Below are 144,179 nucleotides of genomic sequence, written 5' to 3' on the forward strand. Positions count from 1 at the left end.
AACCATTATGTGTATATATGTATATATTTTATCACAATGTCACCTTTTAGAAGAAGTCAGGTGTTCATTTGTACCTGTACTGTCCTTATATTTAATAAAACTATCTTTATACTTTTAGAAATTGCAGGTGTCATAGAACAAGTGTGCCATATAATTTCCCTTTTTTCCCTCTGATTCAAACCCTTTTAAACTAAATCATGTATATTTTACCATAATTGACAAAAAAGAAAGAAATGCAAATAGCCATAAAGCAGCTCTTCATTTCCTTCTCTGATTATTTTATGAGACAAGCCTTGTGACTGGTTGCCCACAGCACATCTCCAGGACACAGTAGATTCTAGAGGGGAAGGCAGGGCTCTCGGAAGAGACAGGCAGCTGGCTGTGCCATCGGGCAGGACCTGAGGATCACCAGGGGTTGACAATGTGAGAAAGCATCTCTGCTGGTGCACCGAATTGGGCAGTTCATATCCTCAGAAATGTAACTTTTATGCTACATAAATCTCTATTATGACTTACTTGGTTTAAATATAAGTCGGAGGAAGAATTCCTGAGAATTCTATGCATTGGGCCTGGCTCCCAGTGCAGGACAAGGGTGCTGACATCCGGGCTACAGGTCAGGGAGGACAATGGAAGAGTGGGATGAGGAGGAGGGGTTACTGGCAGGGCCCTGTTTCCTCTCCGAGGAACACCCCACATCACCGTTCTCACTCTGATCGATACATACTCAGTAACTTCATGACACCCAGGCAAGTGGATGTAAGAACCTGCTTCTGAAACTGCTCCCCCCAGAATTAGCACAGGGATCCCCAAACCCATGGTCCTTCCTCTCTTGACTCTCACTCCTGGGCTCCCCTCCCCCTGGGCCCCTTCCCAGTGACTGCATGGCCACTGCCACCACCCTCTCGACTAAGACAAATTCTGTCTTGGCTCCAGGAAAACACGCCTGCCTTGTTTCTGTCATAGCCTCTCAATCCCCTTCCCCATTCCATGTGCCACCCCCTTGCAGTCCACCCAGGTCATCTCACCCAGCTTCCCCTATCCAGAAAGTCCATTCTAAAAGCCCACTGCTAACACACTAGCATCTGCTTTATAAATTGGCTTTATGACTCAACCTTTTCCTCTGTCTCCACCCCATCTACTTGTTGGAAATCTATGCTGGATTCAGGAGTTTCAGCTCACCCAGCTTCAAAGCCTCTAAGACCTGCCTGTCTCACACAGTGATACTCACATGCAAAATGATGGGATTGACATACAGAAACTACTCCATTCCTGTCCTTCATTGTACCAAATGGGTTTTTCTCATTAATATTATTATCTGTGTAAGTAGTAACTCTAAGTGATAACAATATTAAAATAAATTATGTTTTATCATGGAGTAATATCACTAATGCACAAAAGACCAACTAATCTGAATGCCTTGGAATTTCTTGTTGGTATTGATCTGTAGCTCTTCAAGCCATATTTTATATGTACACACAGAGATATGGAAATAGAGAATGGGTCCCAGGGTCCTGCGGTCTGTGCATTTGCATGGACGCAGGCCAAGTGAGTTCCCCTCTCTTGGAAAATGCTGAAATCACATACAGAAGTGAAGCACAAAGTGTTTCATCAAGAGTCATGGGTACTCAATGGGACAGTTGAAAGCTGAGTGCCCTTCCCAAGAAAACCTAATGAATGTGACTCTATGACAGAAAAACCTGAGATTGAGAGCTCAGTAGTCCTACGGAGAGAAGGCAAAGGCAGTGAGGGAGATAATATGAGGCCAGAACGAGTTCTGCCCTTCAGGGAGCCCAGGAGGGGGCTGGACTGAGTGGGATCAGGACCAACGAGCTGAAGCTCTTCCCAGGACCAGGGAGTGGAGGCAGGGAAGGGCCTTCCAGCCAGCGTCCTGGGCTCCCTCTCTCATCTCACCTCCAGCTTCAAGTTTCTGGCTCCCTCCCTACTCTGAAAATCAAAAGCTATATTCTTAGAGACACGCCCATCAGATGTGGGCAGAACCTAGACTGACACTGAGGAAGGTGGAAGACATCATGACTTTCCCTTTTGCCTTTGCTATGGGCCCTGGGAGCCCCTTCTGCCTACCTGCAAGCCTCAGTTTCTGAGCCCAAGTGAATGCCACTTTTTTCTCAAACAGGCCCAAATCAATAAATTCATCCTGACCCAAATTTCTTTTCAGACATCTCAAAACTGTAGCTTCAAGAACAAAACCTTCTTTCTCCACAAAATACGTAAAGGGGTTAAAAACACGCTAGTCCAGATCCCTGCCTCTTATGAACATTGAAAGAGTCATACCATGGGGTGATATTCTGGATCACTATTGCCAACACATGCTGAAGCCAGCTAGTAAGACAGGAAGTCAAGAGTCAGATCTGGAACCTGGCAAAGAGTCCAGAGGGACATCAGTAACCTCAAGATGGCTGTGGGACCCCTCAAACAGTTCTGGCATCCAGAAGACAATTTCCTCCACAAGCCAGGAGAAGCCCAGGATATTCCACAAGGACTTAATAATTGGGCCCTCCTGGGGGATTGATGGGAGAGGAAATCAATCAAAACAACAAACAGCTGCAACACATACCCTGCCGTTAGCAAAGTGTGGAATAATTTATAGTTTGAACGCAAGCGCCTCACCCTGTCTCAGTCCCAGTGCTGGGTTGCCCTGCTTCTGCCTTCTGCACCCTTCTCCCGCTGAGTTCTACCACATGGATCAACATGCAAGTCAAACCTGGACACTTATAAATTATAATGGGAAATTGTAGTCTGTAACTCAGCCTGCTTGATCACTTCTCAGCATCTTTCTCTCTACCTGGGACCTGTGATCCGTCATTTTCTCCCATTTCTCTTCCCACCCGACCTGAATAAATTACTGGCCTAACTCAACAGATGTGCTCTTCTTTTTTCCCCTCTATGTGCTCTTGAAATTCACTTCTGCAGCTCAGTCAAGAACCTAGACAAAATCTGGTAACAATGCCATGAACTGTCAGTAGCCTCTTGATTAGTGGAAACAGAGGGTTCTTAAGGTCCTTGAAAATAATCAGAGGGCAGAGTCAGCTTTACAACTCCCACTGGAGAAGCTAGCTATCTTATATAGAGATGGGGATTCTCTTTCTGAATGATGAGATCATTCTCCTTTTAAGAATTTCAAACAAAAGGATGAGAGGTCACTCATTGCTGACAGCAATCTCCTCATTGATTGTAGAAGAATTCTGCCATCTATGCCATCAACTCACTGATTAAAGTCCAGGAAAGACCCTTGTATAGAAATTAGCTCAGTGCTTTCTTGACCAAACAAATGCACACTTCACCTGATTGAGTTGACAAAGTCTACCCATTACACCAACTGAAAATGGGCAAGGTAGAGACTTAAATCTTCAGGCTTTTCATATCCTGGTTGAGCCCTGAATCTCAGCAGAGGTGCAAGAACACCTACTCTCCAGATCATTGTATTTGCCCAGAGCAACTAATAAAATGATCCCAAAAGACAAGGAGTATCTACAACTGCAAACAAAACATTTCCTTCATCTGCCCTATAAGATCTAAGTCTCCATGCTATCTGAAGGAGAGCAAGCATCACAATTTCACACTCAAGATAGAGGAATGAATAAACATAAGTAAGGATGCAACCAGGGACCAAAGTAGATCTTGTATCATTCAAATAACAGAAAACATTTTAATGCTGATTTAAAGGAAGTGGTTACCAGACTTTCTTTTGGGAGGGGGAGAGAAAAGAAGGTAGAAATCAGAATATTTTTAGGGCAACTGAATTTTTCTGCATGACATTGTTATGATGGTTATGGGCCATTATACATTCTGCCAATATCTATAAAATTGTATGCGGAAAAGTGTAAACTAAAATGAAAACTATAGAGCATAGAAGTAGCAGTGCGCCAATATTCATCAATTCTAATAAATGTAACATACAAATGGAAGAAAGTATTCTAGGGGAAATGGGAGAGGCAGACAGGTAGGTTATACTGAGAGCTGTCCCCTTGGTGGACTGATACAAAAGTCTTTACTTAAGAAGATACACAGAAGAGGAGAGAGCTCTGTTTTGTTTCATCCTGTGGCCATGGGGAGAGAAGAGTCACTCACCTGTCACTTTGCAGCTGAAGACAACAGAGCAGCTGAGCAGGCCTGGAAGGAACCAGCCCTATGACAGAGACTGAGGCAGGAAGCCCTGGGAGCCCAGGCAGAGGTCTCCTCCCTACGGCTTCCACTCCGGGCAACTGACTCTCCTGAGAAAACAATGAGTAGGTCTCTTAGGGCCTTGTAACTGTAAACTTTTACCCAAATGAATACATTTTAAAGCCAACAGAGTTCTGGCACTTTGCATCAGCACCCCGTTGGCTGACTAATACAGCTATAAGTCTTTATTTTTTTTTCGTATTAACAAAATATGGATTAGTGAGAGTGTGAAAAATGAGAATACTCGGAAATAACTGGTGGTGTTGTTAACTGGCCAACTGTATTTCAGAATATTTTGGCTCTTCCCAATGTGTTAAAAATAGAATTTTCATGTATCTGGAAAATATCATGTGCTGGAAAGCATGGTCATCAATAATCAACATGGGGATGAATCTACTAGTACCCCTCAAATTCCATCTTGTGTTTTACACATCTGTTTGCAAGGGAAACCCACCTTTTCTCCAGAGCTCTGCAGTCAGTGTGCTCTGCTACAAACAATGCATCTCAGTCTTGTTTTCACCATTCCCCAATAAGGGCAGCCAATCCTCCTCACAACTTTTGTATGTGAATTTTAAATAAATGAACTAGAAGGGAAGCTAGCCATTATTAAAACCAAGACAGTTTTTCTGTTTCTAGCTCATTTCCAATCTCCAAAGCCCTAAGGCTCTGACAGGGAAATCATTAGTAACTGGTCTCCCAGCCAGGGGCTCACAGGCGGGCTCGGTTCAAGCACAGTCCTGATCAGCACCCGCTCCTTCAGTCCTTTCCTTGACAGAAATACCTGAACACAGACATATCCATGGGCCACAGATCTGTTACTAGGGTTGTCCTGATGGACATACACCTCCTTGGAGGCATGAGATTCCTATGGCTGTTTCGAAGAGGATAAATTTGGGAATCAAAGCAACATGTATTACCATCCTTAGAATTCTCGTATTTAAGTCTGAAATAGGATTCATTGTGCCAAATCATGGTATTTATAGGAATGCATCTCCTCTACAGACCCTAGGAGAGAATCTAGTTTCAGATTCTAGAGTAGGGTTTCTTGAACTCGCTCACTCATGGCCTCTTGGCCATGTTGAAAACTGATGTGATCAGTCTACTTCAGTAGTTATATTGTCTTGTTATTGTCCTGCTACCTAATATCCCTCTCGTCCTCAAGGACACCTGTCAATGTGTATAGGGCCCACTGAAAACTCCAGGAATTCTCATCTCAAAATCTTGAATCATACCTGCAAAGACCCTCATGCATATCAGCCATCATTCGCAAGTGTCTTGTTTAAGAACCTAGATATATTTGGTGCTACATATTCAGCCTAATACATTGCCCTGGTGGACCAATCCTCAGGTGTTACCTTCTCAGTGGTCATTTTATTTTCTAGTGTACAGTAAATATGTGTTATTCTATGTGTGTTTGTCTTTGATGTTTAAATCATTTTTCATAGGCACACATGTGATCCATCTGGGCCTCTCAAAATGAGTGTACTGCTGTTCTTTATGTTTGTAATCTGGAAGTATATAATTAAGAACTTACAGGAAGGGCACCTTCTGAAGCAGAAGGCCTCTGTTAGTCTGGTATATGCCCACTGTGGGTACATATCCTTGTCAGCCCATGGGGAACAATGTCCCTACTGAGCTTCCCCATAGCTTAGAAGAAGGGCTCTCCCACATGCACACGAGGACCCCTGCTTCCAGGGTAAGGACAGATTCAGAATTGGAAAGTTTATGACTCTCTTCTCTGTGAACTGGGTGTGTCCTCAGGGAGATCACCTCATGGACTTGGAAATCTTGGAGTTCACAAGTGTCTTAGGGATTGGTGGGGATGGATGGTGAGGTTTCATCTCACTTACTGTGGTTAACCGTGTCCTCATGTGTCCTATGTCAGGTACAGCAGGGGGTGTCAGGCCCACATCAGGTGAAACCCTCGAAGACCCTTTTGTCATCTCATATTTTGGTAGGTTCTTCATCACAGCCCAGTGTTCCAACTAAGTCTGGATCCTTCAGTCCTGAGAATACCATCACGGTGGAAGAGTGGCACTGCATTCACTTCTACTGCCTACTCCAAACCTTTCTACCAGAGCAGAATATCAATGCCAGAGATACGCCAAAGAACCAGCTCCTGTTTCAGCTGAGCTCCAGGACTGTCTTGGAAAGAGCAGTGTATCACTGTTTAAGAATCACTGTGAGAGAAATGTAGTGGGATTCCAGGCACCAATGCCCCCCCACAGCTGGCACAATGGGGATGGCCACTAGGTGGAGTGAAGGATCCATGAATCACTGATGCCCATCTGATGAACCAGGGCAGAGAGAGCTTAAGTAGGACCTTCTTGAATTAGCCTGATTATTTCTTCTCCTTAGAGAGAAAACAACTTACCAATAGCGTCTACCTTTCTAATATGTGCGGGTATGTTTGCAGGTGCTAACCTAAGTATATGTGATAATGTGTTTGATATTCTATATCAATATGTACGTAACACAGGTTATGCTATGCACATTTTCATGGGTTCATGTGTTTGCATTAGCATGTGGGTAGCTATGTTTTACTCTGGGAAATGATGTCTTTGTGTCTGTGTGTGTCTAAGTGGGAAAGAGTGTGGATTAACTTGGGTGTAGTAGTGTACATGAATCTTAGTATACGTGTTAGCCTGGGGTGGCTCGAATGGCTGAGTGTGGGTTAGCATGTGATTGTGTTAGTGGTTTATGGCAATGAACATATATCATTTATGGATCCTAATGTCTACATTCTTACGTGTTTATGTGGCAGTACATTGGTATATATGTAAGTGTGATTATGGTTTTGTGTCTTTTATCCCATTTCTAATTGGATGATTTGACTAAAGGACAGGACCATATATTTCTTCATAATTCCTAAATTTCCAGAAAAATTCAGATGCTGCACAAGTATGCCTAAAAATCTGTAAGTTGTGATTTGATGACATCTCCCGACTGGATTTTCAAAATTTCATCCCTGGCATGAATGCTTCTGGTTTCCGACTACTTTGTTTCTGAGCCCTTGGTTCCATGGACCTCAGTTTCTCCTGAATCTTGCCTTGGACTCAGTCTTCCTAAACTCCCCTGGCACTGATAAAATCCTGGCCCCTGGAATCCATGTGGCTGGGTCCCCCTTTCACCTGCTTGACTAGAGAAGCTGGACTCCATGGTTCCAAACGTTCCCTCCACCTGCAGCAGGTCCTGCCCTGGCACTCAGTAATGTTGAGGTCCCCTGCACTTAACCTTGGGTCCTTGGTCTCCACCTCACCATAGTTCACATTCCTGGACTCGAAAATCTTGAGGTCCCTTGCACCTGCCCTGCACCTGCACTTTGATTCAGTGATCTTGACCTTCCCCTCACCTTCTCTTTGACATTATCCCTGAGGTGCATCTTCTTGACTTCCACAAGCACAAACCCTGGCCTTGAACTATGGGCTTGGTGTTACTGAGACAACCTTACAGTCAGTCCTGCTGTTCCTGTACAGCTGTAGGTCTGATGTCCTATATTCTTCTCCCTAATATGTGTCCACACAGCATATCTTCATTGGTTTTGAGCATACAGGCTGATGGATGTAGATGACAGGTAGAACTGTCCTTGGCAGGCATCTTGGCCTGGGATGGCTGAGCTATAGCTGTGAGTCAGTATGGCTACTATCGCTAGCCAAGTTTTGCAGCCCTTGGCAGGCTCCTCTGGTTAAAACGCAGTCCTTGGTCAGCAAAGCTACACACTCTGCTCTCAGCTGCTGGACCCTACAGGTGTCCACAGAGCTACTCATTACTTCAAAGAAGAGCTGTCCAGGGTACAGGAGAAACACAGACCCTTAGGGAATATTCCAGATGACAAAATCAACCTCTCCTGCCTTTGCACAACTCTGGCATTGTGGGGCCATGAGCAACCCCTGAAAGCCCCTCTGCAGGGGAGAGTTGAATCTGGGCTCACACTACCTCTCTTCATTTTATCTCACGCAGTAATACACCAACATACTCTTGGCTTTCAGACTATCCACTGGAGGACATGGTAGGTTCTAGGCATTTTTCTTGGACATGATGGACTTGCCCTTCATAGTCTGTGTAGTGCTTCTTCATTCCATCAATCCTGAACCCCAATCAATCAGCAGACACCCCAGCAGGGGGTCTGCTGGAAACAGCCCATCTACTAGTTACTGAGGGTGAACTCAAAGGATACAGGAGAGTCTCAGAGACTCCCCACTCATTACCCAACTCTCCCCCAGACTCCACCATCTGCACCCAACATTCAACACCTTGAGAAAATGTTCCCACAATGTCAATCTTCCTCTCACTCACATTCACTCACAAAGCCAATATATTTATTTTTCTACAAAAAAAAATTCTATTAAACTTCCATATTATGAACCTAGCTAAGCTAAAACCCCATGATAAATTGCTGCTTTTCAGTTCTACTCAATGAATGTGAAGACCTCAGAATCCCAGGGCTGGGGCTCTCCTCTCCCAGAGTTGTAGGTTCAGGACTGAGCTGGTTTCAATCAGCTGGGTTAGGGACCCAGTTGTCATTTCCTCGCACCATAAAGCAAGGTCTAGTGTTGGATACCGGACAGTGCCTAGAGCAGATATGAGTGTCCTGGTGGCCTTAGAAGAGGTAGCATTCAGGAAAATGGGATTTCACATTATATGATTGTGCTAAACTAAAACTGATACCAATCATTTCATTTTAACAAAAGAACATGAAACATGGAAATAAGTATCAATATATCTCCACTTCGTGGACGTAAAACTACAAAAGACGTAAAACTACAAAAAGAATAAAAGACAATTAAGTGACATGCCTATGAACACATATTTGGTAAATGTGAGCCCAAATCTACATCACTAGACTGGAATTCCTACGTGAACAAGACACAGTTTCACAAACTTACTGACGTTTACACCCTGGACAGATGCCATTCTGTAGTAGGAATCAATTGTGTTGTGAATGCATTCTAGTGTTTACCTGAGTAACAGGCAGAGGACCAGGGTTCAGGAATTTTTCTTCAGGCGTCTCTGTCACATCATGGATCCTCGTTTATGTCTCCATATCACCTTCCTTACCAATATATCTACTTTTTAAAAATAGATTCTTGAGGGATATCTGACATCTCAAAAATGACATACATTTAAATTATAAAATTCTTTATGTACTTTGATATGCATACACTCACGCAGCCAACACCACAATCAAGAATGTGAGCAAATCCAACAACCCTACAAGTGTTCTCTTCTCCGTTTCTAATTCCTCCATCCTACTTCTTCCAACTCCCAAAACGTGCCCAGCTAGGACAAATCTTTATGTAACACTGTATTACGATGCATCTTCCAGAATTTATAAAAATTGAATCATAATGTACGTGCTTTATTTCTTCACCTTCTTCACTCGGTGCAATTTGGTAATCCATCCATATTGTGAATCCGAAGTAATCATGACTCTACTACTGAGTAGTATTTCTAGTATCGTAATAAATGCATATACCCCCCCCAGTGCATTCATCTACTCACCTGCTTATATTAGGACTGTTTCTAGTTTCTAGCTGTTAGAAAGAAGTCTGATACTCAGGAAAAAAGGGCCTATATTATTCCTACAACAAAATCATTAAGAAAGTGAAGTCGTTTTATACATAAGTATAAAAGAGAAAAATTTTAAAGTAAAAATATTTTTAAAAATTGGGATATTGAAAAATAATGAAAAAACATTTGAAGAAAAAGTAACGTTTTTTTGCATTTTGCCTTTCATCACGGTAAGACAATTATTCTGTATGTACAGTGACATTTTCTTCAATTTATGCACCCAGTGTCATATATTTTTTTTCATTTATTCTTCAAAGAAATTTTAGATCATAGTAGAGTCACATACAGAATATAGGGGATTCCCATATAACCAACATTCTTCCCCTTTTCCTCTTTCCCACAACGATAGGATTTTATGTGTGGAAAGTACACTTGGTCAACTGATACACAAATATCTAAACATAGTTAACTAACCACCATCAATGATTCACCTTATGGTTTACATTTTGGACTATATATTTTTATAAAATCTGATAAAATTTAACATGGCCTTAATCCATTACTGCAAGATCATGCAGAATTTTAAGGTTTCTTATCTGGTTTATTATAACCTTTTATATCTAGTTTTATTTACATTACTTTTGAAAAAGTATATTCCAGTATACAAAATGTATCAAGATCAAGAGCTTTCATTTATTTGCAGTGATATTACTCATTACTCTTCACCTATATTACTTTTCCACGGGAATAGGCTTGAATATGTTTTCTAGTTGTCATTATATACGAACTTTTTTCTTGAAATTCTGGACCTTAGTATGATTCAGGATAGCTTTCTCAACCTCACAAACCTCTCTCTCTCGCTGTTATTTCACTGCAATGCTAAAACTATGGAAGCGTGATTCTTTCTATTTTTCAATTTTTAAAAAAGCTTTAGATTACATAAATGTTATATAAAAAATAGAAGAGATTCCCATATGCCCCACCCCCTCACACACTTTCCCATGTGAACAATACCTTCCATTAGTGTGGTACATTTGTTGCACCTGATGAACACATACTGAAGCATTGCTACTATGACCATAGTTTACATTATAAAGTTGCCCAACATAATTTTATATGTTGTGACAAAATAGATCATTGGCTTTATCTATCATTGCAGTATCATGCAGGACACCTCCAGTGTTCCAAAAATGCACTCGTATTACTCCTGTTCTTACCTCTCCCCACCCACAGAACCTCCAGTGGCCATGGCATTTATACCAATGATAAAAGTAATTCCATTGCTGGAATAATAATAAGTCCAGTAAAATAATAAGTCTACCTTAGTCCACTTTTCATTCCACAATACTGAAGATTTGGGGATGCTGATGCACACTCTGTTTCTAGTTCAGTGGGCGTTTAGGTCCCATCAGGCAGTTGGATACTAAAATCTACAGGAGCTTGCTTCCCTATTTCCTGCTTCCAAATTTCATCCACTCTTAAGTATGGATCTTCACACTCCTTACCTCCATTCTCTATTTTGTTTTTCCATCTGATTATGGCCCCTTACTTAACATTTTCAAAGGGAACAACTACAATAAATCTAGATATGATCTTAATTTTCATTTTTTTACATGCATCTTTTCAATTTATTCAAACAAGAATTTAGCGTGCCATTACTTTTAACAGGTTCTCACCTTTAGTATATTGTTAAGAGCTTGGGACTCTAGGTTAGTGTTCACAGAAAATGTTAGAATTTTCTTTACATATTAACCCACATAAGGTTGTTTCATTATCCATTTTCAAAATTAAAATCAATGTCTAAATAAAAACAGATGACATGTGTATGTTTCCTTTCGTTGTCTGTAAAATGAAGGGCTTTTTCTCATTGATTTTTTTTTTTTTGCCGGTTTTTCAAAATTAACCTGATGGTATGAGCTCTCAGGAAGGAATTTCACAGCCAACTTGCCTCTCAAAAGACAGCTATGCCTCCTTCAAAATGAGGCTTCTCTTTAGGAACATCAGGATCCTCACTAGACTTCAATCAACCCCAAAGATGCTTTCAAAAATGTCATGTCTTTACAAATTTTCATCGAATATTCTTCTGCACTCTGCAACTTTGGTTTGCATCTATATATGCTAGCCACCAACTTTCAAGTCCCAAGGTAAAAGACTGGACATTATCTTTACATCTGCATGTTTGCAGTATCAATTACCTTGAAAGGTGTTTTCAATTACATGTCTTCAAATGCATTTTATTTCTGAATTTGGGCTTATGGATATTTATGAGTATTTTGTTCTTATGATTATTAAATTTTAGTTTTTTATTGTATTTAAGTACTGTGATTTCATTGATTTTTATCATTCATGTGAGGCATTTGATTGATTTAAATTTCTTAATTTTTTATTGCCTTTTTAAAAAAGATAAGTAGATCGCACAAAATACGTCAAAAAACATGAGGTTCCCGTTTACCCCAATCTTCAATCACCAACCCACATGTCCCATATCAACATCTGCTTTCATCAGTGAAGCACATTCACTGCATTTGGTGAATACATCCTGGAGCACTGATATACCACATCGACTGTGGATTACATTGTAGTGCACACTCTCCCCCAGTCCATTCAGGGGGTTAAGGAAGGATATATGATGTCCTCCATCGGACTCTGCAATATCATTCTGGACAACTCCAAGTCCCAAAAAGGCCCACTATCATACCTCTTTTTCCCTCTCAGAGCCCTCAGCATCTTCCGTGGCCAACAACTCCACATCAATGATACAATTTCTTCCATTGCTAGAGTCACAATAGTTCTATAGTAGAATGCCAGCAACTCCACTCCAAAGCACATTATATTCTTTCATCTTCTGGAGCCTGGGACGGAAATGTACACTCTACCTCTAAATAGAGAAGGGGCGTACATCCCACATGGTTGATGGATGGAATTCTCCTGCATGCAGTTGTAGAAACTCTCGGTTAGCTGATGTGGTGGATGAACATTTCATCTTCCTGTTAGCTGACATGGGTACCAGAATAAGACCAGGGTAAATCCAATGAACTGGAGAGTAGGTGTTACCACTCTACTGAGGCTCAGGGTCCAGCTAGTACATGGAGAGTCCAGAGATTCAAGTCTTCTGAATATATATAAACCCGAATGTAAACCATAAATTCACTAAAAGTGACAGAAGAGGCATGCATAGAAAGGTGCCATCTCAGTCCAACTCAATCACACTCAGGAGCACAAATTCCAAAGTAGGTCCCACTGCCAAGGCATTGAACTCCAGGGCCACCTGCAATGACTGTGGGTCTCAGGAGTCCTCAGGAATACCACCACCTGGGGTTGTATCTACTTTGGCTGTCTCAGGAATCCTGCAGACATAGGATGAGCACGACCCCTCTGAAAACCTCATAACTCATTTTGAAGTCTCTTAGCCTTATAAACTCACCTGTCTTTACCATTTCTCCCTTGTATTCAAGGATTATTTTCTGCTTACATCAATAGGTGGTGACTGGTAGGAATACCTTGGCGCCAGGGAGGATCATCCTCGGGAGTCAGGTCCCATGCTGGGGGGAAGGTAATGCATTTACATGCTGCTCATTGAGGGAACGGATGTGGTGGTTGAACATTTCACCTCCCTGTTAGCTGACATGGGTAATAGGGTAAGACCAGGGTAAGTCCAATGAACAGGAGAGTAGGTGTTGCCACTCTACTGAGACTAAGGTTCCAGCTGGCACATGGACAGTCCAGAGATTCACGTCTCCTGAGTATACACAAACCTGAATGCAAACCGTAAGTACACTAAAAGTGACAGAAGAGGCAGACATAGAAAGGTCACATCTCAATCCAACTCCATCACACTCAGGAGCACAAATTGCATAGTAGGTCCCAGTGGCATGGCACTCAACTCCAGGGCCCCCTGCAATGACTGTGGGTCTCAGTAGGCCTCAGGAGTACCACTATCTGGGCTTGTATCTACTTTGGCTGTCTCAGGAATCCTGCAGACATGGGCATGAGACCCTCTGATGACCACATAACTCATTTTGAAGCCTCTTAGCCTTATAAACTCATTTGTCTTTACCATTTCCACCTTGTATTCACAGTTTTTTTCTGGTTGCATCAACAGCTGGTGATTGGTAGTAATACCTAGGCACCAGGGAGGCTCAACCCCGGGAGTCATGTCCCATGCTGGGGGGGAGGTTATGTATTTACATACTGAGCCTAGCTTAGAGAGTTTCCACATTTGAGCCACATAGAAGCTCTTAGGAGGTAACTCTTAGGCACCCGGCAGCTCTACACCTAGTTCAAATTTCAAGCACACACGCTCAAAACCAAACTCATCAGTATCAAGGGCCTATCACTGGACCATCCTTCACCACTGCTCTTTACCCCTGCCCTTGGGGGATTGTTGCTGTTCCATTGGGGAATGTGACAGAGTTCCGTTGACAAGGAACTCAGCACTCCCTCAGTTTTCATGTGTAACTCAACCTACTATGACAATATCCAACAAATATCCAAACATTTTTATATACCCTATACATATGCCCTGGAAAACTCCCTCCGAACCATGTGTCCACCATCAATGACACTCCACATGGGTGCTCCTCCCTTGTCATAGCTGAACCCCTCTGTGATCCAAAACTTCTTCAAAAAAGAAGACTAACATATTGCCAAATTCAATTAGTAGGAAAATAAAATAGTACTGATAGGTTTTAAGATTAAATATAGAATAACACTACTTTAGAAAAAGTAAAAATAAAAAATAAATTGGGGTATTAAAAATGAAAAATATTAAAGTTGTTTTTTACTTTTTGCCTTTCATCACAGTAATACGTGTTGAAATGTATGTAGTGGCAAGGCAACCACGTCCACTCCTCAGTGTCCACATCCTCTTTAATTTTTAATTTTGTTCTCAAAGAAGTTTTATATCAAAGTAAAATCACATATACAATACAGGGCACTCCTATATACCCAATATCAAACCCTTCTCCCCCTTCCCCAGCAATGACTTTTTATATGTGGATGCTATATTTGCCACAGCTGATGTACAGATATTGAAACATACCTACTAACCATGGTTTCATTATGGTTTACATTATAGCTTATATTTTACTGCACACAGTTTAAAATCTTTAGCTTCATTATTTTTTACATTATGATTTACATTTTAGACTACACACTTTCACAAATTTTTGGTAAAATTTAACATGCCCTTTGTCGATCATTGCATGACCTTGTGGACCACTTCCCCTACCCCAGTTACCCCTCTTCCGTCTATTCACCTCTTCTCTCCACCTCTCCTCAGGACCCCCAGGGACAACCAAGCTTCACTGCTTGAAGAACCAGATTCCACATTCTTGCAACAATGCTGAAGGACTGAGACACTAGACTGTCCTCCCCAATTGGGAGACACCAATGCTCTCAAGAGACACCCTACCCTCTGTTTGAGAATATCAGGCCTCCCCAGGACGGCAGTACAGCACCTTCCTGCTCATTGCATTGGTCTCCACGCAATGATATAACACTCTAGGACGAGATGAGCACTCACACACTCCCTAGCAGCCTCTCCCACGTGCACCCTGTGCCAGGTGCCACCACCAGACTCCTTAAACAAATAACACTTCCTTATTCTATTTTCTAAAGATTTTTCTCAACATTATACTTTCAACCATACACCTGACAATCTCCCATGTTCACCCTCTCCCCCAAAAAACTCCCCCAACTTCACAGACCATCTGTCCTATCCTCCCAAACCTAGTTGACCTCTAGCATTCAAAGCCCCACCCAATAGTATGTCTATGTCCCCGTCTTATCCCTTCTGTGCACAACTACTTACTTCCATTCTATCATAGATTTCGCCCATGTAGATGTCAATTGACAACTGTCCTAGCTCCCACAATTTCCTATAAGCCTAACCTCCCATCTCTTAACTCTCTGAGACAGCTTGATTTGCTTAATTCATATCAGAGAAGTCATGTAGTACTTATCATTCAATGCCTGGCTTGGTCCTCTCAAAATAAGGTACACAAGATTCACCTATCTTATCTCACGTGTTAGTTCTCTGTTCCTTCTTACAGCTGAGTAGTATTCCATTGTATGGATATATCACATTTTGCATATACCACATTTTATGAATTGTGCACATCACATGGTCCAAGGACTCATCAGTAACTTTTACACATACTATATGTCAACACTTTATTTTACAAATAACCTCTAGCAAGAAAGAAATGATTTCATTTTGTGTACTGATCTTAGATTTTTATGAACATAAAAATTCTGCAAGCCGCATTTTACTGTGATTCTCTTACTAAGCACCTTGAAAATATATGCAGTATTAATAACCGTGTGGATTGAAACCATGAAAATGTTGCTCTCCTACCAATGGGGTAACATTCTAAGATTTCAGAAATGCACATGCAGGCTTCCCTGAAACCTGGGGACATTCTGCTGCTCAGTGAGGGAACTGTCAGTTGTGGAAGTCACTGAATCATGTTCACAGCAGCATCTATACCACCTGCTTGTAGCATCTCTCTTTTTTCTTTTTTTTTTCCTTTCTTTTTTAGTTAGGCCAGGAAAAAGAATTTATTAAGAAATGGGGGAAAGGACAGAGCTTGCAGAGAAATGGAGAGATGGATGGAAATAATCACAAAAATTTGGTGTGAGCTTTTATAGGCAGAGTAAATGAGTACTGGCTTGTGTGACACTTTTAAAATTATTAAGTATTCCTCCCATTAGCAATGCTAATAAGAGGGGCCGAAGCTGTTATTGGCTACCCTACCAATGGTGGGAGCCAATGTTGAGTCTGATCCGGATATCCAGCACCTCTCCTCAACCCAGGAAAGAGTCTCAACTGGAACCTCAAGGTCAAGGACTCGGTGGGGATTCATGGCCACGGTGTCTACTGGCCATGTTGTGGCTCATCTTCTCATTTCCCTATGCTAAACAGCCTCAACTCCCCCTTAAAGAGTGTTCATGCCATTATTCTTAAGGGCTGCTGAGGGGCAAAGGTCATTCTTCTGCAGTTAATTCCTGCTGGTTAGGGTGGTAGTCCCTGCCTGACAGGGAATGAACCTACTTGGCAATTCTGTGTTTCAGGGAAGATGGGTCCAGCACCCTGGCGGGAACTGGATGAAATCCCCACATGACTAGTAGAGCATTGATTATGAAAGAAATAACCTTAATTAGACTTTTGAAGGTAAATGGTCCGACTAAAAGAATAAAGAAGATGGTGGTAAACAGACCCAAAAAGGGGGCCAGTCACGATGTCCTGGAACCCAAGCGTGGGAAAGGCCAGGGGCCTTCAGAGGCCACTTCCTCCAAAGTTGATGGAAACAGCAATCTTCCTTGACTTCTTTATGCTCCTGGTCAACCCTAGGGGCAGACTGTGGTGAACCTGATGAGTGTGGGTATAAATGGCCAACCGAGGTTCCCACAGTAGTGGTTATGCTTACGACAGCAGGAGAGGTGTGAAGATAGGCACTGCCTTAGACATAACCTAACAAAGATAGTATACGCAACAACAAGATGAGCTTATTGCAAACAAAATAAAGGTGGTACTTAAGAGAGCCATTTCTTTCTCTTTTAGCCACATTCATTAACTCCTTATGAAATGAATGAACTTATCAAGATTTTTGACACATTCGATACCATTCTGCATATGATGTAGAAGAGAAATTACATTCATCAGGTGTATAGGTACAGTACTTAATTCCAATCAGTGCACTAATCAATGCATAAGTTTCTCTTTCAGCTGCAGTGAATACATCTCAGATCCAGTTTTGCAATACCATACATGTTCTCTCTCCACAGGAGCAGGTCATAACGCCAATTGTGTTTTAAGTTCTACTCACAGTACTCCAGTAATTTTTGCTCTACTTATTATGTCCTTCACATAGCCAGCATGCTGGAGCACAGTTGATCCTAGAGAGAGACTAGGAAGGTAAGGCTCCAGGGTTTCATCTGCCTTGTGCATAGAGGCCTTCAGCACTAAGAAACTGAACCAATCTGAAGGCAGTGTTCATTGGACAACTGGCCATATCAAGCCCTCGCCAGCTGCTCCAGGAGTCTGAAACTGCAACGTCCTCTCCATCCACCTCAGGAACGTAACCAGAGATGCGGTAGATAATTTTGAAGAGATCAGTGACCACCTCAGCCAAGAACTCAAATGGAGAGGCAACATGCAGGGAACTTCAGCCAGGGTGGGATGCACAAGAGAGTGTAAATGAGATAGACTTCAGTATTGTTAATCTTTATATACTTTATAAATATTTCCAAGGCAATATATAACATACTAAATGATATTACTTTTGACGTGATTATGTAAATTAATGGATATTATACTTGAGCACTACAGTAGAAAGTACTTTCTTCATTATTTTGTGAAAACTACTGGTCCCAATACAATCAAGATTACCTTTCTTTACCACTACTTTCAGTTGTAGATTTCTTTATTTCTCCCATGTGGTAGGTGGACATCCTATCCTCTGGGCCAAATCCGCTTCCCTTTACTTCTTTAATATGCAGACTGAGGTGGCCTCTCACAGGATTTCTTGCAATGAAGTTACTTTTTGTTATTAATATCAATTTACATTCTTAATTAATAATGGCTTCCTGGAACTAGCCATTTATATGCTTCAGTTTAGAAGATGCTTTTACGAACTCATAATGAAGCATAACCACATAGACTGGATAGTTTTCATTGAAATAATTTTATTAAATTACAATTAGGGAATGTTTTGCTAAGAAAAAGGCAAAAAGTCTAAATGCTATATAAAACAGCTTTATTCAATTAAATGAGTTTCAGGTGATATCAAATGATAATAACTGGGAAATCACAATAGAAAATAATTAGTTAGAGGTATAGCAAAGAAACAAAGTATGTATAAACACTCACCAAACTGGGGGAAAATAACATCTGATCCTTTACAAGGCCAGGAAGTCCCTTTAGTGGACAATCAGAGTCCCAGTTGGAAAAACAGTCCCAGGCAGAGCAGCGCCGCCTTGGTGAGACTTGAATCAGAAGCCAAAATGTGCCCCAATTTATACGAGACCAAATCTATGATTTCAGGGTGATCATGCAACTTGTGAATTGTCAGCTCCCCCTAGAACAACAATGCCCATCTCCAGGGCAATGGCCAGTTCCCCTGAGGAGGGACACTGTGCCCCAAAGAGCTCTGTTCTACACATGGAACTCTGAGCAGGAACATGAAGATATTCAGCTTTTAGTTTTACAGAGGATACAAACGGGAGGTGTAAGTGCCACCTCTGATAACTTGTTCCTGTTAAACATTTGTTTTTTTGCTTACTAGGTAAAGGGGTTGTCTGCATAACAGTATTACAACATTCTAAAGGACAGTGCACAAGTTAATCATTCACAAGTGTAGGCTAAAACAAAAGACACTATTGATTTGAAAGCTTATGAATTCACAATTACTAATAATTTTCCTATAGTACATCAGGGGAGCAGATATGGGTCAAGCAACTGGGCTCCCGCCTACCATATAGGAGGTCCCACGCTTGATTTCCAGGGCCTCCTGATGAAGACCAGCTGGCCTGCATATCACAGAGCTCTGTCAGCCTGTGCCAGGGAGAGCTTATGGCCTGAATGGGGGACAGCGGATGGCCCGCGCCACAGAGACCTGGCAACCCATGCTGTGGGCAGCTGGCGCAGCAAGATGATGCAACAAAGTGAGATGCGGAGGAGAGACGGTGAGAGATGCAGCAGGCAGGGGAGATGAGACAGCTCATGTGATTGAGCGTGTCTTTCCCACACCCGAGGTCCAGGGATCAGTACCCAGTGCCTCTTGAAGAAAAAAGAAGACATGAGAAGAATGTATGAGTGCAAAAACAACAGAGTGGGGGGAATAAATAAATAAAACAAATCTTGTAAAAATATTATAATTAGTAACCACTGAAGTTTACTTTGTTCATTGAAGGGAGGGCAGATCTATATTTCCTTCTTTTAACTTAATTTCATTAAACATGAACTTACAACTTTCATTCTCTTAAAGATTCAATAAATATTAATTTAGTTGGTATTATATAAACACAAGGAGAGCATACCAAAGTTAAAGAAAATTGAAGCCATTATACTGGATTCCAAGAATGTTCTTTTATTTCATTTACAAGGGGCTTATAACATTTTCTTAATAAAATTGTAAAACTGTGAATCATTTTAAGAACATACTGAATGCGAGGTTCGGGAATATATTACAATACATTTAACTTGTTTTAATTATAATTTAGAAAAGATCTTTCCATAGAAGCTTTCAAGGATATTCCCCTTACTTCATGAAATTTGTTACGAGGATTAATAACCACCCTTATTTTAATGTGTTAAAAGGTTTAAATTGGAAAACTACAGGTCAAACTGGTTCTTCATTCCCCAGCCTAGAAAACAGTTTTAATCTGCCATAGGAAGCCCCTCCTCAGAACTTTTAGAAAGAAAGAGAAAGCCCTGGCAGTTGGGTACATTAAAGGGCTCAGGAAAATCTTTCCCCTTCCCAATTCCCATATGCCCCTCTCTCTCCCCTTCCCACACTTGCCCACATTAATAACATCCCTCATTTGTGCGGTACATTTGTTACAATTGATGAACACTTATAGGAAAACTGCCACTAACTGTGGATTATACTTTATATTATATTTTAAATTCTCTTCCAGACAAATCTGTAAGCTATGAGAAGACATATAATGGCCTGTTTTGTGAAAGGGAATGTCCTGAAAATGCCCACATATAATACCTATTTTCGCTTCTCCTTCCTCTCAGAACTTTTGGTGGCCACTGCTAACACATAAATGATAAAAGTTATTCCATCATTAGAATCACAATAAGTTTATGGTAGAATAGCAATAAGCCTATGCTGGTGGAGCATTCATTCACCAAGCATGAGGATTCTGGGATGGTGATGCCAACTCTGACTCTAATTAAGATGGCTTAGTTCCCATGGGGCAGATGGATGAGACTATCTTCTTGTAGTTGTACACTCTCCCTGTTCCTTGGAATAGTTGTTGTCCATTATCATCTCCTTGTCAGTTGTCCTTGGTCCTAAGACCTGGAAAGTAGGTGTTGCAACTCTGTTGAGATTTAGGGCTCAAATGGGAAATGGAAAGCCCAGAAGTTTAAGTATCTTGGAAATAAACCTATCAACTCTAGTCCCAACTGTGGGTTCAAATAAAATTGGCAAAACAGCTTTGTGTAGGGAAATCACAACTGAGTTCCATCTCTGTCACACTGGGGAGCATGAATTCCAAAGGAGAAAAGAGGGCCCACTGGCAAGGAGCCAAACTCCTGAGATGACTGCCCTCCCTGCAGGGTGTGGATGTCTCCAGAGGCCTCAGGAGACCTGCTAATTGAGGGAATATTTACTGTGGGAGTGAATGAGATCCTGTTGAGACGTGCATATTCATAACCTCTAAAATGACCTCCAGGCTAACTTTACTTTTTACTTCAAAAAATTTTTTATGTTTTTTATGTTTCTGTCTTTATTTGATTTTTTAATGCTACAATAAAAATATATAAGGTCCCCATATATACCCCAACCCCCTACTCCCCCCATAACAACAACCTACTCCATCATGAGACATTCATTGCATTTGGTGAATGCATCTCTGAGCACCGCTGCACCTCATGGTCAATGGTCCACACCACAGCCCACACTCTCCCAGAGTCCAACCAGTGGGCCATGGAAGGACATACAATCTACGATAAGTGTCCCTGCAGCACCACCCAGGACAACTCCAAACCCCAAAAATGCCCGCACATCACATCTGTTCCTCCCACTCCCTGCCCCCAGCAGCCACCATGGTTACTTTCTCCACACCATGCCACATTTTCTTCGATTATTAATCACAATAGTTCATGAACAGAATATCAGTAAGTCCGCTCTAACCACACTTTATTCCTCCATACTGTGGACCATAGAATGGTTGTGTCCACTCCACATCTATATCAAGAGGTGGCTTAGATTCCACATAGATGCTGGATGCAATTCTCCTGCTTTCAGTTGTAGGCACTCTCGGCTCCCTGGTGTGGTGGTTGACTTCTTCACCTCCATGTTAGCTGAGTGGCGTAAGTCCAATAAACCAGAGTGTAGGAGTTCCAAGTCTGATGAGGCTCAGAGCCTGGCTATCACATGGTCATTCCAGAGATTCAGGTCCCCTGGGTATATATTAAACCCCGCCACCAACTACAGTTCTGGTAAAAGTAACAGGAGAGACTTGTGGACAAAGGTCACATCTGAGTCCAGCTCCATCACACAGAAACACGATCTCCAAAGTAGAGCCAACTGACATGGCATTGAACTCCATCTGCCATGACCATAGAACCCGTGGGTCTCTGCAGCCCTCAGAAAAACCAATACCTGAGGTTGTATCTACTTTATCTGTCTCTAGGGCTCTGCTCAGGTGTGCATTAGGGCAATCTGTCTGATAACCTCCAGGCTCTTTTTGGAGACTCATAGGCATATAAACTCATTTGCCCTTTCCATTTCCCCCTTTTGTTCAGTTCAAAAAAAAAAAAAAGCCTTTTTAACTCCTGGTATTACATGTAGACTGAGATATTCTGCTGGTCCTTGTTGACCCTTTTATTCAAGGTCATTTTCTAGTTACATCATCAGCTGGTACTTGGTAGTAATCCCTCGGCAGCAGGGAGGCTCATCCCTGGGGGTCATGTCCCATGCTGAGGGGGAGGCAATACATTTACATGCTGAGTTTGGCTTTGAGACTGGCCACATTTGAGCAACACGGAGGCTCTCAGGAGGGAACTCTTAGGCACCCTGCAGCTCTAGGCCTTGTTCTTAATTTAGGTGCACAGGCTCACAAGCATAGTCATTAGTATCAAGGGCTCATTGTTGGACTGTCCTTTTTTGGTCTTTGCCGTTTCACTTGGGGGATTGTTGCTATTCCTTTAGGGACTGTGACAGAGCTCCCCTGGCGAGGAACTCACCACTCCCTCAGTTGCTGTTTTTAATTGTAATCACTATGAAAAGATCCAAACAGTTTTATGTACCCTGGATATATGCCCTGGGGAACTCCCTGCCAACCATGTATCTCCTGTCAATAACATGCCACACCAGTATTCCTCTCCTGCCATTGTTGAACCTCTCTGTGATCCAAAACTTCTTCAAAAATGAAGCCCAATATATTTCCAGGTTCTATTAATAGTAAAATGGAATATAGTGAAGAGTTTAAAGGTTAGATATAGAATACATATTAATTTGGAAAAATTACAGTAAAAATAAATTGGAGTATCAAAAAATTTAAACAAGCAAAAGCTTTGTTTTTGGTGTTTTCCCTTCCATCACTGCAGTAAGTGCTCCCCTGTATGCAAATTGGCAAGGGAACTTCTTCTGCCTTTTCCTCGGAGTCTATGTCCTTCTTTCTTTCTTTCACCCTAATTATTGAGCTTATCTTCACAAAAGTTTTAGATCACAGTAATTCATATATACAATATACAGTACTCCCACACACCAACTTAAAAACCTTTTTCCTTCCACAGCAATAATCTTTTTACATATTCATCCTATATTTATTTAAACTGATGTACAGATATTGAGACAACAGCTTTCAAACAAGGTAACGTTTGGGTTTACATTGTGGTTTATGTTTTAGACTATACAATTTTCTAAATTTTTAGTTATCTTATGTTTTACATTATGATTTACATTTTACCTGATCAGCCACTATATATTTTTGGTGTAATTTCACATGTCTTATATCCATCCTTACGTACTCCTGTGGAACACATCTATTGCCCACACAGTTACATTGATTCCATCTATTCAATACCTCTCTCCCGCTCCCCTTAGGGCCCACAGTGAAGGTCAATCTTCATTGTTCCAAGGGCCATGTTCAGAGATATTTGCAACAGTGTTGAGGGCTTGACATGCACAACTGCCCTTAATACATTGGGAGCCACCATTTCTCTCGAGAGATACAATTCCTTCTATTTGAGAACATCAGTCCTCCCCAGGATGTGGGTATACCTTCACTCTCATTATATGGGTCTCTAACCAATGATATAACCCCCTATGGCAAAATGAGCACTCACATTCCCTAGGAGCCTGTCCTATGTCGGATTATCCTGTTTAAGCATCCTAAACAGGTTTCACAGCATTATACTCTCAGCCACATACCTGACAATCTCCTATGTTCTTATGTCCCCAACCCTCCCCTCAATTTCTTAGGCAATATTACCAGTCCTCCCATCCCTAGCCCCCTTCAAGCCTGCACAGCCCCACGCAAAGGTAAACCTTTCCCCCCATCTTATCCCTTCCTTGTACCTCCAGCTTATCATAGATTTCACCCATGTAAGTGTCAGTTTACATCTTTCCTCTACCAACCCCTCTTCCCCCCATTTCCTTTCAGCTTATCATCCAGTCTTTAGCTCTCTGAGGCAGCTTGGTTTACTTCTTTCATATCATTGAGGTCAGGTAGTATTTGTCCTTCAATGCCTGGGTTGCTTCACTCAACATGAGGTTCTCGAGATTCATCCATATTATCACGTGTTTTTGTAGTGTATTCGTTGTTAAAGATGAGTAGTATTCCATTGTATGTATATACCACATTTTATTTATCCATTCATCTGTTGATGGGCATGTGGGTTGATTCCAACTTCTGGCAATAGTGAACAATGCTGCTATGAACACTGGTATGCATATATTGGTTTGTGTCCTTGTTTTCAGTCCTACTGGGTATATACCCAGCAGTGGAATTGATGGGTCATATGGCAAGTCTATACCTAGTTTTTTGAGAAACCGCCAAACTGTTCTCCAGAATGGCTGGATCCTTGTGCATTCCCGGGAGCAGTGGATGAGTGTTCCCATTCCTCCACATCCTCTCCAGCACTTGAAGTCTTCTGTTTTTTTCATAGCTGCCAATCTTAAGGGAAAATGGTATCTCATTGTAGTTAGATTTTCATTTCTGTAATACCTAGAGATTTGGAGCATTTTTTCATGTGCTTTTTATCCATTTGTATATATTTTTGAAGAAATGTCTCTTTAATCTTTTTCCCATTTTTAAAATGGGTTCTTTGTCTTTCTATTTTCAAGATACAGGAGTTCTTTAAATATGCAGGTTATAAGTCTCCTAATCAGATATATGGTTACCAAAAATTTTCTCCTATTCTGTAGGCCCTCTTTTCACTTTCTTTTTTTTTTTTTTAATTGATTTTGTAAAAATATTACATTAAAGAAATATGAGGTCCCATTCGACCCCACCACCCCCACCGCACCCCTCCCCCCCCCCAGCAACACTCACTCCCATCATCATGACACTTCCATTGCACTGGTAAGTACATCTCTGGGTATCTCTGCACCTCATGGTCATTGGTCCACATCATGGCCCACACTCTCCCCCATTCCATCCAGTGAGCCCTGGGAGGATTAACAATGTCCAGTGACTGCCCCTGAAGCACCATCCAGGGCAACTCCAAGCAAGTCCCAAAGGCGCCTCCACATCTCATCTCTTCCGGCCATTCCCCATACCCATCAGCCACCATGTCCACTTTTCCCACTCCAATGCCACCTTTTCTCTGAGGTCCTTGGATTGGTTGTGTCCGTTGCACCTCTATGTCAAGAGGAGGCTCAGATTTCACATGGTTACTGGATGCAATCCTCCTGCTTTCAGTTGTAGGCACTCTAGGCTCCATGGTGTGGTGGTTGTCCTTCTTCATTTTCCTGACAAACTCCTTTGAGGGGCAGAAGGCTTCAATTTTGAGGAAGTCCCATTTATCTATTTGTTCTTTTGCTGCTCGTGCTTTCGTTGTGAAGTTCATGAAGCCATTTCCTATTACAAGGTCCAGGAGATGCTTCCCAAAACTGCTTTCCAAAGTCTTTATGGTCTTGGGTCTCATATCTAGGTCTTTGATCCATCTTGAATTGATTTTTGTATAAGGTGTGAGTTGGTAATCCTTTTTCATTCTTTTGCATATGGATATCCAGTTCTCCAGGCACCATTTGTTGAATAGGCCATTCTCTCCAGCTTGAGAGGGTTTGGTAACTTTATCGAATACTCAATTCAGTTCCATTGATCTGTGTGTTTCTCCTTGTGCCAATACCATGCTGTTTTCACTACTGTAGCTTTGTAGTATGTTTTGAAGTCAGGTAATGTGATTCTTCCAATTTCGTTTTTCTTTTTCAATATGTCATTGGCAATTCAGGCCCTCTTTCCTTTCCAAATAAATTTCATAGCTAGTTTTTCTAGTTCCTTAAAGAATGCTGTGTTCATTTTTATTGGGATTGCCTTGAATGTGTAGATCAGTTTTCATAGGATAGACATCATAATAATATTTAGTCTTCCTATCCATGAACAGGGAATATTATTCCATTTATTCAGGTCTTCTTTGAATTCCCTGAACAGTCTTGTGTAGTTCTCTGTGTATAAGTTTTTTACATCTTTAGTTAAATTTATTCCTAGGTGTTTGATTTTTTAATTGACTATTGTCAATGGTATTTGTTTCTTGATTTCCTCCTAAGCATGTTCGTTATTGGTGTACAGAAATGCTATGGATGTTTTTGCATTGATCTCATAATCTGGGACTTTACTAAACTCATTTATGAGTTCTAGAAGCTTTGTTGTAGACCTCTCAGGGTTTTCTATGTATAGGAACATGTCATCCACAAATAATGAAATTTTGACTTCTTCCTTTCCAATTTTAATGCTTTTTATATCTGGTTCTTGACTCAGTGCTCAAGCAAGTACTTCTAAAACAATGTAAATAGAAGAGATGATAGTGGGCATCCTTGTCTTGTTCCTATCTTAAAAGGACAGATTTTAGGATTTCACCATTGTAAACGAGTTGGCTGTGGGTTTTTCATATATATTCTTTATCATTTCCAGAAAATTTCCTTGCAGTGTTTTCATCAAGAAAGTGTACTGTATTTTGTCAAATGCTTTTTCTGCATCTATAGATATAATCATGTGATTTTTTTCCTTCAATCTGTTTTTATGGTATATTACATTGATTGATTTTCTTATGTTGAACCATCCTTGCATACCTGGAATAAATCCTACTTGGTCACGGTGTATAATTCATTTAATGTGTTGTTGAATACGGTTAGCAAGTATTTTGTTGAGAATTTTTGCGTCTAGGTTCATTAGAGAAATTGATCTGTAATTTTCCTTTCTTGTAGTGTCTTTGTTTAGCTTAGGTACTAGGGTAATGTTGGCATTATAGAATGAGTTAGGTAATGTTCCTTCTGTTTCAATTTTTTGGAAGAGTTTCAGCAAGACTGGGTTAGTTCTTTCTGGAATGTTTTGTAGAATTCACCTGTAAAGCCATATGTCCCTGGACCCTTCTTAGTTGGGAGATTTTTAAAGACTGATTCTATCTCTTTACTTGTCATTGGTTTGTTGAGATCGTCAATTTCTTCTTTCATCAATACAGGCTGCTTATTTCTTTCTAGGAATTTGTCCATTTCCTTTGAATTGTCATTTTTGTAGAAATATAGTTTTTCCAAGTATCCTCTTATGATAGTCATAATTTCTGTGGGGTCAGTGGTTATATCTCGTTTCTCATTTCTTATTTTGTGTATTTGCATCTTCTCTCTTTTTTTCTTTGTTGGTCTAAGGGTTTGTCAATTTTATTGATCGCAAAGAACCAGCTCTTGGTTTTATTTATCTTTTCAAATGCATTTTATTTTCTATTTCATTTAGTTCTTCTCTTATCTTTTTTTCTTTCTTTCTTTCTTCTTCCTGTGGGGTTACTTTGTTGTTTTTTTTAACTAATTCCTCTAAATGTACCGTTGGTTCTTCAATTTTTGTTTTTTTTTTTAAATGTATGAATTTATGGCTATAAATTTCCCTCTCAGTACTGCTTTTGCTGCGTCCCATAAGTTTTGGTATGTTCTGTTATCATTTTCATTAGTTTCAAGGTACTTAGTAAGTTCTTATGAGATTTCCTCTTTGACCCACTGTTTTTCTAAGAGTGTGCTGTTTAATTTCCATATCTTGGTGTGAAATCTGGGCCTCTGGCCCTTGCAGATTTCCAGCTTCGCTCCACTGTGGTCAGAGACATTATTTTGTATGATTTCAATCTTTCTGAATTTATTGAGCCTTTCTTTGTGGGCTAGCGTATGGTCTATCTTGGAGAATGATCCACATGCACTTGAGAAAAATGTATATACTGCTGTATATGGGTGTAATGATCTGTATATGTCTAATAGGTCCAGCTCCTCTAATATACTGTCCAAATTTTTTCTTTCTTTATTGATTCTCTTTTGAGATATTCTGTCCTAAGGTGATAGTGGTGTATTAAAGTCTCCCATTATGATTTGAGAGGCATCTATTCTTTCACTCAGTTTTACCAGTGTTGGCCTCACATATTTGGAGGCACCCTTGTTAGGAGCATAAATATTTATGATTGTTCGTTCTTCTTGACAGATTGTTCCTTTCACTAATATGTAGTATCCATCTTTGTCTCTCAAAATGTTTCACCTTTCAAGCCTATTTTGTCTGATATTAAGGTGGCAACTCCTGCCTTTTTTTGGTTATTGTTTGCATGTAAGATTGTTTTCCAGCCATTTACTTTAAAACTCCTTGAATTCCTGGGTCTAAGATGTGTTTCTTGTAGACAGCACATACGTGGGTCATATTTCCTTATCCAATCTTCCAGTCTGAATCTTTTGACAGGTGTGTTTAATCCACTGACATTCAGTGTCAGTACTTGCAAGGAACTATATTTATGTTAGCCATATTTTGTTTGGACTTGTGTTTGTCATATTTTGTTGATTTATTTCCGTCTCTTTTTGTCTTTTTTGTTGCTCTTATACCCTCCTCCAACTCTGCCTCTCATGTTTTTTTCTCTCGTCCTGCACAACTCCCTTTAGTATTTCTTGAAGGACAGAGTTCTTATTGCCATACTCTTTTAATTTCTGTTTATCTGTGAATATTTTGAACTCTCCATCATTTTTGAATGCTAGCTTAGTTGGGTAGAGAATTCTTGGTTGGAAATTTATTGTAGTACCTTGACTATATCATACCACTGCCTTCTTGCCTCCATGGTTTAAGAGGAGAAATCAGCACTTCATCTTATGGAGCCTCCCTTGTATGTGATGGTTCTCTTTTCTCTTGCTGCTTTTAGAATTTTCTCTTTCTCATGAGCATTGGATAATTTGACAAGTATATGTCTTGGTGGGCCTGTTGGGATTTATGGTGTTTGGGGTGCCTTGTGCTTCCTGGACATGTACCATCCATCTCTCTCAGTAGATTTGGGAAGTTTTCAGCCATTATTTCCTCCAACACCCTTTCCAGGCACACTTTGAACTCTTATCCACATAAACTCATTTGCATTTACCCTTTCCGCCTTTTCTTCAATGACTTTTTCAAGTTGAACTACTAGGTGCCTGGTAGCAGCCCCTTCTTGCCAGGGAGCCTCATCCCTGGGAGTCATGTCCCATGCCAGGGGCAACATAGTGCATTTCTATGCTGACATGGCTTAGAGGACACACTTGAGCAACAAGGAGGTTCTCAGGTGATATCCCTTAGGCAGCCTATAATACTAGGATAAGTTTCAATTTCAAAAGTAAAGATTGCTAAGTATAGTCATCAATATCAAGGGTCCATCAATGGTCCATCCTCCTTCAATAGTCACTGTCCCTGTACTTGGGGGATTCTTGCTATCCATTAGGGAATGTGGCAGAGCTCCCCAGGATGGGAATTCTATATTCTATTGTTTATTGTGTCAATCTCCACACACCGTGACAACACCCCATGAATATTTCACCTCATGCAAATGCCTTATACGTATGCCCCAGGTGAACTTCTTCCCATGCATCCCCCAACACTGACACCCCACACCAATGATCCCCCCCTTCCACAGCTGTAACCTGTCTGGGATCCAGAATTTCTTCAAAACGAAGTCAACAAAATAACCAAATACATTTAATAAGAAAATGAAGTAATCAAACTATTAAAACTAAGAAAGTTAAAAAATTTTTTACATTTTGAAATAAAAAATTAAATTTAAAAAATTCCATTATGTCTTTCATCACTATAAGATTTACTGTCCTGTAAGCAAAGTGACATTTTTCCATTGCTTTCCCCAGTGTATTATTTTTTCTTCTTAAAGAAGTTTTAGGTTATAGTAAAGTCATGTAGAGAATACAGCGCATTCCCATATATCCAACATCCTCTTCCTTTTCCTGTTTCCCCTATTAATTACATTTTACATGTAGATGGTGAATTTCTTACAGATGAGGTACAAATATTGAAGCATTCCTGCTAACAGTGGTCAATGATTCACATTATGCTTACAAGTTGGACCACGTACTTTTTAAAATTTTGATGAATTCTTACACATCCTGACCCATCATTGTAAGATAAAGTAAAAATATTCCAATGCCCCATGTTCCATCTATTGTATTCTTCCTCCCGCTTTCCTCAGGAGTCACGGGAACCACCAAGCTTCACTCCTTGAAGAACAAGATTCATAATTACTTATGGTAACATTGAAGGCTTGACATACTGGCCTGTCCTCACCTATTAGGCTCTGTCTTCTCTCTCTAAAGACTCCCACCCTTCTATTTAAGAACATAGCAGCACTCCCTAGGATGGGAGTCCATCACCTTCCCATTCATTGTGGGTCTCCACACACTGAAACAGCCCACGATGACAGGATGAGCACTCACACACTCCCCACAAGCCTGCCAAGGTGCACCCGCTCCTGCATCGCTCCCTCATCAAACACCCTAAACCAGTACAACTCCACTGCTGCAAAGGCCAAAAGAACATACCTAATGTTCTAGTTTCTACTGCAAAACCCCAGCGATCATCTACTCCCTCCCCCAAAACTGCCCCCAGTTCCATGGACAGTGCAAACCCCCACCCTACCGCCCTCACAGACCACCACCGCCCATCCCAATACCATCACTGCAACACTGTCACGTCCATCCAACGCACAACTACACCCTTCTACCTTACCATAGATTTTGCCCATATGGACATTGGCTCACAGCCCTTTATGCCATTTCTGAGAGACACTTAAATTTGACACCCTTGTCTGATTCATTCAAAACTGGGAAAGGATTAAAATAAAGTGGATATTTTTTGACAAAACAGCTGTGTTTCATGGACAGGACACTGACCTTGGAGTTTCCACTCCCAGCTGTGAATCCACCTCTAAGTTATTAATTTCTGAGATCTCAGGGAAGATATTGCACTTTTTTAAAAAAAGATTTACTTATTTATTTATTTAAAAAACCCCTCTTTTTGACATGTTTTTGGCTACCTGTTCTCTGTTTCTATTTGCTGTGCATTTTTGCTATATTTGCTTGTCTCCCTCTGTTGTGTCGTCTTGCTATGTGAGCTCTCCGCGGTGTACAGACCGTCTATTTCTGTGATGGGCAGGCAAAACTCCCTTACCAAGGAGGCCCAGGACTTGAACCCAGGGCCTCCCATATGGCAGGTGGGAGCCCAACTGTTTTGAGCCACAGCCGCTTCCCCGAAAGGCACTTTTTTAAAAAATTGATTTATTGAAATACATCAACCACTCACAAACATACATAAACAATAAGTGTATACTAACAGTTGTGAAAGAAAGGAATAAACATATATAACATCAGACAGGACTTCCATGACTCACCTACCACCAATAACATATTCTTGTCAAACCTTTTAAACTAATGATTCAAGAGCATAGTCAAAATATTACTATTAACCAAAGTGTTTTCCCCCAAGCCTCCCTATTATTATCTTCATGTCATATATATATGAACATACATAAACAATCTGAGGAACATGGAGGCTCTCAGAGGTAACTCTTAGGCACCCTGCAGTTCTATGCCCAGTTGAAACTTCATGCACACAGGCTCATTATCATAGTCCTCAGTATCAAGGGCCCATCATTGGGCCATCCTTCCTCACTAGTGTTTGCCCACTTAGGTCCTACAGTTATGACAGATGGCTCTGGAGTTCACTGCCTTGCCAGTGGGCCCTACTCTGGAACTTGTGATGGAGTTGGACTCAGATGTGATCTCGCTACATATCCCTCTTCTGTCACTTTTACTGAACCTGAGGTTGGTGCTGGGATAGGTGTATGCTCAGGAGACTTGAATTTCTGGGCTGTCCGTGTGCCAGCTAGGCCCAGAACCTAAGTAGAATTGCAATACCTACTCTCTGGTTCGTTGGACTTACCCAGGTTAATTAACAGGGAGGTGAGGATGGTCAAACACCACACCAGGGAATTGAGAAAGTCTTCAACTGCAAGCAGGAGAATCCCATCCATTGGTCACGGGGGATCTAAGCCCCATCTCGATTTATAGGTGGAATGGACATCGCCATCCCAGAGTCCTCAGGATGGAGGAATAAAATATGAATTAGGATGGACTTACTGGTATTCTACTATAAAATTATTGTGACTCTAGCAATGGAAGAAACTATGTCATTGATGTGGAGACGGTGGACATGGGAGTTGCTGAAGGCAGGAAGAGGGAAAAAGACGTGTGATGGGGGGACATTTTCAGGACTTGGATGTGTCTTGAATGAAACTGCATGAACAGATGCGGGACATTATATATCCTGTCATAACCCAATGAATGGATGGAGAGACAGTGTAAACTACAATGTAAACGATAATCCATGCTGTGTAGCAGCGCTTGAACATGTATTCATCAAATGCAATGAATATGCCACACTGATGAAAGACGTTGTTGATATGGGAGGAGTTGGGGGGTAGGTAGTGGGGTATATGGGAACCTCTTCTATTCTTTAATGTAACATTTTGTGTAATCTCTGAATCTTTAAAAAAAAGACACTGACTTAAAAATAACACCCAGAACACAAAAGAAAGAAAAGCAACACAATTAAAAATGGGCAAAGGACATGAATAGTTAAGTCTCCGGAGGACATAACAATTACCAATGATGACATGAAAAGCTATTCAAAGACATTATTCATTAGGGAAATTCAAATGAAAACAACTTATATACTACAATAGCCAAAATAAAACCATGAAAGGAAAAGAATACGTGCTAGAATGTGAATAAATAAGAGCGCTGATACATTGCTTGTTAACCAAGAGCTTCCATACCCTCTAGCCCCTTCCTTGTTCTAGTCAAGTCAAGTTCCCTGAGCAAGGTGACAGTATCTTTGTCTCCCAGGTCCCTTGGAGAACATGTTAGAGGAGCTTCTGACTGACAGGGTAGATCAAGGGCCATATCTAATGCCAAGATAAAGTCACCTGTTTTTCTCTAAAATAGATATGTTCCTTTCTTGCATTCATTCTTGTTCAATTGAGTACAGACAAGAAAACACGACCATGTACACTACAGATGCCAGCTGCCATTCTGGGGGAGGAGACATATCGAAGAGGGGATTCCTAATAAAGGACACCTGATAAAACAAGCAGCCTCAGCTTATAAGCTGTATGGTAGGGAGCCTTTTCCTATGAAGCAATTTTTCCTCTTTGAATTAAGGCACTCGTAATTGCCACCAAATGGACAGGAACAGCTCATGTAGGTACCCTCCAAAATTTTCTTCGGTCTTTGAATTTAGTGCTATATCTAAAATCACCAAGATTTGGTTTTCTAAATTCACCAAGATCTGAGCAAACACTGTACAGCATGACTCTCACAGAGTTTTATTTTCTCTAATTGCAGGGGGCTTCAAGAGCAAGCTAAGAGAGTACATATTATGGAATCACTCAGCTTTGAGGGGAAAAAAGTAGATGATTTCAAAACCACAGTATTTGAGTTGCCTGGAATTGAATCCAATCCACCAAAATGGTTGCTTTTCATCAAGGAGAAATTCCTAGAGAACATATGGCAAATGCATGGTCAGCATATGTGGATCCATGTGGTTGAAAAGATCTGGAAGATGTAAAAACAACAATGGCAATTTTGGAAATTTACGAGATATTTTACAGAACACACAGAAGGCACCACGGGACACTGTTGTTGAATTTTTAAAAAGTAGAAACATAACATTCGTACATAAACATACATCAACAATAAATTTATAATAGGGGAAGGGGACTTGGCCCAACAGATAGGGCATCCACCTACCACATGGGGGCTCTGCAGTTCAAACCCAGGGCCTCCTTGACCCATGTGGACCTGGTCCATGTGCAGTGCTGATGCGTGCAAGGAGTGCCCTGCCACGCAGGGGTGTCCCCTGCGAAGGGGAGCCTCATGCGCGAGGAGTGCGCCCTGTAAGGAGAGCCACTGAGCGCGAAAGAAAGTGCACACTGCACAAGAATGTTGCAGCACACACGAACGCAACAAAAAGAAATGCAGATTCCCGCTGCTGCTCACAAGGATAGAAGCAGTCACAGAAGAACACACAGTGAATAGACACAGAGAGCCGACAACTGGGGTGGGGAGGGTAGAGAAATAAAAAGAAAAATGTGTAATAGTTCTGAACTTAGGAAACAAACATACATAACATCAAATAAACATATATATCATCTCACCCTACCACCAATAACTAGCATTGTTTTTAAACCTTTTTGACTAATGATTAAAGAGCATTGTCAAAATATTACTAATAAACAAAGTATTTTCCCCCTAACCATCCAATGATTATCATCTTTATATCATTTATATATGAACATACATAAACAATTAAGTATAGATAAAGTTGTGAACCTACAAACCAAACACGCATAACATCCTACAGGGGTCCCATACATCGACCCTCCACCTTAAGACGTTTCTTACAAACTATGAAAGAACACTGTCAAAAATCTTACTACTAATCATAGTTCTTCTCTTGCATTTGGTCTGTTTTTCCTCCAACCCACCCTATCATTTTTTAAATATGTATATATATTTTTAATAACAAAAGTTATACTTATAAAACAATCACGTACATGCGCAAAACTCCCAAACAACACTCCTCCATCAACACACCACAATGTGCTGTGTCATCTGCTACAGGTAAAATAATATCATCTGATTATTGCCATGTCCATAGTGTACATTTGCCTCACATTTTCCATACTGCCTCAGTATCAACATAGTACATCTTTTGCATAGATTCAAGAATAATATACTATTGCCACAGTCCAGAGGTCACTGCAGCTGTATTTTTCCCATGCTTCTCCACATTCCCAAAACCCTGCAGTACTGACTTACATTTGTTCGAGCTCACAAAGGACACTCGTGCATCTGTACCATCAACCACAATTCCACATAATTGGACTACCATTTTCAGTCACATCCCATTTTATAAACTAGCTGTTACTCACTGTGTGTTACCATCAACTCTATACATTTCCACAATATTACAGTAAAGCTAATTAAAACATCTACATACATTAAACATCAGTACTCCACTCAGTCCTTCTCTTATCTCATTTAAGAATCCACCACCTTCCACCAGGTCTTGAAGATATTTTCCCATTTTGGGGAAGTGGTGCTTTCAATTCCAGCCTCGGGACAGCTCCTCAGGCGGGCTGTGCCACCAGAGGAGGATGGGCCCCGGTCTCCTGGGCGTGGAGCCTCTACTTACGAGTCTTCTCTGCAGATGGGCATCTCCTGCTTCCACTCCTTCAAGGATGATGCAGGATGCTCTTCTGGCCTCCTGGAGCCTTCCAACACGTGCTTCATCTAGCTCCAGAGAGCTCTGGGTGTTTGCTAACTGCCCTGTAGCAGCAGCTGCCATTAGGAGCTTCTTCTTACACCGCCAACTTGCTGTATAGTTCTCATTGAATTTTAATTCCATTTCTACACTAATTATCACAAGTTAGTTTACGTTGCCATTAACTACAAAAACAAGCACTCTAATTCACATTTCCTTCCTCCTACTGTCTTTGCTATTCTTCTTATAGTAAGAAAGATGGCCAGACCAGCAGCTCACACTGAACTTGTTAATCCACAAACTCCAAACACTCTACCCATCTGTCCAAAGCCAGAATATTCCAAGTAATACATGGTTAAAATGCCAATGTGCTCGGAGATACTCTGTGTCCTCCCAGCTCCCAAGGAATAAATGATGGTTGAGGTTCTCAATGACTAAGAAGATGAGGTGGCACCATCTAATGTTGCGGTGGTGCTGCTATTCCATTTTATGATACAAATTTTACCTTGTTTCTTTATCTTTCCAGTGATTTCATATAAAGAGACCTAAGCATATACCTGTATTTGATATTAACAAGTTTGTAGGAGAAGAAAGTGTCGAATGGGGTCCTATTCAAACTGACCCCTTTTGAAAATGAGATTCTCAAGAGGCAGCAGCAGATTATTAACTATATGGTAGGGGTCATTACCTCAGCAACAATTTTCCCTCCATCTATTAAGAATTTTGTAATTGCAAAGCAAAATGGGCTTGAGGGATGTATGTCCAAGCAAAGCCTGTGCCCTTCCACAGATGTCCCGATACTTCCTTATGGGGCCTTTGACTTAACCACCATTTCCCACCTATTCTTCTAAAGCACCAAGAGAACACAGGACCTGAGCAAACACTACACAGCATGATCTGATACAGAGTTTTCACTTCTGTAATTGGGCATGACTCTAAAAGCAAGCAAAAACAGTGCATATTCTGGAATCACTCACTTTTGAGGAAAAATCTGTATAAGAAGATCAGAGACTGACTGCTGGCTTTGTCTGAAGAATCATTCTGGTTCCATATGCTAGAAGAAACAAGAATTGGGGTTTGGTTAGAGAAACTGATATTCCAGGTAAAGAACTACCGTTCTTATAAGCATCGGTGCTCCCGTAAGCTGGCATGGATTCTGGGTACAGGGACTGGGGACTGTCTATGTGCAAGCCTGTGGGGGTGCTTGTGAATGTGGGGTCAAGGCAGGGGGTGTGAGTGAGAGGGGCAGTGGGTGGCATATCCTGGAATACACTTCCTAGCCTCCACATTTCACCCAAATCCAAAATTCCAGGATTAGGAATGAAACTGAACTGGCTCCCATTTCAGAGAAAGCGCTGTCCAGCTGCCCCTCAGCACTGCCCAAGGCCTGGCAGGGTTTCTGCAGGACTTGGGGAAGGGGCGACTGACTGGCCTGTTTCACACCCTGGCTCTCCCCCTCTGCTGACCTGCTCTCCTGGAATGAACCAGGCCCACCACAGCGTCTCTGGACCACAGGGCCCAGGGCTCCCTGCTCCTCTCAGAACCCACAGCTCCAGCCAGACACGGCTGCCCTGTCCCCCAAGCTCTACTCATGCCCCTCCCTGACAACGTTCCTCAGGCCACTTCGGGTTTTCCTGCACTGGGTCACGTGGACACGCATAAATCTTTTCTCCCCTCCCTCCCCCAGCTGTCAACACTGTTCCAGAACAAGTCTGATTCTAGAAATTATCCTGTACTAGGGTCAAATAAAGAGATTTGGGAAGTAAAAAGAGATGAAGAGAAAGAAGAGGAAATGTGGAAATCAGAAGAAGAGAAGAAGGGAAACAAGTGCACATGGAATCCACGGCTTTCCTAGCTTTCTTTTTGGCATTTCAGGAAATTCAGGAATACTGAAGGGAACACAACGGAAGCTGCAATTAATATTTTATGTGACCATGCAAGTGAAGAAAAGAACTAGCTGATGAAAATAGACACAGGAAGTAAAGGGTGTCCTGAGAACTACACAGGGAACAGAGACCCTTTCCATACAAGCCCCTGGGGTGCTTGGCCATCCACCCAATGGCTCCTTAATTTGGAGAAGTGGGCTGGCAGGTGTCTCTAGGGTCAACATGGACAGCTTCCTCCTCCATTCCTCTCTCTGCCTTCCCAGATTCCAGAACAAGTGTTTGTGTTGCAGATCCTAGTACTGACAGCTACAAAGACCACGCATGAACTGAGGGTCTTAGCTGGAACCTCAGAGGAGCTGGTGTTTGGAGACTGAAAGAAGACATAAAACCAAACAAATGGAGATGCCTCAGGACTGGACCCCTTATACACTTTCTCTAATCAACCAATTCAGTGAAAGTCAAGTTTTTACTACAATAGATTTAAAGTGAGTTTTAGAATAAAGATTTACTTTTAATATTAGGTATTATATTAAACAATATTTAACCCTCACTAGTTTTTTTCTTAATATTGATCAATAAAACAAACACATATACAGATAAGCACCCTAAAGAGAGACAGAGTTCCCTGGATTATCTGAAGTCTGTCTTCCTGGTGGCTTCCACCAAGGACACTCCCTCTCTCATAGAACCCTCATTTAGTCATAGCTGAACAAGCAATGGTAAATTTAATACTTAGCATCTGTCCTCAGGCCAATGTCTTTCTAAACACTTCCTTTATTGAACTCTGCTCACTCACATGGAAGGGAACAAGGGAACATTATGACCCATGACCCATGGTCTAAGTGTAATACTTGGTCTTCCATGCCTTTTACACGTGGACATGAGTTGTCATGGGTATAAAATTAATGACTCCATTTTCCATTCACACGATGCACGGTTTTCAAAACCTTGATGAGATTCTAATGTTCTTACTATTATGCCACTTGGTTTTTTCTAAATGCACAAAGGATTTCTATTTTTCTTTAAAGTCCATCTATTTGACTAGAATATATATTGCCATTATAATCATTCTCATTCAGTGCTCTGTTTGAGAGCAGCAAGAGACAAGCAATGCGTGACACATGAGGGATTTCCAGTAAGATTAAATGCAGATTTCTCATCAGAAACCATGCAGAAAAGAACAGAGTGCAATGATGTATGTAAGACACTGTAAGAGAAAAACTTCAAAATAAGAATTTCACATCTGGCAAGACTGTATTTCAAAATTGGGATGAATATAGAATATTCACAGATAAACAGAAATTGAGAGAGTTTATAACAAAGAGACTAGCTTTGCAGGAAATACTAAAGGGTGTGCTCCTGCGGAAAAAAACAAAAACAAACAAGAGAGAGAGGCTTGGAAGAGAGTCTACAAATGAAGATTGTATCAGTAAAAGTAACAGAGTATCAAAAGAGTGGTGAAAATAAAGGATGATAGATAAAACCACAATATTTAGGAATGAACATAACCAACATTGCAAAGCACGTGTATAAAGAAAACTACAACTCACTGTTAATTTCAAAAAGATGTAAATAATTGGAAGGACATTCCATGCTCACAGACTGGAACATTAATGTTATTAAATGCCAATTCTACTCTAGTCGATACACAGATTCAGTGCAATCTGATAAAAATTCCACCAGCATTTAAAAAATAAATGGAAAGCAGGATTACAAAATTTATTTGAAATGGGGAGGGGTCTTGAATAGTCATCACATCTTAAAAACGATAAGCAAAGTTGGACGACTCTCACTTCCATGCACTCTCACTCTGGATTTTAACTCATATTACCTATCTGCAGGGGAAAAAAAACAGCATGGTGCTGGCATAAAAAAAGACACATAGACCAATGGAAACAACACGATGGTTTCAGAAACAGACCACCACATCTAGGGTCAAGAGATTTTTTACAAACCTGTCAAACACACCCAGCTCAGGCACAACTGTCCATTCAATAAATCTACATGGGAGATCTGTAGAGCCATACCCAAAAGAAATAAAAAGGACCCTGTAGCAGTTTGATATTACTCATAAATTTCAAAAAGAAATATTGGATTATGTTTGTAAACTTGTCTTTTCCTCTGGGTATATAGATTACACTGGATTCCCAGGTTTACTTGATTCAGTAAACTTAACCTACTTATGTCAGTAGGGCCTTGAGCACCAGCCCCATGGTGGGATGGGACTCTCCAATAAAAAGTATGGCAAGGACAGAATTGAGGGTTTTTGATGTTGCAGTTTTGATGCTGGAGTTTGATGCTGAAGTCTTAAGGTGGAGCCACAAGAAGGAAGCACAGAGAGGGAAGAGAAGCAAGCCCCAGGAAGGGAGGAACTCAGGAAGCCTGAGCCCTAGCAGATGTCGGCAGCCACCTTGCTCCAAACAAGTGAAAATACACTTTGGTGAGGGAAGCACCTTAACCTTTAGGGCCTGCTATCTGTAACCTCCTACCCCAAATAAATACACTTTCTAAAAACTAACCAATTTCTGGTATTTTGCATCAGCACCCCCTTGGCTGACTAATAAAGAATTTGTTCCTGAGGTGTGGGGAAGTTCTTTGGTAATTACCAAAATGCTGGAATGGTTTTAAAAAAGGGCAAGGGGTATTTTTTTAAGGAATTGTGAGATATTTGGAAGAAAAGACCTATAGTGCTTGAAGAGACTACTGATAGCAATATGGAGGCTAAAGAGACTTTTGATGATGCCTTAAAAGTAAATGATGAAATTATTATTGGAAACTGGAGGAAAGGCAATCCATGTTTTAAAGTTGCAGAGCACTTAGCAAGATTAACTCCTGGTATTTTATGGAAGGCAGAATTTGAAAATGCAAGCCTGGGCATTTAGCTGAAGAAAATTCCAAATGGAGCTGGAGAACGCAGCTTGGCGTCTGCATCCAGTTTACAGCAAAATGCTAGATGAGAGAGATACGCTGAGGACTGAACTGTCAGGAATAAAGAAAACAGAAACGGATTCCGGAACTTCCAAGCTTCTGGAGATGAAGATCCCTGATGAAAGTGCCCCACTGGAGGACTTAACTAAACTAGGAACTGGTAAATCAAGATTGAAGATATACTTATCTAGGAAAGACTTGTGGGAAGACTTACTGTCTGTAGGCATGTACCCCTGCTTCCTACATGCTAAAACAACAAGGTTTATGAGAGAGCTGTATGAACAAAAAAAAAAAAACAACTCTCAGCCTGTAATAAAAAGGACAGGGGAAGGAGAGATTGAAGGAGAAACAGCTTTAAGAGGAAAATCATGGAAGCAGAGATCTGGAATTAGGACATCACCCTGGGACAAGAGAGGAACCCCACCCATATGGACAAAGGGTGATTTTGCCAGCAGTTGAAGAGGGTGGATGTTCCTGACCAATGTTCTGGGAGACTTTTGCTGCCCCATGGTACAGAGAGGGTAGAACACATTCCCCAAGGAATAGGGCAGTTAAAGTCAGCACTCCACAGGTATGAGAGAGGTGGACCCCTCCCCCAAAGGTTAGAGAAGACCAGGTGGTCAAGTCACTACTCTGAGAGAGCTGAGGTTGTATGCCATAGGTTAGGGAGAATGTTGTTTTCACATCACTCTACTAGGGGGGGTGAAGACTCTAACCCAAAGATTGGGTAAGGTGTGGCAATCACCCCAACATTCCTGGAGGGAGAGATCTGGAGCTTGGTCAACGACACGATGCTTGATGAGGGTAGAAACAAGAAAATAACCTTTGGACAATTCAGTGGAAAGGGCGGTTCCACACATGGACCCAAGAAGAAGAAACCATCACCTTAAGAATAACTCTAAGACTGAAATTGAATGGAGGATGCCCTGCAGCTTTACTGAAATGTTGAGGACCCATGACTCATGTTTCCCTCCCAGTTTCTCTACAATATAAGGAAAATGTTTACCCTTTGTCCATTTCTGTATTGGAATTAGATGAATTATTTTGTAAGTTTCAGAGATCTATAGAAAACTTTGCCCCAGCACAAACTGTATTTCTTTATATTGATTGCCACGTGATTTACTACTTGCATTGTAACTGACTTAAATTTTTTTTTATTGGTAATGCCTTTTTATAATTTAGAGGGTGGGGTGTAGCAGTTTGCAATTATTATTATTATTTTTTAAGATTTATTTATTTATTTAATTCCCCCCCCCCTCCCCTGGTTGTCTGTTCTTGGTGTCTGTTTGCTGCGTCTTGTTTCTTTGTCCGCTTCTGTTGTCGTCAGCGGCACGGGAAGTGTGGGCGGTGCCATTCCTGGGCAGGCTGCTCTCTCTTTTCACGCTGGGCGGCTCTCCTCACGGGCGCACTCCTTGCGCGTGGGGCTCCCCCACGCGGGGGACACCCTTGCGTGGCATGGCACTCCTTGCGCGCATCAGTGCTGCGCATGGCCAGCTCCACACGGGTCAAGGAGGCCCGGGGTTTGAAGCGCGGACCTCCCATATGGTAGACGGACGCCCTAACCACTGGGCCAAAAGTCCGTTTCCCCAGTTTGCAATTATTCATGAATTCTAAAAAGAAATATTGGATGATGTTTGTAAACTGGTCTTTTCCCCTGGACATATGAGATTATACTGCACTCAGTATACTTGAGTAGTTAATCAAGTAAACCTCTTATGTCACTTGGGCACTGAGTACCTGACCTTGGTGGGTGGGGATTGACAGATAAAAGGCATGGCAAAGGACAGAGTTGAGGGGTTTTGATGTTAGAGTTTTGATGATGGAACTTGATGCTGAAGCCTTATGCTGGAGGCCCAAGAAGTAAGCACACAGAGGTCAGAGAAGCAAGCCCCAATAAGGGAGGAACTCAGGAACCATGAACCCTCACAGATGTCAGCAGCCGTCTTGATCCAACAACTGAAAACACACTTTTGTGAGGGAAACAACTTATGCTTGATGCCCTGGTATCCGTAAGCTCCTACCACAAATAAATACCCTTTATAGAAACTTACTCTGGCAGTTTGATATAACTGATGAATTCTAAACAGAAATACTGGAGTATGCTTCTAATCTGATCTGTATCTGGGCATGACAGAGTTATGATTAGGGCTTTGACTAGGCCACCTGATTGGGGCATTGATTCCCCACACCATGGTGGGTGGGGACTAACAGATAAAAGGCCAAACAAAGGACAGAGTTGGAGCTTTGGATGCGAGGGTTTCTGATGCTGAAGTTCGATGGTCAAGACATAAGCTGGAACCCTGGAAAGTAAGCTCATGGAGGAAAGAGAAGCCAGGCCCAGGAAGAAAGGAACCTTAACCCAGAGAAAAGCAAGCCCCATGAAGGTAGGAACCCAGGAAACCTGAGCCCTAGCAGACATTGGCAGACATTTGCTCTCCAAATAGACTTTGGTGAGGGAAGTAACTTATGCTTCATGGCCTGGTATCTGTAAGCTCCTACCCCAAATAAATACCCTTTATAAAAAACAACCAATTTCTGGCTTTTTGAAGCAGCACTCCATTGGCTGACCAATACACCAAACCATTTCTGTTATTTTGCATCAGCACGCATTTGGCTATTACAGACCCCTCCCTCACACCTTGTACAAAAATTAACTCAAAATGGAACAAAAACCTAAACATAACAGAAAGAACCATAAAGGTTCTAAAAGAAAATGTAGGAAAATATCTTCAAGAGCTGGTGATGGGTCGTAGATTCTTAAAGGAGATTAGAGAAGGACTGAGGTGGACTACTGATGTTTAATGTACGTGGAAGTTTTAAGTAACCTTACTGTAAAAAGTGTGGAAATGTACAGAATTGATGGTAACACATTATAGTGAGTAACAGACGGTATATGGACGGGAATATGGCTGAAAAGTGTACTCTAGGGATGTAAATGTCAATTAACAGAAAGCTGGAGAATCATCTAGGAACTGAATAGCACAGTAAAACCAGAGGAGAATGAGAAATGTGGTTGACTATACAGATGCAAGAGTGTCCTTTGTGATCAAGTGCAAATATAGATCACTATTGCAGGGTGGTGGGAATGTGGAGAAGCATGGGAAAAACACAAAGGGAGTGACCTATGGACTATGGTTAATGATAATAATGTAATATTCATGAATCAATGCCAAAGATGTACTGTGTTCATAATGTGAGAGGACGGAAAAAGTGTGCCAACTGTAAACTATGGCCGCAGTAATAACCTGATGATATCGTCTCATAACCTGTAACATATATACTACCACGTTGTGGAGTGTTGACAGAGGGGTGTTGAATCAGAATGCTGCATATCTGCATGATTGGTTTGTAGGTTTATAACTACCGTCATAAAAATATATTTAAAAAATAACAATAGCATAATTGGAGGAAAAACACACAAATGTAAGATAAGGACTATCGCTGGTAGTAAGATTTTGATGACATTCTTTCATAATTTGTAACAAATGTTGCAAAACAGTGCAAGGTATTGCAGGAGCATTTCTGTATGGGACCCCTGTATGACTGTATGCATGTTCACATTGTAAGTTCACACCTTTTACTACACACATTGTTTACCTATGTTCACGTATGAATCATACAAAATACTACTATTATGGTGGGTTGGGGGAAAAATACACCAAACATAAGATACTTTAGTTAGTAGTAATATTTTGAGGATACTCTTTAACGACAAGTTAAAAATATTTCACAACCATGTAAGGCATTGGTGGGAGGGTGAGGTATGAGAGCCCTGGATGACGTTAAGAATGTTTGTTTTGTAAGTTCACAACTATTGCTATAAACTTATAGTTTATGTATTTTTAGGTATGAATGATATACTTCAATAAATGAACAAAAATGAAAAGAAAATACACAATTCAAAAGTTCCCTGGGTACGATCAATAAGAAAATGGAGGTAAAACAGGCAAGAGTCAGTGAGATGGAAGTTAGATGAGTAAAATGAGTTAATGAGGAACATGGGGAAAAAAGGATTGAACTAAAGTTAATGGAGCCTTAGAGACATGTAGGACAGTTAACATTCATGCCAAATGCTCCTAAAAACAAACTAGCAAAACGAGTGAATAAACCAACTCAAGGGCGTTGAGTATATGACTCAGCGAATCAGTGCCAGCTTCTCACAATAAGGTCCCAGGATCACTGTCCAGCCCTGCAACCACAAAAAGAGAAAAGAAAAATTTACCTAAGTCAGCGGAGACAAGACTGGAGATAGGGATCAAAAGAGGAGGAGGATGGGAAGCGGAATTGGCCTAGTGGTTAGGGCGTCCGACTACCACATGGGAGGTCCGCGGTTGAAACACCAGGCCTCCTTGACCCGCGTAGAGCTGGCCCATGTGCAGTGGTGATGCGTACAAGGGGTGCCCTGCGACACAGGGGTGTCCCCGTGTAGGGGAACCCCATGTGCAAGGAGTGTGCCCCGTAAGGAGAGCTGCCCAGCATGAAGGAAAGTGCAGCTGCCCAGCATGAAGGAAAGTGCAGCTGCCCAGGAATGGCGCCGCACACACGGAGAGCTGACACAAGATGACGCAACAAAGAGAAACACAGATCCCTGTGCCGCTGACAACAGAAGTGGACAAAGAGGAACACTCAGCAGATACACACATAGAGCAGACAATGGCGGGGGAGGAGAGAGAAATAAATAAAATAAATAAATCTTTAAAAAAAAAGAAGAAGAGGCGGAGGAAGCAGCCAAGTCCTGAGGGGGAATTTACACAACCAAGAAATAGCCAGTGACAATTGCAGAAGAGTCACTGGCTAACCTCCAAGGGAGGGGGCATGGCAAACAAACACACGTAAACCGGCAAATATTTAAACAGACATTTCTTAGAAAGAAGATATACAAAGGGCCAATACGCATATGGAAAGATGCTCAAGTCCATTAGCCATTAGGGAAAGGCAGTTGAAAAGCATGATGACTCATCACTTCACATCCACTCAAAGGGCTATTATTTTAAAAATTGGAAAAGAGCAAGTGCTAGTGAGGAAGTATATAAATAGCAAACCTTATCCACGGGTGGTAGGAATATAAAAATGCACCCAGTGTGGAAAACAGTTTGGCAGTAACTTGAAAAGTTAGACTTAGAATTAACATATGACCTGGCAATTCCACTTCTACATATATTTCCAAAACAAATGGAAAAGCAGGGATTCAGACAAGTATTTGTATACCAATGGTCACCGCACAATAGACAAAAGGTAGAAGCAAATATCCTCCAACAAGGGCTGCCGAGGTTGTAGCTGCAGGAGGGGTGAGCCTCGCTGTCTGGTAGAGGCGTGGGTGGCCGCGGCCTCTGGGCTGGGATGAACCGCGCTCCCGCTGGAGGCAGCACAGCCAAGCTGCAGCTAAGGCCAGCACAGCGGTAGCAGCTGGACTGCCCATTGCTGCTGCAGGATTTGCAGGCCATTAGGTTTTGCAAGCCATGAAGCATATGGAGCCTCAAGTAAAACGAATTTTTCAAAGTCTCCCAACATCTGCCTTCAGTGGTGGCTATTACAGAGGTGGGTTTCAGCCCAAAATGACAAAACCAGAGGCAGCATTCATACCAGGTGGAAGCCCTACTGCCAATAAAGGAAAACTAAGGGATGCTCATAGACGAATTATGCTCTTACATCACCCAGGCAAGGGAGGATCTCCTTATTTAGCAGCCAAAATCGATGCAGCTAAAGATTTACTACAAGGTCAGGCTAAGAAATGAAGTAAATGTAGGATGAATTTTAACTTCATACCAATTTATGCGTATGATTACCAACTTTTTATGATAAAATACCTCAAAGTTGTAATTTGTAAGAAATGAGTTGGGACAAAGCCTTGTTGTAATTGTTTAAACTTGAGAATTTAAAATCATACTATAGACTAGGAAATTTGGAGGTTTTTAATGATAAATGTACTTAGACCATTTAAATAAAAATATTATTCATTACTCATTTAGCTAATAATCTAGTAACTATGTGTACCAGGCATTCTACAAGGGGAGGTGAGCCAGTCCCTGCACCCACAGACTTCTCAGACTAATCGCAGGCTGGTAAACAGGTAATTAAAATACAGTGTGATGTTCTGATGGAATTCCCACAAACTGTTGTAGTGATTGTTACCTTGTTAGGAGAACACAGAAAACCACTTTGTAAAAGGCAACGGCCCAACTACTTGGAACCTTGTAGCTAAGTGACACAATCTTGATAGAAGAAATTGATCCAACTATATATATGTAACATATATACATATATATATATCTAACAACTACGATAAAAAGAAAAACAACTCCACCAACACATAAATGGATGAACAAAATGTGGTAAATACCTAAGACAGAATATTATACAGGTATAAGAAAGAAGGAAGTCCAGATGCATGTGACAACATGGATGAACACTGAGGACATTATATTCAGTGAAAAAAGCCAGACACAAAAGGAAAATCATCGTATGCTCTCACTGATAGCAACTAATGATACTAAGCAAACTCATGCATTTAGACTCTAGACTACTTTACCAAGGGATAGAATGGGGGTAGAGAATGGAGAGCTCATGCTTAAATTGCACAGAATTTCTATTTCAGGTGATTGTAAATGTTTGGAAATGGACAGTGATGGTGGTAGCACATTATTGCAAATGTAGTTAACTGTGCAGAATTATGTTTATGAATATGGTTGAGAGGAGGAGTTTAAGGTAATATGCGTTACTAGAAGGAAAGTTAGAAGTCAAAACAGGGTTGTTTACTGAACGCTGTTGTGGATGATGGACTGGGTTAACAATACAAATACAAGACTGTTCTTTCATGAATCCTAGCAAATATATGACACTATGACATGTTGTTAATAATAGGATGGTATATGGGAAAAAAAACCTAATGTAAACTATGGATTTAGGTATCAGTAATATCTTATTTTCCTTCATCAGTCCTAACAAAGGTAGCACACTAATGCAAAGTATCAATACAGGGATACATGAGAACAATGTATTTTTCATATGACTTTACTATAAACATACAACCTCGCTAATTATTTAAAAATTGCAAAAATTTAAGAAAGCATTAGGCTAACTGAAAGAAACCAGACATGAAGTACTACATATTCTATTATTTCATTACTGTAAAATGTAAGGATAAAGAAATTTATAGAGATGGAAATAGATTAGTTGTTAGCCAAGGCTGGGGAATAATAGAGGGATTGAGACATGACTGCTAAGAGCTATGGGCCTTTCCTTCCTGGAGTGAGAAAATGTTCTAAACTTGGTTGTGGTGATGAATGCACAACTCTTTGAATATACTAAAAGTCACTGTGGACACTTTGCATAGATTGTCTGGTATGTGAATATATCTCAAGAAAACTGCTCCTAAAACTTGGTGCACACATTGTGAGGTCCTTGTAGTTCAGTATAAGAACTTTTGATTTTACTGTAAACTGGGAATATATGGGGTTCAGTAAAGAGTAACAAGGGACAAGACCTGCCTTAGGCTTTCACAGGATCACTCTAGCTACAAGATAAGAATGGGCCACAGAGGGAAGCAGGCCAAAATGCAGACCAGGTAGGAGCTATCACAGTATTCCAGGTAAGAGACATGGTGGATTAGACAGAGCACTAGCTGTGTAACAAATGGACCACACTAATGAAAGATGTTGTTCCTGAGGGAAAGTGTGCTAGGGGGAAGGGTGGGGTATATGTCAGTCCCCTCTATTTCTGATGGAACATATATGTCATCTAAAGCTACTTTGTAAATTAAAAAACATTTTTTTTTTTTGATTCTGACATGGAAGCAGAAGAATCAGTGGAGTGGTCAGGATAGGCAATAGAAATACTGAGGCATCATCAAACCCATTTCATATTTGAAAACATGGACACAGAATACTAAGGGAGAGTGCGCTGAATGAGATCCATAAAAAACAAAGAGGACACATCAGTCTTCAACAAACTTTAAAATACTGATCCACAAAAGATAAACTATAAAGGCAAACTACTGACCAGAAAAAATATTTACAAACCTAACTATGACAAAGAAAGAACAGATATCTAGAAAATCTGGAGCTGATATATGAACAGGTATGTAGAAAATTGGGAGTGGATGTGGCTCACGCGGTAGAAAGCCTGTTTCCCATATGGGAGGTTACAGTTTCAATGCCGATACCTCTTAAGACAAAAAAACAAACAACAGAGAACCAGCAAAAAAACAAATAGACAACTCAAGGGAGCCAATTTGGCTCAGGGGTTGAGGGCTGCCTTCCCACTTATGAGATCCTGGCTTCAATGCCTGGACATTGTTCTAGGAAATTTAAAAAAACCCTCATATCTAGAATATATTAAAAGAATTTCCAAAATTCAATCATAAAAACATTAGTATTAGAAAGGACAAAATATATGAACAAATATTTCTCCACAGTAGATATATGGATGGAAAATAAGTACATGAAGAGATGCGCAATATAATTGGCAATCAGGAAAATGAAAACTACACCATTATGAGGTATAACCACATGTAATCAAGACAAAAATAAACTGACAATACCAAATGCTGGTTAGAAGGCAGAGAAGCTAGATCTCTCATGTATTGCTCGAAGGGATGTAAAGTGGTATAGTCGCTCTGAAAACTAGTTAGCAGTTCCTTGTAAAACTAAATATACACTTATCATACAGCCTGGCAAGGGCACTCCTGCACGTTAATCACATAGAAATGAAAACTAAGCCCAACTAAAGCATGACTTTCTTCTTTGAAAAGATTAATCAAACTGATAAACCTCTACGCTAACCAAACATAAAATAGAGAAGACACAAATTACCAATACCAGGAATGGAAGAGAGGTCATCCCTCCTGGTTCCACGGACATTAAAAGGATACCCTAGAAAGTGGATCTGGTCCAACGGATAGGGCGTCTGCCTACCACATGGGGGGTCCTTACCCATGGGGAGCTGGCCCACGTGCAGTGCTGATGCACACAAGGAGTGCCGTGCCATGCAGGGCTGTCCACCACGTAGGGGAGCCCCACACACAAGGAGTGTGCCCTGTAAGGAGAGCTGCCCAGGAGTGGCACCGCACACATGGAGAGCTAACACAGCAAGATGACACAACAAAAAAGAGACACAGATTCCCGATGCTGCTGACAAGAATGCAAGTGGACATAGAAGAACACACGGCGAATGGACACAGAGAGCAGACACCTGGGGGGTGGGGGAGAGGGGAGAGAAAAAAAAAGGGTATTCAAAGACGACTATGAACATCCCTACATCCAATAGTTTGATAAGTTAGATGCAATGGCCCAAAACTCCTTGAGAGATACAAATCATCAAAACTAATACAAGAACAAATGTATAATCAGAATAGACCTATAGCCAGTAAAATTTTGAATAAAAAAATCTATGACATTTGAAAAAAGAAAGGACCAGGTTCAGATGATTCATTCTATCAATCATTTAAGGATAAATGAAAACAGTTCTCCACAATCTCTTTCAGAAAACAAAGGGAACATTTCCTAACTCGCTCTAGGAGGCCAACATTACCCTAATCCTAAAACCACATAAAGATATTTTTAAAGTGGAAAATTGCATACCAATATGTCTCATGAACATAAAAACAAATTTTCTCCCATTGTCTGGCAATGTCCGGCTGACTAGAGGTCCCTGGAAGGAAAATTCACATGACAGTACATACCTATCTTTATTATTATTATCAATCTTTCTTATTATTTTGTATTTGGTGGGAAAAAAATACATGCTCATATTAACAAAAAATCAAATGCTGAAGTGAGTACACAACTAAAGGTAATCCTCTCTCTCATCCAGCCCCTGCTCCCAGACGCCACTTACCAATTTCTCTCACCTCCTTCCATGAACAGATCAGCCAGGTATAAGCATATATATCTGTGGTTGACTGGACATTCCATTTTTTGCGCATTTTAAAATTTCTACCCAAATAACTAAGTTATTCAGGCATTAAGTCAAACTTCCTTAAGTAAATTTCCATAACAGACCTAATAACGGGACAATATAACATAAAGTCACATCAGAATAGCCTTAGTGGAACGGGTGACATGAAAAGGGAGGACAACAGACATAACCCAGGACTGCCCTGGACAGGTGGGAACACACCACGTTAAGGTACAAATCCGGGCTCTGGAGTCCCCTCGGGTCCACGGCAGACACACGCGCCACCTCCCACTCCAGCCGCCGGGACACCCAGTGGAGTAAAGGACAAGGAGCGCAGATGAAGGGGGGCTCCCTCAGTGCACAGGACTCACACCTACCACAATCCTCCCAGGTGCGAGCTCAAGGCGGCCTAGACCTGAGGAGCCACAGCCGTCGCCCAAGGCCTGGCGCTGAAGCCTGGACACCACCAACTGCCAAGGCCTGCAGCCCGGAGCTGAGCATCATGGGAGGAGGGGGCAGCTTCCAGGACCACCCACATGAGGCCCCCCCAGACCCAGGGACAGCCAGGGCCGAGGGACTGCGATGGCCCCGCCCACCTCCTGGCTCAGGCACCCCAGGGAACAGACGCTGGACCAGCTGCACCATTCCTCAGCCTGTGCCTTGTTTTTCATCTTTACCATTCTCCATTTAAGACTTTCAGTCCTTTCTACTTTTTTATCCTTCTCTTTAGACTTAAGCATTATCTTGTCACCTTACTTCGTGGAGATTACATTTCAATCTTGAACTCTTTTCCCATTGTTCTTATTTTCTTCTTCTCATTCATTTATTTTGGGGTTTTTTTTTTCCACTTATGATGTATTGTCACATATTATTTCATTTTCTTAATGCCTTTCATATTCTTTTCAGAAAGTATATTTCAGTACATCATGTAGGTCATGATGAAGAGTTTTCATTCGTTTGTGGTGGGATATACTGCACTTATTTCTTTCGTATTTGAATATAACATGAATTCTTTTGTTTTTATTCATAGAATTTTTTAAAATTATGGATGATAGTGAGATTCAAAACAACTTTTCTAATCACATGGGTCTACTTTTCTTTCTAGATTTTTAATAGGATTTTTTAAAGGATGAAAGCTTTCTTCATTGTATTTCTGCATTCTGTACTTCTACCACTCTTATAAACGGGTCCTCACTCTCATTACTTCTATTGTACCTTGTGTTACCTATTTTCTTTCTCCCACTGACTACTGAATATTCCTCTTACATGTACTCCTCTCTTGAAGAGAAACATTAACACATTGCCAAATATAGTCATTTTCTAAACATGTTTGCACATTTTGAAAATCAGTTATTTGTAAGTTATTTAAATGAGTTACACTGGATTTCATGTCTTATGTTTTATGTGTAAATGGACTGTATTCCTATAATCATTAGCTTTTAGTTTCTATTTATGTTATAATGAAATTTTTTCTCTTTATACTTTATGTTTGAGTCATTTGGCCAATTATTAATTTTCTCTTCAGCTTTTTTTTAAGATTTATTTTTTACTTATTCCCCTCCCTTCCAGCTGTCTGCTCTCTGTGTCCATTCACTGTGTGTTCTTCTGTGACTGCTTCTATCCTTATCAACCGCACCGGGAATCTGTGTTTCTTTTTGTTGCATCATCCTGTTGTGCCAGCTCTCCATGTGGGCGGTGCCATTCTTGGGCAGGCTGCACTTTCTTTCGTGCTGGGCAGCTCTCCTTACAGGGTGCACTCCTTGAGTGAGGGGCTCCCCTATGCCGGAGACACGCCTGCATGGCATGGCACTGCTTGTGCACATCAGCACTGCGCAGGGGTCAGCTCCACACGGGTCCAGGAGGCCCAGGGTTTGAACCATGGACCTCCCATGTGGTAGGTGGATGCCCTATCCACTGGGTCAAGTCGGCTTTCCTTCTCTACAATTTTGTATCAATCTTGTCATACGTTTTTTTTTGCTCAAACATACTGGGTGTTAGCAATGGCAGTTCATATTCAGCAAATTTTAAAAAACTGTCTATTGCTTTAGATTCACAATCACATAGGTTCAGTATCATTTATATCTGGACTATACAATTACCACCATATGGCATTACATCTGTCTTCAGGAATATAAACCAATATGTTCAAAATAATCTTTCTGTTTCCCATGGTCCTCAAGGATAATGGTTAATACTCTCATTGTTAAAGTTAAAAGTACTATTTTATAAATAACCTCTAGGAAGAAATATTCATTTAATGGGGTTTTCTCAATTTTTAAAGTTTAAGAACACATAAACATGCCAGGTATATGGTCATGATCTTATTATTAAAACTTGAACACATGTACCTTAGTAAGAAATAAGTAATTCAAAACCATAAAAACGGATTTCTTCAAATATTAGCTCATATCCTCGGATTTCAGAAATGCACTCACAGGCACCCCACATCCTGGGGACTTTTTGCTGCTCTCTGAGGGGACGGTCACTGGTGGAACTCATTCCACTCTGTGCACAGCTGCATCGACATGACCCACTGCTAACATTATACTCAAAAGGGAAAGCCTGAAAGTCTTCCCATGAGGGCCGGAACAAGATCTGTCAGCTCACGTTCATCACTGCTATTCAACATCGTAATGGAAGTTACAGCCAGAGAAAATGGGCAAGAAAATACATAAAATCATCCAAATTGGAATGGAAAAAATAACTCTCCTCATACACAAATGACACAGTGTTTTAAAACACAATCCCACAACACTACTGCAACAAATAAAGACATTAAGTAAACTTGCATTGTATGAGATATACACTCAAAAGCCAGTTTTGTGTATATAGCAGAAAATAATATGAATTTTTTAAAGAAAATCCATTCATTTGCTCTCTAACAAATAAAATACCTAAGGATGAATTTAATGAAAGGGTGAAGCAGTTGAACAACTAGCAAACATAGCCCAATAAAATTTTAGCAAGACCTAAATATATACCAATACATCTACTTTTCATGGATGGTAAAACTCATACGGTTCTAATATCAAGACTACCCTAAGGTGTCTGCCCTGCTTCCTCAGGGGGTCTTTCACTTTACCACTGTTTCCCTTCTGTGTTTTAAAATCACCAAGCCATGAGCAAATACAACACAACATGGTCCTCTCCTCCTCATGTTTTCTTTTCTGCCATTGCAGGTGACCTTGAAAGCTAATGAAATCATTTATGTAAAAACCTTGAAATAAATGGTTTATAAAGACAAAGTTATGTATTGTCTCAAAAAATCTTTCCATAGGTGACTTATAAATTACAGAAAGAAAATTGGTGAGTTTGCAATGGAGAAACTTGGCACACTCCACCTGAACCAAGTGCTCAAAATCCACTTCATCAGCAACTACACAGACTGACATGAGGTGCCCCCTAATGTGAAGCATCTAAGAAGGACATAATGTTCTTTCTGTGGTATTACTGACAAAGTGCATACTCTTAAATAAAGAAATAAAAACCTCAAAAAGGAAAGAAAGCAAATGAAAATGGCAGCTATTCTGGCTCATCAAAGTATGCTGAGAATAACTGAGATAAAATAGGGGGCTTCCTGCAAGCTGTAGGCTGGAGACCTAGCCTGGTCACAGCCTCAAAGGAGGATGTGGACATGATGAAAGACTTCCCATTCAGGAACTGTCCTTCTTTGCAGAGTCTCCAGGAATGGATCTGTCTGCTTTCAGGGTTACGGGATATGCTGTGGGGAGGCTTAAGGGAATCATGTGAGTCTCTGTGGTGTGACTGTGAGACTATGTGTGAGCTTGTGGGGGTCTCTGTGTGCATTTCCCCAGGTGAGATGGACTGCTCAGGCTCTAGTGCTCCAAGGGGCAGGGCCTTAATGTGACCCCAGGCGTGTGGCTCCAAAGCTCTGCACTACAGACCTGCAGGCATCACTCAGTCATGGGAACATTAGAAACCATGCAGGGAAGCAGATGTGCCTCAAGAGATTCAGCTCCTGCCTACCATATGTGAGGTTCCTGGTTTAGTTCCAGGAAGCTTGCATGAAAGGCAGGCTTGGAAAACTGACATGACAAGATGATGCAATGAGACACAAGAGGAAAATACGTAACAAGATACACAACAAAGCAGGGATAAGAGCTTCCCGGTGCCTCCTGAAGACGTCAGCAAGCTGGCACAGTGGGCAGCCACAGCAAGCTGACACAACAAGATAATGCAACAAGAGACACGAGAGGAAAACTATGATGACAGAAACAACAAAGACCGGAAACAGAGGTGGCTTAAGTGATTAGGCAAATCCCTCTCACGTCAGAAGTCCCGAGTTCAGTTCCCAGTGCCTCCTGTAGAAATAAGAGCAGACACAGCACGTTTAAACAATGAGGGCATAGAGAGAAAAAAGGCAATGAAAATAAGTCTTTAAAAAAACAACAAAAAGGAAAGAAAAACATCCACCACAAGAACAAAAAAAGAAACCACAAGGGAGTTCCTCCCTCTGTGCATGTGTTTACAATTACCTGAGTCTACAGAGAGATCAAACTATCCACCTTTATGAGGTGGCCTCCAGATCTCAGGGCCTAGGGAAGCTAGCTATGCACACAACTTCAGACTCTGGCATTAGTTCCTGACGTCCAAAACTAAAAGAAAGCCCACATGACTCTGCTTATAGCAGTTTGCTATTACTGATCAATTCCAAAAAGAAATATTGGATTATGCTCATAAATTGGTCTTTTCCTCAGGGTATATTACATTATCTAGGATTCAGAAGTTTACATGATTAAATAATGATCAAGACTTGGATGGGGCCACATCAGCAGGACGTTGCATCCCTGCCCCTTGGTGGGTGGGACTCACAGAGAAAACAACATGACAAAAGACATGGTTAGAATTTTTGAGCTGGAGCCCAGGAAGTGAACACACAGGAGATCATCGCCAGAGGAACAGAGAGAGCTCCGTAGACACAGCAGAAGCCCGAGGGAGAGGACAGAGATGTTTGCCTGATACTCTACAGCTGACCTCGTAGAGAGAGGCAAAGCCTAGAGAGCCTTCTAGTCTAGAGCTGACCTTCTGGTGAACACACAGGGGCTGGACGTGGAGAGAAATGAACCCCGGGAAGAGAGGAACCCAGGAAGCCTGAACCCAGGCACACATCGGCAGCGATCTTCCTCCAGCTTGTGGCAACAGACTTTGGTGAGGGAAGTAACTTGCACTTTAGAGTGTGGTAAATAAACTTCTACCCCAAATAAATAGCTTTTATAAAGACCAACAGATTTACGGTATTTTGCACCAGCACCCCTTTGGCTGACACTGGGTTCAGAGCCCAGTTTTTAAACAACAACAGGGAAAAGACTAACAATCCAGGATTAACACAGGATCAAAGAGGAGAAATAACACACAGCCTCCCACCACCAAAGTCCAACAAAAAGAAACAAACTGAGCATCTGAGGAAACTGCATCCTAATCAGTTGCCTAACATCAGCAAAAATTTACAAGACAGCGAAAAAAAAATGTAACACATGGCCCAGGAAAAGGAATATAATAAAACCTCAAAAGAAACACAGGATTTGAGAAAACTAATTAATGAGATGCATACACAGTTCCAAAATCAAATTGAGATGAAAGAAAAATATGGTGAAAGAAATGAACGAGATCAAGAAGAAACTGAACAAGCACAAATGAAAATATGAAACCCGAAATAGAAAAGTAACAGAGCTAATAGGAATTAAAGACACAATAGGTAAGATCAAAATCACATTAAAGACATACAGCAAACTTGAAATAAACCAGAAAGAATAAGTGATACCAAAAGACAGAAGAGCTGAAATTGCAGAGAGAAAAGAATGGGGAAAAATGAACACGGGTTCAGAGAAGTTGAATGACAACTCAAAAAGTAACAACAAACATCTCATAAGAGATCCAGAAGGAGAAGAGAGGGGAGGGGGGGGGGAAGGAATATTTGAGAAAATACTAGTTGAAACTTTCCCAACTCTGTTGAAAGAAATTAACCTACATGTCTAAGAACCCCAGTGTATCTCAATCATAATAAATCCAAATTGACTTATTCCAGACACATACTACTGAGAAAGTCAAACGTAAGAGATAAAGAGAAAATTCTGAGAGCAGTAAGACAGAAGGGAACCATTATTTACAAGGGACACCCAGTAAGATTTAGTACAGATTCCTCATAAGAAACCATGGAGGCAAGCAGACAGCACTATGATAAAATTAGGAGACCAAAAGAGAAAAACTGCCAGCCAAGAATTCTGCATTCAGCAAAACTGTCCTTCAAATATGAAGGTGGGTATATAATATTCACAAGCCAAGAAAAATACAGTTCACAATAAAGAATCCATCTTGCAGGATATATTAAGGGAAGCTTTAGAACTTGAAAGAAAATGGAGAGTGAAGCTTGGAGGAGGGAAGGGAAGAAGAGAAGGAGAATGAAAAAACTAAAAAGACAGACCAAAATGTTATATGACATATGATAACCAAAGAAGAAAATGGTGGAAAGAAATAATGCACTTACAGTAATATCACTGAATATGAATAGGTTAAACTCACCAATTAAGAGATATAGGGTGACAGGATGTATTAAAAAAAAAAATGAGTCAGTCGTATGCTGCGTAACAGAGACCCACCTTAGACTCAGGCATACAAACTGCCTGAAAGTGAAAGGTTGGAAAAAGATACTCCATGCAAATAGTAACCAAAAACAAGCAGGATTAGCTACGCTAATATTGGAGAAAACAGACTATAAGTGCAAAAAAGTTAAGAGAGATGCAGAAGGCCATTAAATATTAATAAAAGGGACAAGCAATCGGGAAGGTATAACAGACATAAATATCTATGCACCTAACCAAGGTCCCCCAAAACACATGCAACAAACTCTCAGAAAATTGAACAGAGAAACAGGCATCTCTACAATAATCACTGGAGAATTTAATAAATCTCTCACATCATTAAATAGAACTAGAGAGAAGACCAACAAGGAAATAGAGATCTGAAACAGTATGATCAATAAGTTAGACCTAACACACATATACAGAACACAGCATCCAAACACAGTGCATTATACATTCTTTGAACATACCCATGCATCCTTCTCAAGGATAGACCACATATCAGGGCACAATACAGCACTCAATAAATATAAACATAATCAATTTATGGAAAGCATCTTCTCAGATCATAAGCGTCAAAATCAAACTCAATGACAGAGAGAAAATGGTAAATACATAAATGTATGTACTCTAAACAACACAGGCCTAAATAATCAGCGGGTCAAATAAGAAATTGCAAGTGAAATCAGTAAAGGTATTCAGACAAATGAAAGCGAGATCACAACTTATAAGAACTTATGGGATACGGGAAAGGCAGTCCTGATATGGAAATCTGAAGACTTGAAAGCCTATATTAAAAAAAGAAGAAAGAGCTGAAATCCAAGAATTAACTGAACAACAGAAGAAACTAGAAAAAGAAGAGCAAACCATCCGCAAAGCAAGCAGAAGAGGTAAGAAAGATTAGAAAAGAATTGAAGGAAATTAAGAAAAAAAAATAGACAAAACCAAAAGCCAGTTATTTAAGATGGAGATCAGGAAAACTCACAAACCCCTACCAAGATTAACAATGAAAAAAAAAGAACCTAATAAATACAATTGGAAATGAAAGAGGGGAAGTTATGACTGATCCCACAGAACCAAAAAGGATCATGAGAGGATATTCTCAGAAACTGTATGCCAACAATATAAACAACCTAGATGAAATGAGCAAACTCCAAGAAAAGCACAACTAACCTCCATTAACACTACAAAAAATAGAAGAACTTACCAAACCAATCTCATTTAAGGACACTGAAACAGTCTTTAAAAATCTCCCAACAATGAAAAACTCCAGGACCAAGTCATTTCACAGGTGAATTCTACCAAACATTTCCAAAAGAATTAACACCAAGTGTTCTGCAGATTAAATGCAATGCCTATCAAAATCTCTGCAGTCTGTTTTCTGGTTTTGTTTTTTTTTTGTAGAAATGGGAAGAGTTGATCCTCACATTCATATGGAATAGCAGGAGGCCCCAAATAGCAAAATCAATCTTTCAGAAGTCGAACAACTCTATAACAAGCACACGAAATCAGGATATCATCACATGTTATACAGCATAACATATAAAGAACTAGAAAAACCTGATCTGTTCTCCAGGGGAGAAAACAATCAGCAGATTCGGCCCCAAATGAACCACAGGAGGAATTCTTAGCCAAAGCAGTTATTAAGTGTCTGCTCAATGAGAAAGGTCAGTCCTCTTGGAAGGAAAGAAAAGATAGTTCTGAACAAAGAAACATAAACAATGAAAAGACATAAAAAGAAACTTTAGACCTACATATAAAACATCTCAAATTCAAGGACAACCAGCAAGACGGTGGCAGAGTAAGGAGCTGCTAAAGTCAGCTCACGCTGCAGGACAGCTAGTAATCCCATAGAGCTATCTACAGCACCCGTGTGGGGGCTCCGGGAGACCAGAAGAGCATCCTGCAACACCCCTGAAAGCATGGAAGGAGGCCACTGCCCATCTGCAGAGAAGATTCCTAAGTAAAGCTCTCCATGTCCTGGAGGCGGGCGCCCATCCTCCACTGGCAGCACAAGCTGTCTCAGGAGCTATTCTGCAGCAAGAATTGGAAGCTCCACTTCCCAAAAAAGGGGGAGGAAGAAAAGATGGGGCACCAGCTTCAGCCACTGATTAGTAAATTCAGTGGGCTAAAGAATAATCCCTAGAACGGCTAAAATTTGAACCTGTCCTAGTCAGAAAGAGGCTGGTAGCCATCATTTTAACTCTGCCCCTGGTACGAGGGGAAATTCAGTGGTGGTAGGGACAGGCTTCCTTCCATCCAGACTGGACTGCAGCTCTAGCCTAAGCCCCAGCCCCCCTCCAGCAGGGAGGAAGCTGGGGGGCCTGCACCAGCCTCTCCTGGAAACACAGGCCATGCCATGGAGGCCAGTGATGATCCTACTCTGGCTGCCTCAGGAGCTATTCTGGAATTGGAAGCTGCATTTCCAAAAACAGGAAAGGAAGAGATAGTTGGCATCGATTTGAGCCACTAATTTGAACATTTCATGGCCTAAACTATACCCTTAAGAACAGCTGAAGTTTGAACCCGTCCAAATCTGAGCGAGGCCAGTAGACACCATTTTTGACTCTGCCCCAGCGTGAGGGAAGCTGGGCTGGCTGAAAATCATAGTAATGGTGGGGACCGCATTCTTCAGTGAGATTGGCCTGCAGCCCTAGCCGAGGCTTCAGCACCATCTCTAGCAGAGAGGAAGCTGGTGAGCCCTGCACCACCTCTCCAGGTAGCCGCAGGTACATTCAGCTGGCAGCCTGAATCGTGGGAAGTCTACCGCGGCAACTACTATCACTTTGCACAGGCGCAGGAAAGCTTGTTACCCACACCTGCAGCTCCATCCCCACCCCAGGCAGGGGAGAAAGGGATTGAAGCTTTATCAGTCTCTCTGGGGGACCACAGACTAGGTCTGCACGCCTTCAATTATTACACACAGCTGTGGCACTATCTCTACCCAATCAAAGGAGAAAGATGGGAGGAGCTTCAGTCCCTGCGGTAATGAGGGCAGCTTGAGACCCCACAGCTTCCAGCACCAACTACATCCTTGGGTCCTACTCAAACCAGCAAGGGAGAAACGGCAAGAAAGCCCTAAAGTAAAGAGCGAAACTGCAACCAGAATAAATAAATCACGTAAGATGCCAAGACACCAGCAAAAACTGCAATCCATCCCAAGAAACAGGAAGATAGGGCCCAGTTACAGGAACTAGATAAACCTCCAGATGATATAAAGGAGTTTAGACAACTAATCATAGATGTTCCAACAAATATCCTTAACAAATTCAATAAGATGGCTAAAGAGATTCAGGATATTAAGAAGACATTGGATGAGCACAGAGAAGAATTTGAAAGCATCTATAGAAAAATAGCAGATGTTATGGGAATGAAAGGCACAATAAATGAAATTTAAAATACACTTGAGTCATATCAGAGCATATTTGAGAAGGCAGAAAAAAGGACTGGTGAGCTTGAAGAAATGCCCTATGAAAGGAAACATACAAAAAACATATGGAAAAAGGCATGGAAAATTTTGGACAAGGTACTGGGGAAGTAAATGAAAACAAGTGATGTGCAAACATACGTGTCATGGGTGTCCCAGGAGAATGGAAGGGAAGGGAAAAGGGGCACAAGGAATATTGGAAGAAATAATGGTAGAAAATTTCCCAACCCTACTGAAGGACAAGGATATCCATGTTCAGGAAGCATAATGTACTGTCATCTGATTGAATCTGAATAGACCAAGCCTGAAAACACATATTAATCGGAATGACAAATGACAAAGAATTCTCTGTCTTCAAGAGAAGCAAGAGAAAAGCAATGCATAACATATAAGGGACACCCAATAAGATTACGTGCCAATTTCTCATCAGAAACCATGGAAACAAAAAGACAGTGCTATGATATATTTAAGATACTGCAAGAGAAAAATGTCCAGACAAGGACCTTATATCTGAAAAAACTGTCTTTTGAAATTGAGCATGAGTTTACTTGAAAGTATCTCTGAACATGGCCCTTCAACCAATGAAGATTCACTGTCACTGTGGGCCCTAAGGGGAGGGGGGAAGAGGTCTTGAAGAGATGGAACCAATGTACCTGTGTGGGCAATAGAAGTGTTCCACAAGATTACGCAAGGATGGATGTAAGACATGCTAAATTACACCAAAAATATATAGGGGCTGATAGGATAAAATGTAAATCATAATGTAAAACATAAGTTAGCTAAAACTTTAGAAAACTGCATACTCTAAAATATAAACCACAATGTAAACACAAATGTTACCTTCTTTGGAAGCTGTTGTCTCAATATCTGTACATTAATTTCAGTAAAAACAGTATGAATATGTAAAAAGATTATTGCTGTGGAAGGGAAAAGGGTTTTATGTTGGATACGTGAGAGTACTGTATATTGTATATATGAAATACTGTGATGCAAAACTTTTGTGAAGATAAGCTTAATAATCAGGAAAAAAAAGAAAAAGATAGGACGTAGACACTGAGGAAAAGATGGAAGAAGTTGCTTTGCCAATTTGCATACAGGGCAACACTTATTGTAGTGATGGAAGGCAAAACATCAAACACAAAGCTTTTGCATTTTTAAATTTTTTGATACCCCAACTTATTTTTACCGTAATTTTTTAAAATTAATATGTATTCTATATCTAACCTTTAAACTCATCACTATATTCCATTTTCCTATTAATGGAACCTGGCAATATATTGGGCTTCGCTTTTGAAGAAGTTTTGGATCACAGAGAGGTTCAACAATGGCAGGGGAGGAATACTGGTGTGGGATGTTATTGACAGGGGACACATGGTTGGCAGGGAGTTCTCCAGGGCATATATACAGGGTACATAAAAATGTTTGAATATTTTCATAGTGATTACAATTAAAAGCAACAACTAAAATAAATAAATAAATAAAAGCAACAACTGAGGGAGTGCTGACTTCCTAGTCAGGGGAGCTCTATCACGGTCCCTAAAGGAACAGCAACAATCCCCCAAGTGCAAGTCCAAAGACCAAAAAGGAAGGAAGGTCCAAAAATGAGCCCTTGATACTAATGACTATGATTATGAGCCTGTGCACCTGAAAAAAGAAAAAGGCCTAGAGCTGCAGGGTGTCTAAGAGTTACCTCCTGAGAGGCTCCGTGTTGCTCAAATGTGGCCGGTCTCAAAGCCAAACTCAGTATGTAAATGTGTTGCCTTGCCCCCAGCGTGGGACATGACTCCCAGGGATGAGCCTCACCGGTGCCAAGGGATTACTACCAAATATCAGCTGATGATGTAACTAGAAAATGACCTTGAATAAAAGGGTCAACTCGGACCAGGAGAACATCTCGGTCTACATGTAATACCAGGAGTTAAAAATGCTTCTGACCAGAATAAAAGGGGGAAATGGAAAGGACAAATGAGTTTATATGGCTATGAGTCTCCAAAAAGAGCCGGAAGGTTATCAGAGCGGTTGCCCTTATGCACACCTGAACAGAGTCCCAGAGACAGATAAAGTAGATACAACCCTGGGTAATGGTTCTGCTGAGGGCTACACAGACTCACAGATTCTATGGTCATGGCAGATGGAGTTCAGTGCCATGTCAGTTGGCCCTACTTTGGAGTTTGTGTTTCTGATAGATGGAGCTGGATGCAGATGTGATCTTTGTCCACAAGGCTCTCCTGTTACTTTTACCGGAACTGTAGTTGGTGCTGGCGTTTCATGTATACCCAGGGGACCTGAATCTCTGGACTGACCATGTGATTGTTAGGCCCTGAGTCTCAAAAGACTTGCAACTCCCACACTCTGGTTTATTGGATATACCCCACTCAGCTAATATGGAGTTGAAGAAGGTCAACCACCACACCAGGTTGCCAAGAGGGACTACAACCGAAAGCAGAATTGCATCCAGCATCATGCGGAATCTAAGCCCCCTCTTAATATAGATGTGAAGTGGACACAACCATTCTAAGGTCCACAGGATGGAGGAATAGAGTATGGATTAGAGTGGAATTACAGATACTCTATTCATGAACTATTGTGATTAGTAATCGAAGAAAATGTGGCATTGGTGTGGAGAAAGTGGTCATGGTGGCTGCTGGGTTAGGGAGTGGGAGGAAGAGATGTGATGTGGGGGTGTTTCCAGGACTTGGAGTTGTACTGGGTGGTGCTGCAGGAACACTGACCGGACATTGTATGTTCTCCCATGGCACACGGGGTGGACTGTGGGAGAGTGTGGGCTATGATGTGGACCATTGACCATGAGGTGCAGGGGTGCTCAGAGATGTATTCACCAAATGTAATGAATGTTTCATGATGATTGAGGAGGTTGTTGTTATGGGGGGAGGAGGGTGGATGGTTTATGGGTACCTCATATTTTTTGAATGTAACATTAAAAAAATAAAGACAAAAAGAAAACAAAAGAACTTCTAAGAAACTTCTTTATTATATTTACTGGACTTTTGCTCTACAGAATTTCCATTTGTTCTTTTTATACTTTCTATTTCTTTATTGATATTCTTCTTTGTTATATGGGACATCAATACCATAAGTTCATTTAATTCTTTAAGCATGGCTTCTTTTACCTCTGGGAACACATTTACAATAGCTTCTTCTAACTTTTTGTCTGCTGAATACAAAATCTGGGCCTTCTCAATAGCAGTTTCTGTTGCCTGTTCTTTTTTTCTCCCTGTGTATGAGCTACACCTTCTTGTTTATTTGCTTGCCCATATATTTTGTTGAAATCTAGACATTTTATTTAATTTATTGTGGAAACTCTTATATTGTTCCTGCCTTTCCCCCCAAGGCTGTCACTATTCTTTACTAGTTTGCTTGTTTATTTCTTAAGTGGCCTTGAAGGCCTAGGTCACTGAAGACAAGCATTTGCTCCTTTGCATGCTTATTTTCTAAGTGACCTTGCTGGTGAGTTTCCCTCAAGCATGTAGCCCCTTATATTTCTTCTAAGGGGCCTTCTACAGGTACTCAGTCACCCCGAGTCTCCTTACTCCACCACTGACAGTGGTTTGAGCCCATATCTTCTTTGACTGTGTCTGTCCCTGATTTCTCTGTTAAGCTGCTAGCTTGTCTTCTATCAGTATCAGATAGCTCATATTCCTGCGCTGCAGTTAGACTCCACTAATTTCTAGCTTATTGCTGTTTTATGAAGGAGGTACTAGGGAAAAGACCCAGGAACCAAGACCCTCGTACATGGGAAGCAGGTGCTCAAACCTCTGAGCTATATCTGCTCCCCTATCATCTTTAACAATATTCTGGGTCACAGAATGCTCCACAATATTATCCAATTGATGTCAGGCCCCACTGCAGTGGTAATTTTTGAGGACAATATCTGAGGATTGCATGGAGTGCTCTTCATGTATGTTTCCTTCTTTGTTTGTGACTGTTAAATTTCTAGTGAGTCTGCCTTTTCCCTTATTACTGTAATCCTACGAAAGGTCTCTTTTTGATTGCTCCCAACCAAAATCTCCATGATTTTAGACAGTGCCCTTAGCCTGGACATCGAAGAACACACAGTGAATGGACACAGAGAGCAGACAACTGGGGGATAGGGGGAAAGGGAGAGAAATAAATAAAAATTGTTAAAATAAAAATAAAACACCTTAGATAACTTCCCCCAGTATGGGACATGACTCCAGGGATGAGTATCCCTGGCACTGTACTACCAAGCACCAACTGGCAATGCAACTGGAGAAAGACCATGATCGAAAGGGGGAAAAGTTAAAGAAAAATGAGTTTATGTGGCTAAAGACTTCAAAGTGAGTCAAAGGTCATTCTAGAGATTATGCTAATGCAAATTTCAGCAGGATCTCATTGACTGCCAAAGTAAATACTACCAGACACTATATTCAGGGCAGATACCTGAGGAATTTGTTGCCTTGACAGTGGGCCGTACTTTAGAGCTTATGCTCCCCAGTGTGAAAGAGTTGGACTAGAATTTGGTTCCGCTACACATGGCTTTTCTGACCCTTCTATTTGAACCTATCATTAGTATAGCATATGTCCAAGAGACTTCAATCTTTCCGTGCCTCTGTATCAGCTGGGTCCTGAATCTCATCAGAGTTGCAACACCTACTCTCTAGTTCATTGGACTCACCTAGGACAACAAAGAAGGAGATGATGATGGACAACAAATATCCCAAGGAACTGAGAGTCTACAACTAACTGCAAGCAAGGAAGTCCCATACATCTGCCCTATGGAATCAAAGCTCCCTCTCAATTAGACGTGGATTGGGCATCACCATCCCAGAATACTCAGGATTCGGGAGTGAACTATGGACTAAAATAGAATTACTGGGAATCTACTATAGACTTATTGTGATTCTAGCAGTGTAAGAATTTATATGACTGATGTGGAGGCAGGGGTCACAGGAGGTTCTGAGGGAAGGGAGAGTGAAAATCAGGAGTAATACCGGGGTAATTTTGGGACTTGGGAATTGTCCTGAATGACATCGCAATGATAGATATAGACCACATAAATGACGGATATTGTTAATATCCAAAATGTGGGAGGTGTAGTGACTGGGGTATGTGAGAAACCCCTATAATTTTATGTAACATTCATGTAATCAAAGTATCTTTTTAAAAAGTAAAAATGAATGAATAAATAAAAAACAAAAAAATCTGCACAGTCTGATGAATAGGATGCACCTAATACCTGGGTAGATGCTCTAGTATTTCCAGCCTTGACAACCTCCTAAAACTCAGCTGAATACTTGAATCAATGCTGGCTCCAAATTAGTACTAAACTTGGATGAGGCTAAAACAACAATCTCCTCATGATGAAGTTTCACCTCCCATTTCGGACTGCACTCAGTGAGCTTCATTCCCAATTTTTGATAAGCTACTGGGCAGAAGTCAACTCCCTTGACCCCTCCATCCTCGGGTAGAGGAAAATATTGTGGACAAAAGAGCAATTGTGATGGTTTCCAATGCTCCACCAGACTATTATTAGTTATGTCCACTCATGGAATCACTGAATCAGTGGTTGCATGAAATGTACTAATTAGTTTCCTTAATAGGGAACCTGGAGAATACGTGTACTGTAGGAAGGGTAAGATGTTGGCAGAGTAGGGAGTTCCCTTCAGGGCAGTTAAGAATCATCCAGAGCTACCTGGTGATTTAACCTATTTATGGGACTCAGGAGACCTGAAGAGCATTCTACAAGATCCTTGGAAGAAAAGGAGGAGGAGACTGCATATCTGCACTGAAGATTCATGAGGAAAGTACTACATGCTGCAGAGCCTGGTGCCCATTCCCCACTGGCAGGGCAAGATGCTTTGGGAACTATTTTCTGGATGGAGTTGGAAGCTTCATTTCCAATAAACAGGGGAGGAAGAAATGATTGGGTGCCTACTTCAGTCACTGATGAGTAAATTTGGCTGGATGAAGTACAGCTGAAGATTGGACCTGTACAACTCAGAAAGAGACTGGTAGCCTTCATTTAAACAATGCCTCCAGCGGAAGAGAAGCAGAGCTACTTTAAAGTCACAGTGAAGGTAGGGACAGGCTTCTTTCCATGCAGGTGCGACTGCTGACCTAGGCTGGGCTCAAGCCACGACTCCAACATGGAGGAAGCTGGGGACTTGTACCAGACTCTCCAGGCCACTAGAGTCACTTTCAGCCAACAGAGATGAGGAGAGGGCTCTAGTGCTTGTAAGGCCACGTGTCCATTCCCAATGCATTCTGGTGAAGTGTGTGCTTGGAACTGTTCAACATCAGTCCTGCAGGACTGATCCCTGCCCTCCCAATCACCTTAAGGTCAACAAGGAGTTTCACCAGTTAAGTACTGAGAGGGGTGGAGAGTTTGGGGTGGCCTTGACTGCCTCAGGGTAAGCTTTCCAGGGGAAAGGTTACATTAACACTCTTCACTTGCTGGGCTGCTCTAACAAATACCACTGCCTCACTGCCTTAAACAACAGGAATTTATGGTCTTGCAGGGTGAGAGGCTAGATGTCCAAAATCGGCATGTCAGCAGGATCACTTTTACGGTCAACAGCATTCTGGTGGCAGGTTGCCAGCAACGCACAACTGCATCCCTGCCTCCACCACCTGGCCATCTCTTCTCTGTCTCCCACTGCTGAGTGGGTTCCAATTTCCTCTACTTATAAGCACTCCAGTCGTATTGGGTTAAGGTCCACCCTCATGCAGACTGGCTTCACTGCCGTGAATGGGATCGTTGAAGGTCATGTTCATAAATGAGTTCACAGCCATAGTGTAGGAGATCAGGACCTGACATGTCATTGTGGAGGCCACGATGCAACTCATAATAAAGACTGAGACGCTCTGGGGTGCCCCCCCATGCAAGCAGGGGAGCTCCTCTGGTCCAGCTTTCTATCTAGTGGGTACTCAGCAGGCGCGACTGGGAGCTGCCCAAGCGCTGAGGGCCCTCTGCCCCAGTGGAGGCCTGTTCAGGGCCCAGGTCACCCCATGGCACCTTGTCCCAAACTGAGGTTATATAAAATTCTGTAATAATATGTATGTAAAATACCAATAAAAACAAAGCCTGAAGGAAAATGTACTTGCAGTGATCACTTGGGATGAGTGAATGGATAAGTTCCTTTTTTTATTTTATAATATTAAAATTAAATATAACTGGTTTTATTATATTTTTAGAAGGAGTATTTTTTATAACTGTTTCATGTCAAAATATACTCAAAAAAATGTATGTTTTTTAAATCAAACTTAAATTTTTTAAATTTAAAGTCAAAGGTAAAGGTTGCTGGTGGCTTTAAGAAAAAATAATGGCAAGAAGCAGACGTGTCTCAACTGACAGAGCATCCGTCTACCATATGGAGAGTCCAGGGTTCAATCACCAGAGCATCCTGAGCAGTGTGGTAAGCTGGCCCACACACAGTGCCGCCGCGTGCAAAGAGTGCTGTGGCATGCAGGGGGGCCACATGTAGGGGTGCCCCACACACAAGGAGTGTGCCCCGCAAGGAGAGCCACCCCGCGTGAATAAAGTGCATCCCACCAAGAAGTGGCACCACACACACAGACAGCTGACGCAGCAAGATGATGCAACAAAAAGAGACGCAGTTTGCCAGTGCCGCTGCATAAGAACACACAGCGAATGGACACAGACAGGAGACAATGGGGGGGGGGGAGGGAAGGGGAGAGAAAGAAATAAAATAAATGTTTTTTAAAAAAAGGTTATTAGAGAGAAAAAAGGAAGAGCACCAGAAAGCCGTCCATTTCTTCATAAGCAGCTGTCGGTACTGGTTGTGTTGAGGGTAGGGGTCATAATGAATCATTAAATCATATAATATCATAAAATCATTATGTCAGCCTCTTTCCTTCACAGCTCCCACTCATCACATGTGCTAAATGTGGCATTATGTCTGCCACCCCAGAGTCCTAGACCCTCCCCTCAGTGCTCCATCAGTGTCACTCTTCAAGGGAAATTTATACGAAGGCTGCTCAGCCTAGCAATACGTAAACACACTGTATGCCAAAACAGAGACCCACCTTAGATGCTGGGATACAAACTACCTGAAAGTGAAAGGTTGGAAAAAGATACTCCATCCAAATAGTAACCCAGAAAGAGCAGGGGTAGCTATCCTAATATTGGACAAAACAGACTATAAATGCAAAAAAGTTAGAAGAGATACACACGGCCATTAAATACTAACAAAGGGACAATCAACCAGCAAGATGTCACAGGCATAAATATCTATGCACCTAACCAAGGTCCCCAAAATACATGAAAGAAACACTGGGAAAACTGAAGGGAGAAATAGACATCTCTACAATAATCATTGGTGACTTCAAAACACTTCTCACATCATTAGATGGAACTAGACAGAAGACCAATAAGGAAATGGGGAACTGAAACAATACGATCAATGAGTTAGACCTAACACACATAGAAAGAAGGCAGCATTCAAATTCACTGGGATATACATTCTTTACGCGTGCCCAAGGATCCTTCTCCAGGATAGACCACATGGTAGGGCATAATACAGCTCTCAATGAATATAAAAAGATTGAAATTATATAAAGGATCATCTCAGATCATAGGGGAATGAAACAAAATAAATAACAGACAGGAATAAGGGAACTTGGCAAATGTGTGGAGGATTAACAACACACTCCAAGATAATTAGTGGGTGAAAGAAGAAATTGCAAGTGAAATCAGACAAATGAAAATGAGATCACAATTTATCAAAACTTATGGGATACAGCAAAGGCAGTCTTGAGAGGGAAATTTATACACCTAAAAGCCTGTATTAAAAAAGAAGAAAGAACTAAACTCAAAGAATTAAGTGAACAAAAAGAGAAATTAGAAAAAGAACAGCAAACCAATCCTCAAAGAGAAGAAATAATAACAATTAGAGAAGAAATAAATGAAATTGAGAAGAACAAAAATAGAGAAAATAAAAACCAAAAGCAGATTCTTTGAGAAGATTAGTAAAATTCACAAACTCCTAGCAAGATTAACAAAGAAAAAAAAAAAACTAATAAACACAATTTGAAATGAAAAGGGGCAACCCAAGAACTAGAAAGGATCCTAAGAAGATATTCTCAGAAACTGTATGCCAATAAACTAAACAACCTAGATGAAATGGGGAAAGTTCTAGAAATGCACCTAACCTACATTGACACTACAAGAAACATAAGAACTTAACAAACCAATTACAATTAAAGGCACTGAATCTGTCTTCAAAAATCTTCCAACAGAGGAAACTCCAGGACCATATGGCTTCACAGGTGAATTCTCCCAAACATTTCAAAAGAATTAACACCAATCCTGTTTAAACTCCTCCCAAAATTCAAGAGGAGGGAAAATAACCCAACACATTATAGGAAGCCAATATCACCGTAATACCAAAGCAAACAAAGACACTGGAAGGAAAAGAAAATTACAGACCAATCTATATAATTAAGATCGATTCAAAAATTATCAACAAAATATTTATAAATCGAATCCAGCAGCACATCAAAAGACTTATCTATCAAAACCAAATGGGATTTATTCCTGGTAGGCAAAGCTGGTTCAACATAAGAAAATCAATCAGTGTAATACACCACATTAACAAAGTGAACGAAATAAAACCAAATGATCGTCTCAATCAAGGCAGAAAAAGCATTTGACAAAATCCAACACTGTTTCTTATAAAAACATTTCAAAACAGATGAGTAGAAGGGAAATTCCTGAATATGGTAACAGGCACATAAGAAAAAACCCACAGCTAACATCGTACCCAGGGGGAATGGCTGAAAGCTTTTTCTCTGAGACCGGGAACAAGACAAGGATGTCCACTAGCACCACTGATCTTCCACATTGCAATAGAAGCTCTAGGTAGAGCAGCTAGAGAAAAAATAAAGGCATCCAAATAAGAAAAGAGGAAGGAAAACTCTGTTTTCGGAAGGCATGATCTTATATTTAGGAAATTCTGAAATGTCTACACCGAAGCTACTTGAGCTAATAACTGAGTTCAGCACAGTGACAGGCAGCAAGATCGACATGGAGAAATCAGCAATGTTTAGGTACACTAGCGCTGCACAACCTGAGGAGGAAATCGGGGAAATTCCATGTACAATAGCAACAAAAAGACTCCAATACCTAGCAATCGATTTAACAAAAGCAGCACAGGACCTATAAGGAGAAAATTACAAAACAATGCTAAAAGAAATTTAAAAAGACCGAAACAATTGAAAAGACATTCCGTGTTCATGGACTAGAATACCAAATACCATAAAAAGGTGAATCGTACCCAGATTGATTGATATATTCACTGCCATACCACTGAGAATTCCAACAGTCTACTTTACAGAAATAGGAAAGACAATTGCCAAATCATTTGGAAGGGAAAGTGCACACGAGGAGCCAAAAGTATTCTAAAAAAGAAGAGCAACAAAGGAAAAATTTCACTGACCTTGAAACATATTACAAAGCTACAGTGGACAAATCAGCATGATACTCCCATGAAGAGAGACACATCAATCAGTGGAAAAGGACTGAGAGTACAGAAATAAACCCTCACCTCTATGGTTAACTAGTTTTTGACAAGCCTACCAAGTCTGTGTTAATGGGAAAAAAACAAACTCTTCAACGAATTCCTACAGAACAGGTTATAAATAACCAAAAGAATTAAAGAAGACCCCTATCTCACTCTCTATACAAGAATCAACTCAAAATGGATCAAACACCCAAATATCAAATAAGTACCAGAGAACCAGGAAGATGGCAGAGGAGTAAGGAGCTCCTACAGTCCACTCCTGCTGCAGGGCAGGTAGCAAACACCCAGAGCTCTCTGAGCCAGCTGAAGCATCGTTTGGGGGCTCCAGGACGCCAGAAGAGCTTCCTGCAACATCCTTGGGAGAGTGGAAGGAGATGACTATCTGCAGAGAAGACTCGTAAGTAAAGGCTCCACGCCCTGGAGGCCGGTGCCCATCCTCCACTGGAGGCACAAGCCACCTCGGGAGCTGCTCTGAGGCTGGATTCAAAGCTCCACTTCCCAAAACCGGTGAGGAAGAGATGGATGGGCACCAACTTCAGCTGCTGAAGAGGAAATTCAGCGGGCTACAGTATAATCCTGAGAAGAAGTTTGAGCCTGTCCAAGTCAGAAAGAGGCCGGGAGCTGCCATCTTAACTCCACGCCTTTCACGAGAGGAAGCGGGGTGGACTGAGGATCCCAGTGCTGGCAGGGACCGACTTCTTCCCACCAAGATCACATTGCAGCTCCAGTCTAGGCCCCAGTGCCACCAACAGCCAGCAGGGAGGAAGCTGCGGGGACCTGAGCCAGCTCTCTGGGAAATTACCGGCAAAGCCAGGGAGGCCGGTGATCATCCTACTCTGGCGGCCCAAGCCGCCCCAGGAGCTGCTCTGTGACAGGAATTGGAAGCTCCATTTCCCAGAATCATGGAAGGAGAAGACAGTTGGCTGCCTATTTCAGCTACTGATGGGGGACTTGGCTGGCTAAGAGATAACCCTGGCAACAGGGGTTTGAGAACCAGCCCAAGTCAGAAACAGGCCAGTAGGTGCCATTCTGACTCCACCCCCAGCCTGAGGGAAGCCGGGCTGATTGAAACTCTCAGTGTGGGCAGGAACCAGTTTCTTTCCCGCAGATGCAGCCTGCCTAGGCTTCAGCCCTGCCTCTGGCAGGGAGGACACTGAGGAGCCCTGCACCAGCCTGTACAGGTAACTGCAGGGAACTTTGGCTGGCACAGACTGAAAATCAGAAGTCTACCAGGGCCACTGCGGTCACCTTGGACCCGCACTGCAAAGACTGCTGCCCACACCTGCAGCTCCATCCCTGCCCCAGGAAGGGGAGAAAGGGATGTGAGGCTCCATCAGTCTCTCTGGGAAACTACAGTCTAGGCCTGCACGTGGATTATTCCACATAGCTGTGGCTCTGTCCCTACCCCTGGCAAAGGAGAAAGTTGGAAGAAGCTTCATTGGTCCCTGGCGCAATAAAGGGGACTTAACCCTCTATAGCATACAGCACCAATTACATGCTTGGCTCGTACTGCACAATCAGCAAGGGAGGAAGGATAGGAAGCCCTAAACTAAAGAGAAAGACTGCACCCAGAATAATACTCTAGGAAGCCAGATGTGAAGATACCAACAAAAAATTACAATCCACACCAACAAACAGGAAGCTACAGCCCAGTTAAAAGAACAAGATAAGCCTCCAGATGACATAAAGGAGTTGAGACAAATAATTATACATGTTCCAACAAATCTCCTTAATAAATTCAATGAGATAGCTAAAGAGATTAAGGCTATTAAGACGACATTGGAGGAGCACAAAGAAGACTTTGAATGCATACACAGAAAAATACCAGATCTGCTGGGAATGAAAGTTGCAATCAGTGACATTAAAAAAACATTGGAATCATATAATAGCAGGTTTGAGGAGGCAGAAGAAAGGACTGGTGAGCTTGAAGATATGGCCTCTGAAAGTGAACATAAAAAAGAAGAGTTGAAAACAATGGAAAAAATTGAACAAGGTCTCAGGGAACTGAATTACAGCAAAAGGCATGCAAACATATGTGTCATGGGTATCCCAGAAGGAGAAGGGAAGGGAAAAGGGGCAGAAGGACTATTTAAACAAATAATAGTAGAAAATTCCCCAACCCTATTGAAGAACATCGGTAACCCTGTCCAAGAAGTACAACATACTCCCATCCCAAAAAATCCAAATAGACCAACTCAGACACATACTCATCAGAATGTAAAAGGCCAAAGACAAGGAGAGAATGCTGAGAGCAGCAAAAGAAAAGCAATGCATAACATATAAGGGATAGTCAATAAGATTAAGTACGAATTTCTCACCAGAAACCACGGAGGCAAGAAGACAGTGGTCCGATATATTTAAGATACTACAAGAGAAAAACTTCCAGCCAAGAATCTTATATCCAGCAAGACTGTCTTTCAAAATGGAAGGTGAAATTAGAATATTCACAGATAAACAGAAACTGAGTGAATGTCTAAGCAAGAGACTAGAATTTCAGGAAATACTAAAGGGTGTGCAAAAGGAAAGACAGGAGACAGAGGCCTGGAAGAGAGACTAGAAATGAAGATTATATCAAAAAAAGTAACCAAGAGTGTCAAAAAAAATAGGGAAAATAATCTACGACAAATAAAACTAAAATAGGAATAAACTTAGACAATGATGAAAAGCACTTGTATTCAGAAAACTGCAACTCAAAGTTAAAACAAAGCAAAAAAGCCCTAAATAACTGAAAGCATACTCCATGCTCATGGATTAGAAGGCTAAATATCATTAAGATATCAGTTCTACTCAAATTGATATACAGAGTTAATGCAATCCCAATAATGATTCCACCAGCATTAAAGGAAAAATTGAAAACACAATCATTCAATTTATATGGAAGGGAAAGGAGTCTTGAATAGCCAGAAACACCATAAAAAGGAAAAGTGAACCCTCATCTCCAGACTTTAAATCATAATACCTACCTATCGTAGTAAAAACAGCATGGTACTGCCCTAAAGACAGACACAATAGACCAATGGAACCAAATTTCTGGTTCAGAAACAGACCCTCACAGGTATGGTCAAGTGATTGTTGACTAGCCTGTCAAATCACACACCTCGGGCAGAACAATCCATTCAGCAAATGGTGTTGAAAGAATTGGACATCTATAGCTTAAAGAAGGAAAGAGGACACCTATCTCATACCTTATCCAAAAATTTACTCAAAATGGATCAAAAAACTAAAAATAAAAACAAGAACCATAAAACTTCTAGAAGAAATTATTGGAAAATATCTTCAAGACCTAGTGGTAGCTGGTGGATTCTTGAAGGAGAAAAGAGAGGAACTGAGTGGACTATTGATGTTTAATGTATGTAGAAGTTTTATTTAGCTTTGCTGTAAAAGTGTGGAAATGTATAGAGTGAATGGTAACACACAGTGAGTAACAGCTGCTTTATAAATGGGGATGTGACTGAAAATGATAGTCTAGTTATGTAAATGCCACCTGACAGAATGCTTGAGAATAATCTAGGAACTGGATAGCACAGTAAACCAAGAGGTGGGTGAGAATTGTGGTTGATGGTACAGATGCAAGAGTGCCTTGTGAGCTGCAACAAATGTATATTACCACTGCAGGGTGTTGGGAATGTGGAGAAGCATGGGAAAAATACAGCTGGAGGGACCTATGGACTGTGATTAGTAGTAATAATATAATATTCTTACATCTATGCAAAAGATGTACTATGTTGATACTGCGGCAGTATGGAAAAAGTGAGCCAAATGTACGCTATGGACATGGCAATAATCAGATTTCTGCACATGTGCATAATTGTTTTCTAAGTTTACAACTTTTGTCATAAAAATATACATATTTAAAAAATAATAGGGTGGTCTGGGCAAAAAACACACCAAACTTAAGATAAGAACTATGATTAGTAGTAAGATTTTGATAGTGTTCTTTCACAGTTTGCAACAAACGTGTCATGACAATACAAGGTTTTGGTGGAGGGTTGATGTTTGGGACCCCTGTATGACGTTATGCATCTTTGCTTTGTAAGTTCACAACTTTTACTATACACTTGTTTATGTATGTTCATATATAAATGATATAAAGATAATAATTGGATTGGTTAGAGGAAAAATACTTTGTATAGCAGTAATATTTTGACAATGTTCTTTAATCATTAGTTTAAAAGGTTTAAAAACAGTGCAAGTTATAGGTGGTAGAGTGAGATGGTATATGTTTGTTTTTTAAGTTCACAACTATTATACATTTATTGTCTATGTAAAAAAAAAACAAACCAAGTACCATAAAACTACTAGAAGAAAATGTAGAGAAATGCCTCAAAGACCTTGTAGTATGTGGTGGTTTCTTGGACCTTACACCCAAAGCACAAACAACAAAAGAAAAATTAGATAAATGGGACCTCCTGAAAATTAAACACTTTTGCACATCCCAGGACTTTGTCAAAAGGGGGAAAAGGCAGCCAATTCAATGGGAGAAAACACTTAGACATCACATGTCGAATTAGGGATTAATATAGAGGATATATAGAGAGATGTAACAACTCAACAATAAAAAGACAAACGACCCAATTACAAAATGGGAAAAGACATGAAGAGACATTTGTCCAAAGAAGAAATACAAAAGGCAAAAAAACACATGAAAAAATATTCAACATCATTAATGATTAGAGAAATGCAAATCAAAAGAGATATGATTTCACGGCTATCAGAATGGCCACGATGAAAAAGTCAGAGGACTACAAGTGTTTGAGAGGATGTGGAAAGACAGGAACACTTATTCACTGTTGATGGGAATGCAGAAGGCTACAGCCGCGGTGGGGGACTGTTGGGCAGTTCCTAAAGAAGCTGAATATAGACTTGCCACGGGACCCTGCAACAGCACTACTGGGCATATTCCCAGGAGAACTGAGAGCACTGACATGTCAGACACCTGCACACCTACATTCTTAGTGGCATTATCCCAACCGCCAGAAGCCGGAAACAGCCCGGGTGTCCATCAGCCGGTGACTGGATAAACACACTGTGCTGTATTCACACGGAGGAACATCGTGCCGGGGTGTGAAGAAGTCAAGTCGTGAACCCGATGACAACATGGATGAACTGGAGGACAGGATGGTGAGTGAAGCAAGCCAGACACAACGGGACAAATACAGGAGGCTTGCACTACTCTCACCTAATTGCATTGTGTAACATAATGTATGTTTCCATTTATACAAAATGTAAATATAAATCAATTTATGCAGGAAAAAAAAAGTATTTGTGCAAAAATACCTAGAAATGGGATCTGCGGACAGCAGGGGAAGCAAAGAGAGATCAAGAGGTGATGTTTTTAATTAGTTGTTTTTTCATTTATTATTATTATTGAAATAATGAAAATGCTCTAATGATGACTGAGGTGATCAACCCACGACTTTGCGATTGTGCCAAATACCACTGACTGCGCACTGTGGATGAACTGTATGCTTTTTTAAAAAAAAGGCAAATAGTGCGGCTGGGGCGGCTTGCACCCCGATGCTGACAGGGGGGTTTGGAGGGGTCAGACTAGACCGCAGTGGCGTCTGATGCTAGGGCAGACAGCATCAGAGGGGCTCTCAGGCGTGGAGGACGCACGGCGAGGGGAGGAAGAATGCCGTGGAGACCAGGTCTGTGCGCAAGTCCGTTTTATTAAGGAAGTGCAGTGGGTTATATAGAGAATGAGGAGGGCGGGGTAGAGCAGGAGGAGGGAGGGCTACGGGGCGGCAGGGGATTGGCAGAAACTTGTGGGCGGACTTGTGGTTTTGTGCTGTTAGCTGTTGCTAGGGAAGTGGGCAGATTTCAGGTTATGGTGCAACAAAACAGCACTTAAAAATGGGAGAAATATGAGAATACACATTTACCAAAGAAGAAACGTATGATTCTTTTCATCACTAGGGAAATACATGCTAAAATCTGCTATACATAATAAAATGGTTAAAATCAAGAGACATAATACCAACCATTAAAGAAAAGGTGGAAAAACTGGAGCCCTCACACATTTCTGGTGACAATGCAAAATGGTGCTGCCACTTTGGGAAACATTTTGTCAGTTTCTTAAAAATGTAAACTTACCATAATTCATCCTGACTCCGCTCCAAAAAGTCTTTCCAAAACAAATGAAATTGTTTCCGTTCAATAATTCCTAGAGCAAGTGTACGGCAGCCAAAACTGGAAAAAAAAAATACACATCTATGAGCTGGAGCATGGATAACAAAAGGCGGTGCATTCATAAATAGATCCGCACCTCTACCTATCTAATCTCAGGCACCTCCCCACCACGCTGCCCTTGGAAGCAGCCCACCAGGCCTGTCTACAACCTACCTGGAGGACACGCAGGCCTCTACAGGACTAACTTCAGTGCCAATTACAGATATAAATAGAAGGTCAGAAGAGCCATGTGTGGGGAAACAACAACTGAGCCCAATTCAGTCACTCTAGGGGACCATAAATTCCAAAGTAGGGACCACTGGACAGGCACCAAACTCCTGAGCTGTCTGCCCTGACTCAAGTGTCTGGATGCTTCTGGAACACTCAGGAGACCAGCTACATGGGGTAGTATAGACTCTGGCAGTGAAAGAGACCCTGCTGGGACATGCAGAAGCATTACCTCTGGGATGACCTCTGGGCTCACCTCCCTTTGAAGTCTCTTAGCCGCATAATTGATTTGTCTTTATTGTTTCCTCATTTTGGTCAAGGTCTTTTTCCAGTTGCATTGCTAGTTAGTGCTTGGCAGTAATCCCTCCGTGCCAGGGAGTCTCATACCCTGGAGTCATGTCCCACACTGGGGGACAGATAATGTATTTATAGGCTAAGTTTGGCTTAGAGAGAGGCCACATTTGAGGAACAAGGAGGCTCCACGAGGCAAATCTTAGGCACCCTATAATAGAAGGCCAAGTTTCAATTTCAAGTGTGAAAGTTCATAAGCACACACAGTCATCGAAATCAAGTGTCCATCAGTAGACCACCCTCCTCCACTAGTCATTGGCCCTGTACTAGGGGGATTCTTGCTGACGTCTTAGAGAATGTGGCAGAGCTCCCCAGGATGGGAATTTGACATTCCTTCGGTTACTGTCTGAATCTCCATCCACCGTGGCGATGCCCCACGAACGTACATTTATGTGCCTTATATGGACGCGAGGTGGGCTTCCTCCCATGTTATCCCATCCCTGACATCCCACTCCCGTGATCCTGCCACAGACAGAGAACCACAGTGCTGGAGAGGACGTGGAGAGACAGGAACATTAACTCACTGTGGGTGGGAAAGCAGAGTGGTACAGCCCCTGTGGAGGACTGTTTGGCAGTTACTAAAGAAGTTAAAGATAAACTTGCCACATGACACTGCAATATCACTACTGGGTATACAGCCCTGATAGCAGGGACACAAACGGACATCAGCACACCCATGTTCAAAGCAGTATCATTCGCTATTGCCGAAAGTTGGGAACACCCCATGTGTCCATCCGTTGATGAATGGATAAACGTACTGCGGTGTATTCACATGAAGGAACATTACGCAGCAGTAAAAAGAAATGAAGTCATAAAGCCCATGACACCATGGATGAATCTAGGAGACATTATGTTGAGGGAAGCAAGCCAGACACAAAAGATCAAATACTAAATGGTTGTGTTACTATGAACCAAATCTATCGTGTAATAGAATGTATGATTGGAAAAAATTTATCATATACCCAATATATTCAATTTATAATTGTATTGTTTTTACTCAAGTGTTTTCTTCTCTTTAAGTTGTTTATATATTCAATTATTAAATGCACAAAAGAAAAAGAAAATAGATGAGGTTACACTGAAGAGTTGAGTTTGGGGACTTTAAACTGTGATCTGTTGCTCAAGAAAAAGAGGTAACAAAATAGAGATAGAGTAACCAAGAGGTTATTTTTTAGCATAGTAAAAATCACGTGTGAAATATGAATGTGGATAAAACTGCATATATCACTGTAATGTTTGAAAATGAACAAATGTATGTTAACACTACAAAATATTAATATATCATGGGCTTGAGGTTTTTCTTTTTAAAGTACTGAAAAAGATTCTAAAAAAATTTATAATGATGAATGCACAACACTGTGATTATACTAAAAGCCACTGATTACACACTTTGGATGGTTTATATTTGTATGTGAATATATCTCAATAAAACTGCTTAATACATAAATAATTGTGCTAGAGCAGCCAAAAATGGAAGCTATATCCAGCAGGGAAACAGATAGAGAGGTGTGAAGAATTTTCTCATTAGTTTATATTTCTTACTACTGAAATAACGAAAATATTCTAATGATGACAGAGGCAATGAATGCACATCCATGTGATTATACTAAATACCATGCATTGTACACTCTGAATGAATTCTATGCTTTATTAATATCAATAAAACTGAATTGTTAAAAACATACATGTATAAATAAAATTAATTTGTTAAAAAAAAAGAAAGGACTGCTAATCCTCATCCAAAGATTTCATTGCTAAGCTTTTCTTGTAAAACCTTCCTGGATTTTCCCACTGAGAGCACACTATATCCTTCCTCATCACACTTAGGATCTGCTGAGTGACAGGGCACTAGGAGAACAGCGTGGTCATCTGCATGGAAGTGACAGGGCCCCAGCAGCCCTGCCTGGCTCCCCTTCCAGGAGGCAACCCTGTGAAAACCACCTTCAGAAGTGCAGGGGGAAGTGCAGGGGACAAGAGAAGGGGGTGGGCTGAGAAGGTCCAGCCATCTGTCCTGAGTGAGAGCAGAGGCTCCACAGCCCTGAGCTGCTTCCCTAGAATGGGCCCAACTCTTCTAAGAGGCCGAGAACAGTAAGCACAGAGGCGTCCTCTGCAGCCAGGCTCCTTTAAGGCCAGCTGGCTGACTGCTCCTGGCAGACAAAGCAGGGCGACAGTGGTGTCCCCAAGACACCCAGGTCACCCCCCCCCCCCCGCCAAGGAGAGGCTCCTGGAGCTCCTGGAAATGCTCAGCACACCCCTGGGCTCCCACAGCAGCCTCGGGCAGGCGGCCTGACCAGCAGGCGCCCTTTCCCAGGCTGTGCAGAGGGTCCTAGCAGGCACCCAAATCCAGTGGCCCCCACTGGCCAGCTGCCCTCCTCCGGCCCTAGCAAGCTATCACCTTAGAAAGACCTCACGAACTCAGCGTTACTCCAGGAAACCACACTTCCAAGAAAACTTGTCACCACTACCAAAAGGAAAGAGTGTCCTGGGACCAAGGGGAGCCCTGAGGAAAGCCAAGCCTGAGGCTGTCCAGGGGCTCCAGTGCAGCCACAGCCAGAAGGGGACACAGCGGTGTGGGCCCTAGAACCCAGCCCTCACCTGCCCTGTGGAATCCAGAAAGCAGAAAGCAGTTAAACAGGACACACAGACAAGGAAAGGCACAAGAAACTCACCAGGGTTGTGACCCAAAGAACACAAATGCCTGAGAGCAGGAGGAACCACACCTGCAGACCTCTGGGGCCAGATACACACTTTTAGACGCAAACTGTGGTGGTCCCTGCAAAGCTCCCAGGCCGGGCACAAACCTGCACCCAGAGGCCCCTCCCGCGAGGGCCCCACTCACTGTGCTCCCTGCAGGCACCGGGGGTCACTCACGCTCCCCCTGGGCCTCCCAGGAGCCCTTCCCCAGGAGCCCCCAATTCCCCCTCAGCAGTGACCCCTGGAAGAGCCACTGCTGCAGGCCAGTCCCTGAGCCTGGCCTTTCCAGGTGGGAGGAGAAGAGGGAGAAGCAGCCTCCACCTGGCTCCAGGGGCCATCTGAAGTGTAGGGCCTTGGCAAGGGGGCGCTGAAAGGGGAAGCACCCAGGGACCTGGGAGGGCCAGGAGGGTGCAGGGCAGGGCCAAGGGGTGGACCATGGGGGACCCTGGGCAGTGCAGGGAGGGAGGGGGAACTGTGGAGAGGGAGAAGGGACCATGGAGGGGGAGGGGGGACCACAGGGGTGAAGGAGGGATCATGGGGGGCAGGAAGGGCTGTGGGGGGCAGGAGAGACCAAGGGGAGGCAGGAGGGACTGAGGGGGAAGGAGGGAATGTGGGGGTGGGCAGCTGGGACAGTCGGGGTAGAAAGGACCTTGGAGGGGACCATGGGCAGGGAAGACCATAGGTGGGAGGGATCAATGAGGAGGACAAACTTTGAGGGGACACTGAGGGCGGGGAATCATGGGGGGAGAGAGAAAGAGGGACTTTGGGGGGACAGGAGGAACTGTGGGGTGACAGGAGGACCGTGGGAGTGCTGGAAGGAAAGTTGGAGGAAGGGAAGATGGTGGGGGGACAGGAGGGACCATGTGGGGGGACCAGGGTTGGGGAGGATCATGGGAAGGAGGGAACATGGAGGAGGATGGACTTTGGGGGGGACACAGTGGGTGGGGGGACAATCACGGGGAGGAGGGACCGTAGGAGAGGAGGAGGAACTGTGGAAGGGCAGGAGGGACCGTGGGGGGGAGGAACTGTGGGGAGGCAGAGGCAGGGACCGCGAGGGGAGGTGATACGGTGGGGGGCACGAGGGAGTGTGGAGGTGGTAGGAGGGATCGCAGGGGCGGGCAAGGAGGACCATGGGGGTGGGGAAGAACCCTGGGGAGGAGGGAGGAGCCGTGGGAGTGGAGGGAGAATGGCACACCAGGAGGTGCGTGGGGGGAGCAGGAGGGACCATGGAGGAATAAGAGGGACCATGGGGGGATAGAAGGGACCTTGGTGGGGGAGGAGGGATCATGGGGGGGATAGGAGGGACCTTGGCTGGAGAGGAGGGGCCATGGGGGAGGCAGGAAGGGGGGGGGCAGGAGGAGCCATGTGGGGGTAGGAAGGATTGTGGGGAGGATGGACTGTGTGTGGGGGTGATTCATGGGAGGGGCAGGACGGCCTGTTTGGGGAGGGACAATGGGGGGACAGTAAGCGGGAAGGAGGGACCATGGGGGGATAGGAGGGACCTGGGGGGGACAGGAGGAACCTTGGCGGGGGAGGAGATACTGTGGGGGGGCAGGAGGGTTCCTGGGGGGTAGTAGAGGCCGTCAGGGGGCTAAAGGGACCTTGGGGGAAGGGACTGTGGGGGAGAAGGGAAGGTAGGGGTGCAGGAGGGACTGTGAAGGGGCAGGAGAGACCTTGAGGGTGAGGGACCTTGGTGAGGTGGGAGTAACCATGAGGATGGAGGGAGCGTGGGGCACCAGGACGAACCATCAGGAAACAGGAGGTACTGTGCGGGGAAGAAGAGGGACCTGGGAGGGGACAGGAGTGACTGCGGGGGGAGGAAGGAGAGTGGGGGGACAGGAGGAGCCATGGGGGACAGGAGCCTTGGGGGGGGGCAAAAAAACATTGTGTGGGGGAGGGACCGTGGATGGGGGCTGGTTCATGGGGGGGATAAAGGAGGGGACTTTGGAGGGTCAGGGACCAAGGGGGGGCTGGACGGCCTGTTCGGGGAGGGACAACAGAGGGGTGGTCTTGGGGGGAGGGACAGTAGACGGGGAAGAGGGACTTTGGGGTGAGGGCAGGAAGGACCATGGGAGCCAAGGAGGGACCTGGTGTGGAGAGGGACAGCGGGGGTTAGGAGGGAGAGTGAGGGGGAGGGAGTGGGGGGGACAGGCGGGAGTGGGGGAGACAGGGAGCGTTGGGGGGGGGTAGGACCTTGCAGGAAGGGGGACTGTGAGGAAGAGGGGGACTAAGTGGGAGGAGGAGGCGCTGTGGGACTGGAGGAACCCTGGGGGCAACATTCAGGGGCCAGAGGGGCCCTGGGGGGGACACGGGGGACGGTGGGGTGTTCAGGACCATGGGGGGCGCAGGAGGGGCGGGGATGAGGGCGGGCCACCCTTCCCGTGAACCCCCGGGACCTTACTGTGCCGCGGGCCCGGCACCAGAGTCCCGCACGGCCAGGACCCCGACAGCAACCTGCGCCCCCCCCCCACTGCACCCTGCGCCCCCCCCCCGAGTGCACCCCGCCCCACCCCGACTGCACCCCGCGCCCTCTCGACTGCACCCCCGCCCCCAGCCCCGCGCCGCCCCGGAAGCAGCGCCTGCAGCGCCTCCGCCAGGCCCCGCCCGGGCCCCACCAGGCCCTGAGGGCGCGCAGGACCGGGGCCCCGCACGACTTCCCGGGACCCGCGCCCCCGACGCCACCAGCGGGGAGCTCCTCGCCCCCTTCTCCGCGCCCCGGGGGGTCCCCGCCCACCTGCCCCGCCCCGACGCCAAGTCCTTCCCAAACTTACCGCTACCCGGGCGGGACACGGGCGGGGTCCCTGGGCAAGGGCCGACAGCTCCCGCAGCCCCCACGCCCGCGGACCACACGCTCCCCCGCCCTCGGGCTCCCGGGCGGCGCCCCCGCAACACCCAGCAGGGCCTCGTGCGCCCCACACGCCGCCAGCTCTTCAAAGCGCCGCCAGCCCGGGACGGGGCGGGGCTTCAGGGGCGGAGCGTCTGCGTCTGCGCCAGAGCTTGAGCCAATGAGCTATCACCCCGCTCCGGGACGCCACGCCCCTACGGGGGCCTGTCCTACCCTTGATGGACAGCCAAAGGCACCCAATCACCTACTACCCGGCTTGATCCCCGGACACCTGTGCAAAAACCAAACACCTACACCAATAATGACCAATAGAAGGAGGAAATCAAGAAATAAACCGTCATTTATAATAATAATATAAAAACATCACATACTTAGGAATAAATTTAAATAAAGATGTAAATGACAAACACAGAAATCTACACAACACTTTAATCAAAGAAGACGTAAACAAATGGAAAAATATTCCCTGTCCATCAATAGGAAGAATAAACGTCATTAAGGTGTCTAAACTGCCCGAAATAATCTACAGGGTGAATGCAATCCTAATAAAAATAAACACAGCATTTTTTACTGATTTGGAAATACTCCCTGTGAAATGTATTTGGAAGGGCAAGGTACCCTGAACAGTCACAGACATATTGAAAAAGGAAAATGAAATCAAGGAAGGGCACTACCTGACGTTAAATCATACTACAAACCTACAGTGGTCAAAACTGCATTGTACTGTCACAAGGACAGGACATACTAACCAATGGAACTGGACTGAGAGTCGGGATATAGATCCTGATGTATAGAGTCACCTGATGTCCGACAGGGCACCAAGCCCAATCAACTGGGAGAGTATGGCCTCGGCAACAAATGGTCCTTGGAGTACTGCATATCCATATGCAAAGGAATGACAGATGAACACCTGATATAAAAATCAACACAAGGTGCATCAAAGATCCAAATATAAAAGCCAAGACTTAGGAATATACCCTAAGGAAGAATCTACAAGACCTTGTGACAGGAAATGGCTTCATGAACTTCACACTCAAAGCAGGAGCAGAAAAAGAAAAAATAGATGAAAGGGACCTCCTCAAAATTAAAACCTTTTGTACTTCAAAGAAGTTTCTCAAGAAAGTGACAAGACAGCCTCCCTAATGCAAGGAAATATTTGGTAACCAGATACCTGAGGGAGCCTAATATCCAGCATATGGAAAGGAATCCTTGATCTCAAAATAAGGAGACAAACAACCCATTTTAAAAAATGGGCACGAGATTTGAACAGACAGTTTTCCAAAGAAGAAATACAAATGGCTAAGAAGCACATGAAAAGATCCTCAACATCAATAATTAGAAGGGAAATGCAAATCAAATCTATAGTGAGATACCATCTTACACCCATTAGACTGGCTACTATAAAAACGAAAGGACTTCAAGTGTTGGAGAGGATGTGGAGGAAGGGGAACCCTCATTCCCTGCTCGTGGGAATATACAATGGCCAGGCATTGTGGAGGACAGATTGGCAGTTCCTCTGTGCTTACTGTTCTGAGCCTCTTAGAAGAGTTGGTCCCATTCTAGGGAAGCAGCTCAGGGCTGTGGAGCCGCTGCTCTCACTCAGGACAGATGGCTGGACCTTCTCACCCCACCCCCTTCTCTTGTCCCCTGCACTTCTGAAGGTGGTTTTCACAGGGTTGCCTCCTGGAAGGGGAGCCAGGCAGGGCTGCTGGGGCCCTGTCACTTCCATGCAGGTGACCACGCTGTTCTCCTAGAGCCCTGTCACTCAGCAGATCCTAAGTGTGACGAGGAAGAATACAATGTGCTCTCAGTGGGAAAATCCAGGAAGGTTTTACAAGAAAAGCTTAGCAATGAAATCTTTGGATGAGGATTAGCAGTCCTTTTCTTTTCTTTTTTATTTTAATAAATTGATTTTATTGATCCATGTATATGTTTTTAGGAAATCAGTGTTTTATTGATGTTTTAAGAGAAGCATACAGTTCATTCAAAGTGTACAACCCATGGTATTTGGTGTAATCGCGTTGATGTGAATCGTTACCTCAGTCAGCATCAGAATATTTTCATTATTTCAATAAGAAGAAAAATAAACTAATAAGAAAATTCTTCAAAACTCTAACGGATTTCCATGCTGGAAATAGGAGCACAATTAAATTTATGTATTCAGGAATTTTATTGAGATATATTCACATACCACACAATTTATCCAAAGTTTATAATCAATGACATTTATTATAATCACAATGTTGTGCATTCATCACCATAAAAATTTTTAGAACATTTTTAGTACTTTAAGGAAAAACCACGCCCCTTAGCAGTCCTTCCCCATCCCTACATAACCACAAATGTAACTTCATCTTTATAGACTGATTTACATTTTATATAAATAGAAGCATGCAGTAGGTTGTAGTTTCTGTCACGTTTCTTTCAGATACCAGAAGTGATAATAAAATATTAGCATTTTGTAGTGTTAACATACATTTGTTCAATTTCAAAGAGAACAGTCATATCTGCAGTTTTATCCATAGTCATATTTCACACTTGGTTTTACTATGCTGAAAAAATAACGTTTGATTACACTCTCTTGTTTGTTACATCTTTTTCTTAAGTAACAAAGTTTAAAGTCTCCAGTGCTCAACTCTTTACTGTAACCTCACTTTATTTTTTACTTCATTTTTTACATTTAATAATTGAATATATAAAGAATATTTTAAAAAGAAAACCCTGTTGGATAAAATCATACATTTCTAAAATATATTGCATACATATACACTTTTTTTCAATCATACAATATATTACACAATATATTTGGTTAATGGTAACTTGCTCATATGGTATTTGTCCTTTTGTGTCTGGCTGGCTTCCCTCAACATAACGTCCTCCAGATTCATCCACGTTGTCATATGCTTTATGACGTCCTTTCTTCTTACTGCCCGCATAATGTTCCGTCATGTCAATACACCACAGTTTTTTTAATCAGGGCAAGTGCCTGACAGCCACAACTGGAAAAAAAATACAAATATCTATTGGCTGGTGCCTGGGATGTGCTTCACTCACCATCCTGTCCTCCAGGTGCATTCCCGTTGTCGTGTGGTTGATGACTTTATTTCTTCTTAGCACTGCATGATCTTCCGTCGTGTGAATACAATACAGTTTATCTGTTCATCAGCTGTTGGACACCTGGGCTGTTTCCAGGTTTTGGCAATTGTGAATAACGCCGCTATGAAGGTAGGTGTGCAGATTTCTGTTGATATCACTGTTCTCAGTTCTTCCGGGAATGTACCCAGTAGTGGAGGTGCAGGATCACGTGGCGAATCTATATTCCACTTCTCTAGGAACTGCCAAACAGTCCTGCACAGTGGCTGTAGCATTCTGCATTCCTACCAACAGTGAATAAATGTTCCTGTCTTTCCACATCCTCCGCAACACTTGTAGTTCTCTGACTTTTTAATAGTGGCCTTTCTGATAGCTGTGAAATGATATCTCGTCGTGATTTGCATTTCCCTAATCATTAATGATGTTGAATATTTTTTCATGTGCTTTTTGACATTTGTATTTCTTCTTTCAACAAATGTCTATTCATGTCTTTTGCGTCATTTGTCTTTTTATTGTTGAGTTGAAACATCTCTCTCTATATCTGGGATATTAAACCCTTATCCGACATGTGATTACTAAGTATTTTCTTCCATTGAATTGGCTGCCTTTTCCTTCTTCTGACAAAGTCCTGGGAGGTGCAAAAGTGTTTAGTTTTAAGGAGGTCCAATTTATGTAATTTCTCTTTTGATGTTTGTGCTTTGGGTGTAAGGTCCAAGAAACCACCACATAACACAAGGTTTTTAAGATGCTTCCCTACATTTTCTTCTAGTAGTTTATTGGTACTTGCTTTTATATTTAGGTCTTTGTATCCATTTTGAGTTGATTCTTTTTTTTATGTTATTATCATTTATTTATTTATTAATTTTTAGAAGGCTTTTAAATATACTTCTCTTCCCTTCCCTTCCCCCCACACCCATTGTCTGTTCTCTGTGTCCATTCATTGTGTGTTCTTCTGAGTTTGCTTGCATTCTTGTCATTGGAACCGGGAATCTGTGTCTCTTTTTGTTGTGTCGTCTTGCTGTGTCAGCTCTCCGTGTGCGCGGCACCACTCCTGCGCAGGCTGAACTTTTTCGCACAGGGCAGCTGTCCTTGTGGGGGCGTGCTCCTTGGGCATGGGGTTTCCCTATGGAGGGCACACCCCTGCGGGGCACGGCACTCTTTGCGTGCATCAGCGCTCCGTGTTGGCTAGCTCACCACATGGGTCAGGTGAGCCTGGGTCTGAACCCTGGGCCTCCCATCTGGTAGGTGGATGCTCCATCAGTTGAGCCAAATCTGCTTCCCTTGAGTTGATTCTTATATAGAGAGTGAGATAGGGGTTGCCTTTCATTCTTTTGGTTATAGATAACCTGTTCTCCCAGCAGCATTTGCTGAAGAGTCTTGTTTTTTCCCCATTAACACAGGCTTGGAGGGCTTGTCAAAAACCACTTGACCATAGAGGTGACGGTTAATTCCTGCACTCGCAGTTCTATCCCACACATCGCTCCCTCATTCTCTTTTTATTGCAGTATCATGCGAATTTGTCCAGCGTAGCTTTGTAATATGTTTCAAGGTCAGCCAGTGAAATTACTTCTGTGTTGTTGTTCTTTTTTAGAATACTTTTGGCTATTCACATGCACTTCCCTTCCAAGTGGTTTGGTAATTGTCTTTTCTGTTTCTCTAAAGTAGGCTGTTGAAATTTTGCTTGGTCTTGCAGTGAATCTATAAATCAGTTTGGGTAGGATTCACATCTTTATGGTGTTTGGTCTTCCAGTTCACAAACATGGAATGTCTTTCCAATTGTTTCGGTCTTTTCAAATTTCTTTGAGCATTGTTTTGTAATCTTCTCCCTATAGGTCCTGTACGTCTTTTGTTAAATTGATCGCTAGGTATTTGAGTCTTCTTGTTGCTATTGTAAATAGAATTTTCCCCTTTTTTTCTCCTCAGAATGTGGAATACTAGTGTACAAAAATATGACTAATTTCTCCGTGTTGATCCTGCTGCCTGCCATTGTGCTGAACTCATTTATTAGCTCAAATAGCTTTGTTGTAGACATTTCAGAATTTTCTAAACATAATGTAAGGTGACTTCCTCTTTTCTTATTTATACGTCTTCAATTATTTTTTCTTCTCTAATTGCTCTACCTAGAGCTTCTGTTACAATGCTGAATAACAATGGTGCTGGTGGGCATCCTTGTTTAGTTCCCAGTATTAGAGGGAAAGCTTTCAACCTTTCCCCAGCTGGTACGATGTCAGGTGTGGGTTTTTCATGTGTGGTTTTTATCACATTCAGGAATAATCCTTCTATTCTTCTGTTTTGAAATGTTTTTATAAGAAATGATACTGGATTTAATCAAATGCTTTTTCTGCCTCGATTGAAATGAGCATGTGTCTTTTTTTCCTTCCATTTATTAATGTTGTGTATCACAATGATCGTGTGTCTTTTTTTCCTTCCGTTGATTAATGGTGTGTATCACAATGATTGATGTTCATATGTTGAACGAGGCATGTCCACCAGGAATAAATCCCACTTGATTGTCATGTATAAGAGTTTTGATATGCTGCTGGATTCAATTTATAAATATTTTGGTAAGAATTTTTGCAACAATGTTCATTAGAGGGGTTGGTCTGTAATTTCTTTTCTTTACTGTGTCTTTATTTGGGTTTGGTATTACAGTGATGTTGGCTTTCTAAAAAATGGTGGGTTATTTTCCCTCCTTTTCAACTTTTTGGAAGAGTTTAAACAGGATTGGTGTTAATTCTTTTTAAAATGTTTGGTAGAATTCACCTGTGAAGTGACATGGTCCTAGATTTTTTCATTGTTGGGAGATGTTTAAAGACAGTTTTAGTGTCCTTCAATGTGATTGGTTTGGTAAGTTCTTTTATTTCTTGTAGTGTTAATGTAGGCTGGTTGTGCTTTTCTTGGCGTTTGCTCATTTCCTCTAGGTTGTTTAGTGTGTTGGCAGACAGTTTCTCAGAATATCCTCTTATGATCCTTTTTAGTTCTGTGGGATCAGTCATAACTTCCCCTCTTTCATTTCCAATTGTATTTATTAGGATCTTTTTTTTTTCATTGTTAATCTTGGCAGGGGTTTGTGAATTTTACCGATCTTCTTCTCAAATAACTGGCTTTTGGTTTTGTCTGTTTGTTTTTATTTTCTTTCTCAATTTCCTTCAATTCTATTCTAATCTTTCTTATCTCTTCTGCTTGCTTTGAGGATGGTTTGCTGTTCTTTTTCTTGTTTCTTCTGTTGTTCAGTTAATTCTTGGATTTTAGCTCTTTCTTCTTTTTTAATATAGGCTTTTATGTCTTTAAATTTCCCTCTCAGGACTGCATTTCCTGTATCCTGTAAGTTTTGATAAGTTGTGATCTCGCTTTCATTTGTCTGAATACCTTTACTGATTTCACTTGCAATTTCTTATTTGACCCGCTGATTACTTAGGAGTGTGTTGTTCAGACTACATACATTTGTGAATTTACCTTTTTCTCTCTGTCATTGATATTGATTTTGATTTTGATTCCCTTCTGGTCTGAGAAGATGCTTTGTATAAATTGATGATGTTTATATTTATTGAGTGCTGTATTGTGCCCTGATATGTGGTCTGTCCTTGAGAAGGATGCAGGGAGGGGTACGTTCAAAGAATATCTAATGCACTGAGTTTGGATGCTGTGTTCTGTATATCTGTGTTAGGTCTAACTGACTGATCAGATTGTTTCAGGCCTCTATTTCCTTGTTGGTCTTCTGTCTAGTTCTATCTAATGTTGTGAGAGGTGTTTTAAAGTCTCCACTGATTATTGTAGAGAGGCCTGTTTCTCTGTTCAATTTTCCCAGAGTTTGTTCCATGTATTTGGGAGACCTTGGTTAGGTGCGTAGATATTTATGTCTGTTATACCTTCCTGGTTACTTGTCCCTTTTATTAATATTTAATGGCCTTCTGTATGTCTCTTAACTTTTTGCACTTACAGTCAGTTTTCTCCAGTATTAGTATAGCTAAGCCTGCTTGTCTTTGGTTACTATTTGCATGGAGTATCTTTTTCCAGCCTTTCACTTTCAGGCAGTTTGTATCCGTGGGTCTAAGGTGGGTCTCTTGTACGCAGCATACGACTGACTCATGCTTTTTTTTAATACATCCTGTCAGCCTATATTTCTTAATTGGTGAGTTTAATCTATTCTTTTTTTTTTTTTTTTAAAGATTTATTTATTTATTTAATTTCCCCCCCTCCCCTGGTTGTCTGTTCTTGGTGTCTATTTGTTGCGTCTTGTTTCTTTGTCTGCTTTTGTTTCTTTGTCCGCTTCTGTTGTCGTCAGCGGCACGGGAAGTGTGGGCGGCGCCATTCCTGGGCAGGCTGCACTTTCTTTTCACGCTGGGCGGCTTTCCTCACGGGCGCACTCCTTGCGCGTGGGGCTCCCCCACGCGGGGGACACCCTTGCGTGGCAGGGCACTCTTTGCGCGCATCAGCACTGCGCCTGGCCAGCTCCACACGGGTCAAGGAGGCCCGGGGTTTGAACCGCGGACCTCCCATGTGGTAGACGGACGCCCTAACCACTGGGCCAAAGTCCGTTTCCCTTAATCTATTCTTATTCAGTGATATTACTGCAAATGGGTTATTTCTTTCCACCATTTTCTTCTTTGGTTATCATATGTCATATCACATTTTGGTCTGTCTTTTTACTTTTTTAGTTCTCCTTCTATTCTTCTATTCTCTCCTCCAAGCTTCACTCTCCTTTTTCTTTCAGGTTCTAAGCCTTCCCTTAATATATCCTGCAAGACGGATTCTTTATTATGAACTATATTTGCATTGGCTTGTGAATATTATATACCTGCCTTCATATTTGAAGGACAATTTTGGTGAATGCAGAATTCTCGGCTGGCAGATTTTCGCTTTTGGTCTCCTAATTTTATCATAGTGCTGTGTGCTTGCCTCCATGGTTTCTCATGAGGAATCTGTACTAAATCTTACTGGGTGTCCCTTGTAAGTAATGGTTCTCTTCTCTCTTACTGCTCTCAGAATTTTCTCTTTATCTCTGACGTTTGATTTTCTCAGTAGTATGTGTCTTGGAATAGGTCTATTTGGATTTATTCTGATTGAGATACAGTGGGCCTCTTAGACATGTAGCTTAATATCTTTCCTCGGAGTAGGGAAATTTTCAACTATTATTTCCTCAAATACTTCCCTCCCCACTCTCCTCTCTTCTCCTTCCAGATCTTTTATGACATGATTGTTGTTGGTTTTTGAGTTGTCATTTAACCTCTCTGAGCCCATGTTCATTTTTTCCTACTCCTTTCTCTCTATAATTTTAGCTCTTCTGTCTTTGGTATCACTTATTCTTTCTTCCTTCATTTCGAGTTTGCTGTATGTCTTTAATGTGTTTTTAATCTTACTACTGTGTCTTTCCTCCCCATTAGCTCCGTTACTTTTCTATTTCGGGTTTCACATTTTTTTGTGTGCTTGTTTAGTATCTTCTTGATCTCATTAATTTCTTTAGCCATATTTTTCTTTCAATTTGATTTTGGAACTGTGTATGCATCTCATTAATTAGTTTTCTCAAATCCTGTGTCTCTTTTGAGGCTTTGTTATATTCCTTTTCCTGGGTCATGTCTGCCATTTTTTTTAGTCTGGCTTGTAAATTTTTGCTGATGCTAGGCATCTGATTAGGATGCAGTTTCCTCAGATGCTCAGTTTCTTTCTTTTTTGTTGGGCTTTGGTGGTGGGAGGCTGTGTGCTATTGCTGCTCTTTGATTCTGTGTTCCTCCTGGATGGTTTGTCTTGTCCCTGTTCTTTGCTCAAAACAGGGCTCCGCACCTAGTGTCAGCCAAAGGGGTGCTGATGCAAAACATCATTATTCTGTTGCCTTTATACAAGGTGTTTATTTGGGGTAGAAGCTTATTTACCACGCTCTGAAGTGCAAGTTACTTCCCTCACCAAAGTCTGTTGCCACAATTTGGAGGAAGATGGCTGCCGATGTGTGCCAGGGTTCAGGCTTTCTGGGTTCCTCTCTTCCTGGGGTTCATTTCTCTCCACGTCCAGCTCCTGTCTGTTCACCACAAGTTCAGCTCTAGACTAGAAGGCTCTCTAGGCTTTGCCTCTCTCTACGAAGTCAGCTGTAGAGTATCAGGCAAATATATCTGTCCTCTCCCTTGGGCTTCAGCTGTGTCTAAAGAGCTCTCTCTGTTCCTCTGGCGATGATCTCCTGTGTGTTCACTTCCTGGGCTCCAGCTCAAAAACTCCAGCCATCTCTTTTGTCATGTTGTTTTCTCTGTGAGTCCCATCCACCAAGGGGCAGGGATACAACGTCCTGCTGATGTGGCCCCATCAAAGCCTTGATCATTATTTAATCACATAAACCTCTGAATCCAAGATAATGTACTATACCCTGAGGAAAAGACCAATTTATGAGCCTAATCCAATATTTCTTTTTGGAATTCATCAGTAATATCAAACTGCTATGCCCAGTAATGAGTTGCATACTTGCTTCCTGGGGCCTTCGGAGGGAAGCCATAAAGGATAGCAGAAGCCTCTGCAATTTATTTTTAATTTACTCATGTGTTCTACCTAGTTCTGCTCCTGGAAGGTACTCTTTGGCAGCCCTTTCAGGTCAGTGCCTGGCTGGAGCGTTTTTGCTGTGACACAGACTGGAACAGTGTGGTAGAGGTTCTTGCCTGGAGATGAAGAGCCTTGTAATTTAAACTTTCTCAGAAAGAATTCGTCAGACTTCCCCAGCAACCCCCTCTCTTTTCCTGGGTAGGAAATGGTTCCACTCCCCTCTGTGTCCTCCACAGTCATTCCAGGTTAGTAGAGTAGGAGATTGAGAGGGTCAGATCTCCTTAGTCCTTTGCAGGCTCCCAAGGCAAACAATGGGCTGGTACTGCCCAGCCCAGTAGAGCTCCTGGGACTCCGCAGACCAAATTTGTGGGTTCAAAGTTTTCAGCCTTAGGCTGTGTCCCTCTCTCTCCTCTTTGCTGCAGAGGCGAGTCCTCCACACTCAGTCCTGGCTATAAGAGAGTGAGATTGAGGGGTCCCACCTGGCCTGGAAAGGCTGGTGGGGACACAGCAGACCAGATTTGTGGGTTAGAATGTGCAGCCTTAGATGGTGTCCCTCTCCGTCCGCTTTCCAGGGGCTGTGGATCCCTGGAGACCCCTTTGTCTAAAGTTGGCTGAGAGGCCTGAGTATTGTGAAGTCCTTAGAGTCGGGGAGGGTGCCAGGAGCAGTAGCTGCTGCTTTCCAGTCACAGTTCTTCTGCCGCGATTCCCCTCCTTTGTCCGTCTCTGTTCTGGGTGGGGTTCAGCCTTCACCTGCTGTCCTAAAGCCTAGAGATCTTTTTCCAGTCTGTTTCAGCCTGTCCTGCAGATACTTTTCTGGAGGAGGAAAGAGTCCCATGTCTTTGTATTCTGCTCTCTTCTTGGAATTCGTGACTGGTGTCTTCTTTTTTTAAAGGTTTATTTATTTATTTATTTATTTATCTCCCCTCCCTCCCCCACCCCAGTTGTCCTCTGTGTCTGTTTTGCTGTGTGTTCTTCTTTGTCTGCTTCTGTTGTTGTCAGCCCCACGGGAATCTGTGTTTCTTTTTGTTGCATCATCTTGTTGTGTCAGTGCTCTGTGTGTGCTGTGCCATTCGTGGGCAGGCTGCACTTTCTTTTGCGCTGTGCAGCTCTCCTTCCGGGGCGTACTCCTTGCGGGTTGGGCTCCCCTATGCGGGGAAACCCCTGCGTAGCATGGTGGTCCTTGCGCGTGTCAGCACTGCACATGGGCCATCTCCACACGGGTCAAGGAGGCCCGGGGTTTGAATCGCGGACCTCCCGTGTGGTAGACAGACGCCCTAACCACTGGGCCCAGTCCGCCGCCCGCATTGTTTTTATATAGGTAATCTTTTTTTTAATTTAACTGACTTCTTTCAATCCTTTCAAAACTAATACTATCTGAACATAATTTGCCTAGATATATATTTTTATTTACTTTCAAAAGATACGTAGATCACACAAAATGTGACATTAAAAGCGGTAGGAGGTCCCGATGCCCCACCCCGCACCCCACACTTATCCCACATCAAGAACTTCTTTCATTAGTGTGGTACTTGCATTGCATTTGATGAATACATTTTATCAAATGATGTATCAAATGATGAAAACTATTACTTACAGTGTAGTTTAAACTCTCTTGAGTCCATCCAGTGGATTCTGGTAGGATATGTCATGTCCTGCATCTGTCCCTGCAATATCAATCAGCACATCTCCAAGTCCTGAAAATGCCTCTGCATCACACCTCCTTTTCCCTTTCCCTGCGTTTAGCAACTCCAGAGGCCACTGTGTCCACATCAATGATACAATTGCTCCTATTGCTAGAGTAAAAATAATTCTGTTGTAGAATACCATTAAGTCCACTCTAGTCCATATTTTCTTTGTCTATCCCTAGGACCCTGGGATGGCGATGCTCACTCCTTCTCTCGATTGAGAAGGGGCTTCTTTCCCACATGGCTGGTGGATGTGACTCTCGTGCCCACAGCCGTAGACTGTCTTGGTTCCCTGGTGTGGTTGTTGTCCATCCTCATCTCCCTCTCAGCTGACCTGGGTAAGTCCAATGAAGTGGAGTGTAGGTGGTGCAGCAATACCACTGAGACTTAGGGCTCAGGTGGAACCTGGACAGCCCAGAGATTGAAGTCTCCTGGGCATACAGCAAACCCAGCATCCACCAGAAGTTCAATAAAAAGGGACAGAAGAGGCATTGTAGAAAGTCATATCTGAGTCTAACTCCATCACAGGAGGACAAATTGCTAATTAGGGCCTACCGTTAAGGCACTCACATCATACACAAAAATTAATGCCAAATGGATCAATGACCTTAATACAAGAGCTAAAACATAAAACTGTTAGAAGAAAGTAAAGGGGAAATTTTCCAGGACCTTGGATTTTGTAATGGATTCCTAGATATGATACCAAAAGCCTGAACAACAGAAGAGAAACACTGATAACTGGACATCATCCAAAAAAAAAAAAATGTGGGGGTGTTATCAAGAATATGAAATGATAACTACAGAATGGGAGAAAATAGTTGCAAATCATACTTCCAATAAGGGCTTATTACCCAGAACATACGAAGAAAGTTTTTAATACCATAAAAAGACAACCCAAAAGAAAATGATCAAAGGACTTCAAGAGACATTTCTTCAAAGAATACATACAAATGGTCAATAAGTACATGGAAAGATGCTCCACATCATAAGTTATTAAGGAAATGCAAATCAAAACCACAATGAGATACCCCTTGACACATACTCAATGATTATTAGTGAAAGAAAATAAAACTCCAGAAAATAACAAGTGTGGATGGGGATGTGGAGAAATTCCTGTTGGAATTGAATTATGCCCTCCCCTTCCCAAAAGGCATGATCAGGTCCCGATCTCGGGCCCTGCGGGTGTCAACCCATTTGTAAATAGGACCTTTGCAGATGGTATTACCTAAGGTGTGTCAAAACTGAATGAAGGTGGGCCTTAATCCAATTTGGCCGAGGTCCTTCTAAGCAAAGGAAACTGGAAACTGGGAGAGAAGCCACAGGGAGCAGTCAGCAGCTAGAAGTCAATGGGTCCAGAAGAGGGAAGAGAAGATGCCACCCTGTGCATTTTGTCATGTGACAGAAAAGCCGAGGAACCACAGAACACAGCCAGTCACAAGACACTGACCCCAGGAAGGAGCCAGCCTTCCAGTCTCTGAAAGTCTTAGCCAATAAACTCCTGCTGTTCAGGCAAATGACTTCATGGGAATTGTTTTAGCAGCCAAGACACTAAAGGAGTTTTTGGGAACGGAAAGTGAGGTGCTCCTATTACGAATACCTAAAAATATGGGAACAGCTTTGTAATAGGTATGGAGTAAAGGCTAGAAGAATTGTGAGCATTCAAAAAATGAGTGAGAGCTGGAAAAAAAGTTTGTTATCATCTTGGAGAATGCGTAATTCATCATGAACAAAATGTGAGTAGAACTGATGTTAAAGGTACCACCGGCAGGGCCTTCGAAGAGAATGATGACTGTGGCATTGGAAGTTTGAAAAGACCCAATCCTTGCTAAACAGCAGAGAACTTAGTAAAACTGAGTTTCTGATGTTGGATGGAAGGCAGAATTTTAGAGTGATGAACTTGGACATTAAGCTGAGGAGACAGATATCCCAGCTAAATGTGGAAGGTACAGCCTGGTTTCTCCTCGCAGCTCATAGTGAAATCAGAGAGGAAAGAGAGAAACAGAGGATTGAATTGTTAAGCACATACACATAAACAAATAAAACAGTGATTGATGATTTGAAAAATTCTCAGTTTATCCAGATAATGTTTCTGAAACTAGGGTCAGAAATGGCTCTATCAGAGACTTCCTGAGCTTTCAGAGAGTTCCCAGAAGACAGGGTCCAGGTAAGGGTGAAACCCAACACCCTACGCTAAAGAAGGTGTGGCTGAACAGGGGTCCACTCGGCCATTTCAGTGGAGGTCAGGACCGGAAATGCACTTGCCCAGGCAGGATCTGTGGACTGTTCTATTGTCTGATGGTGTGGCTCCTCCTGAACCACACGCAAAGCCAACAAGGTTTTCTCCAATCTTGTATGAGTGGAACCACTGCCAGCCTGGACTGAGGGGAACAGAGAAGGCCTGAACTGATGTGCTTAGAGATGGTGAGTCTTGTGCCATGTTGTTCAAGGAGAGAGCCACCACCCACAGCTTGGAGATCGTGGGGCTGTGCGCTGGACTTGGGTACTAATGGAGAACCGGGCCACCATTCCAATGCTCGGAGAGTGTGGAACCAGTGTTTGGGGAGAGCAGGGCCTCTACACAAAGGCTTAGAAGAGGTGGGCTGCTGCTCTATCAGGCACAATGGACTAAGCATCAAGCCACAGGTGGCTTTCATATCTTGAGAGCTAATAGAGTTTTCCCTGCTTGGTTTTAGAATCGTATGGAACCCATGACCTCTGTTTTCCTGCTAATTTGTCCTTTCTGCAATGGGAATATTTGGTCTACGCCTGCTCCACCATTGTACATTAGATGCCGATAAGTGGTTTTCCAGGTTTCCACGTCCATCTGAAAGGGGAATTTTGCCCCAGGATGGACCATACCCGTGACAGATTTTGCTGAGAGTTTATTTGAGAGTTTATTCTTAGCATTGTTCTAAAATGGCATAAGGTTTTGGGGATGTTGTGAAGGAACTCACGTATTTTGCATTTGTGAAGAGCATATCCTTTGGTGGTAGGTAGCAAGGGAGGACTGTTGGGGATTGAATCATAGCTATGACAAAAGGCACGTTCAGGTCCCAACCCCTGGTCCCATGGGTATGATCTCATTTGTAAACAGGAACCCTGAAGATGTTATTAGTTAAGGTGTGCTCAAATGAATGAAGATCCATGTAGCTGAAGTCCTTATGGGCAAAGGAAACTAGACACACGGAAAGCAGCCCCGGGGAACAGCCAGAAGCCAACAATCAAAGGAAACTGGAACAGAAAAACAGAAGACGTTACTATGTGCATTGTCATGTGATGGAAAATCAAGGAACCACAGAGACTGCAGGCCAGCTAGAAGACACCAACCCCAGGAAGAAGCAAGACTTGTAGGCTCCGAAGTCTTTAGACAATAAATTCCGGTTGTTAGTCACACCCTGGCAAGGTGTTTGTTTTAGCAGCACGGAAACTAAAACAGAACCCTCCTGAATTGACAGTGGGAATGTAAAATGCTGCCATCTGGCCATTCTTCAAAAAGTGGAACATACAATTACCATATGACCCAGAAATTCTGTCCCTAGGTATATATTGAAAAGAACTGAAAACAGGGACTCAGATAACTGGACAACAATGTTCAGAAGAGCATTATTCACAATAGCCAAGGGTAAAAATGACCCAAATGTTTATCAGCAGGTGAATGGGTAAACAGACTGTGGTACACATATACAGTTGAATATTATTTAGTCATAAAAAGGAGTTTTGATTTATGCTCTAACACGGAAGGAACTTCAACACATTATGTTAAATGAAAGCAGCAAGGCATAAAAGGACAAATATTCTGAGTCCATTACCATGAAACAGCTAAAGTAAACCAAGCCATAGAGAAAAAGAGAAGAGTAGAGGTTACCAGGGGCCAGTGGGAGATGGAAAGGGCAGTCATTGCTTAGTGGACACAGAGTTTCTGTTTGAAGTGATGAAAAAGTTTTGGTAATGGATAGTGGTAACGGCAGTATAACATTGCCAGTGTAATTAATGCTGTTGAATTGCAGGCATAAACATGGTTAAAATGACAAAATTTATGTTACATAGGTTGCCACAATACAAATAATTTTTTAAAAGAATTTGAGGAAATGGGATGGTTAGTACAAATGCTAACTTCAGACACAAGTCATTGATTTGTAATTTGGTGAAATATCCTCTACCTAAAAATCACAAGGTAAGAATATATCAGGTAGAAATGTTGAGCTACTTTCAGTAGATGGAAAAAACCCAAAAAGACATCCACTGAGACTCACTGAATGGACATGTACTATCAAGCAGCCTAGTACAACTGACCAAAAAGAGAAGACTGTGTTGAAATTTGGCTGACAGTGCACCCGGGAAAAAGGATACACCATAACAATGGATCTGTAGAAAGGCAGACAGACTCACTACCAAGATGAATGTGGACAAGCTAAGCCAGTCCAGTTATTTTTCCATTGTTTCCACTGAAAGACCAATGAAGATATGCAGGATATACATACAGTATTTATCTTTTAAGGTTAACATACTGAGAAGAACTTATCTTTTCACTGTTTCCACTGAAGGAATGATATAATTAGGAAGAATATACATACATTATTTGGGGGACCATGTTTAAGGTAAACATATTGAGATAAGAAACTCGATAGACTCAGGGAAGCATAGAATATATTTTTTGTAAGTTCCAAGATGTGTTAAGTAATAAATTGTTTAGATATTGCTAACTTAACAAAAACACTCGGGGGAACCAGTTGTAGCTCAAGTGATAGGACTTCTGCCTATCAGGTGAGAGGACCTGGGTTTGATCCCTGGGGCCTCCTGGTGAAAAAGAAGAGAAAGCATGCCTGTGTGGTGAGCTGAGTGATTGCACGAGAGCCCACGTGGTGAGCCAAGTGCCGCTGTGGCAAGTCGAGTGCCCACGCAAGTGCCCACGTGGCGAGCCAAGTGCCTGTGTGAGTGCCCACGTGGCGAGCCAAGTGCCTGTGTGAGTGCCCACGTGGCGAGCCAAGTGCCTATGTGAGTGCCCACGTGGCGAGCCAAGTGCCCACATGGTGAGCCAGTAGCAACACGGGTGAGTCACACGGCAAGATGATGATGCAACAAGAAAAAAAAGGGAGATGGAGGGGAGAGTCAAGGAGAAACACAGAAAAAACCAGGAACTGAAGTGCCACAACTGACAGGGAACCTCTCTGCACATCAGAGGTCCCCAGAAGCGAATCCCAAAGAATCCTAGAGGAGAAAAAACGAGAAGAAAAGACAAAAAGAGAAAGAGAGAGAGAAATAGATACAGAAGAATACAGATTTAAAAAAAAAAAAAAGCAGGGCAGGAGAAGGTAGGGAGTGGAAGGGGAAAACACTTGTATGTTTTTTTCTAAGTAGATTAAAATAAAGAACCTCTCTATGATGGACATCATTGAATTTAGACAAACATTTGGAAAATAACAAAATTCTTTGACAGACATATAAGAAACTATCAACTTACATTTATTTCTTTTTTTATTTTTTATTTTTGTCTTTATTTTTTTAATGTTACATTCAAAAAATATGAGGTCCCCATATACCCCCCACCGCCCTCCTCCCCCCATAGCAACATTCTCCTCAGTCATCATGAGACATTCACTGCATTTGGTGAATACATCTCTGAGCATCGCTGCCCCTCATGGTCAATGGTCCACATCATAGCCCACACTCTCCCACGTTCCATCCAGTGGGCCATGGGAGGACATACAATCTCCGGTAATTGTCCCTGAAGCACCACCCAGGACAACTCCAAGTCCCTAAAACACCTCCACATCTCATCTCTTCCTCTCATTCCCCACACCCAGCAGCCACCATGGCCACTTTCTCCACACCAATGCCACATTTTCTTCCATTACTAATCACAATAGTTCATGAATAGAATATCAGTAAGTCCACTCTAATCCATATTCTATTCCTCCATCCTGTGAACCGTGGATTGGTTGTGTCCTTTCTAGTTTACAAAGCACTTTCACAAAGCTTATGTCAACAAACTCACACAGAGACTATCTACCAAGGTACAGAACAAAGTTGTGTTGAAACAGTCACCAAGGCACAAGCAGCCCTCAGCTCAGTCCTGGCTTTATTGCTCTCCTGGCTGTGCAACCTCAGGATTCAGTCACTCAAGTCTCTTCAGGTCACATTAACTTCAGTTTCATTTTGATCCTTACAATAATCATATGTGGCAGGTGGCGAAATAAATATCACCCCCATTTCACAGATAAAATAACAGGAATGCAGAAATTAAATGGCATGGTCAAGTTCACCCAGCTACTGAGTAGCAAAGCCACGACTTGATGCCATATCTAATATTCTGTGATTGTACCAAGCTTTGAGTCCAACGACATGAAAATATACATCTAATGGGAAGAAATATTTGGTTAGTGAGTGGAAGACTGGCATATATACATTGATTTAACAGGAAATATGCAACGAGAATGAGTCACTCTTTGACTACGCATTGAATTAGATGCCAACCATGAAAATGGATACAGCTTCTCTTCAAAACGATCTAAAGTATTTTAAAAACAGGAATCTAAACCAGGAAAATCAAAGGCACACAATCTTTAAATCAAAGGCATCTGATCTTACACATGGTTGACCACTCTTAGCATTTATTGATTGCTGTACCTAATACATGATACTAAGGAAGAATAGAAATAGGGCCAAAGTAACATACCCAAACCAGTCTAGGGAACCATTCTTAGGAATCCACCAGAACATCCTGACAGCCAACAAATTATAGATGTAACTCAACTTGCATAATAATGTTCCTTAAAATATAGCATGGAAAAAAATCCAAATTCATTGAGTTGAATCACTGCCAATGCATAATGCAAACCTTTTAAAGAAATATTACATTTACGTACAACCTACAACATTTTTGTTAATGGAATCACTATATGATGACAGGACTGCTGAATTAAGATTCATATATTATACAAGATCTATGAATGTTATAAATTGAATAAATTGTTAAGGGGATCAAACTGCAAGGGAATGGTCAGAGTTGGAAGGAGAGTTGCTTTTCTGGAAGAGCAAGTTCTGGAAAGGAAGGGGATTCCAAGTCAGATAGGAAACATAAAGGGACAGAGATCAATAAAGAAAAACAACACAAGATATGAGCGGATAAAGAATATGACAGGTAGGTTCTATGACATGTGCAAAGGTCCAGTGGCAGCAAAGAGTGAAACATGAACAGGGAATTCTAAAATAATAGTGTTTTCACTGGGGTAAAGGCTTTAAAGAAGGTTCATCATGAGAATCCTAGGAAAGTGGACATTTTGCACAAAGGCTTGTATGTCAACACAGTGAACCTTATGGTACATGATGGATTATAGACATTGTAACAAGAAAATAAAAGGGGCTTTAGATTATATAAATGGTACATCAAAAATATCAGGGATTCCCATATACCCCAAACTTCCTGCTTCTACACTTTTACCCATTAACATCTTTCATCAATATGGTATATTGGTTGCAATTAATAAACACAGATTGAACTTACCAAATGCAATGGATGTGTCAGGATGATGGGAGTGAGTGTTGCTGGGGGGGGAGGGGTGCGGTGGGGGTGGCAGGGTTGAATGGAACCTCATATTTTTTTAATGTAATATTTTTACAAAATCAATTTTTAAAAAATTAAAAAATAAATAAATAAACACAGACTGAAGCATTGCTGCTAAGAGTGGTGTATAGTTTACGTTACGCTTTACATTTTGGACCACACAATTACCTATGTTTTGACAACTGTACAATGGCTTGTATATGTCATTACAATATCACGCACAACTATCTGAATATCTCAAAAATAATAGGGGCTGAAGACGATGTGTGAAAAAACTATAAATTTATCTCAGTCTGATTTACTGAAGGAGATGTATTAATTCATTACTCTTTCCTTAATTGTAACTATCATGAATTCTAACAAAACTTCTATACCAACACAATGGCTTGGTGATGAGGTAGTACTTGGAAATCCTTAATTTTATGTAAGACTGTCCTGTAAAACCACAAATTTCTAATGGAAATATTTTTTCAAAAAATTACAAACTATAAAGTATCTCTATGAGAAATAAAAGAGAACCTAAATGAAAAATATAGACTACCTAGATGAACAGAGAGATATAACTTTCTCTTTTTAAAAAAATTCTTTAAAAGATTTATTCATTTATTTATTTCTCTCTCCTTCTCCCGCCCACCCTGCTCCTCTGTGTCTGTTTGCTGCATCTTCTTTGTCCGCTCCTCTTGTTGTCAGAGGGGCTGGAATCCGTGTTTCTGTCACCTTGCTGTGTCAGCTCTCCGGATGTGCGGCACCATTCCTACGCAGACTGCACTTTCTTTGGTGCTGGGCGGCTCTCCTTACGGGGCGCACTCCTTGCGCATGGGGCTCCCCTATGCGGCGGACACTCCTACGAGGGGGACAGCCCTGTGTGGCAGGGCACTCCTTGCGCGCATCAGCACTGCGCATGGGCCAGCTCCACACGAGTCCAGGAGGTCCGGGGTTTGAACCACGGACATCCCATGTGGTAGAAGGATGCCCTAACCACTTGGCCAAGTCCGCTGCCTGAGATAGACCTTTTTGATGGGCTAGAAACCTTAATGTTATGTCAGTTTATTCTGAATTAATCTATAAACTGAATGGCTGCAATGAAAATTGCACTGATTTTTTGGAGAAATTGACAAGTTTATTTTAAAATTGGTAAGAAAAGGTAAGAGAGCTAGAATAGCCCGTGTGAGAATTAAATGAGAAAATGCATACGAAGCACTAGGCAAAGTGTCCAGCACTTGTACTAAAATAAGACAGTCAATAAATACCATAATTAAAATGCTGCATCTTAAAATCGTTACAATTTTGAGCTTCTCACACATTAATGAGCACAACACCTGCTTATCTTCTTAAACGTTGTTTCTGAATCAGCAGATCTGGGATGTTGCCCGAGACTGCGCATTTCTAAAAGAGGTGAACACACATTTTAAAAATTTGAAATGAATTCCATTTTTTCTATTTTTTCACTTTTTCCTTTCCAAGTATTACAAAATATTTATTTTTGAATAAAAAATATACTTCTAAGAGAAATAAGTACGAGGCATATTCTTGCCCTAAACAGATTAAAATGTAGAGAAAACAAACTAAAAATCAACTGTCATAAAATTGGACTCCAATAAGCCACTGCTGCTCTCAGGGCAGGTGTCCCTGCACTGGGGTGGAGGCGGCAGGAATTGCCCGTGGAACCGGGGAAAGTCAGGAAAGCAGAGGAAGAAAAAGCCCATTCAGATGGGGGGAAGGTGTGGGAAGGAGCGGAGGCTCCGTGGACCTGACTGAGTCACTGGTGGAGGCCTGTGGTCAAGTCCCAGGCCAGGTCTTGGTGTTTCTGGGCAGAGCCGGGCAGCTAGGGGGAGCCCCTGAACCTGGTGTTGCCCAGCAACCCCTCACTGTGCTGTGGAATCCTGAGTGCTTAGATTTGGACTAGTTCCGTCAAGGCAGCAGTTGGAGGACACTTGGTGGGAGAGTCTGACCACATCGGCTGCTTCACTCACAGCAGACTGTGTAGGTCCTTGACCCACAGCGATGTCGTCCTGGCTTGGTGACCTCGGCTCCAGCTTGGGACAAACTCTGGGCAGATGGAGGGGCAGCCTGGCTTCTCTCACTGGACAGAGGTCTAACTTGACAAGAGGGGAGCTGAAGGAAGGCATGGAGGACGTGGAAGCAGCTTTACCTAACTCGAGCAGAGAGGAGAGCGAATCCATTCATTCAACCTTAAAATCAGTGAATGAGAGACTTAAATACTGTGCAGGCTTAGAAGAGAAGCATGAAGCCTCACAGCTTCAAGACAAGCAGCGATCTACAAGTTACCAAAATGAATTACAAGAGGAAGATGCAGACATCAGTCATCTTAGAGTAGGACAGACTGTGCTACAGGAGCAGGTGCAGAATCTGCAGCCAGCCACTGAGTCTGACGTATCTCAACTGTATATGGTAAAGGGTGATCTTCAAGAGGAAACACAACATCATCAAAAGACAACTGAAGATCAAAACCAGAGTAAGATTCAACGGCTTCAGTTCTTAGAGGAGCACAAAAAGGAAAGGGATGAGTTTCAATACCAGCATGAGCAAATGAATACCTCCCAGGCCCAGCTTTGCTTAGAGAAGGATGAGGAAACAAGGAATTTGCAAGACACTATTGAACAAGTCAGAACTCAGATGCAGGAAGGAAGACAGGGACTTCAAACAGAGAATTTGGATATTTCTGTTGAAAAGAAAGCTGAGAGCCTTAAAATAGAATATGGAAGTGAAAGGCTTGATTTATCTAAAGGTGAAATTGAAATGTTAGTAAAGGGGATAAAAGAAAGGGAATTAGAGATTAAAATTCTAAACGAAAAGAATATCTCTTTAAGAAAGCAGATTGATCAGCTGTCCAAAGAGGAGCTTGTGAAACTAACTCACATAATCCAGCAGAAAGATTCGGAAATACAAGCTCTTCATGCAAGAACCTCTTCAGCTCCCTACACCCAGGATGCTGCTTATCTCCAACAGCAAATGCAGGCCTTTGTCCTGGAGAGAGAACACGTATTAGCTGTTCTCAGTGAGAGGACTAGGGAAAATAGCCACCTAAAAAGAGAATACCACAAAATGGTGGACATAGTCTCTGACAAAGAAGCAGTCCTTAGGAAGCTGCAAGAAGAAAATAAAACCTTGTGCACTCGATTTGAAAGTAGTGACCAGAATATGTTTAGAGAAACTGTGCATAATTTATCATATATCATTCGAGAAAAAGACATTGAAATAGATGCATTGAGTCAGAAATGTCAGACTTTACTGACTGTTTTACATGCATCCAGCACTGGTAACGAGGACGGAGGTGTTAACAGTCATCACTTTGAGGAGATACTGCAGGAACGGGATAAATTAAAGCAACAAGTAAAGGAAATGGAAGGGTGGAAACAGCAAGTGATGACCACAGTACAAAACATACACTGTGAGTCAACCCAAGTACAGGAGGAATTTCATCAAATTCAGGCTCAGGTTTTGGTTGATAGTGAAAATAACTGTAGATTCCAAGGAGAGCGTACTGAACTAATCCAACGGTACAAGCAGAACGAAAGCAAACTCAAAAATTTTGGGAAGAAATTAGCACAAGTTCAGCACAGCCTAGGGCAGCTTTGCAACACCAAGGATCTTCTTTTAGGAAAACTTGATATCATTTTACCACAGCTCTCCTCTGGACCATCACCTGTTTCACAGTCAGCAGAATCTCTTAGGGACACTAAATCTGATGTACTGAGGGAGCCTTCTAAATTACTTCAACAAGAGTTACAAGAGTTAAGAAAATCACTGCAGGAAAAAGATGGAACAATCAGAACTCTACAGGAAAAGAATCACAGATTATGTCATTTAATTGCTGCCACCCCAGAGCTAGAAGGAAAAGAACATGAACAAAATGATCCAGAAGTTAAGGAGATAAAGGACAAACAAGATGTTTTTAAAAAGTTACTTAAGGAAAAAGACCTCTTAATCGAAGCCAACAGTGCCAAGTTCCTTTCGTTAAATGAGAATTTCACTAACAAAGTGAAGGAAAATGAACTTTTAAGGCAGGCAGTGACAAACCTGAAGGAGAGAATATTAATTTTAGAAATGGACATTTCTAAACTGAAAGAGGAAAATGAAAAAATAGCAGAAACATCCAGGGTAAAGGAAACAGAACATCAAGCATTACAAGAGGCTAATACCATGATTTCAATCATGCTGCAAGAAAGGGAGTTTGAGTGCCAGGCAATGAAGGAGAAGGCTCTTGTTTTGGAACAACTACTCAAAGGAAAGGAACAGGACAAGACTGGGGAGTTAGATCAGCTTTTAAATGCAGTGAAATCCATGCAGGAGAAGGCAGCTGTGTTTCAACAGGAGAGAGATCAAGTCCTGTTGGCCCTGAAACAGAAACAAATGGAAAACAGTGCCCTGCAGAATGAGCTACAACATTTACATACCAAGGAATTACACTTAAACTGGGAGCTAGCGAGCCTGCATAAGCATGTTTTAGAATCACAAGACTCTTCTACTCGTGAAGCTTTGGCTGCAGAAGACAGGGAGAACAGCCTAAGAAAGAAAGTCACAGCACTGGAAGACAAGCTACTTTCATCCTCTGATGCAATGACGGACGCAAGGCGTCAAGCCAGTTTGCAGGTAGCATCATTGCAGCTCCAACTGAATGCAGTCTCTGCACAGAGGGATGAAACTGCACAGCAGCTTTCCATCTCACAAGAACAAGTAAAGCAGTATGCTCTCTCCTTAGCCAACCTGCAGGGGGTACTAGACCGTTTCCAGCAAGAGGAAAAAGCCATGTATTCTGCCAAACTAGCAAAGCAAAACAACCTTCTGGGGGAATGGAAGACAAAGGCAGAAAATCTGGGAGGAAAACTTTCATCATTACAGGAACGTTTGGATGAGGCGAATGCTGCATTGGACTCAGCAACAAGACTGAGAGAACAGTTAACTCTGAAGGAAGAACAAGTTAAAAATCTTAAAACACAAAATGCATACCAAGAAGAAAGGCTGGATGAGGTACAAAAGAAATTGACGAACGTACTAAAGAGCACGGAAGGAAAAGTGGACAAAGTCCTAATGAGAAAGCTCTTTATTAGATACTTTCAGGCACCAAAAACCAAGCGTTCTGAGGTATTAAGATTAATGGGAAGCAGTCTGGGTATGAAAAAGGAGGAAATGGAAGAGTTGTTCACTGATGGCCAGGGTGCAGTTACCAGGTGGATGAGTGGTTGGCTTGGAGGAGGATCAAAAAGTGTTCCCAATACATCTCTGAAACCTAGTCGACAGCGTGTACTTCATAGTTCTTTCTCAGAACATTTTCTGAAATTTCTACAAACAGAGTCTCATCCATCTGTGCCACCACCAAAACTTTCTGCTCATGATATGAATCTCCAAGATCCACCAGGAAGGACCCAACGAGCCACAAATGTACCACCACATTGTAAATATACAGCAGCGTCCAGAACCAGTACAAGAGCACCTGAGAATCCATTCTTAGCTCCCTGCTCTGCAGCGGTGCCTCTAATCAGCCTTGCTAGACTCGGGACTGGTGGGCCTGGGAATCTTCTTTTGAAACCCGTCTCAGATGTGCTGCCCACATTTACAGCTCTGCCATGCTACCTGACAACACCGCTGCAATTATACTGAAAGACTCTGAAGCAAAAGGCAATCAAGCCAGAAATAACTATACCACTGTGAAACAGGCAAGCCACCCTTAACAATTGTGTGTATATATGTATATATTTTATCATAATGTCACCTTGTAGAAGAAGTCAGGTGTTCGTTTGTACCTGTACTGTCCTTATATTTAATAAAACTATCTATCTTTATACTTGTAGAAATTGCAGGTGTCATAGAACAAGTGTGCCATATAATCTCCCTTTTTCCCCTCTGATTTAAACCCTTTCAAACTTAATTGTCTCTCTTTTACCATAATTGACAAAAAAAAAAAGAAATGCAAACATCCATAAAGCAGCTCTTCATTTCCTTCTCTGATTATTTTATGAGAGACAAGCCCTATGCCTGGTTGCCCACAGCACATCTCCAGGACACAGTAGACTCTGGAGGGGAAGGCAGGGATCTCGGCAGAGACAGGCAGCCAGCTGTGCCATGGGGCAGGACCTGAGGATCACCAGGGGTTGACAATGTGAGAAAGCACCTCGGCTGGTGCACCGAATTGCACAGTTCATATCTTCAGAAACGTAAGTTTTATGCTAAATAAACCTCTATTATGACTTACTTGCTTGAATTAAAAGTGCAGGAAGAACTCCTGAGTATTCTATGCATTAGGCCTGGCTCCCAGTGCAGGACAAGGGTGCTGACATCCAGGCTACAGGCCAGCGAGGACAGATGGAAGAGTGGGATGAGAGAGAGGGGTTACTGGCAGGGCCCTGTTTCTTCTCCTAGGAATACCCCACATCACCGTTCTCACTCTGATCGATACATACTCAGTAACTTCATGACACCCAGGCAAGTGGATGTTTAAGAACCTGCTCCTGAAACTGATCCCCCGAGAATTAGCACGGGGATCCCCACACCCATGGTCCTTCCTCTCCTGACTCTCACTCCTCGGCTCCCCTCCCCCTGGGGCCCATCCCAGTGAATACATGGCCACTGCCACCACCCTCTCGACTAAGACAAATTCTATTTTGGCTCCAGGAAGACATGCCTGCCTTGTTGCTGTCATAGCCTCTGGATCCCCTTCCCGATTCCATGTGCCACCGCCTTGCAGTCCATCCATGTCATCTCACCTTTTTCCCCTATCCACAAAATCCATTCCTAGAGCCCACTGCTACCACACTAGATTCTGCTTTATAAATTTGCTTTATGACTCAACCTGTTCCTCTGTCTCCACCCCATCTGTTTGTGGGAAATCTATGCCGGAATCAGGAGTTTCAGCTCACCCAACTTCATAGCCTCTAAGACCTTCCTGTCTGATACAGTGACACTCACATGCAAAATGATGGGATTGACATAATGAAACTACTCCATTCCTACCCTTCATTGTACCAGATGGGTTTCTCTCATTAATATTCTTATTCTCTGTGTAAGAAGAAACTCTATGGGATGACAATATTAAAATAAATTATGTTTTACCATGGAGAAATATCACTGATGCACAAAAGGCCAACTGATCTGAATGCCTTGGAATTTCTTGTTGGTATTAATCTATAGCTCTTCTGGCCATATTTTACATGTACACACAAAGATATGGAGATAGCCAATGGGTCCCAGGGTCCAGCGTCTGTGCATGTGCAGGAATGCAGGCCAAGTGAGTTCCTCTCCCTTGGAAAATGCTGAAATCACATAAACAGGTGAAGCACTAAGTATTTCATCAAGAGTCATGGGTACTCCATGGGACAGTGGAAAGCTGAGTGCCCTTCCCAAGAAAACCTAATGAACGTGCCTCTACGACACAAACACCTGAGATCTGAGGGCTCAGTAGTCATCAGGAGAGAAGGCAAAGGCGGTGAGGCAGGGAGTGCGAGGCCAGAACCAGGTCGGTCCTTCAGGGAGCCCAGGAGGGGCTGGACTGAGTGGGATCAGGACCAACGAGCTGAAGCTCTTCCCAGGTGCAGGGAGTGGAGGGAGGGACGGGCCTTCCTGCAAGGGTCCTGGGCTTCCTCTCTCATCTCACCTCCAGCTTCAAGTTTCTGGCTCCCTCCCTACTCTGAAAATCACAAGCTATGTTCTTAGAGACATGCCCATCAGTGTGGGCAGAGCCTAGACTGACACTGAGCAAGGTGGAAGACATCATGACTTTCCCTTTTGCCTTTCTTCTGTGCCCTGGGAGCCCCAGCACGGCCCCCAGTACCTTTCCTCTACTGACTCAGAAGAGATATGAGGGAAATGACTTAACACAGGGTTTAATGGGATTCAGGAGAGAATGAAGAGAAGCTATACAAGTTAAAATAGTGATGACTGCTTTCTAATATGGACACTGTGATGGTGATACATATCCAGTGAATAAAGTGAATACCTGTGAATTTTACACTAGAAATGTTCCAAGTTTAAGGCATAATTCAAGGAAACGAGTTGAACAGGGAGATCAAACATTGCCAGAAGAAAAGAGAAGGGGCTTGAGTTATGAATTACAGAGGTAGAAGAGGAAAACTGGGGGCATTCACTATCCACTTGGTAGTAATAGTTACACAGATATATGTCTATATATTTCCTGTGTTTTTTATTGCAGTAAGTTATTCACGGGAAAAGGAATAGACTTTAATTAATTTTGAACTCTAAATGTTCTCACCAAGGGAGTGTTTGAGTAGGTGAAAGCTCTCTTGCACCTCTGCTCTTTTCAGGGTTCCTTCCAAAATCCTCGAGTTAACTTGACCCATTTACCTGGAATTTCTGCATGGTAATGAACTTGGTCAAAGTGTGGACATTTTCCCCCCCAAATTTCTGAAAATTATGCCTATGAAGTTTATTTATTGATCATTTTCTATTGTCAAGTAATGCTTTACCTAAAATTTTCCTTGCATTCTCCACAATTTCACTATTACCTTGTCAGTATAGATTCCCTTTTTTCATATAAAGTATTTGTTGTAGGGTTCCATTGGCTGCTCCCACCCCATAGACTATGACACTACTTCATCAGCACCTAAATTTAACACTGAGCCCCTGGGAAGGAATGAGATTTATCCAGCACTCCACTTCCAGAACCAAGCATGTTGCACTCTGCTGTTATACAACCCAATGCTATGTTGTAAAGACTGGTTCTGAGAATGAAAACATACCAATGTTATAACACTATAAATAATTCTGAAAAGTCTTGAAGAATGTAAAGATTTTAAACTGAAGTAATATAATACAGGAAAGACTAAAAAATGGTGACACAATCCCGGCATACAAATGAAATGGCCTGCATTTCAACAGAAAGTTACTTTTTCAACAATTTATTTAAGGTAGAAATATGGAATACCTTGACAGAGCCAGTACCAAAATGGCTGCACAACAAAATGAATTCTGAGTATTCTCATTGACTAGTGCCTCAAAACTTCTTCATTATGTTATTATTACTGATTCAAGTGTTATAAAATTTTAGCAATCTTGCCATAAACACAGTCTTCATTAAAAAAGGAAGTTTGAGATCACTTTTCAGTTTCCTATAGCCGTATTTTTCACACCCTTCAACTGCCTAGTGCTACAATTGCTAATTAATTAACAATGCAGGCAATTCTTAATAGACAAATAGCTAATCTAAGGAACTGTCAGGTATGAGGCAACCTAATCCTGGATGGGGTATTCAGCAGAGGACAGTGGTGTTAGTCCTGTGGGACAAGGAGGACTTAAAGCATGAGGATCAACTCAGAAAACTCTTTCTGTCCAACTGACTTCTAGGAAATCGCTGATTGGTGAATCCTTTCCACTGAGAGACAATAGCCCATTCACCAAACAGACACACACCAGGCTGCTCAATTCAGTGATCCCTGGGCTGGTATTGAGACGTCACGAGTAGAAATGTCCCCTCCATGTCTAATTGCTCAATTTGAAAGGAAAAGTTAGATGTGCACTACATACTGCATCATTAAGGTTCACCTTGAGAGTGTGTGTCTACCTGGAGCTTCCTTTGCTGACACATCTTGGAGAAAACATGATTCCTATCACCGAGAACAGATCCAGGTTTCTGCATTACTCATGAAATCACTGCTTCTCCCACTCTCTACCAGGGATCTCTGGACCTGGGACTGTCGGTGACTTCCCACTGGTGGGCATGAATTTAAGCAGTGGGGAGACCATGGTCACAGCATGTAGGTCTGCATAATAGGCCTGAACTCTAGGTGTACCTTTGACTACACAGCACTCCACAACTGAGGATTCTCGTGGCAACCTCAGGAATCAGCACGTCCTCCTAGGGTCAACTTTCCAGTCCTTCCATGCTCTCACTGTGCCATCTTCTGGCTTCTCCCCAAGGTAATCCTGTACACCATCACCTTCCCTCATTAACTGAAAGGATTTGTAATTCTAGAAACCACTTACATGATTAAGAAACTTCGTATATCCTTCAAGTCTTTATTCCGATTCTGATCCAATTCCTCAAAAGAAATTATGTTGTCCTGCCCCATGCTACAGATGGAACTGGTAGAATTCATTGTCTCATGCTTTCTGCAGCAACTACAAAATGTAAATCTGATAGCCCGATGGTCTCTGCTATAAAATCTTGGCTTACCCTGAGCAATCATGTTCCTCCTTCACTCTCCTTCTATCTCACTACCTTCTCTCCCAGGCTTCCATGATTATCACCTGCCTCCAGATGATCTCCTTACTTCCCAAACTCTGCCACCAAAGAAAGAGTTTTCAGTCACCCAAGATATCTACACTATATCTTTTTCCTTTCAATTCAATTAAATAATATTATTGAATAACCATCTTAAAATATTTTACATTCAAGTCCATCAGTTCTAGGAACTGCTTTTATGTATCCACGTTTCAAGCTCAAATCATGTTTTTATTGCTATTCCCTTTCGGTGAACATGCATATACACATTCCTACATATTATAAAAGAGTACATGTATATTCTGAGATTTTTTCTGCTTCAGAATGTGCTTGAAACTGTGAACAGAACATGCATTGTCCATCTCTGTAAAGGTCTCAGTCTGAGAATTTCCAGACAAAATTGGGACCACTCTGTAGAGGCCCGTGTTCTCAAGGAAAAGGAGGAAGTGGGTAATCCTGGCATGGACATAGGGGTATCATCTAAGAAACTACTTTCTTCTCTCCATCTCATGTGGCATCAAGTAATAGGCCTGTACACTTAAAGACCTTTATAACTTATGATTCTATGCAAAGCCCTTTAATTTAATATCACATTTCTTATACACACACATATGTACAGAGCGTCAAAAATATATAGTACATATAAATGATGAAACAACAGAATAATGCATGATTTTTTTCATACAAAGTGTACTCATGATACATTAATTTAGAAAAAATACTTCAGGCATGTATCAGTCATTCATTAGCATATTATTTTTCCCTAAATAGACAATGTTATAATATAAATGCATCATCAAGCTCCCCATTAGAGTGAACTGAGATGCCAGTAGATGAGCAAAAACATCGTGTCCCCCTCCTCCTGCGTGCTGCAAGCCACAGGTTTCTCAAGGCTGAGCTTGGCTGACAGTCCTCACAGAGAGGCCACACCTCCTCAGAGCCGTGTGTGGGTGAAGTCCAGCAAGCTCCCACTGCCTGCACCTCGCCCTGCTTGCCCTGCCAGAAAAGGCTTCCTCATCAGCGTGACTTGTGCTTGAGGAGTAAGAGTTCCTCTTACTGGTAGTGAAGGCCCACGTGCTCCTTCAGTGCCAAGCACAAAGGAAAAGACAGGAACCCCCTTCCAGAACAGGCTTCAGGCTGCTGGCTTTCTGATTCCCAGGTTCCTGGGGAGAGGCTGGGACATGAGGGGGATAGACAGTGCTGGGAACATGATCCAAGTGTCCCAGCCCTCCTCCCAGGCAATGCTTACCCACCTCCTAGGCCACTACCCCCAGGCCAAGCACCAGAAGAATTCACTTTTAACCCAGGCTATACTCAGGCTCTAATTCTAACCCCATTCCCTTGAGCTAGCATTTCCTGCCTATTGAGGTACTGTATAAATTCACACCTGCACCTTCCACGAGGGGCCAAAGTCCTTCAGACCCCCTCCGTTCAGAAAGCTTCCCCATAATAAACTTCTGCCTGCCTGCAAGCCTCAGTTTCTGGGCCCAAGTGAGTGCCACTTTTTTCTCGAACAGGCCCAAATCAATAAATTCATCCTGACCCAAATTTCTTTTCAGAGATCTTAAAACTGTAGCTTCAAGAACAAAACCTTCTTTCTCCACAAAATACTTAAGGGCTTAAAAACACTCTAGGCCAGATCCCTGCCTCTTATGAACATTGAAAGAGTCATACCATGGGATGATATTTTGGATCACTATTGCCAACTCATGCTGAAGCCAGCTAGTAAGACAGGGAGTCAAGAGTCAGATCTGGAACCTGGCAAAGAGTCCACGGGGACATCAGTAACCTCAAGATGGCTGCGGGACCCCACAAACGGTTCTGCCATCCAGAAGACCATTTCCTCCACGAGCCAGGAGAAGCCCAGGATATTCCCCAAGGACTTAATAATTGGGCCCTCCTGGGGGATTGATGGGAGAGGAAATCAATCAAAACAACAAACAGCTGCAACACGTACCCTACCATTAGCAAAGTGTGGAATAATTTACAGTTTGAACGCAAGCGCCAAGCTCTCTTGCTCTCTTGCCTTCCCCCTGTCTCAGTCCCAGTGCTGGGTTGCCCTGCTTCTGCCTTCTGCACCCTTCTCCCGCTGAGTTCTACCACATGGATCAACATGCAAGTCAAACCTGGACACTTATAAACTATAATGAGAAACTGTAGTCTATAACTCAGCCTGCTTGATCACTTCTCAGCATCTTTCTCTCTACTTGGGACCTGTGATCTGTCATTTTCTCCCATTTCTCTTCCCACCCGACCTGAATAAATTATTGGTCTAACTCAACAGATGTGCTCTTCTTTTTTCCCCTCGATGAGCTCTTGAAATTCATTTCTGCAGCTCAGTCAAGAACCTAGACAAAATCTGGTAACAATGCCATGAACTGTCAGTAGCCTCTTGATTAGTGGAAACAGAGGGTCCTTAAAGTCCTTGAAAATAATCAGAGGGCAGAGTCAGTTTTACAACTCCCACTGGAGAAGCTAGCTATCTTACATACAGATGGAGATTCTCTCTCTGAATGATGAGATCATTCTCCTTGTAAGAATTTCAAACCAAAGGATGAGACGTCACTCGTTGCTGACGGCAATCTCCTCATTGATTGTAGAAGTATTCTGCCATCTATGTCATCAACTCACTGATTAAAGTCCAGGAAAGACCCTTACATTGAAATTAGCTCAGTGCTTTCTTGACCAAACAAATGCACACTTCACCTGACTGAGATGACAGAGTCTACCCATTACACCAGCTGAAAATGGGCAAGGTAGAGACTTAAACCTTGAGGCTTTTCCTATCCTGCTTGAGCCCTGAATCTCAGCAGAGGTGCAAGAACACCTACTCTCCAGATCATTGAATTTGCCCAGAGCAACTAACAAAATGATCCCAAAAGGCAAGGAGTATCTACAACTGCAAGCAAAACATTTCCTTCATCTGCCCTATAAGATCTAAGCCTCCATGCTCTCTGAAGGAGAGCAAGCATCACTATTCCACACTCAAGATAGAGGAATGAACAAACATAAGCAAGGATGCAACCATGGACCAAAGTAGATCTTGTATCATTCAAATAACAGAAACTTTTTAGTGCTGATGCAACGGAAGTGGTCACCAGACTTTCTTTTGGGAGGGGGAGAGAAGAGAAGTTGGAAATCAGGACATTTTTAGGGAAACTGAATTGTTCTGCATGACATCGTAATGATGGTTATGAGCCATTATACATTCTACCAATACCTATAAAATTGCATGCTGAAAAGTGTAAATAAAATCAAAACTATAGAGGATAGAAGTAGCAGTGCACCAATATTCATCAATTCTAATATATGTAACATACAAATGGAAGAAAGTATTCATAGGGGAAATGGGAGAGGCAGACAGGTAGGTTATACTGAGAGCTGTCCCCTTGGTGGACTGATACAAAAGTCTTTACTTAAGAAGACACATGGAAGAGGAGGGAGCTCTGTTTCATTTCATCCTGGGGCCATGGGGAGAGAGGAGTCACTCACCTGTCACTTTGCAGCTGAAGAGAACAGAGCAGCTGAGCAGCTGAGCAGGCCTGGAAGGAACGAGCCCTATGACAGAGACTGAGGCAGGAAGCCCAGGGAGCCCAGGCAGAGGTCTCCTCCCTACAGCTTCCACTCGGGGCAACTGACTCTCCTGAGAAAACATTGAGCAGGACTCTTAGGGCCTTGTAACTGTAAGCTTTACCCCAAGTAAATACCTTTATAAAAGCCAACAGACTTCTGGCACTTTGCATCAGCACCCCGTTGGCTGACTAATACAGCTATAGTCTTTTTTCTTTTTTTCATATTAACGAACATATGGATTAGTGAGAGTGTGAAAACTGAGAATACTCGGAAATAACTGGTGTTGTTGTGAACCGGCCAACCGTATTTCAGAATATTTTGGCTGTTCCCAATGTGTTAAAAATAAAATTTTCATACATCTGGAAAATATCATGTGCTGGCGAGCATGTTCATAAATAATCAACATAGGATGAATCTACTAGTCTCTGACAACTTCCACCTTGTGTTTTACACATCAGTTTGCAAGGAAAACCACCTTTTCTCCAGAGCTCTGCAGTCACCCTGCTCTGCCACAAACAATGATCTCAGTCTTGTTTTCATCATTCACCAACAAGGGCAGCCAATCCTCACAACTTGTGTATGTGAATTTTAAATAAATGAACTAGAAGGGAAGCTGGCCATTATTAAAATCAAGGAAGTTTTTCTGTTTCCAGCTCATTTCCAGTCTCCTAAGCCCTAAGGCTCTGACAGGGAAATCATTAGTAACTGGCCTCCCAGCCAGGGGCTCACAGGCGGGCTCGGTTCAAGCACAGCCCTGATCAGCACCCGCTCCTTCAGTCCTTTCCTTGACAGAAATACCTGAACACAGACATATCCATGGGCCACAGATCTGTTACTAGGGTTGTCCTGATGGACATACACCTCCCTGGAGGCATGAGATTCCTATGCTATTTTGAAGAGGATAAATTTTCGAATCAAAACAACACATATTTCCATCCTTAGAATTCTGGTATTTAAGTCTGAAATAGAATTCAGATTCACTGCGCCAAATCATGGTATTTATAGGAATGTATCTCCTCTACAGACTCTAGGAGAGAATCTAGTTTCAGCTTCCAAAGTAGGGTTTCTTGAATTCTCTCACTCACGGCCTCTTAGGCCATGTTGAAAACTGATGTAATCAGTCTACTTCAGCAGTTACATTGTCTTGTTACGTCCTGCAACCTAATAGCCCTCTCATCCTCAAATAAGGACACTTGTCAGTAAGTATAGGGCCCACTGAAAACTCCAGGAATTCTCATCTCAAAATCTTGAATCATACCTGCAACGACCCTCATGCCATATCAGCCATCATTCACAAGTGTCTTGTTGAAGGACCTAGATATATTTGGGGCTACATAGTCTGCCTAATACATTGCCTTGGTGGACGAATCCTCAGGTGTTACCTTCTCAGTGGTCATTTTATTTTCTAGTGGACAGTAAATATGTGTGTTATTGTGTGTGTGTTTGTCTTTGATGTTTAAATCATTTTTGATAGGCACGCATGTGATCCATCTAGGCCTCTCAAAATGTGTGTATTGCTGTTCTTTACGTTTGTAATCTGGAAGTATGTAACGAAGAAATTATGCAAACAGCACCTTCTGAAGCAGAAGGCCTCTGTTAGTCTGGTGTATGCCCACTGTGGGTAGATATCCTTGTCAGCCCATGGGGAACAATGTCCCAACTGAGCTTCCCCATAGCTAAGAAGGGCTCTCCCACATGCACACGAGGACCCCTGCTTCCTCGGTAAGGACAGATCCAGAATGGGAAAGTTTATGACTCTTCTCTGTGAACTGGGTGTGTGCTCAGGGAGATCATCTCATGGACTTGGAACTCCTGGAGTTCGTAAGTGTCTTAGGGATTGGTGGGTATCGAGATGAATGGTGAGTTTTCATCTCACTCACTGTGGCAGACCTTGTCCTCAGGTGTCCCATGTCAGGTACAGCAAGGGATGTCCAGCCCACATCAGGTGAAACGCTCAAAGACCCTTTTGTCACCTCCTATTTTGGTAGGTTCTTCATCACAGCGAGTGTTCCAACTAAGTCTGGATCCATCAGTACTGAGAGTACCATCACGGTGGATGAGTGGCACTGCATTTAGTTCTACTGCCTACTCCAAACCTTTCGACCAGAGCAGAACATCTATTCCAGAGATATGCCGAAGAACCAGCTCCTGTTTCAGCTGAGCTCCATGACTGTCTTGGAAAGAGCAGTGTATCACTGTTTAAGAATCACTGTGAGAGAAATGTAGTGGGATTCCAGGCACCAATGCCCCCGCACAGCTGGCACAATGGGGATGGCCACTAGGTGGAGTGAAGGATCCATGAATCACGGAAGCCCATCTGATGAACCAGGGCAGAGAGAGCTTAAGTAGGACCTTCTTGAATTAGCCTGGTTATTTCCTCTCCTTAGAAAACATCTTACCAATAGCGTCTACCTTTCTAAAATGTATGGGTATGTTTGCAGGTGCTAACCCTAAGTATATGGGATACTGTGTTTGATATTCTATATCAATATGTACGTAACACAGGTTATTCTATGCACATTTCCATGGGTTCATGTGTTTGCATTAGCATGTAGGTAGCTACGTTTTACTTGTGGGAAATGATGTGTGTGTGTCTGTGTGTGTCTAAGTTTCTTACTGTGGGAAAGAGTGTGTATTAGCTTGGGTGTAGTACTGTACGTGAATCTTACTATACGTGCTGGGCTGGGGTGCTTCTACTGGGTGTCTGAGTGTGGGTTAGCGTGTGACTGTGTTAGTGGTTTACGGCAATGAACACATGCCATTTATGGATCCTAATGTCTACATTCTTATGTGTTTATGTGGCTGTACATTGGTGAATGTGTAAGTGTGATTATGGTTTTGTGTCTTTTATCCCATTTCAAATTGGATGATTTGACTAAAGGACAGGACCATATATTTCTTCATAATTCCTAAATTTCCAAAACAAAATTCACATGCTGCACAAGTATGCCTAAAAATCTGAAAGTTGTCATTTGATGACATCTCCCCAATGGATTTTCAAAATTTCATCCCTGGCATGAATGCTTCTGGTTTCCAACTACTTTGTTTCTGAGCCCTTGGCTCCATGGCCTCAATTTCTCCTGAAACTTGCCTTGGACTCAGTCTTCCTAACCTCCCCTGGCACTGATAAGCTTCTGGCCCCTGGAATCCATGTGGCTGGGTCCCCTTTTCACCTGCTTGGCTAGAGAAGCTGGACTCCATGGTTCCAAACGCTCCCTCTACCTGCAGCAGGTCCTGCCCTGGCACTCAGTAATGTTGAGGTCCCCTGCACTTATCCTTGGGTCCCTGGTCTCCATCCCACCCTTGTTCACATCCCTGGACACGATGATCTTCACGTACCCTTGCACCTACCCTGTACCTACACTTTGATTCAGTGATCTTTACCTTTCCCTCACCTTCTCTTTGACATGATCCCTGAGGTGCATCTTCTTGACTTCCACCTGCATGAACCCTGGTCTTGAATTATGGGCTTGGTGTTACTGAGACAAACTTACCATCAATCCTGCTGTTCCTGTACAGCTGTAAGTCTGATCTCCTACATTCTTCTCTCTAATATGCGTCCGCACGGCATATCTTCACTGGTTTTGAGCATACAGGCTGATGGATGTAGGTGACAGCTAGAACTGTCCTTGGCAGGCAACTTGGACAGGGATGGCTGAGCTATAGCTGTGAGTCAGTATGGCTACTATCGCTAGCCAAGTTTTGCAGCCCTTGGCAGGCCCCTCAGGTTCAAACGCAGCCCTCGGTCATCAAAGCTACGTACTCTCCTCTCAGCTGCTGGACCCTACAGCTGTCCACAGAGCCACTCATCACTTGAAAGAATAGCTGTCCACTGGTACAGGAGAAACACAGACCCTTAGGGAATATTCCAGATGACAAAATCAACCTCTTCTGCCTTTGCACAACTCTGGCACTGTGGGGCCATGAGCAACTCCTGGAAGCCACTCTGCAGCGGAGATTTGAATCTGGGCTCACACTACCTCTCTTCATTTTATCTCACTCAGTAATACACCAACATACCCGTGGCTTTCAGACTATCCATTGGTGGACATGGTAGGTTCTAGACATTTTTCTTGGACATGATGGACTTGCCCTTCATAGTCTGCATAGTGTTTCTTCATTCCATCAATCCTGAACCCCAAGGGTGTCTGCTGGAAACAGCTCATCTACTACTACTAGTTACTGAGGGTGAACTCAAAGGATACAGGAGAGTCTCAGAAACTCCCAGCCATTACCCAACTCTCACCCAGACTCCATCATCTGCACTCAACATTCAACACCTTCAGAAAACTCCTACAATGTCAATCTTCCTCTCACTCACATTCACTCACAAAGCCAATATATTTTTCATACAAAAAAAAAATTTCTATTAAACTTGCCATATTATGAAACTAGCTAAGCTACAACTCCATGATAAATCGTTGCTTCTCAGTTCTACTCAATGAATGTGAAGACCTCAGAATCCCGGGGCTGGGGCTCTCCTCTCCCAGAGTTGCAGGTTCAAGACTGGGCTGGTTTTAATCAGCTGGGTTAGGGACCCAGTTGTCATTTCCTCGCACCATAAAGCAAGGTTTAGTGTTGGATACTGGACAATGCCTAGAGCCGATATGAGTGTCCTGGTGGCGTTAGAAAAGGTAGCATTCAGGAAAATGGGACTTCCTATTATAAGGCTGTGCTAACCTAAAACTGATACCAATCATTTCCTTTTAACAACAGAACATGAAACATGGAAATAAGTATCCATATACCTCCACTTCACAGATGTAAAACTACAAAAAGAATAAAAGACAAGTGACATGCCTATGAACACATATTCAGTAAATGTGAGCCCAAATCTACATCACTAGACTGGAATTCCTACGGGAACAAGACACAGTTTGACAAACTTACTGATGTTTACACCCTGGACAGATGCCTTTCTGTAGTGGGAATCAATTGTGTTGTGAATGCTTTCTAGTGTTTACCTGAGTAACATGCAGAGGACCAGCGTTCAGGAATTGTATTTCAGGAATCTCTCTCACATCATGGATCCTCATTTATGTCTCCATATCACCTTCCTTACCAACAGATCTACTTTATAAAACAGATTCTTGAGGGACAACTGACATCTCAAAAATGACATAGATTTAAATTATAAAATTCTTTATGTACTTTGATATGCATAAACTCATGCAACCAGCACCACAATCAAGAAAGTGTGCAAATCCAACAACCTTACAAGTGTTCTCTTCTCCTTTTCTAATTCCTCCGTCCTACCTCTTCCAACCTCCCAAAACATGCCCACCTAAGGACAAATCTTTATGTTACACTGCATTACTATGCATCTTCCAGAATTTATAAAAATTGAATCATAACGTATGTGCTTTATTTCTTCACCTTCACTCAGTGTAACTTGGTAATCCATCCATATTGTGAATCCCAAGCATTCATGACTCTACTGCTGAGTAGTATTTCTAGTATTACAATAAATGCATATAGCCCAGTGCATTCATCTACTCACCTGCTGATATATATTAGGACTGTTTCTAGTTTCTAGCTGTTAGAAAGAAGTCTGATACTCAGAAAAAAAGGGCCTATATTATTACTACAACAAAATTATTAAGAAAGTGAAGTAGTTTTATACGTAAGTATAATAGAGAAAAAAATTAACAAAAAGTAAAAATATTTTTTAAAATTGGGATATTAAAAAATAATGAAAAAATATTCCAAGAAAAAGTAACATGGTTTTTTGCATTTTGCCTTTCATCATGGTAAAACAGTTATCCTGTATGTACAGTGACATTTTCTTCAATTTATGCACCCACTGTTTGGTTGGGTTTTTTTTCTTTTTTTTTTCAAAGAAATTTTACATCATAGTAGAGTCACGTACAGGATATAGGGAATTCCCATATAACCAGCATTATTCCCCTTTTCCCCTTTCCCACAACGATACGATTTTATGTGTGGAAAGTACACTTGGTACAACTGATACACACATATCTAAACATAGTTAACTAACCACCGTCAATGATTCACCTTATGGTTTACATTTTGGACCATATAATTTTATAAAATCTGATAAACTTTAACATGGCCTTGGGAAACGGACTTTGGCCCAGTGGTTAGGGCGTCCGTCTACCATATGGGAGGTCCGAGGTTCAAACCCCGGGCCTCCTTGACCCGTGTGGAGCTGGCCATGCGCAGTGCTGATGCGCGCAAGGAGTGCCGTGCCACGCAAGGGTGTCCCCCGCGTGGGGGAGCCCCACGCGCAAGGAGTGCACCCGTGAGGAAAGCCGCCCAGCGTGAAAAGAAAGTGCAGCCTGCCCAGGAATGGCGCCGCCCACACTTCCCGTGCCGCTGACGACAACAGAAGCGTACAAAGAAACAAGACACAGCAAACAGACACCAAGAACAGACAACCAGGGGAGGGGGGGAAATTAAATAAATAAATAAATCTTTAAAAAAAAAAAAAAAAAAAAAAAACACATGGCCTTAATCCATTACTGCAAGATCATGCAGAATTTTAAGGTTACTTATCTCGTTTATTATAGCCTTTCAGATCCAGTTTCATTTACATTACTTTTGAAAACGTATATTCCAGTATACAAAGTGTATCAAGATCAAGAGCATTCATTTATTTGCAGTGATATTACTCATTACTCTTCCCCTATATTACTTTTGCATGGCAATAGGCTTGAATATGTTTCCTAGTTGTCGTTATATATGAACATTTTTCTTGAAATTCTGGACCTTAGTATGATTCAGGATAGCTTTCTCAACCTCACAAACCTGTCTCTCTCGCTGTTATTTCTCTGCAATGCTAAAACTGTGGAAGCTTGATTCTTTCTATTTTTCAATTTTTCAATAAGCTTTAGATTACATAAATGTTATATAAAAAATACAGGAGATTCCCATATGCCCCACCCCCTCACACACTTTCCCATGTGAACAATACCTTCCATTAGTGTGGTACATTTGTTACACCTGATGAACACATATGGAAGCATTGCTACTAACTGTGACCATAGTTACATTATAGTTTCAAGTTGCCCCACATATTTTTATATGTTCTCACAAAATAGATCATGGGCTTTATCTATCATTGCAGTATCATGCAGGACAGCTCCAGTGTCCCAAAAATGCACCCGTATTACTCCTGTTCTTACCTCTCCCCACCCGCAGAATCTCCAGTGGCCGCGGCGTTTATACCAATGATAAAAGTAATTCCTTTGCTGGAATAATAAGTCCAGTAAAATAATAAGTCTACTTTACTCCTTTGTTTAATCCCCAATACTGAAGATCTGGGGATGCTGATGCGCACTCTGTCGCTAATTCAGTGGGGCTTTAGATCCCATCGGACAGTTGGATGCTAAAACCTACAGGAGATTGCTTCCCTATTTCCTGCTTCCAAATTTCATCCGCTCTTAAGTATGGATCTTCACACTCCTTACCTCCATTCTCTATTTTGTTTTTCCATCTGATTATGGCCCCTTATTTAAACTCTTTTTTTCAAAGGCAACAACTACAATAAATCTAGACATGATCTTAATTTTCATTTATTTTTTACATGCATCTTCTCAATTTATTCAAACAAGAATTTAGAGTGACATTACATTTACCAGGTTCTCACCTTTAGCATATAGTTAATAGCTTGTGACTCTAGGGTAGTGTTCACAGAAAACGTTAAGACTTTTCTTACATACTAACCCACATAAGGTTGTTTCATTATCCATTTTCAAAATTAAAATCAATGTCTTAATAAAAACAGATCACGTGTGTATGTTTCCTTTCTTTGTCTGTAAAATGAAGGGCTTTTTCTCATTAATTTTTTTTGCCGGGTATTCAAAATTAACCTGATGGTATGAGCTCTCAGGAAGGAATTTCACAGCCAGCTTGACTCTCAAAAGACAGCTATGCCTCCTTCAAAATGAGGCTGCTCTTTAGGAACATCAGGATCCCCATTAGACTTCAAGCAACCCCAAAGAGGCTCTCAAAAATGTCATGTCTTTACAAATTTTCATCAAATATTCTTCTGCATTCTGCAACTTTGGTTTGCATCTATATATGCTAGCCACCAACTTTCAAGTCCCAAGGGAAAAGACTGGACATTATCTTTACATGTGCATGTTTGCAGTATCAATTACCTTGAAAGGTGTTTTCAAGTACATGCCGTCAAATGCATTTTATTTCTTAATTTGGGCTTATGGATATTTATAAGTATTTTACTCTTATGATTATTAAATTTTAGTTTCTTATTGTATTTAAGTACTGTGATTTCATTGATTTTTGTCATTCATAGAGGCATCTGATTGATTTTACTTTTTAAATTTTTATTGCCTTTTTAAAAAAGATAAGTAGGTCACACAAAATATTATGTTAAAAAACATGAGGTTCCCCTTTACCCCAATCTTCAATCCCCCCACACACTTGTCCCACATCAACATCCCCTTTCATCAGTGAAGTACATTCACTGCATTTGGTGAGTACACCCTGGGGCACTGATACACCACATGGACCACAGTTTACCTTGTACTTCACACTCTCCCCCAGTCCACCCAGTGGGTTAAGGCAGGATATATGACGCCCTCCATCGGACCCTGCAATATCGTTCTGGACAACTCCAAGTCCCAAAAAGACCCCCTATCACACCTGTTCCTCCCTCTCGGAGCCCTCAGCCAACTTTCATGGCCAACAACTCCACATCAAAGATACTATTTCCTCCATTGCTACAGTCACAATAGTTCTATAGTAGAATGCCAGCAACTCCACTGCAATCCGTATTATATTCTTCCATCTTCTGGACCCTGGGAACGCAACATTGCACTCTACCTCTAAATAGAGAGGGGGCTTACATCCCACACGGTTGATGGATGGGATTCTCCTGCATGCAGTTGTAGAAACTCTCAGTTCCTGATGTGGTGGTTGAACATTTCCCCTCCCTGTTGGCTGACATGGGTAATAGGGTAAGACCAGGGTAAGTCTAATGAACTGGAAAGTAGGGGCTGCCACTCCACTGAGACTAAGGTTCCAGCTGGCACATGGACAGTCCAGAGATTCAAGTCTCCTGAGTATATACAAACCTGAATGCAAACCGGAAATATACTAAAAGTCATAGAAGAGGCATGTGTAGAAAGGTCACATCTCAATCCAACTCCATCACACTCAGGGGCACAAATTCCATAGTAGGTCCCACTGGCATGGCACTCAACTCCAGGGACACCTGCAATGACTGTGAGTCTCAGTAGGCCTCAGGAGTACCACTACCTGGGCTTGTATCTACTTTGACTGTCTCAGGAATCCTGCAGAGATGGGCATGAGACCCTCTGATGAACGCATAACTCATTCTGAAATCTCTTAGCCTTATAAACTCATTTGTCTTTACCATTTCCACCTTGTATTCAAGGTTTTTTTTCTGGTTGCATCAACAGCTGGTGATTGGCAGTAATACCTAGGCGCCAGGGAGGCTCATCCCCGGGAGTCGTGCCCCATGCTGGGGGAAAGGTTATGTATTTACATACTGAGCCTAACTTAGAGACTTTCCACATTTGAGCAACATGGAAGCTCTTAGGAGGTAACTCTTAGTCACCCTGCAGCTCTAGGCCTAGTTCAAATTTCAAGCACACAGGCTCAAAACCAGAGTCATCAGTATCAAGGGCCTATCGCTGGACCATCCTTCATCACTGGTCTTTACACCTACACTTGGGGGATTGTTGCTGTTCCATAGGGGAATGTGACAGAGTTACGTTGGCAAGGAACACAGCACTCCCTCAGTTTTCATGTGTAACTCAACCTACTATGACAATACCGAACAAATATCCAAACATTTTTATATAACCTATACACAAGCCCTGGAGAACTCCCTCCGAACCATGTGTCCACCATCAATGACACCCCACACGGGTGCTCCTCCCTTGTCATAGTTGAACCCCTCTGTGATCCAAAACTTCTTCAAAAAAGAAGACTAATATATTGCAAAATTCAATTACTAGGAAAATGAAATAGTACTGATAGGTTTTAAGATTAGAAATAGAATACACACTAATTTAGAAAAACTAAAATAAGTTCCACTATTAAAAATGAAAAATATTAAAGTTTTTTTTTACTTTTGCCTTTCATCACCGTAATATGTGTTGAACTGTATGTAGTGGCAAGGCAATCTCTTCCATTCCTCATTGTCTACATCCTCTCTTTTTAATTTTTAATTTTGTCTTCAAAGAAGTTTTATATCAAAGTAAAGTCACATATACAATATGGGGGACGCCTATATACCCAATATCAAACCCTTCTCCCCCTTCCCCAGCAATGACTTTTTATATGTGGATGCTATATTTGCCAAAGCTGATGTACAGATATTGAAACGTACCTACTAACCATGGTTCCATTTTGGTTTACATTATAGTTTATATTTTAGACTGTATACAGTTTAAAATCTTTAGTTTCATTATGCTTTACATTATGGATTACATTTTAGACTATATACTTTTACAAATTTTTGGTAAAATTTAACATGGCATTTGTCCATCATTTCATGATCTTGTTCAACACTTCCACTACCCCAGTTACCCCTCTTCCATCTATTCACCTCTTCTCTCCACCTCCCCTCAGGACCCACAGGGACAACCAAGCTTCACTCCTTGAAGAACCAGATTCCCAGATTCTTGCAACAATCCTGGCGGCTTGAGACACTAGACTGTCCTCCCCAATTGGGAGACACCAATGCTCTCAAGAGACATACTACCCTCTCTTTGAGAATATCAGGACGGCGATACAGCACCTTCCTGCTCATTGTATTGGTCTCCACCCAATGATATAACACTCTAGGACAAGATGAGCACTCACACACTCCCGAGCAGCCTGTCCCACGTGCACCCCGTGCCAGATGCCACCATCAGATTCCTTAAACAAGTAACACTTCCTTATTCTATTTTCTAAAGAGTTTTCTCAACATTATAGTTTCAACCATATACCTGATAATCTCCCATGTTCACCTTCTCCCCCAAAATACTCCCCCCAATTTCGTAGACCATCTGTCCTATCCTCCCAACCCTAGTCTACCTCTACCCTTCAGAGCCCCACCCAATATTACCCTATGACCCCATCTTATCCCTTCTGTGCACAACTACTTACTTTCATTCTATCATAGATTTCGCCCATGTAGATGTCAATTCACAACTGTCCTAGCTCCGCCAATTTCCTGTAAGCCGAACCTCCCGTCTCTAGCTCTCTGAGACAGCTTGATGTGCTTAACTCATATCAGAGAGGTCATGTAGTATTTGTCCTTCAATGCCTGGCTTGCTTCTCTCAAAATAAGGTACACAAGATTCATCTATGTTATCTCACGTATTAGTTCTGTGTTCCTTCTTACAGCTGAGTAGTATTCCATTGTATGGATATATTCACATTTGGCATACACATTTTGTGAATTGTGCATATAACAGGGTCCAAGGACTCATCAGTAACTTTTGCACATACTATATGTCAACACTTTATTTTACAAATAACCTCTACAAAGAAAGAATTGATTTGATTTTGTGCACTGATATCTTAGATTTTTATGAACACAAAAATTCTGCAAGCCACATTATACTGTGATTCTCTTACTAAGCACCTTGAAAAAATGTATAGTAGTAATATCTATGTGGATTGAAACCATGAAGATGTTGCTCTCCTACCAATGGGGCAACATTCTAAGATTTCAGAAATGCACATGCAGGCGTCCCTGTACCCTGGGGACATTCTGCTGCTCACTGAGGGAACTGTCAGTTGTGGAAGTCACTGAATCATGTTCACATCATCATCTATACTACCTGCTTGTAGCATCTCTCTTTTTTCTTTTTTTCTTCCTTTCTTTTTTAGTTAGGCCAGGAAAAAGAATTTATATATTGAGAAATAGGGGAAAGGACAGAGCTTGCGGAGAAATGGAGAGATGGATGGAAATAGTCACAAAAATTTGGTGTGAGCTCTTCTAGGCAGAGTAAATGAGTACTGGCTTGTATGACAGTTTTAAAATTATTAATTTTTCCTCCCCTTAGCAATGCTAATAGGAGGGGACGAAGCTGTTCTTGGTTACCCTACCAATAGTGGGGGCCAATGTTGAGTCTGCTCTGGAATATCCAGCACCTCCCCTCAGCCCAGGAAAGAGTCTCAACTGGAACCTCAAGGTCAAGGACTCCATGGGGTTTCATGGCCACGCTGACTGCTGGCCATGTTGTGGCTCGTCTTCTCATTTCCCTATACTAAACAGCCTCAACTCCCCCCTCAGAGAGTTCATGTCATTACTCTTAAGGGCTGCTGAGGGGCAAAGGCCATTCTTCTGCAGTTAATTCCTGCTGCTTAGGGTGGCAGTACCTGCCTGACAGGGAATGAATCTACTTGGCAATTTTACTGTGTTTGAGGGAAGATGGGTCCAGCACCCTGGCGGGAACTGGATGAAATCCCCACATGACTAGTATAGCATTGATTACAAAAGAAATAACCTTAATTAGACTTTTGAAGATACATGGTCTGACTAAAAGGATAAACAAGATGGTGGTGAACAGACCCAAAAAGGGGGCCAGTCACGATGTCCTGGAACCCAAGAGTGGGAAAAGCCAGGGGCCTTCAGAGGCCACTCTCTCCCAAAGTTGATGGAAACAGCAATCTTCCTTGACTTCTTTATGCTCCTGGTCAACCCTAGGGGCAGATTGTGGTGAACCTGATGAGTGTGGGTATAAACGGCCAACCCAGGTTCCCACAGTAGTGGTTATGCTTAGGACAGCTAGGAGAGGTGTGAAGATAGGCACTGCCTTAGACATAAACTCACAAAGATAGTATACGCAACAACAAGATAAGCTTATCGCAAACAAAATAAAGGTGACACTTAAGAGAGCCATTTCTTTATCTTTTAGCCACATTCATTCACTCCTTATAAAATGAATTAACTTATCAAGATTTTGAACATGTTCAATACCATTCTGCATAAGATCTAGAAGAGAAATTATCATATTCATCAGGCGTATACGTACAGTACTTAATACTAATCAATGCACTAATCAATGCATAAGTTTCTCTTTGAACTGCAGTGAATACATCTCAGATCCAGTTTTGCAATACCATACATGGTCCCTCTCCACAGGAGCAGGTCATAACGCCAATTGTGGTTTAAGTTCGCCTCACGGTACTCTGGTAATTTTTGCTCTACTTGTTATGTCCTTCACACAGCCAGCATGCTGCAGCACACTTGATCCTAGAGACAGACTAGGAAGGTAAGGCTCCAGGGTTTCATCTGCCTTGTGCATAGAGGCCTTCAGCACTAAGAAACTGAACCAATCTGAAGGCAGTGTTCATTGTACAACTGGCCATATCAAGCCCTCGCCAGCTGCTCCAGGAGTCTGAAACTGCAACGTCCTCTCCATCCACCTCAGGAACGTAACCAGAGATGCGGTAGATCATTTTGAAGAGATCAGTGACCACCTCAGCCAACAACTCAAATGGAGAGGCAACATGCAGGGAATTTCAGCCAGGGTGGGATGCACAAGAGAGTTTAAATGAGATGGACTTCAGTATTGTTAATCTTTATATACTTTCTAAATACTTCAGAGGCAACATATAACATACTAAATGATATTACTTTTGACAAGATTATGTACATTAATGGGTATTATACTTGAGCACTACAGTAGAAAGTAGTTTCTCCAACATTTTGTGAAAACTAAGAGTTCCCAATACAATCAAGATTACCTTCCTTTACCACTACTTTTATTTTTAGATGTATTTTTATTTATTTCGCACATGTGGTAGGCAGACGCCATATCCATTGGGCCGAATCCCCTTCCCTTTACCAATACTTTAATATGCAGATTGACGTGGCCTCTCACAGGATTTCCTGTAATGAAGTTACTTTTTGTTATTAATATCGATTTACATTCTGAATTAATAATGGCTTCTTGGAATTAGCCATTTATATGCTTCAGTTTAGAAGATGCTTTTACAATCTCATAATGAAGCATAACCACATACACTGGATAATTTTCATTGAAATAATTCTATTTTTTGTTATTTTTTATTTTTTTGAAGATTTATTTATTTATTTAATTCCCCCTCACCCCAGGTTGTATGTTCTCTGTGTCCATTCGCTGCGTCTTGTTTCTTTGTCCGCTTCTGTTCTCGTCAGCGGCACGGGAAGTGTGGGCGGTACCATTCCCGGGCAGGCTACACTTTCTTTCGCGCTGGGCAGTTCTCCTTACGGGATGCACTCCTTGCGCGTGGGGCTCCCCTACGCGGGGACACCCCTGCGTGGCAGGGCACTCCTTGCGCGCATCAGCACTGCGCATGGGCCAGCTCCACACGGGTCAAGGAGGCCCGGGGTTTGAACCGCAGACCTCCCATGTGGTAGACGGACGCCCTAACCACTGGGCCAAGTCCGTTTCCCTGAAATAATTTTATTAAATTACAATTAGGGAATGTTTTGCTAAGAAAAAGGCAGAAACTCTAAATGCGATATAAAAACAGCTTTATTCAATTAAATGACTTTCAGGTTATATCAAATGATTATAATAACTGGGTAATCACAATAGAAAATAATTACTTAGAGGTATAGCAAAGAAACAAAGTATGTATAAACACTCACCAAACTGGGGGAAAATAACATCTGATCCTTCACAAGGCCGGGAAGTCCCTTTAGTGGCCAATCAGAGTCCCAGTTGGAAAAACAGTCCCAGGCAGACCAGCCCCGCCTGGGTGAGACTTGAACCAGAAGCCAAAACATGCCCCACTTTTATACGAGACCAAATCTATGATTTCAAGGTGATCATGCAACTTGTGATTTGTCAGCTCCACCTGGAACCACAATGCACAACTCCAGGGCAATGGCCAGTTCCCCTGAGGAGGGACACTGTGCCCCAAAAAGCCCTGTTCTATACTCGGCACTCTGAGCAGGAACATGAAGATATTCAGCTTTTAGTTTTACAGAGGATACAAACAGGAGGTGCAAACGCCACCTCTGATAACTTGTTCCTGTTAAACATTTGTTTTTTTGCTTACTAGGTATGGGGGTTGTCTGCATAACAGCATTACAACATTCTAAACGACAATGCACAAGTTAATCATTCGCAAGTCTAGGCTAAAACAGAAGACACTATTGATTAGAAAGCTTATGAATTCACAATTATTAATCATTTTCCTATAGTACATCAGGGGAGCAGATATGCCACAAGCAACTGGGCTCCTGCCTACCATATAGGAGGTCCCAGGCTTGATTTCCAGGGCCTCCTGATGAAGACCAGCTGGCCTGCGTATCACAGAGCTCTGTCAGCCGGTGCCAGGGAGAGCTGATGGCCTGAATGGGGCACAGCGGATGGCCCGCGCCACACAGAGCTGGCAGCCCATGCTGTGGGCAGCTGGCGCAGCAAGATGATGCAACAAAGTGAGATGAGGAGGAGAGACAGTGAGAGACGCAGCAGACGGGAGATGAGGCAGCTCATGACTGAGCGTGTCTTTCCCACACCCGAGGTCCAGGGATCAGTACCCAGTGACTCTTGAAGAAAAAAGAAGACACGAGAAGCACATACGAGAGCAAAAACAACAAAGTCTGGGAGGAATAAATAAATAAAACAACTCTTTTAAAAACATTACAATTAGTAACCACTGAAATTTACTTTGTTCCTTGAAGGGAGGGCAGATCTACATTTCCTTCTTTTAACATAGTTTCATTAAACATGAACTTACAACTTTCATCATCTTAAAGATTTAATAAATGTTAATTTACTTGGTATTATATAAACATAAGGAGAGTATACCAAAGTTAAAGAAACTTGAAGCCATTATAGTTTATTCCAGCAATGTTCTTTTTCTTTCCTTGACAAGAGGCTTCTAACATTTTCTTTAATAAAATTGTAAAACTGCGAATCATCTTAACACCACACTGAATGCTAGGTTCTGGAATATATTACAATTCATTTAACTTGTTTTAATTATAATTTGGAAAAGATCTTTCCATAGCTTTCAAGGACATTCCTTTTACTTCATGAAATTTGTTACGAGGATTAATAACCACCCTTATTTTAATGTGTTAAAAGGTTTAAATTGGAAAACACAGGTCAAACCCATTCTTAATTCCCCAGCCTAGAAAACAGTTTTAATCTGCCACAAGAAGCCCCTCCTCAGAGCTCTTGGAAAGAAAGAGAAGGCCCTGGCAGTTGGGTAGATCAAAGGGCTCAGGAAAATCTTTCCCCTTCCCAATTCCCATATGCCCCTCTCTCTCCCCTTCCCACACTTGCCCACATTAATAACATCCCTCATTCGTGTGGTACATTTGTTACAATTGATGAACACATATAGCAAAACTGCCACTAAGTGTGGATTATACTTTATATTTTAAATTCTCATCTAGACAATTCTGTAAGTTATGAGAAGATCTATAATGGCGTGTATCACGCAAGGGAATGCCATGAAAATGCCCCCATATGATACCTCTTTTGCCTTCTCCTTCCTCTCAGAACTTTTGGTGGCCATTGCCAACACATAAATGATCGAACTTATTCCACCACCAGAATCACAATAAGTTTATGGTAGAATAGCAATAAACCTATGCTGGTGGAGCATTCATTCACCAAGCATGAGGATTCTGGGATGGTGATGCCAACTCTGACTCTAATTAAGAGGGGTTAGTTCCCATGGGGCAGATGGATGAGACTATCTTCTTGTAGTTGTAGACTCTCCCTGTTCCTTGGAATGGTAGTTGTCCATGATCATCTCCTTCTCAGTTGTCCTTGGTTCTAACACCTGGAAAGTAGGTGTTGCAACCTGTTGAGATTTAGGGCTCAACTGGGAAATGGAAAGCCCAGAAGTTTAAGTCTCTTGGAAATAAACCTATCAACTCTAGTCCGAACTACAGGTTCAAATAAAATTGGCACAACAGCCTTGTGTAGGGAAACCACAACTGAGTCCCACCTCTGTCACACTGGGGAGCAGAAATTCCAAAGGAGAAAGGAGGGCCCACTGGCAAGGAGTCAAACTCCTGAGTTGACTCCCTCCCTGTAGTGTGTGGATGTCTCCAGAGCCCTCAGGAGACCTGCTAATTGAGGCAATACTTACTGTGGGAGCCAATGAGATCCTGTTGAGACGTGCATAATCATAACCTCTAAAATGACCTCCAGGCTCACTTCGTTTTTTAATTTTTAAATATTTTTTAATTTTTAAAAATTTCTTACGTTTTTAATTTTTCTTTCTTTGATTTTTAATGCTACATTAAAAAAATATGAGGTCCCCATATAAACCACCCCCTTCTCCCGCCATAACAACAACCTCCTCCATCATGAGACATTCATTGCATTTGATGAATACATCTCTGAGCACCTCTGCACCTCATGGTCAGTGGTCCACACCATACCCCACACTCTCCCACAGTCCAACCAGTGGGCCATGGAAGGACATACAATCTCCGGTAACTGCCTGGCTATCACATGGCCAGTCCAGAGATTCAGGTCCCCTGGGTAAATATTAAACCCCAGCATGAACTACAGTTCTGGTAAAAGTAACAGGAGAGGCTTGTGGACAAAGGTCAAATCTGAGTCCAGCTCCATCTATCAGAAACACAAACTCCAAAGTAGGGCCAACTGACATGGCACAGAACTCCATCTGCCATGACCATAGAACCTGTGGGTCTCTGCAGCCCTCAGAAGAACCAATACCTGGGGTTGTATCTACTTTAGCTGTCTCTGGGACTCTGCTGAGGTGTGCGTAAGTGCGACCCGTCTGATGACCTCCCGGCTCTTTTCTGGAGACTCGTAGACATATAAACTCATTTGTCCTTTCCTTTTCCCCCATTTACTCAAGGTCAAAATGCATTTTAACTCCTGATATTACATGTAGGCTGAGATCTTCTGCTGGTCTGTGTTGACCCTTTATTCAAGGTCATTTTCTTATTTTTTTAATTATTTTTTATTACATTCAGAAAATATGAGGTTCCCATATATCCCCCACCCCCTTCACCCCACTTCTCCCCCCATAGCAACAATCTCCTCCATCATCATGAGACATTCATTGCATTTGGTGGATACATCTATGAGCACCGCTGTACCTCATAGTCAGTGACCCACATCATAGCCCACACTCTCCCTCGCTCCATCCAGTGGGCCATGGGAGGACACACAATGTCCGGTAATTCTCCCTGCAGCACCACCCAGAACAAATCCAAGTCCCGAAAACTCCTCCACATCTCATCTATTCCTCCCATTCCCCACACCCAGGAGCCACCATGGCCACTTTCTCCACACCAATGCCACACATTCTTCGATTACTAATCACAATAGTTCATGAATAGAATATCAGTAAGTCCACTCTAATCCATATTCTATTCCTCCATCCTGTGGACCTTAGAATGGTTGTGTCCACTCCACCTCTATACCAAGAGGGGGCTTAGATTCCACATGGATGCTGGATGCAATCCTTCTGCTTTCTATTTTAGCCACTCTTGGTTCCATGGTGTGTGGTTGATTTCTTCAACTCCATGTTGGCTGACTGGGGTAAGTCCAATAAACCACAGTGTAGGAGCTGAAGTCTGTTGAGGCTCAGGGCCTGGCTATCATATGGTCAGTCCAGAGATTCAGATCCTCTCGGTATATATTAAACCCCAGCACCAACTACAGTTCTGGTAACCGTAACGGGAGAGGCTTGTGAAAAAAGATCACATCTGAGTCCAGCTCCATCACACAGAAATACAAACTCCAAAGAAGGGGCAACTGACACGGTGTTGAACTCCATCTGCCATGACCGTAGAACCTGTGGGTCTCTGTAGCCCTCAGAAGAACTGATACCTGGGATTGTATCTACTTTATCTGTCTCTGGGACTCTGCTGAGGTGTGCATAAGGGCGACCCCTCTGATAACCTCCCGGCTCTTTTTTGGAGACTCATAGCCATATAAACTCACTTGTCCTTTCCATTTCCCCCTTGATTCAGGTCAAAAAGTATTTTTAACTCCTGGTATTATATGTAGACTGAGATATTCTGCTGTTTTCGAGTTCAACCTTGTATTCAAAGTCATTTTCTAGTTACATCATCAGCTGGTAGTAGTCCCTCAGCACCAGGGAGGCTCATTCCCGGGAGTCATGTCCCACGCTGGGGGGAAGGGAACGCATTTACATGCTGAGTTTGGCTTCGAGACTGGCCATATTTGAGCAACACGGAGGTTCTCAGGAGGTAACTCCTAGGCACCCTGCAGCTCTAGGTCTTGTTCTTATTTTAGGTGCACAGGCTTACAAACACAGTCATTAGGATAAAGGGCTCATGGTTGGACCTTCCTTCTTTTTCGGTCTTTACCATTGCACCTGGGGGATTATTGCTCTTCCTTTAGGGACTGTGACAGAGCTCCCCTGGCTAGGAACTCAGCACTCCCTCAGTTGTTGTTTTTAATTGTAACCACTATCAAAATACCCAAACATTTGTATGGACCCTGGATATATGCCCTGGGGAGCACCCTGCCAACCATGTGTACCCTGTCAATAGCATCCCACACCAGTATTCCTCTCCTGCCATTGTTGAACCTCTCCGTGATGCAAAACTTCTTCAAAAATAAAGCCCAATATATTCCCAGGTTCCATTAATAGTAAAATGGAATGTAGTGATGAGTTTAAAGGTTAGACATAGAATACAATTTTAAAAAGTTAACGTAAAAATAAATTGGGGTATCAAAAAATTTTAAAAAGCAAAAGCTTTGTTTTTGGTGTTTTCCCTTCCATCACTGAAACAAGTGTTGCCCTGTATGCAAGTTAGCAAGGCAACTTCTTCTGTCTTTTCCTCGGTGTCTACATCCTTTCTTTTTCTTTTTCTTTTCCTAATTATTGAGCTCATCTTAACAAAAGTTTTAGATCCCAGTAATTCATATATACAATATACAGTACCCCACATATCCAACATAAAAACCTTTTGCCTCCCAAAGCAATAATCTTTTTACATATTCATATTATATTTACTGAAACTGATGTACAGATATTGAGACAACAGCTTTCAAGCGAGGTAACATTTGGGTTTACATTGTGGTTTATATTTTAGACTATACAATTTTCTAAATTTTTAGTTATCTTATGTTTTACATTATGATTTACATTTTAGCTGATCAGCCACTATATGTTTTTCGTGTACTTTAACATGTCTTATATCTATCCTTGCATACTCTTGTGGAACACTTCTACTACCCACACAGTTACACTGATTCCATCTATTCAATACCTCTCTCCCCCTCCCCTTAGGGCCCACAGTGAAGGTCAATCTTCATTGCTTGAAGGGCCCTGTTCAGAGATACTTGCAATAGGGTTGAGCGCTTGACATGCTCAATTTGCCATAATGCATTGGGAGCCACCATTTCTCTCGAGAGATACAATTCCCTTTCTTTGAGAACATCAGTCCTTCCCAGGATGTGGGCATACTTTCACTGTCATTATATGCGTCTCTATCCAATGATATAACCCCCTATGGCAAAATGAGCACCTACACACTCCCTAGGAGCCTGTCCTGGGTCAGATTATCCCGTTTAGGCATCCTAAACAGGTAACCTTCCTTATTGTATTTTCAAAAAAGTTTCCGCAGCATTATACTCTCAGCCACATACCTGACAATCTCCTAAGTTCATATGTTCAACCACCCTCCCCGCAATTTCTTAGGCAATATTACCCATCCTCCCATCCCTAGCCCTCCTTAAGCCTGCAAAGCGCCACCCAAACATAACCCTATGCCCCCACGTTATCGCTTCCTTGTACAAATACCTCCAGCTCATCATAGATTTCACCCATGTACGTGTCAGCTTACATCCTTCCTCTGCCCCCCCAATTTCCTTTAACCTATCATCCAGTCTCTAGCTGTCTGAGGCAACTTGGTTTACTTATTTCATATCACTGAGGTCACGTAGCATTTGTCCTTCAATGCCAGGCTTGCTTCACTCAACATAAGGTTCTCAAGATTCATCCATGTTATCACATGTGTTTGTAGTGTATTCGTTCTTAAAGATGAGTAGTATTTCATTGTATGTCTATACCACACTTTATTTATCCATTCATCTGTTGACGGGCATTTGGGTTGATTCCAACTTCTGGCAATAGTGAACAATGCTGCTATGAACACTGGTGTGCATATATCGGTTTGTGTCCTTGTTTTCAGTTCTACTGGGTATATGCCCAGCAGTAAAACTGCTGGGTCATATGGTAAATCTATACCTAGTTTTTTGAGAAACCGCCAAACTGTCCTCCAGAATGGCTGGATCCTTCTGCATTCCCACCAGCAGTGGATGAGTGTCCCCATTCCTCCACATGCTCTCCAGCACTTGTAGTCTTCTGTTTTTTTCATAGCTGCCAATCTTATGGGAGTAAGACGGTATCACATTGTAATTCTCATTTGCATTTCACTAATAGCTAGTGCTTTTTAGCCATTTGTATATCTTCTCTGGAGAAGAGTCTCTTTTAAATCTTTTTCACATTTTTTAAATGGGTTGTATGTCTTTTTATTTTCGAGATATACTAGTTCTTTATATATGCACGTTATAAGACTCCTATCGGATATATGGTTACCAAATATTTTCTCCCATTGTGTAGGCTCTCTTTTCACTTTCTTGACAAACTCCTTTGAGATGCAGAAGGCTTCAATTTTGAGGAAGTCCCATTTATCTATTTGTTCTTTTGTTGCTTGTGCTTTTGGTGTGAAGTTCATGGAGCCATTTCCTATTACAAGGTCCTGAAGATGCTTCCCTACACTGCTTTCCTAGGTCTTCAGGGTCTTGACACTTATATTTAGGTCACTGACTCATCTTGAGTTGATCTTTCTATAAGGTGTGAGTTGGTAGTCCTCTTTCATTCTTTTGCATATGGAAATCCAGTTCTCCAGGCACCATTTGTTGAATATGCCATTCTCTTCCAGTTGAGAGGGTTTGGTAGATTTATCGAATATTATATGACTGTATAAATGAGGATCTATATTAGAACTCTCAATTCAGTTCCATTGGTCTGTGTGTCTCTCCTTGTGCTAATACCATGCTGTATTCACTACTGTAGCTTTGTAGGATGTTTTGAAGTCAGGTAGTGTGATTCCTCCAATTTTGCTTTTCTTTTTCAATATATCTTTGGCTATTTGGGGCCTCTTTCCTTTCCAAATAAATTTCACACCTAATTTTTCTAGTTCATTAAAGAATGCTGTGTTGATTTTTATTGGGATTGCATTGCATGTGTAGATCAGTTTGGGTAGGATAGACATCTTAATAATATTTAGTCTTCCAATCCGTGAACAGGGAATATTCTTCCATTTATTTAGGTCTTCTTTGATTTCCTTGAACAATCTTGTGTCGTTCTCTGTTTATCAGGTTTTTCCATCTTTAGTTAAATTTATTCCTAGGTATTTGATTTTTTTATTGACTATTGTAAATGGTATTTATTTCTTGATTTCCTCTGGAGCTTTCTCATTATTGGTGTACAGAAATGCTACTGATGTTTTTGCATTGATCTTATAACCTGCGACTATACTAACCTCATGAGTTCTGGAAGCTTTGCTGTAGACCTCTCAGGGCTTTCTATGTACACGATCATGTGATCTGCAAATAATGAAATTTTGACTTCTTCCTTTCCAATTGGAAAATCTTTTATATCTGGTTCTTACCTCAGTGCTCGAGCAAGTACTTCTAAAATAATGTAAATAAAAGAGATGACAGTAGGCATCCTTGTCTTGTTCCTGATCTTAAAGGGACAGATTTTAGAATTTCACCATTGTAAACAAAGTTGACTGTGGGTTTTTCATAAATACTCTTTCTCATGTTCAGAAAATTTCCTTATATTCCAATCTTTTGCAGTGTTTTTATCAAGAAAGGGTGCTGTATTTTTGTCAAATGCTTTTTCTGCATCTATAGATATAATCGTGATTTTTTTTCCCCTTCAATATGTTTATATGGTGTATTATATTGACTGATTTCCTTACGTTGAACCATCCTTGCATACCGGGAATGAATCCCACTGGGTCATGGTGTATAATTCACTAAATGTGTTCTTGAATACGGTTAGCAAGTATTTTGTTGAGGATTTTTGTGACTAGGTTCATTAGAGAAATTGGTCTGCAATTTTCCTTTCTTGTAGTGTCTTTGTTTGCCTTTGGTAATCGGGTAAGGATGGCATCATAGAATGAGTTAGGTAATGTTCCTTCTCTTTCGATGTTTTGAAGGAGTTTCAGCAAGATTGGTGTTAGTTCTTTCCAGAATGTTTTGTAGAATTCACCTGTGAAGCCTTCTGGCCCTGGACTCTTCTTAGTTGGGAGGTTTTAAATGACTGATTCTATCTCTTTACTTGTGATTGGTTTGTTGAGATCATCAATTTCTTCTTTCAATAAAGGCTGCTTATGTGTTTCTAGGAATTTGTCCATTTCCTCTGAATTGTCATTTTTGTTGGAATAGAGTTTTTCAAAGTATCCTCTTAAGATAGTCTTTATTTCTGAGGGGGCCGGGTGATATCTCCTTTCTCATTTCTTATTTTGTGTATTTGCATCTTCCCCCTTTTTTTCTTTCTTAGTCTAGCTGAGGGTTTGTCAAGTTTATTGATCTTCTCAAAGAACCAGTCTTGGTTTTATCTTTTCAAGTGCTTTTTTATTTTCTATTTCATTTACTTCTCTTCTTATCTCTGTTATTTCTTTCTTCTTCCTGTCAGGTTACTTTGTTGTTTTTTTACTAATTCCTCCAAGTGTGCAGTTAGTTCTTCAATTTTTGCTCTTTCTTCTCTTTTGATGTATGAATTTATGGCTATAAATTTCCCTCCCAGTACTGCTTTTGCTGCGTCCCATAAGTTTTGGAATGTTGTGTTATCATTTTCATTAGTTTCAAGGTAGTAATTTCTTTTGAGATTTCCTCTTTGACCCACTGTTTTTCAAAGAGTGTGCTGTTTAATTCCCATATCTTGGTGTGAAATCTGGGCCTCTGGCCCTTGAAGATTTCCAGCTTCGCTCCACTGTGATCAGAGATATTATTTTGTATGATTTTAATCTTTCTGAATTCACTGAGCCTTTCTTTGTGGCCTAGCATATGGTCTATCTTCGAGAATGATGCATGTGCACTTGAGAAGAATGTATATCCTGCTGTATTTCGGTGTAGTGATCTATATATGTCTATTAGGTCCAGCTCCTCTAATATACTGTTCAAAGATTTTGTTTCTTCATTGATTCGCTTTGGAGATGTTCTGTCCAAAATTGATAGTGGTGTATTAAATACTCCCACAATAATTGTAGAGATACCTATTCTTTCACTTACTTTTTCCAGTGTTTGCCTCACGTATTTGGAGGCACCCTTCTTAGGAATGTAACTATTTATGATTGTTCATCCTTCTTGAAAGATTATCCCTTTCACTAATACGTAGTATGCATCTTTGTCTCTCAAAATTGTTTCACATTTCAAGCCTATTTTGTCTGATAATAATGTAGATACTCCTGCCTGTTTTTTTTTTTTGGTTATTGTTTGCATGTAAGATTGTTTTCCAGCCATTCACTTTCAACCTCCTTGAATTCCTGGGTCTAAGATGTGTTTCTTGTAGACAGCACACAGGTGGGTCATATTTCCTTATCCAATCTTCCAGTCTGAATCCTTTGACAGGTGTGTTTAATCCATTTACATTCAGTGTTATTACTTTCAAGGAATTATTTATGCTAGCCATAATTTGTTTGGACTTGTGTTTGTCATATATTGTTTATTTCCTTCTCTTTCTGTCTTTTTTGTTGCCCTTACACTCTCCTCCAGCTCTGCCTCTCCTGTTTCTTTCTTTCTTCCTGAAGTAGTCCCTTTAGTATTTCATGAAGGGCGGGGTTCTTATTGCCATACTCTTTTAATTTCTGTTTATCTGTGAATATTTTGAACTCACCATCATTTTTGAATGCCAGATTAGCTGAGTAGAGTATTCTTGGTTGGAAATTTTTTTCTTGTAGTACCTTGACTATATCAGACCACTGCCTTCTTGCCTCCATGGTTTAAGATGAGAAATCAGCACTTCATCTTACGAAGTCTCCCTTGTATGCAATGGTTCTCTTTTCTTTTCCTACTTTTAGCATTTTCTCCTTGTCATAGGCATTGGATAATTTGACAAGTATATGTCTTGGGCTCGGCCTGTTGGGATTTATGGTGTTTGGGGTGTGTTGTGCTTCCTGGACATGTCCATCCATCTCTCTCAGTAGTTTTGGGAAGTTTTCAGCCATTATTTCCTCCAACACCCCTTCCAGGCTCACTTTGAACTCTCTTACCATATAAACTCATTTGCATTTACCCTTTCCCCCTTTTCTTCAATGACTTTTTCCAGTTGAACTACTAGGTACTTGGTAGCAATCCCTTGTTACCAGGGAGCCTCATTCCCGGAAGTCATGTCCCATGCCAGGGTGAAGATAGTGCATTTCTATGCTGACATAGCTTAGAGGACACACTTGAGCAACAAGGAGGTTCTCAGGAGATATTCCTTAGGCAGCCCATAATACAAAGCTAAGCTTCAATTTCAAAAGTAAGGATTCCTAAGTATAGTCATCAATATCAAGGGTCCATCAATGGTCCATCCTCCTTCACTAGTCACTGCCCCTGTACTTCGGGGATTCTTGCTACTCATTAGGGAATGTGGCAGAGCTCCCCAGGATGGGAATTCTATATTAAATTGTTTATTGGGTGAATCTCCACACACCTTGACAATACCCCATGAACATTTCACCACATGCAAATGCCTTGTAAGTATGCCCCAGGTGAACTTCTTCCCATATATCCCCCAACACTGACATCCCACACCAATGATCCACCCCTTCCACAGCTGTAACCTGTCTGGGATCCAAAATTTCTTCAACACGAAGTCGACAAAATAACCAAATACATTTAATAAGAAAATGAAATAATCAAACTATTAAAACTAAGAAAATTTAAAAATTTTTAAATTTTGAAATAAAAAATTCAATTTAAAAAATTCCATTATGTCTTTCATCACTATAAGATCTACTGTCCTGTAAGCAAAGTGACATTTTTTTCAATATCCCCCGTTCTTTAATTTTTTTTTTTTAAAGAAGCTTTAGGTTATAGTAAAGTCATGCAGAGAATACACGGCATTCCCATATTTCAACATCCTCCCCCTTTTCATGTTTCCCCTATTAATTATATTTTACATGTGGATGGTGAATTTGTTACAAATGACGTAAAAATATTGAAGCATTTCTGCTAACAATGGTCAATGATTCACATTATGCTTTACAAGTTGGACCATGCACTTCTAAAAATTTTGATGAATTTTTACATATCCTGACCCATCACTGTAAGATAAAGTAGAAATATTCCAATGTCCCATGTTCCATCTATTCCATTCTTGCTCCCCCTTTCCTCAGGAGTCATGGCAACCACCAAGCTTCACTCCTTGAAGAACAAGATTCGTAATTACTTATGGTAACATCGAAGGCTTGACATACTGGCCTATCCTCACCTGTTAGGCTCTGTCTTCTCTCTCTAAAGACTCCCACCCTTGTATTTAAGAACATAGCAGCACTCCCTAAGATGGGAGTCCATCACCTTCCCATTCACTGTGGGTCTCCATACACTGAAACAGCCCACTATGACAGGATGAGCATTCTCACACTCCCCACAAGCCTGCCAAGGTGCACCCGCTCCTGCATCGCCCCCTCATCAAACACCCTAAACCAGTACAACTCCACTGCTGCAAAGGCCAAAAGAACATCCCTAATGTTCTAGTTTCTACTGCAAAACCCCAGCGATCATCTACTCCCTCCCCCAAAACTGCCCCCAGTTCCATGGACAGTGCAAACCCCCACCCTACCGCCCTCACAGACCACCACCGCCCAACCCAATACCATCACTGCAACACTGTCACGTCCATCCAGCGCACAACTACACCCTTCTACCTTACCATAGATTTTGCCCATATGGACATTGGCTCACAGCCCTTTATGCCATTTCTGAGAGACACTTAAATTTGACACCCTTGTCTGATTCATTCAAAACTGGGAAAGGATTAAAATAAAGTGGATATTTTTGTGTTTCATGGACAGGACACTGACCTTGGAGTTTCCACTCCCAGCTGTGAATCCACCTCTAAGTTATTAATTTCTGAGATCTCAGGGAAGATATTGCACTTTTTAAAAAAAAGATTTACTTATTTATTTATTTAAAAAACCCCTCTTTTTGACATGTTTTTGGCTACCTGTTCTCTGTTTCTATTTGCTGTGCATTTTTGCTATATTTGCTTGTCTCCCTTTGTTGTGTCGTCTTGCTATGTGAGCTCTCCGCGGTGTACAGACCGTCTATTTCTGTGATGGGCAGGCAAAACTCCCTTACCAAGGAGGCCCAGGACTTGAACCCAGGGCCTCCCATATGGCAGGTGGGAGCCCAACTGTTTTGAGCCACAGCCGCTTCCCCGAAAGGCACTTTTTTAAAAAATTGATTTATTGAAATACATCACCCACTCACAAACATACATAAACAATAAGTGTATACTAACAGTTGTGAAAGAAAGGAATAAACATATATAACATCAGACAGGACTCCCATGACTCACCTACCAACAACAACTTATATTCTTGTCAAACCTTTTAAACTAATGATTCAAGAGCTTTGTCAAAATATTACTATTAACCAAAGTGTTTTCCCCCAAGCCTCCCTATTATTATCTTCATGTCATATATATATGAACATACATAAACAATTTGGGCAACATCGAGGTTCTCAGAGGTAACTCTTAGGCACTCTGCAGTTCTATGCCCAGTAGAAATTTCATGCACACAGGCTTATGATGACAGTCATCAGAATCGAGGGAGCATCACTGGGCAATCCTTCTTTACTAGTGTTTGCCCACCTAGGTCCTACAGTTATGACATCTGTCATGCCTTGCCAGTGGGCCCTACTCTGGACTTGTGCCCCTGAGTGTGATGGAGTTGGACTCAGATGTGATCTCTCTACATATACCTCTTCTGTCACTTTTACTGAACCTGAGGTTGGTGCTGGGATGGGTATATGCTCAGAAGACTTGAATTTCTGGGCTGTCCATGTGCCAGCTGGGCCCAGAGCCTTAGTAGAATTGCAATACCTACTCCTTGGTTCGTTGGACTTACCCAGGTTAATTAACAGGGAGGTGAGGATGGTCAAACACCACACCAGGGAATTGAGAAAGTCTTCAACTGCAAGCAGGAGAATCCCATCCATTGGTCATGGGGGATCTAAGCCCCATCTCGATTTATAGGTGGAATGGACATCGCCATCCCAGGGTTCTCAGGATGGAGGAACAAATTATGGAGGAATAAAATATGGAGTTATTGGTATTCTACTATAAAATTATTGTGACTCTAGCAATGGAAGAAACAATATCATTGATGTGGAGACAGTGGCCATGGGAATTGCTGAAGGCAGGAAGAGGGAAAAAGACGTGTGATATGGGGACATTTCCAGGACATGGAGGTGTCTTGAATGAAATTGCATGAACAGATGCAGGACATTATATATCCTGTCATAACCCAATGAATGGATGGAAAGACAGTGTAAACAATAATGTAAACGATAATCCATGCTGTGTAGCAGCGCTTGAACATATATTCATCAAATGCAATGAATATGACACACTGATGAAAGACGTTGTTATATTGGAGGAGTTGGGGGGTAGGTAGTGGGGTATACGGGAACCTCTTCTATTCTTTAATGTAACATTTTGTCTGATCTCTCAATCTTTAAAAAAAAGATACTAAGAAATAAAAATAACACCCACAACATAACAGAAAGAAAAACAACACAATTAAAAATGGGCAAAGGATATGAATAGGTAAGTCTCCGGAGGATATACCAATTACCAGCGAGGACATGAAAAGGTATTCAAAGACATTATTC

The 144,179-nt window shown here is 42.0% G+C and overlaps 1 long non-coding RNA gene and 1 pseudogene across 3 annotated transcripts; one reads left to right on the forward strand and one right to left on the reverse strand.

The window, feature by feature from the left end:
• Positions 1-4,124: 4,124 nt before the first annotated feature.
• Positions 4,125-82,711, reverse strand: LOC131277415 (uncharacterized). 3 transcript variants are annotated; one of them, XR_011648149.1, is made up of 4 exons: positions 82,657-82,711; positions 76,538-76,633; positions 36,165-36,241; positions 4,125-4,232 (listed from the first exon to the last, which is right to left on the reverse strand). It is a non-coding gene; the product is annotated as an uncharacterized lncRNA (long non-coding RNA). The 3 variants fall into 3 exon arrangements; XR_011648148.1 differs by lacking the exon at positions 82,657-82,711 and adding an exon at positions 77,073-77,273; XR_009184585.2 differs by lacking the exons at positions 4,125-4,232; positions 82,657-82,711 and adding exons at positions 33,049-33,476; positions 77,073-77,274.
• Positions 82,712-103,598: 20,887 nt separating this feature from the next.
• Positions 103,599-107,392, forward strand: LOC131277417 (thyroid receptor-interacting protein 11 pseudogene; annotated as a pseudogene).
• Positions 107,393-144,179: the final 36,787 nt, after the last annotated feature.

This window comes from Dasypus novemcinctus, assembly GCF_030445035.2.
Source record: "Dasypus novemcinctus isolate mDasNov1 chromosome 12 unlocalized genomic scaffold, mDasNov1.1.hap2 SUPER_12_unloc_4, whole genome shotgun sequence".
NCBI lineage: Eukaryota > Metazoa > Chordata > Mammalia > Cingulata > Dasypodidae > Dasypus > Dasypus novemcinctus.